A 143,458-nucleotide genomic window follows, 5' to 3' on the forward strand; every position below is an offset into this window, starting at 1 on the left:
AAAAATATACTTCTGTCGAAAGACTTGATGACTACTATGTACACTACAAAAATAAATTTTCATATAAATAAATTATATGGCATACTTTTATCTTTGTAATTGAAATGACACAAACTCATCTCCACCAAAATTGGCAGACAATGAGACCCAGTTTGAATATTTATTTCCTTTAAACTCCTTACACTAAAAGCTACCATGAGTCCTTAATGTAAATGTTATATACTCTGAACTATTTAACATTAGTAAGCACTCTATACAAATAAAATTCTGTTCAAAAGTAAAACAGCTGTAATAGTGTTTCCAATAGAAATAAAATCCCTGCAATTTTTTTTGTTATAAACTGGCATGACAAATACTGTAGGAAAAGATTCTTATGATACAAAATTATAAATATCAGCAAAGATTTTTAAAAAATTAAAACATCCAAATGAACAAACAAGACAGACAAAATAAAACTATTTTAAAAAAGAGAAAAATTCTAATTGACTGCCAGCCCCCAAGTTCTCCCTTTGCCAATTGTGACTATTGGAGAAAGTTCAACGCTGTGCAGAAACTGGGGCCCCACGGGCTCTCGGGTACCACACAAGCTGGGCTCAGGAAAGGCGCGAGGCACCAAGAGCCGGAGGGAACCACCTGCAGGATTTTGCACCGTCTCTCTCCTCAACGCAGGACTTACGTTTTCTGAGCAGAGCTGGGTGTTAGGTAGGCAGACGGACTGGCTGACGAAGGCACCGAGACAATAGTGGTGGTGTGGCCCTTGGCAGCCACAGGTGGGCCCCAATCAGCACCTTACAGTTCTGTGGTAAGCATTAGGTCTGAGGTCACTATGCTGCTGGCACTACTGGGGGCCCACTGCCTTTCTGCTAAGACTTTGGATGCGAGACAGGAGGAGACGACACGAGCCGCTGCTTGGGCTCTAAGTAGCGGAGGCATCGGCCGTGTGGGGACTCGGCCCCTCCTGTGACTTCTCGTCTATAAACTAGTCGCTGGTGTTGATCTGGAAGGGCAGCTGGACACTGAGCGCCTCCCTGACACTTGCTGGTCTCCGGCTAAGAGGTGAGGGAGCCCAAACCTCAGATCAAGAGAACAGAATTGATACCCCTGCAAACCTCTAAAACAGGGCCTGGCTGAGAGATCTGCCGCCACACACTTTCTTCCGTGGGCTGTATGCAGTTAGCATCTTCCTGCTCGTCAATAAATGTCACATTGGAAGAACGCTAATAATGGTGAGGAAAGGATTTACTTAGGAAGTGTGCGCCCCCCACAACAGTTACACGTTGAGAACCCTTCTGAAGCTCACATCCTACAGAACTTCTGACTCTGCGTCACCATGTTGGATGCTGCTTATTTTTAAAGATGATGCAAACTGATCCAGAAAGCGCCAACTAGGCTGTTCAATTTAGGAAGAGAGGGAGTTTAAACTGTAGGGACTCAAAACATCACTTCTGGGTTTATTGTGGGCCCAGAATTAACAAAACTGGTTTTTCTACCTGTAGCAGGGCTATGGTCTCCAAAAGATCTGCAATCTTCTCTTAAATTTTGGGGGTGACTATATGTGTGGTTGGTCACGAGAGGGGATCAATGCTGCTTACTTTTTCAGGGTATCCTCTCACGGCCCCACTGAGGCTCCCAGGAGGCACGCCACCTGCGACTTTAACACCAGTGAAGTCGGGCACGTGTGAGCTCTGCACCCTGAGGTTCCAACGTCCGTCACAACGATCCACGTGAAGGAACTTACTTCCTCTGGAGCACAAGTTGGGCTATCTGGATGCCATGGACTCGAAGCAAGTCTGCTTTTCCTGGGCCGTTTTCAGAGGAGGAGGAGGTTTAGGTCTAGCCCTCCACCAGCAAAAAAAAGCAACAAAGATATCCCGACTCTTCCAGCCTGACTATATCAGAGACTTGCAGACAGTGAAAAGAAATAAAACAAACAAGACGAAAAAAATCACAGAACAGAACACTGGGGAATCACACACGTGTTCACACACACACAGCCAAAGAGAGAACCGCATACAACTGACGCCTAGAGAAGCCACCGGGATTAACGTGCTTTCTTCATATCTGTCTGCTCTTAAAAAAATTCTCACGCATAGCGTGTTTGAAAGTTAACAGTAACATGTCATACTACCACAGGGTTGTGATATGCAAATTTAAAATATTTTAAACAGAAACCTTTACAAAATAATCCTATTACATAAGCAATATTTGCATAGAATTATACAGGTAAATTTTACAAAATTTAAGCAGCAGCAACATATGCTGAAATTTAAGACTAGGTTAAGCTTAGTTGTGGCACAGAGACCAATGTACAATCAGGGAGGGTGTCGCCGTGGCCGCCCCGCTCTGGAGCAGGAGTGGAGAAAGCCCAGACCATGCTACCTTACATAGGTCCTTCGTATGTTACATATGTGTACACCTCTTAAATATCTATAGGGACATTTCACAACATAATACAGTCGGCTACAGTGACAACCACCGCCAGGACACAGCGCGTCTTTTCCATAATGCCCAAGCGCTTCCCTTCAAGCAGTTCTGGAAAGAGGTCGGGGTGGGGGGTTTCCAATCTTTGGCCTCTTTGCTTCAGATTTTAATCACCCTTTCAAAGAAAACAAAAAAGGAAGTCAAACCGAGTAACAGGTGTGTGAATCCGTATCTGCAAAGCACAAGAACAGGCAAAGGCCATCTACGGTGCTGGGAATCAGGATGGCAGAGGTGCGGGGGGGCCCGCAGGCCACCAGGGGCTGCCTACACCCCGTGCTCACTCTGTGACCATTCAGGGAGTGGTGCACGACCACACGGCCCTGTCCTGGCACTTCGGAACGACTGGCAGTGGCTGCAGGGACAGCTGTTAGCGCCTGTCAGGTTGCACTAACGCCCAGGAGGCTACAGTGGGGGACGGAGACCTGATTTGGAGAGGGACTGGCTCCCCAAGGACGACAGCGTGTGGACACATGAGCCTTGCCTTGGGGACAGAAGGCGCTGGGTCCAGTTTGGGATGTGCCAACGCCCAGGGCCCTGTCTCTGCGTCCCTCTGGGTCCTGCCGCACCTCAGTCGCAGCTGCCTCTCCGGGGCCTCTCCTCACATTCCACGTCCTGCAGCTCGATGACTTCCACCTTTGAATCCCTCCTCTCGCACTGGACGTGAAAAGGCACGTGGGGGTCCTCGAACAGCCCGTGGTCAGTCTCAGGGTAGCCTTCGTAGCCAGGGCAGAGCCCCCCTCGGGGTGGCCGCCCAGGCCCGGGGGCGGCCGGGGGGTGCACGGCGACAGTCACGGACGCAGAAGCCGTCACAGTGGTGATGGGCTGGCAGTAGCTGGGCATGGCGCTGCTCAAGGCAGTGGACACCGGGTTCCGAGGGTGGTGAGAGCGGGCCCCACGGGGTCCCGAGCGGTCCCTGCTGCTAGGGCCGGAATGCCCGTCAGTAGACATTTCAAAAGCGTCTCTGCGCGGTCTGTAGGGGGGCGGCCGCAAGCCTTCTCCGGGGGGGTCCCTGCGGGGCAGCTGGCCTTGCCGTCTGGGGGGCAGGGCCCCTGAGTCCAGGTGGAGCTGCTGTCGAGGGTTCGAGGGTGCATGATGCCTTCCCTCGGGATGGATTACCTGCAGAGGTCAAGGGCGGGTTCTCACAGGCTGGCAGGTGCTGCCCCAGGCTGGCCACGGCCCCCGCGGCCCCCACCTCTCCCCTCTGGGCTTTAACCAAGTCTCATTCAAGACCAGGGAGCCTGTGGGGCTTCCACCCACCAAAGGAAAACCCGCTCTGTTAGCAACCTCCAGGACAGTGCTTTACTTGGATCCTATTCCCAGGCTTCTCCAACACAGCTGGCCGCTGCCCACAGATGCAGGGCTGTGGCCAGCAGCATCCAAGCGGCCTCCCTCCTGCCATCTGCCAGCCCACCCTGCTGCCACCCTGCTCGGTCTGGTCAGTGCTGAGCTCCTCTTTTCTGAGAACTGCTAAGTGCCTGGCCCTGGCTGGCCCAAATGCAGGGCGCTGCAGGTCTGTCTGTACCTGCGCTTTTGAAATTTATGTAGGTGGCTTTTGACGTTGAGGTGAACTAAAATTCAAAATCCAGTCCCTCCATCTCACTAGCCACATTTCAAGTGCTCAATGGCCGCGGCAGCCAGGGGCTGCCCTACTGGAGAGCAGAGAGCGCATCTCCCTTACACAGAAAGTTCTATCGGCAGCGCGGCTCTGTCCAACTGTTAGGAATCTCGTCTCTGGGTCTCCACACAAAGCACTGAGCAACACAGTGGCCACATCAATCAAAAGGACCGTGACCAACTTCAAAGTCGTTCAGCTTGTACCTATTTTTAGGCTCCTGCTGAACAAAACCAGATTCACACTGCAGCTCAGCGGGCACCGTCACGGGGCAAGAGCAGGACAATTTGGGTTGTGTGGCTGGCCTTGCTCTCCGTCACAGAAGGGCTGCTCTGGCCTGGGACTGGAATCCCCATTTCCTGGAGGGACAGCAGGGGGCCCTCCCTGGAGCAACATGAGCCTCAGAACCTTCCTGGGGTCCGCGGTGCTGAGACCGTCCTGGGAGCACAGGACGGAGGACAGGGCTGGGAAGGGGCTCCTGGCCCCTCGGGACCTTCCCGCGCTGCCGAGGGCTGGGGACTCAGGGCTGGGTCTCAGCTTCCCAAAGGCAGGGGTAGGTGGAGTGGGGTGGGAGTGTGGAAGAAGGGATGCCTTACCTCTGGCCCTCAGGCTCAAGCTGTACCTACCCTGAACAAGGTAGACATTAACGTTTTGTGTGGTGACGTTACTGGCCCCTGCCCTGTTTTGATAACATTCTTCCAGGTGAAGAAGAGTCAGACACTGGCCATTTCACGTGGCTTGACCTAGCATGTACTTTCTCCTTGCATCCTGTCTGTGTGACGTCTGCTCAGAGCAGCAGGCCTCCCCTGGATCACTTGGGCCACCCACACGTGGGAAAGGCCCTTCCCCCGCCCCCTAAGGCGACTCACAGTGGACCGGGCGAAGACAGGGCTTTCTGTGGCCTCCACGACCACTTGGTGGGCAGGGCCCCCTGTGCTCTGCTGGGCCTCATAGTGCCGAAGCTCCTCACTGATGCCTGACACTGTCGTCTGAGAGCTGTACTCCGAGTCAGAGGAATCAGATCCATTGCTCGTGCGACCGGGGGGCACGGCAAACCGCACAACGCTGGCGGGCAGCTCAGGGGCAGGGGTGGGCAGTCGGCTCAGGCCGTCGGCTGGAGTTACCTGTGTCAGGGGATTCCATATTAAAGCGTTACCACTGTGGCCACACTCAAAGTTCACAGCACAGTATTACTCACAGGCCTCCGTCCTCTGCCCCGGGGCCCCGCATACTACACCGTGTGCGTGTCTCCCCCACCCTGCCACCTGGAGGACCCTTGGTTCCCACAGCGAGAGCAAGAGGACTGCCTTTCACTTCCTACACTGGAAATGCAAGATGTACACTTTTGCTCTTGTTCAAGCCCGGGTGCTGATCTTGAGTGGAAAGTCCTCATTTACACAGATCTCTAAGACGTAACTGCCACTCAACTGGTTTAAAAAAAATGAAACCAAACCAGTCCTACGTCCCCAAAGCTATTAAAGAGAAAAAAAGCCATTGTTACTGAGATGTTTGCTGAAAAAGTAAACAATCAGCAAATGGGAATATACCTAAATATCTAAATTTAGAGTGGCACCAGGAAAAACAGTATTCAGGTGGCCTGTGGATGCTATGCCCAGAGGAATTACTGACCTCAGGGTATGGCCCAAAGAAAGACAGGAGGACTGGAAGCAAAACCAGGCCATTGAGAACACCCAGGATCGTTAGAATCGCCAGGACAGCAAAGAAATACCTTGAGGATAAAAAGGAAACAGGAACATTCAGTGTGACAAAAGTAAATTATGCTACCCTTCATGTGCCCAAATACTGCAGCATGTCAACACCAAAGACGAACAAAACCCACCCCACTGAAAGGCTGTTACAAAAGCACAGTTCAGATTCAGTGCAAGATTAGTTTGTTGTTTTGGTTTTTGGAGTTTTTTTTTTTTTTTTTTTACCTTATGACTTTGAGGACAACATTCCACAACCCAAAGTGTTAGTTCATGAAGGGAAGAAAAAAAATTAGTTTGTTAATTTGCTGAAATCTCATGGCATGTAATGTTATTTATGAATGTGTTACACAAACACAAAAATATGGAATGCGAACTGAATGGCCAAGCAGACTGAAAGCACAAATACAATGCCGAGGGGCCCGCTTGTGAAAACCCAGCAGAAGCAAACAAATGAAGTGAAGGGTGTAGAATTTAAACACTTTAGCTCAGGAGGAAAAGCAGCCCACTCCTGCAGGCCTAATCCACTGTGGAATGCTTCTGCGTCTTATGGCAGAATCTCTAATGAAGTCTCCAGCGTATCAGGTAAGGCTTTCCCTGGGCTTTCATTAATCACAACTTTCTGCCTAGAATTCTGTGAGTTCCAGTTTTACCAAACAGCTCCAATCGCAACCTTTTTAGAACACAGGAACCAGCTTTCTGCAAAGAAAATGCTGCCCATTCTGTGGGCGCAGGGCATTGTGCTGGGCGAGGGTGCTCCACAATGGCGGGGCTGCTCTGCCGGCCAATCTTTTGTTGAACAATTTAGCATCTCTGAATACTCTTGTTTTGCGTCAGCCAATTCAAACATAAAGGCCGCAGCACCACGGCAGAAGAGGAGAGTGCACAAGTGGTTCTGCTTTCCCACCACTGAGGGCTCAGGTCTGGGATCCTTCACGAATACCAAGGTAAACCTGTCAGCCGCGGACGGCCTCTGGCGGATACTCCACACAGCTGGAGGGCGCGCACACCCCGCAAGGATGCATTTCTGGAACTAATGATTTCTAGGGCAACTTTGATGGGAGTGGGCTGGGGTAGGGGAGAAGCTCGGGACACTCTGGGAAGAGGAAGGGCAAGACAGCTAGCTGTTAATGGTCCTCTGGACCATGAAACCGAACAGGCACCCAGCTCTGCCATGTCTATCTATGTTTCGACATTAGATGAAAGGAGAGAGAATCCCTATAAAAATACAAATACCTTGCTGCTATTGTAAACACTAGAAGCTTCTGAGCTGCATTAGTAAAAACCAAGCAGCCAGTGTCTTGCTCTAATGTAAACTGCTGGAACTTCTGGCTGAGGCATATATCAGCAGCAGGCATTAAGACATTTGCATCCCATCCATCTCACTGTAGCATAAACAAACCAATTAGATTTCTGACGGCTTAGTGTATACAATGTCCGCTCATTTATTCGACCCCAGTGAGGGCTTTATCAGGTTAATCCATCCAGTTCTGGAAAACGGGAAGCCCTTTTAAGTGCTTGAAACAGGAACCCTGAACTCTCTGGGAGGGAACAAGCGGCCAGGGGTTCTGCGCTCCAGGTCCCCAGCTGGGTGCTCTAATTCAGCCCGTTTCCTCACAGTGGTGCACTCAGCACCCCCACAAGGCTGAGGGAGGCCCTCACCTCGCTCATGAGATCCCATCACACCCTGCGTTCCCCCAGGTTTTGAATTGCCTGTGAACTTGTCTCTGCCTCCATAGACTGTAGCTACACAGAGGGGTTTGGGGTTCAGGTTACTTGCTGTTGTGCAAGATGGCAGTTATGAGGTGCTCGTTACACTTGTGTTGAATGAGAAAATAATTACACAAAAGAAACTCTATTTAGCATTGGCTTTTATACCATAAAGAGACAATACTAATGCCTGCATAAGTGTATACTAAAGAAATAAAGGAAAAGTAGAAGTCAAACCAAGAGCTTGAAACAAAACACAGACCAAAACCTTTATCTATTCAGTATGGGCAAACAAGAATTTACTGATTGGAGTATTAACTTATCTGTAGTCTGTGTTGAGAAGGCTGGAGGCACAGCCATCACCTGGGAGCTGGCTGGAAATGCAGACTCTGCCCTCCCCCCAGCCCTGCAATCCGATCTGCATTTAAAGAGCCTCTGATGAAGTCACAAGCACATCAGTGCTGGACTGCACTGTCACAGCTATCCCACCTCTTCACTCCCCCTACCCCAAACCTCAGGGAGCAAGTGCTGGCTCCTTCCAGGAAGGCTGAACTTCCATGGTGCTGAGCTGCCCAATGGACTATGCCACAGACCCACCAGGGGACTGGTCTTTCTTCCGTAATAAACAAACTCTGGCTAATACTTCTAGTTAAAACCTTCTTTTTTACTTGAAAATGAGAGACCTCTCTCATACACACGCACATGTGCACACGAAAAGCCTGTTTAGATTATCTCTCCAGATGGAAGCATCCCAAACAAACCGATCATTTCTCACATTCGGCTCTGCCCTGTCATGGTTCCAACTCTGGACTATCTTTTACTTATGGACGATCCTGGTCTCGCCTCTCTACGAAGCAGCAGTGTTACAAAGCCACCAAGGCTGTTCAGAGAAGAAATGGTTTCTTTCTCTGCAGTTTGCAGATTCTTTCCAAAAAGAAAGCTTGCGCTCCTTTTCTCTTCACAAAGTCTCATTCTTAATTAAGTCAACCAGAAACGGTTTGCCTTAAGATCCAAAGAGAAGTATCCGAACTAGGCTGGGATTGAACATTTGACGCCAAAGTCAAATTTTAAGTGCCTCCTAAATCTTTGTGGAGACTTGAATACGAAATCTGGGCACATTACCCTAACTTTTTAAAAGAATGTCTAGGTGACAATTTCAGGTATTGGTAAGTTTTCCTTCCTACAGTTTTGAAGGAGGTGAAGCCCAGGTCAAGTTCAGTCAATTCATGGGAACCACGGGTCACCTCTTTCTGTAGACATTTCTAACCTGGGACACAATGACTGCTATATTCATGATCGATAGGGACCGATATCTGGGACACTGGGTGATCCTTCGGCCTCCAGCTGTGCAGTTGCCTTTGCCCCAAACCCTCCGTCTTTTGTCTTTAAGATGCTCCCTAAGATGGCTCCAGAAGAGAGCTTGTCTCCATAGCTCTCAGAATATCTCTGAGTTAATACCTTCAAAAGAAAGTAGAGTCACAATGAGGAGATGCTGCAATCTACCAGACACAGAGGGAAACATGCAACCAAGATCACATGAGCGGTTTTACTGCTCCTACTTACCTGACAATGAAATCAAACTCAGACCCTGCAAGCATCAGTACTCCCAGCAGAGTGGACACAGCACCGTCCAGAACGGGCGCGAACATGTGCTCCAGGGCGAGCACAGCCCTGCGGTTCTTGTCACCCATGGCTGTGAGAAAGGCCTGCACGAGGAGAGTTGGCGTCGTCACATCCCCAGGCTTTGGCTCAGATGCTATCAGCTGCTTTAATCTGCCTCCGATCTGACTGTTTAGCTGTTGGAATGCTTAATCCGGGAAGCTCAAGTAGCTAAATCTAGGCTTAAACTAAAGTGACCTGTTTATGATATTGGGTCATACTTGGTGTTGATGTAAATCTTGAACAAAACAAAACCAAAAACATACAAAAATGAGCAGATTCTTCCCTTTTCAGTGCTACTCACCCTTAAGTTTCTCCCCTTCAACCATTCACATGGGAGACCTCTAGTTGTGAAAGCCACAGCATTCTAATGTCTTGGATCTTGCTTTTGAAAGGACTCAGCTCAGTGTCGCAGGCAAATTTGGGTGCTGAATACATGTTTCCTCACGACTATGCTGAGCTCGGAACTTCTGTCCCTGTTTCAAACTCATATGTCTGTAGTACATCTAAGCACCGCAAAAGTATCACAAGAAAAATGCAAGACTGTAAATTCAAATCAAGCCCGTTCTAACCATATGTCAACATATCCCTGACTCCTGTGCAGTCCTAAAGCTCTTCCAGGTCAAGAATACTGTTAATAGGAACTGGGAACTTTGCAGACTAAGTTCTGGTTTATCAGACTGTGGTTGGAGAGGGTGACCCAGGACCATCTGAATGTGGGTTAGTCACTGTTATCCCCTGCCTGGTCCAACAGTGTGGCCCAGTAGGGAGGCTTGAGCCTAGTACCAGTTGTCTCTCCACTTGCAAGTTCAGGCTGCTCTGGGCTATGCCGAGAGGAGGGCGGGGAGTCTCTGCAGGGTGCAAACCTATCCCTTGTCTGTCCTGTGAAAGGACAGCCACGGTCATTCTCCTTAACAGATGAAGACATGAAATCATACAAAGGTGTGCTATGAGTTTTCATAATTTTCTCTAAAATGCGTTCTACTCTTTCAGACTTAGAAAGACATTAGGGTCAATAGAGTTGCCTTTTGCTCTTGGAGGAAAGCAACGATAGTTTGGAATCGCATTGCTTTGTGCCGTAATCGGACCAGGAGCCCATAAAGGTAAGTTGTCTGTCCCATCACACAACTCACATGCTCCTGGAATACAGCAAATGGCAGGAACCCATCAATTTCTTAAAGACTTTCATGAGAAAAGAGTCTTCTCTGCTGACCTATTCCAGCACTTTCCAAACTTTGTAAAAGCAATAACTACTTACTTAAATAGAAGTTCACACACAGGATAAGAATACTGTATGTGGACAGGGCTGCTGAAGGGACTTGAGCCAGACGCATTACAGTGTAAGGACTGTAGTTACCATTTCCACTGAAAAGAAGTCCTTGTTTGCACTGCTTGCTACCAAAAAAAGTGGCTTTCAACCTCAGAATAAAATGACTCATGGATTCTTAACTCATAGGCAAATTTTTCTCTTTTTTTTAAGGAAATGTATTAGAATTATGTATGTTCTAAACTCTAGCCTGGTGGAATCTTTTTAGAAAAAATATTCTCTCCCTCCTCCTGGCTCAGTGGAAGGAAATAATTTGAGTAGGCTCACAATTTAGAAAACACTGTTTTATATTATGTCAGCTTTTTATAATATACTGAGAAAAAATGGGATAACTTCACCAAAATGTTCCTTCTGAAACACAAAAGTTTACAATTGCTAAGCAGCATAAGAGCCCTGTAAGACCACAGAAGGCACGAGGCAGAGCATGTGTGTAGACACCTACACCATGTAGACATGCATACACCGTGTACACATGCACATGCTATGTGTTGAGCCTAAAGAAAATCACTGCTAGAGACTGCAAAAGCAATGCTAAAAGTCAATTGGTCCAAGTGAAACGCTAGGTTTCCTAGCTAGGGCATTCCAAACATCAGTATTTGTTCAATCAATAAATACTTATCGATTGCCTACTAACCTGCGGATGGAACAGAATTTATGCGCTACTATAAGGCTTTTGAATAATTCTCTGATAAAGGTACACAGTGGACTTGTCTCTTGGATTAAGGACTCCTGAAGTTTAATTGCCTCCAACAAAACATTCACAGGATGAGGCACAGAAAGAAGGGGTTGGAGTTCCTATTGAAACCAACATGAGTTCTCTTACTTTCTGCTGTCGTGGATTTGGAGGCTGAGATCAAAGGAGCAGGGTGGGTGGAGGTGAAAGCCAGATCTTCCAGCTGAGAGCCTGAGCTTGTGCCCACTGGCCCTGGGCATTTCCTCAGCCGCCAGCTCACCTCATTCCCACCCAGCCTGTGAATACGCTCTTGTTTATCCATATTTTATTATTGTCGTTTTAAAAACGGTGTGTCTGTGCCCTCCCCGATACACATACGTAATCTGCCTCGAGAGCAAAGCTGACAACTTCAGGACCCGTGGTAATACTACTGATAGTCGACACCCTGTGAGCAGAATCCTTCCCGGCCCACTCTAACACACTGATGACGCTGCCCATGGCCGACAGGGCCAAGAGCAAAAGGAATCCAGAAAAACTACAGCCCCGCCTAGGGAACTCCTGTGCTCTGAAGCTCGGTCATCATATTTCATGGGGAAAATTAAAAGGTTCCCATTTGGAGACTAAAAACACTACAGAAAATATGTTGTCTTTTCATAAAGCTTTTGCTTAAAATGTCCCACATACCAAAGCGACATGCACGGTGAATTCCACTCCTATGCCGACCGAAGCGATCAAGATGACGACAGGCACAGCACTCAGCTTGATTCCAATGAGGCCCATCATGCCGAAGAGCTCGACCGTCATCAGAGCCAGGACCATCACCTTCAAGAAGGCACACAGCGATCAGTGACTGCATGCACCGCATGCCGGGTGCTGCACACAGGGAGGGTTTTACAGTACTAATGTGGCCTCATTGCAGATCAAGGGCAGAGAAACCCCTATGACCCAAATACAGTGGGAACACTGACTTGCTTTAACTTTGGACAAGTGCCTTGACTTCCTGATTCAACTTCCTGCTGGGAAGGGATACTATGGGATGGCCAATTTTTCACCCTGTAGAATGAGTACACTCAGACAAAGTTTAGTTTTCTAACTAACACAAATAGCTTTTCCAATATACCTGCTCTAGAAAGCAAAAAATTTTCAAAACTACTCCACCATAGCAACCTGCAGAGAATTACACAATCATGCATCCATTACTTAGCTACAAATTTCATACAGTTTAAAAGGTCTTTCCTCCTGTTGCGATTTTAACCATCAGACAGCACCTTTCAATTCACAATTGAATTGAAACGTTGCAGTTTTTCGTTGCCTAATCCTCCATCCTAAAGAAAGCTGATAGGACTGGGTGAATAAAAGTTCTTGGACATAAAAGCAGCTCCACTTTTGTTGGAGATGATTTGGGAGCAAGTCAAGGGGGGCTGCCATCAGCTGACTCGGGTCAGGTTTTAGGGCCCCTGCACTTTGAAGAGAAGTGGAGCAACTGGGGTAGACGAAGCAAACAGACAAATCCAACGAGAAGCCTCTGCTTGCCTTGTAAAAATTTGTGGGGAAATGGAAAGAAAATCTGTGAGATACTCTGGAGTTTCTTGAGCCAAACAAATAAAACAATGAACTGTATGAAGATGGAAGAGAAGCAGCGAGTCATCTTTCTTCCCGGGGGGGAAGGGCAGTGACCGGGGTGTGGCCAGGAAAGAGTAAGGGGAGATGGACAGCGCCCGTCACCTGGTGCCGTGGAAACGCCCAGACCAAACATTTACCTTCTAACATGCCTGCTGCACAGGCTTCTGGTGCAGAAACAAAGCCTGGTCTCTGGTTTTAGAATTTTGGCGTCTTAAAGACTACACCACAGTTCATGGAATTTAAACACTGCCATGATTTTATTAGACGCCACATGAAACTCACTTCAAGTCTGAGAATATTGTGGAGAAATGGTGCCAGAGAACAGGTTAGTAACATGAGTTGATCATTTCCCCCTAGGGGTTAAAACACATAAAGCCACCTCTAAAACTGTTTCTTCCACATACCACTGTCCTAACTTCTCTAACTTTCTTTCCCTCCATGTTAAATACAGAAAACCTTCTATGTATTGTCAGGTCTGGGATGAAGTCACAACATGGCACTTTTGAATTAAAACACATTATTTATGCTTTGAGTGTTTTTATTTAATAAATGCTCAGAGCTGTTATGGAAAGTGTGCTTAAAAAGTCTCCTATCTTTACCCCAAATTTTAAAGCTGCGGGAGAGGGGACACAGATTAAGGCCATTAGAGGCTCTACCTTAACCATGAACCTCACCGCCTCGAGGAGAGTAAATATGTGACGGATGATGCAATCCCTCCCCTCCTCCAGAGGCCCAGACATAAACAAAACTTCCCGGCTGCAGAAAGAGCTATGCTGAAAGGAATGTGACTTCCACAAAGACCCTCACTAAACTCACAATGATCCCGGCCGTCCAGGGGTTCAGGAGGAAGACGGCGCACACAAGGAAGGTGCAGGCCAACACCACGCTGACGGACAGCAGCAGCCAGTGGCGCAGCCCGATGTACTGCTCCCAGAAGAGGAAGGGGTAGCCGTTGGGGTAGCTGGCCAGCCCCAGGCCCGTGTAGTTGTTGCAGATGGCTCTGACCTTCTCGATTGCTTCCACAAAGTCTGCAGTGTCTCGCAGGCCATTGAGGTAGAACGGGAACTGGGCATACTCGATGGGCTCGGCTGCAGGGACTGCACAGAGAAGGCAACGGGTTAGGAGGGGGCTGCGGGGAGGGCTCCTTGCAGGGAGGGACTGCAGGGGGGATGACAGACAGGGAAAGCAACTTGTGAGAACGCTCACTGACCGCACTTCGTTGGACACAAAGGTGAAATAACAGTGACCATAGTCTCTGTGTCTTTACAATTGTCATATTTGACTTAAAAACTTTTAAACAATAATCAACCTTTGACTCTTTTGGAGGAGGGATGTCAGGGGGAGGAGCCTGCGATCTGTGTATTTTTAAACTTTTGATTTTAATCTTCTAGAAGCAGCCACTCTTTGTGAGGGGTCTAAACAATTTAAGTCTTACGTTTTGGGAACATCTTTTTGTTCCACTGACAGATGTTAAAACACTAAGTTCAAACTGTTTTACTCATTTATGAGTGCAAAATAATTCCAGTCATGCTTTACTGAGAAAAACGCTTGACTTTCTTATCCTTTTAGTGATCTAACAAACTTAAACCTTCCATGCTTCTTTTCTAATGCAATGCTAAGTCTTCAGCAACAGGGGAAGAAATCCTTACACAACAAGCATTTAGTTTCTGCCGTTGTGTGTTCCAGACCCTTTGGGGTCATTCAGTTGACTTGCTAAACATGATTTGCCCTATTATAATCTCAACTATAAATTTTCATTAAGACAAGCCTTGGCTGCGTGCCACAGCTCTGGGGTCTACACACAGGGAAGTATGACTTGCTCGCTCTCAGCCATGGTTGCAGAGGGACCTGTCTTCTTTCTCACGTCCTGCCTTGGCCCAGTATCCAAAGTATAAGCTACTAATGTCACTAACATAAATGCAAATTAAATCCACACAGAACCACCTTTCAAACTCTGGGCTGGGAGGTTAAAGGAAGAGGACACTGCTGTATACAGACTTTTCTGCTCCGGTTTAAACAGCTTTGACAGAGCACAGGTGCTTGGTGGCTTATAGGAATGACCCAACGTGCCAAAAATCCCTTCAACTCCAGAGTTGACAAAGTTAAGATAAACATATAATTCCCAGCGATAAAACTTTGCAATAGTAAAATAACACTCAACCTGGAGGCGTCCCGACTTTCACACGGAACAGCTGGCATTCAAGAAAAACGCCTGATGAACGTCTCAGAGTTTAAACTACAAACAGAGATGAGAGACGGAGTTCTCCGCGTGCGAGAGCGCGGGCTTGTGTTCTGTCGCACATCCTCACGTGTCTTCCAGAGTTTCACACGCAAAGGAATACACAGTTGTGTTTACACTTGTGAACCCGGGGTGGCGTCGATGACAAGGTGCCTCTCTAAGCCCCAGACCCTTTGACGGACAGGGTGCTACTTACTTCTCAGCCGCGTCTCCGGCATGTAGTCGGCTTTGTCGTGGACCCACTCGGGGCGGTGGGGCCGGATGTTGGCCTGGGAGGCAGCATAGGCGACGGGGTCATTGCTGACCCAGGCCGTCAGGTAGATGTAGAACGCGCTGGGATTGATGATGCCCTCTGCATCCACCAGACGCTGCTCAGTCAGCTACAGGATGGCAAGAAAGGAGGCCTTTGAGATGGGGCTGGGCACACGCACTCCTGTCTCGAGACCACAGAAGCAGGACTCTGCCCTGGCATTTCCAGCACAGAACAGCATTGCTCACTGTTGGAGAGTGTCAGAAATCCCATCAGAACACCTTTGGTTTCTTTCAGAATGCACTTACTGGAGGATGTAATCATTGGTGTGTTTATAACAAACACACAGTTCTGCAGATGGCCCAGGAATTGGCCGAACCAATTACATCTGAATGCTAAAAGACTGTGCAGCCAAGGGAGAGAACCAACAATCCGGAGAAACATATTTATGGGAAGGGAAGGGGGGAAACCTGGCAAGAATCCCCATACACGTCTGTGTGCAGTTAACCTCTGTTGTTAACACTGAAGGAAACGCCACCCAGTAAATGCAGGAGAGCTATAAAAATAAAACAACATCTGTACAAATTTTGCTAACACTAGCCTCCTATGACCTGTGTATTCCAAAACTGCCCACTGCCGGGAAGTGGAAGAGGCTGATGCACGAGCACGGCCTTCCGGGTAAGCTTTCTTCTGAGAGGTGGCCACACCTAGTTCGCCAGATCTGCAGGTCTGGTGGGCTTTGTTTAGGTGAGAAACACTGTGAGATTAAGTGTGTCTAAGTATATCTTATATACATAGAAAAAAATTCTTTCCTGTTTATTTTAGATTCAGGCCTTGTTCCAACGCTTTTGGTATTTTCTAACAAAATGAAAAACACCAGTGACAGCAGTTAATAGAGAAGAGTGAAGGAAAAGAGCGTGGAGGAGAGCGCGAGGGCTGGGTTTCAGGGTCTGGATTCAATTAACCCACAGGACGCGTAACAACTGCGTGTCTTCAAACCATCCCTGGGATCACAGAGCACAGCTCAGGCCTCCGGCATGCAGCCTGCTCTCCTCCCCTCCCGGGCAGAGGAAATGGTATCCGGGGGCCTGGCCCAATCACATCCGATCCACGGTCCCCGGTCCCCAAATCCCACCCAGCGCCCTGGGCATCTCCCTCGTCTCTCAGGCAGGCTCCTCTGCCCACGCCCCTGTCAAACCTGACAGTCTGCGGCTTGCTGCTGGAAAGCCCCACGCTTCACACTCCATGATAACTCTGAACAATGCACTTAGTACATCTGTCACCTTTAATGCCAGCAGAAAAGGGGAGACAATAAGCAGAGCTGCTGAGAAGATCATTAGCAGGACGGTTTGCTGCCTGAAGGCAGAGCACGCAAACCACACTGAGCAGAGGGCAGAGAAGCCGCGTGGGGCCCGCTGAAATCTGGAGAATCAGAGTCCAGCCGGCTCCTGACCATGGCTGGGGAATCCTAAGGGATATGCTGGGATCCAAGCGTCAGGAAGAAGATGCAAATTCAGATGGAAAAGATGATTGCCAAATAGAAACGGCTCTTATTACGTGGGGACGGAGGAGGGTGCTGAGAGCACTGGATCCCAAGGACACGCTTTTCCATCCGCTTCACTCGCAGAGTGGCATTGTGTGTACTCACTGTCTACCCCTTAGGCCAGGGCGACCCAGAGGAATCCAATGTACCAAGTCTCCCCATCCTTCCAGTAACCCCTCCAACCTCCTAACCCATCCACCCACCCCAGATTCTGCTCATTCCATGGCTGCTACCCCACAAATCCACCGCTCCAAGTGTGAATACAATCAAGACCAACATGGTAACAAGTTCTAGAATTTGAAAGAATAACATGACACAGCATTTCTAACACCTGAGAGAGCCATCACTGTCTCCACTGTACTCTGACAATTGCTCTGGAGGAGGGGACGTTCCTGTCCCCATTGCTGATGAAGAAAGGGAGACTTGCTAGTTTGCCTGGGGTCACCCAATTAGTGGTGGGATAAGGTGAATCAGAGCCACCTGGATATTCTCCCTAGCAGCTCCCATGGCCTCAGGTCTCCAGAGAGCACAGGGTGGGGTCCTACGCTGTCAACCAGCCTTCAGTGTGCAGCTGCCCCGAAGCTCTGCCCCGCCATGTCCTCGAACCCCCAGTGTAAGCAGTGAGAGTACCTGACTGATGTCGATGGGCTTATCGCGGCTGCCGGTCTGTACCAGGAGCTTGTAGGCAAGGACCCCATCATCTGATCCGTTCTTGTAATTGTTTGGCATGATTCTCCCAGTTTCCCAGTCACTGTCAAATGCATCCTGAAGCCCTAGAGAAGGCAAACGTGTCACTCATTACGGCTCTTGACCAGAATGACCCTGGTCCCCACGCGGAGGGCTCAGGACAGGGAGCAGGACAGGTGACTGACTGCTGGATGTCAGCCAGAATGCTCTCCATATTCCACCCCCCCTGCTCCTAGTAGATGTTTCATGAATGAACAGCAGGTTGGTCATGATCACTGCGCAAAAGGGGGAAGAGAAAATATTGATTTCTAGGAAACAGATACGTACACTTAACCTTAAAAAAAAAATCACTCTCCTTCCTTCCTTTCTTTCCCCATGACCATTCCAAAAGAAAGCAAGAGAGCGAGAGAAAGCCACACAGCAGTTCGTGACCATCCCATGCCACAGGAGTAGAGTGCTAAGGCATGGGCTCGTCCGTACAGCCAGAGACTCTGCTTAGGAGGGGACACCACGCTCAGACTCCCCCCTGGCACAGCCACCCCGCTGCCTCCGGAGCTCAGGGCGAGTGAACCCGATTCTGCCGATTCGTTCCATCTGCTCGACTCGTGGAGCTGATACAAACTGTGGGACCCGCTGCCAGGTTGTGTAAAGATCACAGCCAGCGCTCTCCGCTGTCAGCGGCGTGCTCCTCTCTGCCACCTTCCCCGGGAGAGGGGCGGGCAGCACAGGGAGGGCAGGCCCGGCGTGTGTGCAGGGAGGCACCTCACAGGGCACATTTGGATCGGATTGAGAACAGGAAGCCACAGGCCGGTACAAGGAGGCTCTGTGAGAACAGATGACAAACCACAAGCCCGGGGCGGGGAAGGAAAGACCTCTCTGGGCCTGGGGGATGGGCGCCCACCGGCCCACCACACACAGCTGCGCCTGGCCCCTGTAATCAAAACCATCATTACAGACCTGACGGCCTGGCTACAGCTGCAGAGATAAGCGTGCTGGGAGAGAAAACAGGGCCCCGGTGACCCGGCCTGCACCCCCGCCGCCCCCCACCCTGCCCGCCACCTCCCAAGTAGAGCTCCCCAGCCCCGCAGCTCAGGAGAGCACAGCTTTTGAACAAGCTGTATGTGTGTGGGTTCGACACGGCTAGGAAGAAGGGAGAAAGAAGGGTTTATTTCATTTCAGGACATGCCCTGGATGACTTCAAAGACAAAAACACCCGGTTAAGTTAGTTCTCAGAATGGCTAAGCTCCTGGGGGTTGAAGTGGGGAATGGAGCACAGGCCCCCTTTTCTCTTTTTAAAACTAAGCCCTCCTCCTGACACTGCTGTGGGCTTTGTTTTTATAGGAACAATTTGAGGATGAGGATGGTGGGCTCTGTGGCGAAAGGAGGCCCCATGACGGGCGGGCGTGCAGGAGAGACCACCGGGGAGGCCACACTCCCAGCTCCCAGGCAGACTGTTTTTCATAGTGAGGCATGCTCGCAAGCTGCACCGAACAGATGTTATTTTATTACCTACAACCTTTTTTTCTGTTTTTGAAAAAAATAAACAGGAGAGGAAAAACGACCACTCCCCTCTGCTCCCCAAAAGGGAGGCCTGGTCTGTTTTCCTCAGCACAGCAGAATTTTCATCACTTCCTGACTGTGTGGCACCTTACCCCTCCCCCTCTTGACCTGTTAATGCTGCAGCTCACACTTAGTGAGCACAGGGCTACTCGAGGCAGCACACACCCATCACCCTGTTTAACCACCACCACCACCACCTCAGAGATAGCCCGTCAGTATCCCATTCCCACTTTATAGGAGGGAAACTGAGGCTGCCCAGCAGGTAAGTGAACCCAGACAGCCAGATTCCAGAGTGGGCTGGAACCACTCACTGCTCTAAACCACCCTGAACACCCCGTGATGCCCAAGACGTATTCGCTGCAGGCATGGATAAGATTAGCAGAGTTAACTCCAGTACCAACAACATCTGGTGGCAAATAGGGGTCCCAAAAATCTGAGTGCAGTTTTAAGATATTTATACACAAAGGCTCCTGGGACACCCTAGAGTGAAACAAAATTAGAAAGATCAGATTTGGGGAGGTCAGTCCTGCTGGCAAATCAGTTCAACTCACCCATACTGCTGGACCCTCACACGCCCTTCACTCTCCTGGGAGCTCAAAGACAAATAAACAGTCATCGACGCAATGGAGGTCAAGTCCCTTCATCATTAGTACAGTATTTACTAACCAATTGCCGAAAAGCTCAGTGATGGGCTGGCCTAAATGCACGGACAATCCGTAACCCTGGACACAAAGCAAGGGACAAACACTTGCTCCCACTGCCCTTGGCCAACAATTTATATCCCAACACATGCACTGTAGAAAAGAATTGTGACATTTTGCTTATTTTACAGCAAAACCTTAAAATTTAAGCTAGAGTTTCTCTCAGTATAAATATTTTATACTAGAAATTATTTTCTAGTGTAAAGTTCTGGGCTAAAGGAATTTTCCCAATTGCCAAATTTTCTTCAGATATGAAACCCTAAAAGGAAAACGTTAATTAAATTTTATTTGCGAAATTCAGTGTGAAATTTAAAAACACTGTTTATATATGATGCACAGCATGGTTTTTATCTCTAATTTCACCTCATTTGCATGTCTGCTTCAAGATGACATGTGGGATAATTTCCATATTAACCATTATTATTTTTATGAGTAAAACAAAACCAAAACCAAACTATTGGAATGTTGATAAGACCAGTGGGACGACATGGTTTTGAAGGCAATTCCATTAAAAACCAATGAGGCTCCCATCACTTAAAAACCACACAAAAATGTTGGAAAGGAAAGATGATTCAAGGAAAATTGCTTCCTTAGAGGAAATGTTCAAAGACCAAATCAACTGCTCAATCAGCCCGAGAAGCATCTAAGCAGCAGAGGCCCCTGTATCTGGTCACTCGGTGTAGGTAGAGCTCCAGGGCCACCTCAGACACCGACTTGTCACATGAACGTATCTAACTACGTCTTGGTGGGTGCCATTCACTCAGCGATCAGAACATGATTCAAATGCACCTTTTAAAAAAGATTCTCAAGTCCAACTGCTTTAAGCCTTTAAAGAGATCAAAGTATAGAGATAATCTACAAGACTCTAGAAAAAGGTTAACCCTCTGCACTGCCTAGAGATAATACCCCTTTGCTCACTTCCCAATCCCTGCCTAACATGCCATATTGAGTGTCCAAAGGAATGGCTGAAAACACTGAAATACACCCTACAAGAACCCTCCTCTGCTCAGCTGCTGGCAGTGTACCGCACACGTCTTTGTCATTTGTGGCAAGTTATCTGCATGTCTTTGGTAAATGGGGGAAAAAATGAAAAGTGGGGAATCTCTCAACAGTCTGATTCTCTTTTATGTCATTAGCCGAAAACTACTTTTTTCAAAACTAAATGTACAAAAATAAGACTTGGAACAAATTCAAATTAATCTCACAGTTAAAAAATAATCATGACATGTAGTTCCCTTTACCTTCCTCTGAAATAAAAGTCAAATATGATGCACATGTATGAATAAAATTCCAGTAACCTAAGTCAAGACTAGAAACTGTATTGAGCCATTTTCAATCAGGCTGTTTAATTTCAAGTTGTTTACCATTTCATGCAAACTCACAGGGAAATTGGCTGCTTAATCTTTACATAGAAGTGTATTGACTTAAGACCAAAAAAGGCATTTAAATCTGTGTTTAAACAAGCCTAATTAAGTGGGAAATTAAGAGAATCATTTGGATAACCCAAGCCAAAAAATGTTGGGAGCCATAATTATTTGGGTATTCCAGTAAAAGCATTTTTGCTTGAATTGTGTGGATAATTATCCTGATTCTCTACTTCACTTTGCATGTGTCAACACAGAATAAACGAGCAGATGTTCTTGGAATCATGGAACACATTTACATGCAGTTAGCAGTCAGGAGCAAATTTAGACAATTTTTTTTTTTTCTCCAGTTGACTAATACTTCCTAGAAATGTTTCTAGGAGCAAGGTAAGAAGCTAAGTAGGGTTTTAAAGCAGAATTTGATTATTTATGAATGTGAAATGTGATGAGCATTTATAAATTTACTTCATATACCAAACGAGAAGACGGTCAAATGAACCTGGATGTAAAGTATGGGTCTGGGTAGGGATGATGTGCTAGTTTGTCTTCATTGACTGTAACAAATGCACCACTCTGCTGGGGGTGTTTACAGTGGGGGAGGCTGTGCATGTAGGGGGGAGGGGGAGGGTATGAGAGATCTCTGTACCTTCCACTCAATTTTGCTGTGAACCTAAAACTGCTCTAACAATAAAGTCTACTAAAAATCAATACATGATTTTTTTAACACAATGATCAAAATATGGAATTTTGAATTATATCCACTGCCGACCCCAAACCTACTGGTGCAGTAAGCTATAGTTTGGCTGTGAGTCAGCCTAGAAATCCCATCGACACTTTGTGCCACTTGGTTACCAAAGTAGCCACCATCCAAAAGGAAAGAACAGCAGAGCAACCAGCTCCATATTTTGGAACAAACCTTCCCATTTTCTCATAGGCACTCATCAATTCTTAACTTCCTGAGTCCCCTGCTTGAATTATTTGCACCATTTTATAGGTAAAAGCCAGATTTGGGGAGCTGCCTCAGTGAAACATGTCAGGGACACATGATGATCTAACACTCCAGTAAACTGAGCACACAAAAGACCAAATGGCGACTGTCTATGCAGGACAACAGCCCTGGGCGGCATCTCACCTTGGAGCCAGTCTCTGAAGTAGTGCAGCCACATCTTGGGAAGCTGCTGGTTTTCTTCCAACATGACGTACTTCACGTTACCGAAACTCCTGTGCAGGTCGTAGAGTAAGTGCTGGACGTTAGGGTAGTCTGCTTTCTGGGTGACTATGTACATGTTGTAGAAAGAAAAGTACTTGAACTGTGCAGCGATAAAGTCATATTCTCTGGTTTCCCGAGGCACAATGTCTGTGAGGTCCAGCCCGTCTCGCACCCGGGTGGTCCCATAAAGGCTGACCCCCAGCAAGCCCAGGAAAAGGAAGATCACCACGACCTGCAATAGAGCAAGAGGTACAAGATCAGATCCGAAGGTACATCGTCAACTCTTCTTTGACAAAGATGAGCGGTTTAGTTATATCTTGCTTTTACCACCACACTGGTCCTGATTTAGCATTAGGGGTCATTCTCCCAGGGGAAAGGGATGAAATCATAGTGATAACATTGTTAAACAACCTCACAAAGAATAAAAATGTTTAAAATGTAAAGTTGATCTGAATTCACAGAAACACTTGCTAGAGACTCACTCCTGTAGAAGATGAGCTCATTAAAATGGCCCCAAGCTCTAAACGGACTAACTCTTTCAGAGGCCTGAAACATATCACACTTTAGTAAATTATTTTTTTAATGGAAAAAGAAAGAAGAAAAGTAGAAGAACCTGATGAATTCCAAAGGGGCCTGCTGTGTTATTATGGTCTTACGTCATGGTGGGTTACCTTGGCTTTTGGTTTCAAGAGGAAAGGAGCGTAGTGCTTCTCGGCAAAAGAAGAGAGGGTCCACTTGGTGCAGGGGGGCTCAAGGCAGTGGAGGCTGGAGTCGGAAAACTGGGAGAGCAGGTCCCTCGTGGAGCTGGTGCTCTCGGGGCTCTGGCAGCTGAGACTGTCCTGGGTCACGGTCACAGGCTGCACGGAGATCTCGGAGCACGGCTGGGCAGTGGTGTAGTACACGTGTGTGTGTGGGTCGTACTCCATGCGGAGCTGGACGGTGGACTGCATGGTGATCTGTGTCTCGTGGGCGAAGCTGTGGCTGCTGTAGGGGGGCGGGGGGCTGCAGCGGCTGTTGTCGTGCGTCTCCGTGTAGGCCTGAGGTTCAACCTGAATCACTCTGCTAACACAGGGGCTGGGAGGAGGGGAAACACCGCACTGTTATGCTGAGGCAGGGAGACAGAGCTTTCATGTCTGCTGACAACTGATACTACCATTTTACACAGCTCTGATTTAGGAGACAAACTTCTTACCACTGAACTCCACAAATGTCACCTGATTGATCTGGATATAGACCAGATAAGTCCAGGGAGGCCAAATGGATGGCAGAGCCTAAATTTGGCTTACAAAAGCAAGTTTCATGATGACGAGCCCTGTCAAAGCACAATTTCTTAAAAAAAACCAAAAACACCCGAAGGACAGTTTTTTCTAGATGAGTGGTTTATGGGTAGTTTTTGACCTTGTTCTAATTCAGAGAGATACAAAACATCCCCAATCAATCAACAATATTGGTTTACGAAAGAAAAAATGATCACGTGTATCAGTCCCTCAAGGGCTGTGAGAATGTTCAGCTGGGGAAGAGGGAAGCCCAGGCACTCAGACGTGCCCCGGGGAAGCACCCCCTGTCCAGCACCCCCACCCCCACCATGCCGGAACAAACCCTGTTAACTGCATTCCTTTCCACAAACCGAAAGGGCTCTCAGAACAGTACCACTCTGTCCCCAACTCATAAAGGCCACGGCAGCCCAAATATGTACCTTGTAAAACAGCAGAAAATATCCAATCTTCTGTCCTCACGTCGATATAAATCCATGCTGAGGATCGCAGGAAAAATGAGCAGAACCATGGCAAAGTTGAACACCACTACAATCGCCGCCTGGGAGCAGAGCAGAACGTTTAGAGGTCACCCAGTCAGAGGAATGCTTGAGAACAAAGATGCTTCGAAACTGCATTTTTCTTTCACTTTCTCGTGGCAGTGTGTAAAGCTGAGACAGAAGCTGGAGTTCCTCGTCACTTTGCTACCCTTTCTTCAATAAGAGGCTACTTGACTAGGACAGACCTCATCACTCCGCCCTGCCCCATTTCTAGTAAGTCCATGAACCCACTCGGTACAAACACAAGATCCAAACTACTAACGTCTTGCTGTTAACCTTACCAAGCCAAACCTACAAAGGCGGGAGAGAGAATATACTTGAGATGTTTTAATGTAAAACAAAAAGAAACGTTTTTCTTCTAGAACATTTCTGAGAGTTCATGCGGCCCTGATTTTACACTTAAAAATTTGTGAATAAAGTGGATTAAGTATATCAAAATGTCACCTTTAAAGCATGATATAAAATTTCACACATGTCCCCTGAGGTTTTTAATAGGCACATTCCAAATAGCCTCTGGAGTAGCCTGCAGGGTGTGTGAGCCAGTCACATAGAAGGTCAAGGAGAGTTAAGCAGAAAGAAACTCCTGTGTGTGATTACAGCATGCAGAATAAGGAAGGGCAGGTTCAAAAGTCGCTCCATAACCTGGAATAAACACAGGCTAGATTCTGCAGTGCTTTGGCAAATCTCCTGCTGACCTAGTAAAAATTACAAAATTGGGCTGTTAACAGGGGAAAGTCAACAGAGGACGGTGGAAAGGGCTGTCCTGTTGAGAAAACACCGAAAGCAGCAGCATAACAGAAAAAATGTGACTGGAATGCTAAGTGACCAAGAAACAACCAGACATTTTTTTGAAAACTAAAACTCTTATGAGGTTTTTCAAAGAACTGTTACGTTCTAAACCTTCTCAAACTGGGGCAAAAGTTTCAGGGTTAGAAAGAAAACCCGGCTGTAACGGGTACCCCATGAAATCAAGGGAGAACCTCACAAAGGGCTTTTGAGAACCACTGCAGCCGCATTACGTTCGAGGTGCAGGAGCAGGCGGGAGTGCTGGAGACGCCTTTCAGTAATGAATTCTGTCTACAAAACCACAAAACACCCAAGAGTTTTCATTTAAATAGTACTTTACCCCTGTCTTCTTAGTCTTATCTTGAAAAGTGCTCATCAACTCAAAAACACAAAGCATGTTGCTAACTTATCACTAATGGAAGTGGGGTGCTGTGACGGAGAAAAAGGACCGATCTCAGGAACAGAAAATCTAAGAAGAAAAGTCCCGCACCGTGCTGGGTGCTGGAGGTGCGAGGATGAGATGACGTCCTGCTGCCGAGGACCGACACAGCCGGCGCCACAAGAGCCAGGCTGCAGAGCCGCTCGGAGAGGGACAGCACGTGGGTGTGGGCTGGGGAAGGTCCGTCACGAAAGGCTCCCAGCAGGGCTAGCAGACCAGACAGGGCCAGGCGGGGCAGGAAAGGACCGATGTGGAGCAAGCGGGACAGGCTGCGTCCTAAGAGGGATGTACCCGGCTCATGTCACTCTGTGCTGCTGGGATTTGACATTCGGTGGAGTGGGGTTGGGGGAGAGGAAGGGGACTTGTGGGAGATCAGGTGGTTCACACGTGACCTGCTCAATTCCCTCAGCAGTCAAGAGGCAGACATTCTCACTGCTACCGACATGGGTACCTGAGAGGACCCCAATGAGGGGCAAGGGAACAACGCCTGCCTGGGCTTGCTCCATAAACGGGATGCAAAGGCTCAGCCCTGCTGAGAACTGGCAGCTCTTGACAGGTGTGGTCTCCTCCAAGAGGAAGTGCAGAGGAGGGGACCAACCAGACAGGCGGTAACGCCGGGAAAACAGCTGGGATTCTAAGAAAGATTTTCCAGGAAAATGTAACCCCGGGAGGTGAACATTTTCAGCTTTTTAAGTTATAGTCATGTTTAGAATTGAGAAGTAGAACATGGAGAAGAAACTCTGGGCAGCCCGCGTGGACACAAGTTCACGAGGACAAGGGCACAGGCCGTGAAGCACAAAGCCACCCTTGCACGCGACCTGGGACCGTCAGCACACCCCCGCTGCTGTCTCGTGCTGGGGGACCTCCGACACCACTCCACGACAGCCTCATGATGCAGGTGGGGGGCTGAGGCAAGACTCAAGCTACGTCCCATCCACAGACTTGGAGTGACAGCTGAGGGGTCTTCAAAAAGTTCATGGGAAGACTCGTAATGTCTTTCAATTCCACTTTTCCATGAACTTTCTGAAGCAGCCCCATATTACATATTTGGGGAGATAAATTTTCTGGAAAGAACATAGCAGAACTTCAACATCCCCCAAAGTGCACCAAAGTAGTAAAAAACAAACGGCAAAGACTTCTCAGTAAGTGAGAAAAGTCACTGCAGAGGCAAAAGGGAATTTAAGAAATTCTAAGTAGACCAGAAGAGAGGGTGGGACGACCTTGCACTGTGAATCCGTCCTAGTTACTCAGAACACCTAGGGTGGCCCTGCTGCGACACTTGCAGGAGGGGTCCCAGCCTAGACCCTTGTAGCATGTGGAACCACAGAGGTTCTGCTCTGGGAGTATTTCATTGACGAACAAACACCGCTGGGTTGTCCACACAGTTCTAGTGTGGGGTGTTGGTCCTTAAGAACACAGATGGTGACAATGCTTTCAGGTGTGGAGGTGACATTTGGGCAGATGGATGAAGGCTGATAAGGCGGTTTAGGACAGTTTCTTTGGGGAAAAAAATATCTATTTTGGCCAGGCTACAAAAGTGGAAAAGTTTCACAGGGAAAAATCCAAAGATAACACGGGTTTATTACTGGGCAGAACTACTTTGGGTCTCTCCCTTTTGATGCTTGGCCTGTAGCATCCTGAAAATATAAATGCAGGCGCACACCCAGAATCACGACTTAACACACTTGACTAAAGGAAAGAGAAGCTACATGGTGGCCACTTTTGAAAATCAGCACATTTGAAAAGGGAATCAGGGTAAAATTTTTCACGGACACTATACAACCAATGCACGTTCTCGCTCTCTTTTCCTTTTTTCTTACATTTTCCTTCCTTCTTGTTTTTTTGACAGAGAATGAGCCAGAGTGTCATAGGGAGCCACTCGCAGATAAATGAGGACTCTTGGAAGGTGCAGACGCCACTTTCTGAAGTGCCACTCCAGGGGCTCGGAACAGCCACACACAGGCGGGTGCACGCATCCTGTCCCCGTGAGGCGCTCACCTGGTGAACCTGCCGCGCTGGGTTTCTAAGAGGTGACTCCTTGTGAGGAAAACTCACGTAGCTTCTCAGACCTCCACACCACAGGATGTCATTAAAGGAGAGTCTGCCTCGATGAATCATCAGTACATACCGAGGAAGGACAGGAGCGAGTAAGAGAAAGGGAAAGAGGGAAAGAGGGAAAGAGGGAAAGAAGGAGCGTGAGCACACGAAGACAGCAGGCACAGGCAAAGCACAAGAGAAGGGGAGGGACAGCAAGGACAGCCTCCAGAGCAACTCCTCGATGCCGACCCGCTGGCCCCGACGCACGGATGCGACGCGGCAGGGTGTGCCCGTGCAGAAGGCACTCTACGGCTTTAGCTGTGCCACTAATTTGGTGGCAACTGTTACTTATCTTTCGTACGACTAAGCATTTAGACACATTTTCACGTTCCTTGTGCTTTGTTCCCAACTTCAGAGGTAACTTCATTCATTTATTCACTCACTTTTTCCAGGATTCTTCTTTGGGGGCTGGTGGTTATGGCGACTGGCACAAAATCTTTCTTCGTGTTACATCATACACTAAAGCTTAAGGAAGGCTCCTATCCCCACCACAGCAGGATCACCGGCTGCTCAGGCCTCTGTTGTTAATTAGTGAAATAAGATCCAAATACATCACTGGTGGGTTCGTACAGGACAGATGTGAAGACTAAGAAAAAAGTAAACACGTTGACAAAAGAATATACAGAAACCTAGTCCGCGACTTGTCCATTTCTCCTCCTGGTCACAGTCCTTAGAAGCTTTCATTCCACGGAGAGAGTAACGCAGCACGCACCAGCTGCGTGTAAGCACAGCAGCTTAAAAGAGTGGCACCAAAAGTAGCCCCTTCAAGATCCCGGCCATCTCACGGCTCACGTGCACATCACACCGTGAGAGAGAGAAGGGGAAGCGCGCTCCTTTCAGCTTTCTTTGGAAACAGTCGGAGCTTAATATTTGAAATCAATTCACAAAATTTCACTGACATCTTGAGCCAGCACAACCCTAGACCTTCAGGTGAGGAAGGCCACGCCATGGCAGGTTGCCATCTGCTTCATCTGCCGCACTGACCGCCTGCAGGACTCCTGCGAGCTTCAGGCAGCCCACGGGTGGTGTCAGCGACTCGCTCCAAGCACAGGGTGGACTGCAGCTGTGTCCCCTCCCAGCACCTCTCTGTGCTCATGACTCACACGAGCTGGCTCTCTGTTCAGAAAAGTACCTCGATGGCCTCTGATGTGAGAGGGCAGAATAAGGAGCAAGCCAACACGCCCCGCTTAGGAGTTCTGAGTTCACAGGGGCAGCCTGAGAGGGGACTAAGGGATCAACAAGAAAGAGAAGAAGGGACAGGAGAGACAGCGGAAGCCACCAAAGGAAAGCGAGATGGGAAGCAACGGTCCGCTGAGGAACATCCCCAAAGCAGAAAACGGCCAGTACCTTCTCATCAGGGCCACCTGCCATTTGGTTTTCAGTACCTGTCTGGCCTGGGCTACACGCAGCCTCACTGTCACATGTCAATCAAGTTTGCTCTACACTTGCCTGGGGTTGGGACTGCTTTGGGGAAAGCAAAAGAAGGGTGGCATGTTTGGGTTGAGGGGGCCAGCATGGGAGGGGATGACCACAGAGACTAAGAGGGGACAGCCAAGAAGCCATCTGCAGCATGAAGGAACCCAGGACTCCACAGGGTGGCCCTGGTGCCACTTTAACTACAAAGGAAAAGGCAACTCTATGAGGCAACAGGCATCTGGACAACAGGACTTGAAAGGAAGGAGGGGATCCTAGAACTTCTTCTTTTCTTTGGAGGGAGTGTCAGGATTAGAGCTTAATGAAGCATCCACCCAGCGACAGAGAGCCCCGAAGCTGTCGCGCCACTTCGTTTCATGGCAGTGGTACCATAAATGCCCCAGTGGAGGAGAAGCAGACGAGCGATGCTGAATGTCAGTGCTTTCATGACTGGGAACTCACCTGGAGAGAGAATGCCCGCAGAGCAGGAATCGGGATCAAGGCGGCCATGAAGAAGGCTGTGACGTTGCTGATGGAAGTGAGGGCGACGCTGGCTCCCGTGCGCTTGAGGCATTCTCCAGTCCTGTCCTGAGGATGAGAAACCACAGCACTGACAGCTGCACCGGGCAGGGTCCCCTTGGAGCACAGACCACGCGAGCAATTCAAACATGTGGTAAAATAACCCAAAAGTGTTTATAATGTTGGCATCAGAGGACAGGAGAGAGGTGTCACTGCCTCCCCCCCCCAGCAGCAGCATTATTCAGTATTGCCTACACGTCACGTGTTCTTCCTGGTTATTACCATCCAAAGCAGAAAGCCGCAAGATAATGATCTAAGTACATTTTTAATATGATTTTAAAGGGGCAGGAGGCAAAGTGACAGAAAACCTCAGAGAAGGAAATGTGGGCTTAGGAAAAGTTACAGCAATAAGGTGTAAAGTGTCACACTAAAATAAACTCCCATACTTCTAGAGTACTCCCAATGGAGCCCTTGGGGCTTCTCATAGCTAATACATGTCCTGAGAGTTTTCCAGCTTGATTTGTTTATTTAGAGCCAAAAGACAAGTCATCTGACTTGGGACTGAAATAGTTATTGGGACAGGTTGAGAAAAATTAAAGGACAAACACTCAGGAACACAGGAGACTCTGGGTGTCCCCAAAGCTTTCTTCTTTTGTTTTTCTATTACCTCAAAAGGGATTCTTTTATTCTGTCCGGTTTCACTAAATGCGTGTGCCAGAAGGAAAACGTCATCCACGCCAACTCCAAGAGCAAGAAATGGCAAAACCTGCAGTGACAACAGGACAGCGGTGTTAGACACGTGAGGTCCAGTTCGATGACTAAAGTGATTTCAAACACTGCCACCAGGGCCCCTCCAGCTACCCCCAGGGAGCTCGTGCTGGCTCATGGTGAACAGCGTCCTCGTATCAGTTGATATCCCCAAAGTCTCCAGCTTCACCTCACAGTAAACCTTGTACGTTGCTATTGCTGAGGTCCACGTACAATAACTTTTTAAAGTTAATAATGAGAAGGAATCTACTTCATCTAAAGCAGCCGTTCTCAGTGTGCTCCCTGCACCACTGGGAACTGGTTAGAGTCACAAGTTCTTGGCCCCACTCCAGACCCACTGAGTTAGAAACTCCAGGGCTGGGCCCAGCAAGCCCTCTGAGGATTCTAATTCCCACTGGAGTTTGAAAAGCGTGGCTCTAGTAAATGATATAAATTCCTGTAAGCCCATGAGACTCTCCGCCCACTGCCCAGGTGGTCTGTTTAGAGACAGCACTCCCCAGACAAGTGGCATCCTAGCGGAAAAGGCTGGAAGACCCTTCGGGTGAGATGGACACACAAGAAGGCTGGCGGGGCCGAGCCCGGGTAGGGGTGCTTGTCAACACAGTAAATGAATGGCTCCTTTAGTACCTGAGTTGTTGCAGCATTAAAGGAAATCCCGATCAATGAGCACAGGCCCAATCCTGCAGCCACTGACAGTGCAACCAACAGGACGCCAGCCAGCCCCACGGCACCCTGGGACTTGGAACAGTCCCAGCGCAGCATGGTTAAACAGGCATAGGCAAGCTGCAAGCAGAACAACGGGGCGAAGGAATGAGGGGGATTGGGGGAGGAGGAAGGGCACAGAACAAAAGCCAAACATTAGAATGTGTAATGATTCTAATGTTTTCCCCCACCTATCGCCCCAAATCAAAAGGTAGAACTTACTAAACCCAACAACAACAAAACTTTACATTACAGACGTCACACAAAATGATATGAGTCAAAGATGGGCAAACTGCAAATGGGAAAAAAAAATGCTTTACACGACCACTTTTTAAACTGTGATAAAGCTGAGCTCTCTCTGTCTCAGGTGCATGTGTATGTTAAGAGCAGTTAAAAAGCAGGAGCGGTCATGGAAAGGTAAAAAGTAAAAACCAAACCCAACCAAACCCAAGCCCCAGGAGCAGGCAATCGGTATCGTTACCATCAGTAAGTAGCCGCTGGCCACTCGGATGACGCTGACATCAGAGAAGGATTTTAGGATGTCGTCTAGGGTTGTGGTGGTGAAGGAAAGCACCTTCTGAGAGGAGTTCTGTGCGACGCTCTGATGGACCACCTGCGGTCACAACACAAGGCTAAACTCCCAAATGGAATTAAAGCCTCCACAGGCTTTAACAGCACAGACCTCAGGTGACACATCCCCACTGCCACTGTTTCTCTGATGCATTAAAAAAAGTTCTACATGATTTAGGTGGAGTGGAGGGGGGTCGAACTTGGACTAACATCAAACGACCCTGGGTCTAGGACAAGGAGGGCTACTGCTCACAATGAGAACGTGCCGTGGTGAGCCAGTGTCACCGGGTTCCCTCCAAGTGTGTCATTCACTCCCTGCCTAAGGCTGCCATCCTGCCTCCGTAACTCTAGAACTGATTTGTGGTCCCATCGGCTCCCCTAATCCAAAACAACTCATTCTTAGGGACACTCCTCCCCCTGCATCTGCTGGCCACTTTCAAAAGGTCACATGCAGCTCAGTAGAGGTCACTGCTTGGGAAACAAAGGCCAGCTCCGGTCACATGACCTGAGCAAGGGGACTGCAGCTGTGAACAGATTCTATGCCTTGCTAATGTTTTCCAGACACCTTTTCTTGCTAACCAGAAAATTTTAGAACAGCTCTGGAGTTCACAGTTGGTTGCTAAACACGTCTAAGGGAACCCCAGTCAGAATTTTTGTCTCTTAGATATTATCCTAAGGTTTTCAATATCAAGAACAAGAAATAATGATTCCATCCCATCAAGTTCCGAGAATTACAGCTTGTTTTAAAAATAAACCTAGTGGAAAAAATGTTTTAAATAATGGTACAAATGAAGAACTGCGCGACAAGCGGGTCTGGGCCCAGATTCAAAGGTGGCTTACCTCCACGTATGTCCTCTGCCAGGCCTCCAGGATGGCCGCAGCCTTGTCCTCGTTCCAGTTGATATGAGAGACGTACTCGTAGCCCTTGAAGTGCTCGTACATCTGCTTGGGAGTCATCAGCTGGAACATGGTCTGCAAGGCGTGGGCACTGGGGCGGGTGGGAGCACGGCATCAGCATTCCCAGGAAGCCCAGATGAGCGCCACCCCCCCCCATGGGAGGCAACTCTCTCCTTCTACGTGAGCACGTGTTTCCATTCAAATGGGACCAGGATGGTTATTTTATTTAAGAGATTGAGTGTACCCTATTAAAGGTGTAACCTTACAAACCTTTTACAGATATACCCAAAATCCAATTAATAGGCAATTTCCTTTCTCAGTTTCTATTCCATGAGACAGGAAGGGGAGAGGAGTAGATAGCCTGGCCAGATACATAGTGGGCTCAGCAGTGCACACCTGTGGTGCAGAAGTCCCAGACGACGGCTTTCCCAAGGGAGAAATCTCCGACAAGACGCCTGACACTTGACTGACCATAGTGCACAAAGGATAAGTCTTGCTCAGCCTTTAGTTCTCAACAATATGTGACGCTGTGCGGCCCACATCATTTAATGTCATATGCTATGACCAATGTCTCCTGCCCACTGTACACTTGCCCCCATTTTCTACATATAATGAGCAGGTCTCCTAAAACCCTAAAGTCAATAATTACAGTCTTGATGAAAACTACAAATCCATTCTTGAAAAATTTCCCACAGGGTGCTTTTACAAGCTGGTTTGGTCTGCTAACATTCCCTAATATTCGATTATGCCAGACGGCTAGCTAGAACAACAGTTAAGTACTAATACAAATACCACTGCAGATGTCAGAAGGGAAGTGGTTTTTGAGGAAAGGAGGAAAAATGGATGGCTGGGATCTTACTCCGTGCATCGCATTACCTGACAAGTTTTCCAGTGCTGTTCTTGACGGTGCCACCCACCACCAGCTCCTCCTGCCACTGCATGTACTTTCTGGATAGCCCATGACAGCCACCATTCAACACGAGGGCCACATCAAGAGGCTGGAGTAAAAAGAGAGCCACACAATTATGGGACTTAGTAGGCAGGTCACATGCCTTGTTAAAATCCAGTGCATTAAGGGCTTTTTTGTCCAGAGAGAACGTCAATAACGAGGCTAATGAGAGGCGTATGGCAAATCTTACGGCAAAATTCAGCTCTGTCAACAAACGTAGTTCTATAGACAAAAAGGGTCATGGAGGATGAAATCTTAAAAATGAAAATCATAAGGAGACCTATACAAGGAAACCGAGTGTTGCTCTCTGCCCCTTCCGACAACTATGGATGACTGTACTCACTTTGGTTGAATTTTTGTTGGGGGCTGTGGCTGGGCAGTCTGGATCGGCCGGATTGAGGCAGGGACGGTCCATGTAACCATGACCAACTTCAGCCTTATTCAGCATTTCCTCCCAGCTGTCCACTTGATAGTTTATTTTCTTTAACTCTTCTAGGAATTCCAAAGGGTCAAAGTTTGTCCACCGCAAAGGAGGTTTACCTCTGCAAAATAAATCAGGAGACGAGACCATGAAAAGAGGTTTCCAAACCCTTAGTACAGTAGTAAGTCTGCATATATTGCATCTGTGCTACAAGAGGCTTATTGGTAATTCTGCAATTCTGGGACCCTGGCATTAAAAAAATAAATCTTTCTTTCCAGTATATCTGTATGCAAACTTAAGTCAGTATGGCAAGCAGAGGACTTATAAACTAACAAAGGCGTTAAAGAATACTTAATTGCCAATAGATTGTACTTAACATCTAAAAATGAAATTAGCCAACAGATACTTCTAAGCAGAAGACTAACCAAAATTTTTTAAAAAGAGGGGGGATCACAATGTCAAAGTAATACTTGCCAGCCTAACGAATGATTTGTCAATGTCATCAGTCACAATATTTGATCTCTGCTACCTTTCACAATCCCATGCTCATGAGCTCTCTCTGACAGCCTGGCTATCAAGCCAGCAAGCCCCCTGCAGCCCCTGCCATCCGCACCATCACAGCCACTTCCCCTACACTCACTTTTGAATTTGTACTGTTGACAGACCAGAAAGGCTTTTGGCTGCCTGGTATGTGGTTCAAACCACACTGTAGCTGCTTAACCAGGCTGAAGTCATTATTCAGAATATCCCAACCAGAAAACACAAAACCCCTTATTTCCCATCTAAAACTGTACACTGAAGGTCAGGTGATGGCCACTGCAAATTGCTTTTGCAGATATGTGCAAGCCAGGAGAGAAACAATAACCCAAGCACTAACTCTTGCATAATTAAACTGAAAATGCCTACACTGATTAACAATTATTCTTTAAATGATGCGGTGTATATAATATCCAACTGCTAAACTGTGAAGCATCCCCTACCACGGCCTTCAAAGGCAGCGGATTTCCCCCTTAAATGCCATTAACGTGGTCCAAAGAAAGGCTTGCATTTTACTCCACAGGAAGATCATCAACTTCAACTCAAAATATTTAGTTCTGACATGTACCCACTATTAAACTCTCTCCTTAAGTTAAATGCGTAAGTGCCCAGTCTGCAAAACTGCAAACATTTTAGAGTTAAAAATCACACATACTCTGCAACAATTTGCATTTTATTTGCATATAAATAGGCTGGTAAAAGTGAATGAAATTTAATGATGCCTACAGAACTTTTTTTCTGAAAAGAGGAAAAACATTCTGCTGGAATCCCATCTCTCCCTACTATTGACTCAAAAAATGCACATGGAATTTCAGTGTTTTCATTTCTTGTTCAAAAGTAGAATAGAATAAACAATGATAAGCAACATTAGAAACACTGAGTCCTAGAGTTTGGAAGTCACAGATATTAGAAAACACCATCACACACTTACAGGAGGTAGGCTGTCCCAGACTGTAACTTTGCCCCTTCCCAGAAGCAGTCCAAAGGTGTAATAATTAAACAAGGGTAAAGATATTCTATTATCTGTCAAAATTAAAAAAGAAGAGGTCATGCATTAGGCTAAAACATACCACTGGGGTGTATTTGAGAATTTTTGAGAAATTTTTGCAAACGACCAAGAAAATATACCTGATCCATGTAACCTGTTTCTGTGATGAGCTCTCCTGATTTGTAACATAAATGTTCCAATTTCCACTGCCTATTAAAAATTAAAAACAGATATAAAAATTTCTTGTTGTAATAAAGTAAGGATGTTAGTGCAAAATCAGAATGACAGAACATCAGAACAAACCACAACTTCGATCACTTTTAAGCATCTGTCAAAACGAGCAGAGCTTTTGCCAAGTAGAGAACCAGCAAGCTTGCTTTAATGAATAGATAATACTCAATTGTAATTAACATGTGGGGTGTTTATGTAAATGAATGTTACCAAAGTACTTGAAAAGTCTTGTTTTCCTAAGTGTTCTCCCAATAATCTTGTTTACACCATTAATCTGCTTTTCTACATACATTAAACAACTCCAGGGCAGCACAGCTGAATTATCACAAATTCAAAGTAGGTGGGGACTAAATTAGTCAGGTTTATAATGCATTGACATATATGCAGGTGGGGAAATATTACTTTTCTACTGGCAGATAATGTCCTTATTAATAGGTAGTGTTCAAAATGAACTCTTCTGCTCTTAACCATGTATGTTGTAAAAAACATTTGCCAAGCAGATCAAATTCCCACTTTACAGTCTCTTTTATTCTTGTCTTACAGAAATGAGACATTTAATATACATGATAAATGTATATTAAAATGATATATTTAATAAATATACAGGTCAAGATTCAGAGTTTTGTTATTTCTAAAAGAGTGCTATATATAAGCCCACGCCTTTCCACGTGTGTAGAGAGATAAGTCTAACTCGAAAAAGAGGAAATTTGGAAGGGGTGGGGATAGGAAATCCAAGAGAAGGAAAAAAAAATCAAAATAAAAAACTCTCTCCAAATTGCTCCTAAGGGAGGCCTGTCTTCACCCAAAGGAGCTTTCTGGACTTTACAGTCCCCTCAGCCCCCTGCTGAAATGCCACCCTTCCACTGAGCTTTCTCTGACCAGTGCTGATGAAAACCACCCCTTTCTCTTGAACTCTAGAGCACCAGGTTGGCTCCTGCTTGGCACTTGGAGCACCTGGAGCAGAGACTGCCAGCGCTGGGCTTTGTACATGCCTCCTAATTGACGTCATTCCTTTCCCTGAGAGCAGAACTTAAATACCCATCCATCCCCCCACCCAACCATGTATCTATCTTTTAATTCTACATGGCATCAGTATGGAATAACCAGCATTAAGTAGGTTCTCAATTATCATCACTTGATCAACTGCTTGAGAAGGGCACAGTTGCACACTAGAAAAACCACTGGGCTTGGAGCCAGAATAAAAGGGTTTGAAGCCCGGCTCTATCATTTAATAACTTTATGAACTTGGACAAATGCTTTATAATCAGTCTAATTCCCAGTTTTCTCATCTAAAAAATACGATGGGTTGAACTACGTGTTCTTTAAAGTCCAACACTTCTCAGGGGGCCATCTCAGCTTAAGAAGACTGTGATTTCACATCTTCTGAAGTGTGTGACAAGCCCCTCAAAGCAGGGCCCACGGTGTAGGGACACGTCCGCATGCTTACAGTGGCCCTGGACACTGCCTCCAGTTCCCCACAGGCCTCCACTAGCAAACTCAGTGGAACTGGCCAGGAGTGGCTTCCTCGAGCGCTCGTCACAGACTGGGGGCGAGACTGCCTGACACAAGGGCTGAAACACCTCCTCGCACCTCCCGAAGCCCCTTCACACATATATCTGATCTTGACAGCACACACGATCATAAACCTAGTCTACAGACGTGGAGACAAGGGTATGCCAAGGACACGTGGCTTGTCACGGGCTGTGCTGCTCCCTAGGGTCCAGTCTCAAGCTAGAATGGGTCTCAGAGTCAGTCCAGGTTAGTCCACAGGCAGCAGAGGTTAGAGCAGAAACGAGTACAAATCCTAACTCTGTCCCCTGCACTGGTTCTCCTGGCTCCTGAGCATGCCCACACTGCCACTTCCTCACCTCTGCTGTGAAAGCTGAACCGTGCTGTCCCGACTCCTCAATTAAGAGGCTAGAAAGCCTAGCAAAGGGGATGGATTAGGTGATGCCAACTTAGTGGTCCCCTGAAAATGGGGTTTAAGTGATGGCAATCTCAACAGGCAGTTGACAGACTCTGAACACCCACCCTGTTCTAAAGGCTGGGGGACGAGGGGACGGGATGAGGTCCCTGCCCTGCAGTAACTGAGTTTAGACACACTAAAAAAGAAAAAAGACAAGACTGTTAGTATTGTTCCAGAAGTCTCCCTAATCTTTTACTCTACCCACAGCACTGTTAAATTGGCTGTGATGCTAAAGGCTGACTTTTTAAAAACTTGTATGTGGATCCACCATATGTAGCCTGTCAGTAAGAATTCCCACGGTGGCTCAACCCCTTTGCTTTGTGACACACACCAACCGTGAATACAAAGTAACCAGAAATAACTGCTTCCTTTCTTCTATCTTTTTCTATTCTTTTCTCTGCATTGTTTGTAAGTTAAATAAAAGCAACTCAAAATGTAACTGCTCCAAAAATGTCTTAAGCAACAAAGATAACTACCATGTTAACAAAATATTTAATTTTAAAAAAAATCCGAAGCAATGAAACATCTTATAGCCTGGGTATATAGCCACCCAAGTAGAGCAGGATCAGTGTCACTGGGGATAGTGCCAAAATACTTATTGAAAACACATTATAAAGTAATGTACTTGCTTTGTTAACAAACTCTAGAAACAAATCAAGATGAAAAAAAATCATCTCAGGTACATTTGCGGGATAACCTTATTTACCAAAATAAAGGGGGCTGAACCAGCAGCCTCTCCCCAGCGCCTCACCTGCTGCACACGTCCAGGTGGACTCAGCTGGCCTTACCTGTTATACATGTACACGTGGACTCGGCTGGCCTGGAGCGCCGAGTCCAGGTGTTGGAGGAGCGCTTCTGTGGTCAGGACATTAGCACCTTCTTCTTTCGGGGTCTGTATCATGAGCTGAGGATTAAACATAGCCTCTTCTCCAATCTTCTGGCGAGTATAATTTAATTCACGACTTACTCGTCCACCAACTGACAAACATGTACAGGTTTCAATTAGAACAGCAAAACCACTGCAAATTAACGTTCTATCTGTTACCTCCCTCACAGACATGGGATACACAGTAAACTCAGCTCAGGCAAACGGCTGATGTTTGAGGAGTAACATTTACTTTATTATTAACGGCAATGTTAACTTCATCAATCTTAACATATAGAAAATATTCACGAAGCCTGATAATGGCTATGTGCTTTGTGCACATTCTAAGAGGAGTGGGGAAAGGAAAACCTGAGACAACTTTTCCTTGCAGACCAGACCAAATAACCCTGTTACAATTTCTTTCACTTGTATAAACAATGTGCCCTGCAGCACATTTCAAGATAAATGGCTTCAATTTACACTCTTCTCCTAAGTAATCTGGCAAGGGTAACAAGGAAATGTTTCTCCTCCATGGAAAAAGAAACAAGGAAAGGTGGCAAGAGTGTGTTCAGCACAAAACTTGCCAGGAGAAGATAAATAATGTGATTCAAGTCAGATGCACACGGGGACCCACTTGAGAGGGACAAATATATCAGGAGCCTGGTTCCATCAGGCTCAGCTGGTCAGCGTCCAGAAACCACAGGTGCCAGGTTCTGAGTCACCTGGGGCTGGGCGACCTGTGTTTGGAAGCTCCCCAGGTGATCCTGAACCTGCTGTGGAGGCTGGGAAGCCCCAGCTGGCTGGGTGTGCTTGTGCAACAGGTGGCCAAGCCGTGGACACCAGTCCTGCGAACTGCTTTTTTCTTTTCCTCTCCCTGTTACATCCTCAGGCTCAAGCTTCTATTCAATTACAGTTCTGGACTAAGCCAAGCTCAGAATGCTGCACCTGCGCTAGGAGGTATCTCAGGAAGTTACAGAAAGAGGATCTTAGTGCCCCTTCCCCCCACCCACACCCTCCAGGGCAAAGACACTGAGTCTGAATAGCTCCTAAAGTCACTGATAGTGAATGTTTACTGAAAAGCAGGCCTTCAGCTATAGTTTAGAAAGAGCTCAGTGATCGTAGCTTTCCCACGACGAGGAATCCTTTTTCTTCAAGTTTAGTATTCAAGGACATAAACATTTGGTTTGGGCAAGTAAATAAGTGCTGGGAACAGGGGATTGTTTAGTTCTCTTGGCATATTTTATAAACAAGGGGCAGGCTAGAAAGCAAATAATGCCCTCATTAGGAAAACTAGTGCAGATTCACGGACTGGCAGGGGTCTGCGCAGGTTCACGCCTACGCCAAGGCCACCGCAGGGCTGAGAGGTGAGGTTTCTTTTGCATACTGTGTGTGGGATGAGGGACAGATGTATTGGGTGGTTGTTAAAAAACGTGAAGACTCCTGGGTGCAGAAAACTTTGACAAATGCCATGGGGAATTGCCGAGGCCAAGTGATCAATCTGAAGTTAGAGGAAGACCACAGGAAACACTGGGAAACGACTTGCATCAGAGGATGCATATGCAGAAAACCACCAGCCTTCCTCAGGCCCTACCGCAGCCTCCGAAGGCAGGGTCTTGTCATGCTGGCAGTCACAGTGCATCATATGATACGGACTTTTGATCAGTTAACTAGTGGACTGTTTGACTCAATCCACATCCTCTACAGGTGGAGAAGCTGTTAGAGACTAAAAATCCAATTACTAATCCAGGTCACTTCTGAAAAGCTACAGCTGCACACCAAGGAGCTCGAGGCAGCCTTGCTCAATCCCTTCCTTTTTTTCTGGCGACATCACATCTAATGCCCCAAACCTAGAAATCATTAGTTTCCACCTGCCTCCTCAAATACAGGCATAGCACACGACATTTCACTCTGCTTACAAAGTTACACTTCCTTTTACCATTAATGGAACTTAAAACTTCAGGCAACTTAAAATCATGATGGTAAAAACAAACAAGAAAGCAACCCCACCCGCTCAGCATAGGGACCTAGGCTGTGCCACACCCTGCCTCTTCCAGCAAGAAACACTCCTCCGCAGGATGCCACCCCCAGGCCTTCGCAGAGCAGCTGCCTGTCACAGAAATAGAGATGCTGATGCCACATGGAGTGGTGGGAAAGGGGGAAGGTACTCCAAATAGGATGGCCAGGGAAGACGTCAGGGAGGTCACATTTAAGGTGACTTTGAAGAGCTGTGGGAACAGTGTTCTGGGCAGAGGATCTCAACTGCGAAACCCTCATGTTTAGCTTGCTGCAGGAAAAGAAAGGAGGCAAGTGTGGCCAGAGCCTGGTGAGACCATAATTATGTCATTCACTTGCCTGCACTGGTAGACTTAGCTCCTTCTCAGGTATACTTGTGTCATAAACTGCACAGACATTCATATGTTCTTACATCAGTATTCGCCCAAGGAGCTCTGGAGCAAGGTGCCAGAAACAGAAACCCCTCTGGACAGGGCACTTTTACGGACTTGCCTGACTTTTGCTACCCCAGAGAATGACTATCCTAAATTACTGCTGACTGACAGCCTGGAGCTGTTCATTACCTTGCTGCCCACCCTCCTCACCATCCAGGAGCACGGAGCTCTGCGCCCAGGAATTCCCACAGAACCCACTTCAGATGATTGAGATTACAGTCGTGGTCTGGGGCAAAAGGTTTTCTTCCCTTCTCTTTTCCATTTTCAAGGTCAGAGTCCTTATGTATTTAAAAAATAATCTAATGTTCATGAACTACTCAGAGGAAAACTACTGAACAGAATGAACCATAAAACCGATATCTGTCATGTAGATGCAGGTGCAGGGAGCCAAGTTAACAAGACATTACTGCCATGTGTGGTCTAGGGACAACGTATACCTGCTTCCCCTTTTGGGGGGTTTATTGCTGTTTCTTGATTTTTCTTCAATGAACATGTATAAAATTAAAGACTTCAAGATGATAAAAAAGAAAAAAGGGAAAAAGAGATGTGAAAATTACTTGGTAGAGATCTGATTTAAAAACTAGCTCCCTGCAAAAATAATATGCATCTACATCATATCCTTTAGTTCTCTTATTTTCTTCTCCCTCTTCATTCACCCAACACAACAATTTTAACAATAAAACAACAACCAGCCTCTTTGAACATGACTCTGGAAACATGGCATCTAAGGATCCTGAGAAACAAAATAGCCTTTCATGGTGGTGTGGTGCTTTCCATCTGCACAGCCTTCAACACTCATTATTTACTTATTTAGAAATATTCTGGTTGCTGCTGCTCCTCCACTGAGGTGGGGCCAGCTGTACTGGACAGGCAGCAAGAATGGGGATCAGAGGACCCAGGTTCTCAGCACTGCCGCTTGTGGCAGAGAGGTTTGGGACAAGTCTCATGACAGTTGAACCTCAAGAACTGTCTCTGTAAAATGGGGATAAAATACTACCACTAACCTCACAGGATGATGTGGGGATTAACTGACAATGTATGTGAAATCTCCTGAACCCTTACCCAGAAGCTGAGCAGGTGCTCTTATCACAGAGCTCACTCATGTCATTGCCCTCACTTTACAGAAGAGGAAATATAGCTGCAGAGCTGGCGTGACGTGCCATCCAGCTAATAAGAAGCAAAACTGACCCCTTAACCCCGAGTCCAACTGCGAACCTGGGTACAGCAGGAAAGAGGTGGCCTAGGAGCAACAAATTCCGAGTGTCGGACCATATACATTAAGCTCATAGCTAGAACTTTTATATATATATTCTCACACAGAAGAGGGAACCTTCTTTTTTTTTTTTTTTTTTGATCGCAACCCTTGGTGTGGTGTTGCCCGCACCGCGCTCAGCCAGTGGGCACACCGGCCATTCCTATATAGGATCCAAACCCGCAGCGGGAGCACTCCTGCACTCCCAAGCGCTGCACTCACCCGAGTGCGCCACGGGGCCGGCACAGCTAGAACTTTTAGAATGCATGAAAATATAACACAAGACAAATACCTGGTATATTTATTTAAAGGACAATGATATCACCTCAGAGATTCTTCTCTGCCACTAAGGAGATGCAGTTTTTTCCAACAGGGCCCCGTGGGCCTGCAGCGGACAGGCCCCATTTCCTTCTGGTCTCCAGAGGGGCTTGTCTTAGAGGGGCAGAGAGATAGGGCACAGAGAACAAGCATCCCTCAGTGTCTTTACCTGCAAATTCTGCCATCTCACTCTCCAAAAATCAGAGACTTAAACCAATTCTTTGAAAGAGGCAGGGTACAGAGCATCACTTCTGCAAAGAACTTCTTGAGCCTTTCCTTGCCAAATCAAGCCAAGCATGGTTTTCCAAAGAGAAGAAGGGTCAGCACGGGTAGGAAACCACTCAACCCAGGGGTCCATACCTCCGGGCCAGTGCTACTCCAATCCATGGCACTCAGGAGATGTTCTCCTGCTGCATCATTCCTTAGCACAGCCTTCTGCAAAGAACTTGAAATGTCTATGGCATTCATGCAAAAAACCTTTAAGCAAAAGCTTATTGTGACTCACATAAAGATGATCTGCGTGACCAACCAAAGTTTTAAGAAATTCGAAGTCACTTAAGAGAGGTACTGTCTCCTGTCCGCTCACCTCTGTATGTGGGGAGCAGAGGCACAGCAGAGGCACTGGTACATGCTCAAAGTGTGCTGAGTGAATAAATGAAGGAAAGTCTCAATACAGAGCCTGGGGAACAGGCAGTCATCTGTACAAGATATTAATTTCCTCCCAAGTCTTTAAAAAGTCAGTAAAAACAAGTGATCCTTTCAGCCTGAAAAGTAAGAGCCCAATTAGGGAGTAGGGTCTGTGTATATGCAAGTATATCATTTGCATTTGACTGATCCCATGAATTATCCAACGGCCACTAGAGAAATTTTCCTTCCTTGAGTGACTTCAGGTCTTTCCTTCAGTGTTGCAATTAGTTATTGTGAGGGCAAAAAAGTACAAATCTCTAAAGGGTGTAACTGCAAAATTATTAGCATTGGCTCATTCTCTAAATTAAAAAATAAAAAAAAATGGAAGATTCAGCAACTTGGGTGACTGGCTGAAAACTCATGGGCTGTGAGTTTTAGTCACTCTTCCACTCATGACTTTCATTCATGAAGAGCCAACTGCTGCTTAAGCTTCTGGGCTGTTCTTCTGAGATTGTGCCCTTGGGTGTTGCCATGGGCAAATGCAAGAATCAGATAGCTCAAAGAGACTTTCCCTGCATGAAGTGAGCCCAGTGAGATGACAACCACAAACACAGGACAGGGACACAGGTACCCCCCTGAGCCAAACCACATGAGGGAGGGCGTGGGCTGGGCGCAGGTAGGGCGCCCGTGCCGCATGGAGGCTGCGCTGCCATGCACTGCCCTCTGTCGTCCACCTCGCCCCATGGCCTCCTCTGCAGACCTTTCTCTGAAGCCCACCTGCCCGCCCTGTCGGACAAGCAGGTGAGCCCAGCACTATGCCCTCACTGTGGCAGCTCCGAGTGCCATCAGCTCCCAGGATGACACTGCCTCTGTCGGGAGGCCCCTTCTTCAGTCACTGCTGTGCAGGGACAAGCGAAAGCTGTGCATGACCCCATCTGTGACAGGCCCAAGGACATTCTTGGAGGGCGCAGCTGGAAATGGCCTCTCTCCCCAGCTGCATACTTGCCAAGCTGTGAGAGCCTCAGGTCCTGCCGACCTCCCCGATGCTGCAAGCAAGCAGATGCAAGCCCAAATCCCATCACTGCAGGAGTGAGGCACGGCGGGTGGGACACGGCACGGCTCACTCTGCCACACGCCACCAGGCAGCAGAACCTGTGGCCTCAAACAGCCTGTTTCCGTCAGGCAGGTTCTTAGTTCGTAGTTGAGGCCTTCTAGCATCTTCATTCAAAAAATAAACACAGAAAGCATCCCAACATCAACAAAACCTAAGTGCTCTCTCGGTGGGCTCTCCATCACAGCATTTGGGCTGCTTCGTAGCATTAACCCTAGTTCCCTTCTCCCAGCTTCTGTGGAGCTGACATCACCTCTCAGCTGGGAAGTCTTCTTGCCATCACCCAGCCTGGGCTCCTTTTCACTGGCCTCCCATTTGAGCACCCACGGGGGAGAAGACAAGGTGATCCCACCTCGCACGGAGGCTCCCTGGCCGCGGTGGAACACCACGCTGGCCTGCTTGATCTCCCGCACCGTCCCTTCCTCGGCGTCTGTACAGGGAGACGCACATCACTGGGGGCCACTTTCATGATTTTGTTGTCATCGGGATTAGCTGGATTAGGGGCCGGTACATAAGGACCCCCTGGTGCTGTGAGGAAGTTTCATCACCGGGTCAGCGTGGTGTGAACTATATTCTGTCAACACCACCAGTCCTTATAGCTACCAACCCACTCCCCCGAAAAGGGCGGAGGGGGAGGGGTGGCAGAAAAAAAAAATTCTTCGAGTGCAAAATGTATGAACTCGTCATAGCAATAAATCCCCCACCATGCACTTCAAAGTGTGTGAGCCATTCAGGACTGTCCTGTCAAACAAGAAGCCTATGTGGTTTTTAAAAATCCATACATAAAGAGTGTAGAGGGTAATTTAGTGTCGGTGAGTGAAAAGGAGCATATGTATAGCTACCCAAAGGGAACACACACACGCACACACACACACACACGCACGCACGCGCGTACACACACACACACACACACGCACACGCACGCACGCACGCACACACACAGGCCCTTTCCTAAACCTATCAAGCAGTTTGGGAAGAAAGTTGCATTGCTGAAACCTTCTATTTTGCTCAATGCTAACACCTCCAAGATGGTTAGTTCCTTTTCTTCCAAAGGACAAACTCTATCCCATCCAGCGGGGATTTCCCCACATTTAATGTGAAGGAAAAAGATGTGGGAAGGAGAGTAGCAGAGGGAATACTGTGGGGGTGGGAGGATGGGCAGAAAAACAAAAACAGAACTTTTAACTCCTTTTAAAACTTCAGTGACTGAAATGTTTCCTCCAGGGAATCGTTTGGCCCATTTACCTACCCAAATCCCCCATCCTGGCCCCCACTCATCTGGAGCCCGCGTGGAGTAAACACAATCTGTAGAGAAGGTAGTGGGGTTTCTGCAAGTGTGCGCCTGCATGTATGTGTTTTATAGAACAGTCCCTCTTGCACAGAACTGGGCTGTTCCATCAAAGCCGTATCTGTTATATTTCTGTCTTTCTCTTCTGTTTGGCGTATTCACCAACAAGAGAAAAGGAGGTAAGCTTTGGCGGCCCTGACCTGCAGCTGAAACACAATGCTTTCGCACAGCCCTGCCGACCCCTGACATAAATTTTACACCGCAGCTGGCATTTACACACTCAGCATTACCATATGTATAGCTGCTCGGAGCTAATTATGCTAATCACCTGTCTAACTTGCTGCAGCGAAAAATGGTTGTATTTAGCAGTCCAGTGCCTACCAATGCAGCTTACTGTGTGGCTGAAATGTACATTCAGACGGCCCTGAATGGCAAGATTTTTCCACGTTGCTGGCTACATTCAGGCCTCAGAAAAATTTATTCAAGTCAACTGGTTTCGGTCCGCAACAAAAAAGTTACGAGAAAAAAGTGAGTGTGTTCTTGCCCTAACATTCTGGATCTGCTTGCAAGCAAAATGATAAATCAATTGGTGTGGGAAACAAAAAGGGAGAGAGATTTCTTTTGGGAGCCATGTGAAACTGTAGCCTATTTAAAAAAAAAAAAAAAAAAAAAGAAAGAAAAAAAGGGAAAAAAAAAAAGGGTCATCCTATTCCCCAAATCTCTAGAAAGAGCAGTTAATAGATATTTAGCCCTAATCCCAATTCTCTCAAATTGTAAGCTGTGTTTGCAATTAAGGGAGACGTTATTAAACATGTGCATTTTTTTTTCTGGATCATGTGTAGATTAAAATGGTGGTATCATATTTATCATTTTTTACTTGTTACAACAATGTGTGAACCTCACGGGGAAAAAAATCAAGTAAAAGGAAATAAATAATTTCTTAGGTAGCTAGAAAAAATTCTTTTGTTATTTTCTCTCTTAGAAAGCCTTTATTTAAAAAGAGGCTGTGTGATGTCTATTTTGTAAAGGTTTCTGGTTTCCCACTAAAGGAGCAAAAGAAATCAGGGAGTGGGGGTGGGGAAGATGGGAGAATTAAAAAAAAAAAAAAAAAAAAAGAAAGAAAAAAGTGATGGTGAGGGAGAGAGAAGGAGTCAAGAAGGGTACATTTTCCTTAATCCCCCACTTCCTGTTTTTATCATCACTATTTCCTAAAGTAGTTTCTTTTGGATCACTCTGTAAGAATGGATTTCTTAAAATCAAGATAATATTAGTGCAGGTATTTTAACAATTCCCTAAATTCAAACTGAAATCTCATTTCCTCCTCACTAACAAAATGTGTTCATGTTAATTTAAAAAAACCCCGAGTCTAGTCAGCCTAAGGACTGCTTAGTATTAGGTTATTTGGATGGACAGACAATGTCTAGGGACTCCAGTTTCCTTTTACTGCCCGCAACATTGTAAAACACATTTTACCAGAGGGTGGCCCAAAATGCCCAGTTTCTTTCTCACCTTCAAATGATCATCATTAGCAGACTCCTTACATCAGAAATCCAGAAAGGAGGAGCAAACTGTAAGGCCATTTATTTTGCAACGTATCTTAGGCTACCCCCCAGGGCTACAAAACACCAGAGCAGCCTTGTGATAAATCTTAGGTTTACACACAGATGGTGCACCAACCCAGCAGGCTTTCTCCAGCAGTGTAGGAGGTCCTGAAGGAAGCTTAGCCTCTTCTGCCTTGCTTGCCCTTACCTTTCAACTTAACAGCAGATGAAAAGCTGATACAGTCACTTATAAGATGCTGCTATGGCAAGAGCTTTCTCTTCGCTGCCCACTCCTCTATCTGTTCAGCATTTTATAAACTTATCTGACCCAATGAAACAACATTATCCAAACCACATCTTGCTCGCTTTGGCATTCAAATTCAAGTTGCTATTCTTTGCCATTCCAAAGTGTTAATTTACCTGGGTTTTGTAGTTCCAAATCTTGACCATGCAGCCAAAAGCACAAATGACACAACTACTACTGTGTTTGCTTGCTGCAAAGCAGAGGGCTTACCCCTCTCTTTCCCTCTCAGTCTCTCGCTCTTCTTAAATAGGAGATGGACCACCCTGCCTCGTGGCACAGAACAGTGTTTACATTGCAAGAGTTGACTGTGTAATACATCTGGCATTTTTGGGCAGGATTCCTGAGCTAGGGGCCAGAAGCCCTTAAGCAATGATTTAAGGGGAAAAAATCATTCACATTAACTAACAAAGCTCATTTCCAGTTCCTTTTGCTTACTTTTGTACATGTTTCATCAATAACTGAAAACTATCTTGGTTGCTTAATTGGGTAAGTCTACCGCTTTTTTTTTCATTTATCGTAACAATAATAAACAGAGCTTGTGCGAAGGTAAGGACTTGATTCTCAGTAGCCAGTGGCGTTATGGGACGCATATGCAGTGTAGACTATTCACCGACTTATCTGCCTCCCCATTACAAATCTCTCCATCAACAAACTTGTCATTCATTAGCAGGTACCTGATTGCCACCAATGATAGTTTCCCTAACATATGACAGCTATTTTTCCAGCTATGCTCTAAACCCCAATTAAAACAATATTGTCATAGTCCTTCCTGAAGGGACTGAGGATGGATGCATCTCTCTGTATACCAGTCTCCTACTGAAAACTTCCACAACAGTCAAGTAGCTTCAGCGGGAGCAATCTACTGTTCTGAAAGACTAATTACTTATGTCAAACCTAGTGAAAGGATACATATAGAAAAAACTAGACATTGCAGTGGAAAGGGAAAAAAAGCTCCCTAATTCCAATTTAAGGGGAAAAAAAATCTAATAAGTATTATCCTAAAGCACCCAAGTCCAGAGATTAAAAGCAAAGAACAAGTAATAGAAGTGTTTATATTTTGATGACCACAATTATATCTGTGTAGCCAAGGAGTGGTACCACTGAGAAATTCCCATGGAGTTTGCTCCTCCTCAACAGGCAAAACTGCCTTCACTAGCAAAGCCCTCTGCTCTCTGGGATGTCAACCAAGACCTCTTGTGAGAATGGACCATCTGAGGCTACAGAGTCAGCCAAAATTTGGATAAGGAAATCCGTCTTCTCCAATCTCTGCCCAAGCTCCATGTTCCCATTGGCTTTGGTGATAGTTCCATCCAGGGAAAGCCTGAAGGAGGGTGCCCAGAGGGGGATGCTGTGGTTAATGTTTTACTTACCAACTCAGAAATGCCACGGGACCCAATTCTTTCATATTTCCTACGCCACAGTGATTCATTTTGCACTCTCTTTGGTGGTTTGGTGTGGACTAAAAGAACTTGCCAATGGATTCTATAGTTACCTTAAAAAGTCCATATACATGCCATGATTCTCCAGTAGGGGAAGCACATCTTCTGCTGACAAGAACCCATCAAAGAGTACGGTGGTCCTGAATCCAACCCTAACCGAGGTAAGAACCCCAAGGATGCAAACGGCAGCTCTGCATCTGGTATCTCCCACAGCTTTTTTGAAATAATAAATTTTCTAATTCCCTCCTCTCCATTTGTGATGAACCAGACTTACAGATTTCAGATTTCACACTAGTCACTCCAGAAATCCACCAGGGAGGAGATGACTTGGGCAGTAAGTGGGTGGTGGAGGGAGGGGAGGGGAGGGGAAGCAGAAGAGGTTTGGGAGCCAGGAGGGGCAAAGGAAATAACAACAGAACCGCACAGGTAGCGGATTATTAGGGCTGTCTTACATAGCAGGAATGCCCTCAACTTCTTCTCCCCCCAAATAGTGTCAGAATAGTGCCAAGAGGTAAAATACTACATTTATGCAAAATGGCTTCTGTTAAAACTGGTCCCCTTTAAATTATTTAAAACATTTCCTATTTTGTTTTAAAAGCCAAGAAAACTGTTGAAGCTAGACACACTCCCTGAGTGGAACAGAATACCCTTCAGGGGCTAAAGCTGGGTAGGCAGCTGGCACAGAGAAAGCGGGAGGCTCTGCAGAAGCAGCAGCCCCTTCTCTGTGGAACTGCGCCCCCCAATGCAAGATGGAAAGTGAGGGCAAGCAGGCTCCAGCTCCGGGGGTCACAGGCAGGTCAGCTTTGAAGGAGAGATCCACATGAAATATAAACATGGCATCGTGGAAACCAGACAAATCTCCTATAGCTTGTCCAGCCAGCATTAATCTCGGCATCAGCTGTGGCACATAATCTAAACAAACGGATCAGGCGGTTCACACATCTGGAAGCTGTCATCTTCTGGAACCTCCCAGCAGCGCTACCCTGCTGCCTAACCTGGCTCCTAAACCTGAAGGGTCAAGAACGGCAGGCAGCAGAGAGATATGGAAGATTCTCATCCCATAGTCACCTGCCTTGTGCAGAAGGCACCTGAGGCTATTTGTTACTTTTAAAGCAATTACTGTTGGCTTTTCATTTTTCAACCATTTCCCTCAAATACAAAACGAATACCACAACTGTTTCCACCCACTATTACCTGCTATTGGACTCTACTAGATACCTAATAGCCTTCATTTTAAATAATGTATGGGTCCAGGGAGCAGAAAAGAGCTGCATTTTATTCAGTCTTTCTGTCCCTTGTGAAATACCCCCACACCAACAGCCCTGCAGAGCAGAACCAGGTGAGAACTTGAGAAGGACAGTCAAAGCACAGCCCAGTCTGCCTTTCTGGCTGGTGTGCCTCAGTCCCTTGCCGTTCCTTGGTCCTGCTCCAGAAGGGGAACTTGGGAAAAGTGGTTTGTGATAGAAACATCTGGGGCAGAGTGAGACCACCAAAGAGCTAATGCACCACCCAGGCTTCTGACAGCTGTTACTCCAATATAAAAAAAGGCCAGCGGTGTCTTCTATTAAAGCTTTCTAGAAGTCACCTTCCTCTTAAAAACCTTCAGCCTACTGTGGTTGAAGAGCAACAAGGTTTTCCTGCAAAATTAGTTACCCCACTGCGCCCAAATAAAGTACCCAAATATAAAGCTTTTCTTTCTGCCATGGCCTTTTTCCTCTCTCAACTTGTCATGGTGTTTTAAAATTTGATATCTAATGTCATTCTAAGTGAAGAAAAATTAAAATTTTCAATTATTAGCATAAAAAGGTTGGTTACTCGGGTCAGTAAATACGGGAGTGGGATGGGAGAGTCACCTGACAGGGGATGTCTCCTCTTCTGCAGCCACAATGCCTTTGCAGCCACAGCTGCATCACGACAGAACCCTCCATCAGTACACGTGGGCCTTCCAGTCAGAATCTCTTTATCATTGAAACCAGTGGTTCTCAATTGGGGAGCAACCCCCCTTCCACAGGGGACATTTGGCAATGACTGGAAATATTTTGTTTGTCACAACTGGGAGGATGCGACTAGCATCTAGTAGGTGGAGGCCAGGGATGCTTGCTAAATATCCTACAGGGTTCAGGACAGCCTCCCACAGCAGAGGATTACCCAGCCCAGATGTCAACTGTGCGGAGGCAGAGAAACTGAAAGCATGGTGAAACTCAGCCATCGCCCACAACCAGCTTCCCGAGCCCATTTCAAGAACACCGAAGGCATAATGCTAGCAAGGTACAAACTTGAGAGCACTTATATACATCAAGCATGTATTTTTTAAGAACCTTCTAATTCTCTTAAAAAAAAAAAAAAAATCGAAGTCACAACCTGTGTCTCCTCCTCCTGGATGCTGGCCCTCACAGATGTCTGTTAACAAGCAAACACCAAGGCAATATGGATTCATTTCAAGGCTGTTACCCTCTGCAGAAAAGGAGGCCAGGGGCTAGGCAGGCTTTTAGAAAAAACAAAAAGCTCAAAGAGATAAATGAACACTCTGTCACTGGAGAACCCTGACAACAAACTTGTGTCTAAGAGAGCACTGGAGCTGGGGGCTGGTATGAAGGGAAATAGACATTTAGGGAGACAGGATGATAAAACTTCTAAACCAAGAGGAGATGCAACAGAGAAATGGGCAAGATTAAAGATAAATCATTTTCCTTCTGTGCCCCGAAGGGTGATCCAGGTGAAAGCACTGTGGGGCCAGGGAGGGTACTAGAGGCCAGATTCACTGGCACAAAGCATGAGACCAGCAGAAAATGGCTAGCAGAAAGAGCTGCAGCCTCCAGCCAAACGCCTTATACACATGCAAGACCTGGGTACCATGGTCCCTGCTGACCTGCTAAGCTTCAAAGCTCCCACCTCAATCTCAATGACCCCACCAAAGGGAGGCACTGGCCAGCCTCAAGGAGGCCACACTCCCGTCCTCTGAGCCTTTGCCCATGCTGTTTTTTATGCCTGGAATGCCCCCCAACCTGTCCCATCCCTGTGCCATCCTGGAAGATGTCCCTGACTTCCCTGCCATCTTGGCATTGCCGCCCGGCGTGCTAACCATCCACACACTGGTCTGTGTGCCTGCTGGATGGAGGTGCCCCGAGAACGGGGGCTATGGCTTCTCACCAACATCTCTCTGGAGCTTTGTGCTGTGCCTGACGCAGAACAGGCACTGAGAACATGTGCTGAATGAACGATTTTATTCTTAAGTAGCAATTAGTCTCTCCCCCATCTTGATCCCACCGTCATGCTTCTGGAATAGCAGATGTCCTCTACATCATTCCACATATTCTTTACCAAGTCTCATTACTCCATTCATGTATGAGCTAGATTTGACATTTTGACTTGTAAATACTACAGCCCTAAGACCCAAGTTGACATCTAACATTGAGTTTCTTGAAAGGCAATCATTGTATGAACATTCCAAAACAGAATCAAAGAATTCTCATCAATAATGCTTAAACTGATATGTTTTATATATATATGTATGTATGTATGTATGTCTTACCTAGCGTATATTGGTCTGCACACTATGGCTAATGCCTTCAAACTATCTTTTAAAGCCACATTTCCCCAGCATGTTAAACGAGGCATGAAAGTCAAGTCAAAGATACAGCCTATCAAGTGGGTCCCTTTAATTTGCTGGCTGTATTAAAAAGATAACATTATTTTGGCACATATGAGAATATGCATAGTAAGCCTATGTGCGCACACAAACGAGAAGGCAACTGGAGATATGTATACATATAACACACATGCCATTTTTTTTAGTCACAGAAGTAGCATTTTTTCCCAACTGTCCCTCAGCATTGCTCTGCCCTTAAAATCTTACACTTTCCTCTCCTCTGCTGCTTTTTGACTAGGGAAATATGCAACCTCTGGAACCTTTGGTTTATTTGTGTAGCAAGCACCCAGTTCGTGCCCAGTTTGTGTAAAAGGTCATGCCCAGAATCTTTACAGTCTTTACTAAGAAAGCAGCACCTTACAGACTTCTTTGCTGATATTGATAAGGAATTTATCTAAGAGATTAAAGCACAAAACGAACCTAAGTTTGGAGCCATTACTCATTTCAATTCATTGAGTTCTACCGAAGTTTAGGACAGGAGAGAGCTCTCACTTCTGAAAGCAATGTGCTCAGGGCATGCTGCTGACATGATCACTAAGCTCACTATATCATAAACAAGATCTCTTCATAGTTACCTCTACTTTGAATTGAAATTAAAACTACAAAACAGTACGGCAGCCTCCCTGGTTGGGTTTACTTGCATTCATGAAACTACTGCTGCTTCTACAGGGGAACGATCTAGCACAGAATGAATGAATGTATGAGTGAATGAATGAATGAGTGATAGATCAAGACCAAGACAGAGGATCCGGTGACTTAAGTCATTAGTAGGCAAAGTGGACATGAAAAGACACATGAAAACCTAGAGTTTCTAGAAAACCTAGAGTTTCTCATTTGTAAAATGGAACAATAATTATTACATATAAAAATATCACATAAGCTGTCATGTTATAAAAATAAAATAAGGATAATAATAGATAGCGACTTTATTAAGTTGCAAGGCATGTGATAATATATAACAAATGCCTGGTACATGGCAGTTGCTCAAGAAGTGATAGTATTAGTATTGAGTAAATAATATTTGGTCCAAGAACCAGTGAGCCACGCTGAAACTGCCAAAGCAGAAACGAGGAAAGGCCTCACAAAAGTAGGCAAAGTGAGCTCCCATCTCAGATACGTCCTCATCCTGTCTACTGAAAAACAACAAAAAAACTCCACTCCCTGACTCCCTCTCACTAAACCAGTTGGAGCCCACATAAGACTGCCCTGAAGCATGTTGGTCCTCCTTCCAGGATCTGTAATAAGTAGTGTAATGCAGAAACATAATTATATCTAGAAATATGCAATGTTAAGAAAATAAGTCACATTACTTCTCTTTACACGTGTTAAATGTCTACTGAAAAGTCCTGCTCAAAACACAAAATCATCTCGTGTCATCACCACGGACTGGCAACAAATATGTGTTGGCTCAAGTGATGGAAAGTGAACATGTGGACCAGCTGGGATGCCCTGTGCTCGTCCCTTGCTCTGTCCTAGAACCTGCGGTGGCTCCCCACAGTCCAGCCTATCACACCATTTCCAAGCTACAGTCTTGCCGTCCCACCCTATTACCCACTCCACCAGGGGCCTGGAGCTGGGGGCCCTTTCTGAATCCCTGCTGGTCTTCAGAGTCCTGCCTAGAATGTCCTCCCCTTCCTTTCTCTCTTCGGGTCTCCCCAGTCCCCTCATCACCTCCATGGAAGCTTTTTTTTTTTTTCTTTCCCCATTTAACTTTCATGGCGCATTTCAACTGGGAGCCCAAATTTAGTGCAAGTGCACTGAATTGTGGTAGTTTTAAGGGCATGCATTTGTGTGGAGTGTCTCACACATTCCAGGGTCCTTACAGTGCCTAGCACAGCCCTAGGAGACGTTATAGGTGCTCAGTAAACTTGTTGCTAGGGGGCCCTAATAGTGGCTCAATAAAACCCTTCTTCTATCCACCAATGACATTGAAGTGCTGAATTGAGGTAAATTACCCTATGGATTCAGTCCAAAGAACACTTTTGTATTAATTAACAAGATACTTAAGGAAGGAATGTTTTCTGGTCTTAATTATTTGGACGATTATTTTAACTGTCACTTAACTAAAGACTGCAAAATACTGCAAGCCGGATCTTCACAAACAAGGCAAGATTAACAAAATATTCTCCAAGGTTAGGTCTTCAACAGCATCCTGAAAGAGATCACTGAAGCGATTGTGCATACAGCTCTTCAGCTTCCAAATTTTGTTTTGTGTACCTCTGACTAGGAATGTTCCAGATATTTTTGTTTGAAGCATCTATATAATTATCCCGACACTCCCCTCCCACCCTCTCCTAAGAGATGCCCCAAGCAGTGTTGAGGAGTTAAGATGTTTCCAAAGAGCAGGATTCTTTACTTTCCGAAAAAAAGGTAATTAAGAAACAACCAACGGGGAAAAAAACCCAAAAGAACAAAAAAGGACAAAAATTAAAAAGCCTGTATCACCATAAGAACGTAAAATAGTTCCACCTTCGGGGAAGAAAAATATCTAAAACTCGCAACTGCTTTTCTAAGAAAGGCCTTAAGAACGCCCCAGAGAGAAACGCGGGTGAAAGCGCGGCAGGGCCCCGCCGAGAGCTCCCGCGGCTCCTCCCTTCAAACCCGCGTTCGTAAAACACGTTCCTTTTCTGCCCGCAAGACGCGGCCTCCCCCAGAATCCCTCCGGGTAAGCGGCCGCGCCGCGGGGACACCCACCCCCTCGCAAGCGGGCGCCGGGCCTGCGCCCCGCCGTCCCCGCGGCTCCTCCCCCACCCCCTTTTCTGTACCTCGAGACAAATGTTTTTCCCCCGGAGTTGAAAGCCGTCCAGCCCCAGGACCACACACGCCGCCGCCTCGCGGCCGCGCCGCCCCCGCGCTCCCGGCCCTCCCCGCCCCCACCCACCCCACCCCCACCCGCCGCGTCCCGGGAGAACGGGGGCGGGGAGGGGGAAGCGGCGCAGGGGCCGGCGGCGGAGGGGTCTGCCGCGGAGGGGCCTCGCCTCTCTCTCCCGACACCCCGCGAGGCGCAGCGCCCCTAGGAGGTTCCGGCGCGGCCTCTGTCGGGCGGGCGGGGGTCTGCGCGGGCCGCGGCGGGCGCCCCTTACCTTCCACCCACAGCTCCTCCACGTTGGTCTCCAGATTCGCTGCCTTCAGTCCCACCGCGAAGGCCCCGAATATGAGGAGGCCCACGACCAGGAACTTGCCGCAGTTCTTCTGAATGTAACAACCCAGTTTAAATAAGAGTCTCTGAAACTTCGCTCGCAGCCACAGCGGCGCTTTCCGGCCAGTAGCCTTCCCCTGGGGACGAAGCAGAAGGCAGGGGTGAGCGCCCACGAGTCGCCCCGGGCTGTGGGACCCGGGCAGGCCCGAGGGGAGGCCAGCAGCCTGGGGCAGGGGACGGCCATCAATCAGTCGGGCTGCAGCGTGGGAGCTGCGCCTAGGGCACAGCCAGGGCGTCCCCACGCGCGGCGCGCGGGGCGGAGGGGCTGCAGCACAGGACGGGGGGAGGCAGGGACAGCGGGGGGCACCGGACACCAGCAATATTCAGGGGATCGCCTGGGAAGGGGGGGCCGTGTGATCCCAGCGATGGGGCCCACCGTGTAAGAATCGGCGACCCACGGCCCCCTCATCACCCGTCTCGGGGTGCCCCGGCGGGGACTGATGCTGGGGCGAGCGCGCGGTGGGACAGTGTGTGGCGGGGCCCCATCCGGACCCCGGCCCGGAGCGCTGGTAAGTGGGGGACCCACGTGGCGAGCGCGGCCGCCGGAGCTCACTCCCGGCGCGTTTGCAAAGCGCTGGGAGACGCTGTGTGAGCCGCATCAGGAAGTGGGGTGGCCATCTGCGACTTACAACACTTGTGCTCGGAAGAGGGCCGCCACATGGATCTTTCCCTCTTCTCCCTTCCCTTCTGGTTAAACGTAAAAGCCCGCCGAGCGCGTGCGCCGGGAGAGGGCCCGGGCCGGGGCCGGCGCCGGCGGGGGTCCTGGCTGCGCGCAGGCTGCTCCCGGCGGCGGCCTTTCCCCGGCGGGCCCCCGTCTGGGTGCTCGCCTTCCCCGGATTCCACACATTTCAGCCAGCCTCGTAAACACAATGAACCCGGCCGCTCGGCACAGCCGCACCGCCGATTTAAGGTGGCAGTTTGTTTACAACTTTCCCTTCCACCCCAGGGGTGCGCGGAGAGGCGGCTCGAGACCTGTTCAAGGTGGGGGCAGACGTCCTCTTCCGAGGATCAGCTTTAAGGGAGCAGAGATTTCACGTTCAACAAAAGCAAAACCGGCTGCCAAAAAAGGAAACCACCTTTATTTTGGCTCCCTCCCCCCTTCCTCTCTCCGCCTCTCTCCACTCCGCCTCCCCCTCCGAGATGCTCAGAAATGTGGCAGCGTTACAGAGGTGGAGGCTGCAAATAGGGGCAGGGGCGCGGGAGGAGGGAGCTCCCGGGCGGCAGGCGCAGGGCAGGGCACTGCCGCGGCCGCCCTCGACGTGGTCCAGTGTGGACCGCTCTGCAGCGATCAGGGAAAGGCACGCCGGGGAGGGCGTGTGCGCGCGCACGCACATGCACACGCACACACACGCGCACGGACACAACTACCCACACGCACACACATGCACATACACCCAAACACGCACACGCACGCACGCACACCCCCCCCCCTCCACCAACTGCGGACCTCAGACAGCCCTTTCCTCCCAGGACCGGAGGGAGGGTTTGAATTTTTCAATCCCCACTTGTCTGCTGCTTTTCCTAGAGAGGTGTGTGTGCGTGTGTTTGAGTGTGTGAGAGTGCGTGTGTGTGCGCGAGTATGTGTGTGCGTGAGCGTGTGCGCACGTGTGCGCGTGAGTGTGTATGTGTGCGTGACTGCGTGTGCGCGCGCGCGCGTGCGTGTGTGAGTGTGGCGGGGGCGATCCCCGAGAGGAAGAGGAAGGCAGAGGGAGTGGGAGTGGGAGGAGGAGAGAGTCTGAAATGCACCTTGGAAATCTGCTCCAGAGCGAAGGCGGCGTCGCAGTAGCTGGGCCGGTGCAGATAGTCCCGGTCCGGCGCGGCGGTGCGGCGCAGCCCCGCGGTCCGTCTGCGCCTCCCGCCGCTGCCCGGCCGGCCCGGGGCTCCGCTGCAGTCGCGGCCGCCCCGGTCCTGGGGCTCGGCGGCGTCACCAGCCGAGGCCATATTGCTGCCGCCGCCGCGGGGACCGAGGCTTCCCGGGCGGCCCGGCGCGCTCCTGCCGCCGCTGCGGGCTCCCGGCGCGCCTGGGCGCTTGGTTCGCGAGGACTGTGCTGGCCGCCGGCTGCTCGCGCTGGGGCTCCGGTTGACAGACCTGCTGTTGCTGCTGCTCACACGGCGGGCGCTGCTGCCGCTGCGGCCGCGGCCGCTGCCGGGGAGTCAGACCCTGCGCCTTCCATTGCCACATTGCGCGGGGGTCCCGAGGTCCGTGCGGCCGCCGCTGCCCACATCCAGTTCGCGGAAGGGCGAGAGCCGGCGCGCCGAGCCAGCCTGTCCCGCGGGCGCTGCCGCGGCGCTCCTCGCGGTCCCCAGTCCCTCTACCCGCCCCCCGCCCTGCGCCGCGACCCCTTTACTGCAGAAAGCGCCAGCAAATCGCCGCCGCTCCCGCCGGCCGCGCTGGCTCCCTCGGCGCCTCCCGGGTCGCCCGAGCGGCCGTGCAGGGCGAGCGCAAAGCCGCCGCCGCCGCGGGGTCCGAGGGTGCCCGGCGGGTCTCAGCGCTGCCGGGCCGGGGCAGCTGCCGCCGCTCCCGCGGCTGCTGCTGGCGGTGGCGGCTCCTGGAGCTGCTGCTCAGGCTGCTGGGCTCGCGGTGGCTGCTTGTTCCCGGACTCTGCTTTCTTGGGCTCCTCGCCGACCCGCTGGACCATTCTGCCCCCGTGCAGCGCTTCGCTCTCGCTCCCGGGACCTGGGGACTCCGCTCTGTGTGTGTGCAGCGGGCAGCGGCCGCAGCAGCTCCTTGATTCAATAGATGAGATGGAAGAAGAAAAAAAAGAACTCTCTCCATTTGGAGAAAAAGGAGGCGGAGGGGAGGGGGTGGAAGGGGAGCGAGCGAGCGCAAGAGAAAAAGGCTGCAGCTCCCGCCCCCGGGGCTGTCAGATGGCTTGGGTTTCTGCGACGCGATTGGCTCGCGTAGGGCAGAAATTACTCAGCAAACATGACTATTATTAGCTGCTTAGCAACAGCTCACCAAAGTAGAGAGACCACCCAGGTAGGCAACCCCGGTGTGTGCATCCCGGGCTGCGGGGGGAGCCCCCGACAGCGCCAGCCTTCTCGCATGCGATGCTCCCATCAAGGAATGCCCCCGCCTTTCCTGCTTATTCCTTTTCTTTCCGACAGTGTCTCCTTTTTGTGAGACGCCTTTTGCGCGCACACGCGCGCGCGCGCGCGCGCGCACACACGAGCATTTGCCTCGCGATAGACACGGGGGGAAATGCTATATTTTTTTAAGCGCTTAAACAATTTCTGAAATGCCTCAAAGAAAACCCTTTCAGAGGCACCTTGGCCTCAAGCTGCAGCAAATCCTGGGAGGTCCGGCTTGAATTCCCAGGCCTGCACCAGTAATGACAGGGTGGTGGATACTGCGCCAGCCTCTGCCAGATTTTTTTTTCCTCCTCTTTTTTCTTTTCTAAGTAAAGGGAGGATTTAGGCTCTCGCAGGGAACAACGCCTCGCATTAAGATAAACAAAATGGAAAGTTAAAGAGGAAAGCAAGGACGTTGGGAAAAGCCACCCTTTCCTAAAACCCCCCTGCGCCCTCCCCCCCCCATGAAAAAACAAAAAAACAAAACAAAAAACCCCATGACAGCACAATTCCGATTCGGAGGAGTCAGTGTTCTGTAAACGTGGAATCCAGACACCAAAGCAGTCTCGTGGAGGCAGAAGCGTTTTTATTTGAATCTTTAATGTGACATAACTAAAAGAGAAACAACAGAATCTTTTAACGACCCAGATACATGGAATTATTTCCTCGAGAAGTCGAGAGGCTGTCCTGATTATTTGGGGTTCATTTACCCCCCCTTTTTTATTAACCACATCCTTATGTAAAGTCAATTTTAAACGGATTTTTTTTTACCAAACACCGGCGTGCACCCTGTTATATTTAATAAAAGCGTGACGTAGGGAGGAATAAAGGCTTTGATGTTGAATTCATTTGAAGCAAATTGTGCGCGGATCGCAAGGATTTGTCCCGACGTTGCGTCTAGTGTCACCAAGACATCCTGGGGATTTGTTTCCCGTTGGGGAGGAAAAATATGCGACCCTCTGGGGTGGATCCTGGGGCCAGAGACAAATTACACTGTCTACACGGCTACACTTTTCGTTAAAAAATCTTTTTTTTCGGAAAGTGGAATGTGTTTTTACTTCTCAAGTTTTTAAGTTCGTCCCTGAGGTGGGAACCAGAATCACATTCGCTTTAGTGCTTTTCGGTATTTTCCCTTTTCCTTCATTTTTCTAAAACGAGGTTGCACTGCAGAGGTTCCGCGGGAGCGAGAAGCCGACCGAAGCCGTGAAATGGGGCCGTGTGGCTTTAAGATGCACACGGTGTGTGTTCATTGAAAAAAAAAAGAAGAAAGGGCAGGAAAGAAAGAAACCCAGATGGAGGGAAGAGGGGGTAGGAGCGGGGGAGGCGGAGCCTGCGCGGCCACGTGACCCCGGCCCGGGAGGCCTGTGTGCGCGCGCGCGCGCGCGGGGTTGCGTCCGCGCGCTCGCGCCCCCGTCTCCGGCCTCCCCGCGCCCGCGCAGCCCAGGCCGAGCGGGTGGGAGGGTCGAGCTCGCAGGGCCCGCGCCGGGCGGGCTCCTCGTCTCCGGCGCGGACGGACGTGCCGGCCGCGCCGTAGTACATTCCCGGAGGTGGACCAGCCCCCTTCCGCTGCCCAATGCCCGCGCGGCCTCCCGCGGCCCGGCCAATGGCTGCGCGCACGGGCCCCTTCCCATGCCGCGCGCGCGGCGGGCACCGGGGCGGCGCACGCGGCTCCCGCGGGGGCCCGGCCGCCGGCCTCCCGCTCCCCCTTCCTCCCGGCCCGGTCTCGCCACCTCCCCTCGCGCCTTCTCCTGCCTGCTTGCCCCGGGGGCTCTGCTCCCCGAGTCCCGGGGCCGCAGAACGCGCGCGGACCCTGGGGCGGGCCGGGTGTCCTGAAGCATACGGAGAGACAAAGGGGAGACGTGTCTGCAGGGCTTCGCGGGTCAGGAGGAGGATCCGGACTCCCGGCCAGCGCGGAAATTCAAAACGCCTAACTCCCGAGGACACGTGACTTAGTGAGCGGCTGCGGGAAGAGCTGCTAGAGCCCAGAGGGGCAGGCGATGAGAGTGACACGACACTGACGAGAACGCGCAGGAAGACCGGGCTCGTCTTGCAGCAAACCCTGGTCTTGATCCTGACGGGCAGCACAAAGCAGGAAGAGTGGCTTGCTGCGCCAGCTTTTCCTCCTGCACCGTTCTGCACGCACGTCGAGTCCAGCCGTTCCGTGCTGGCTCCCCTGGTGTTACGTGCTGCCTTTTTTATCCTTGAGCCTTGCTGTATGGCAAGGTAACCGTGGAGCCCTAGGCGCCTTGCTATGCTTGTTTTTTCGAATTTCTTTGCAGCGTTTTAAATCAAATCTTCGTCTTTCCTCCCAATCTTTGATTTATAGGAATTTCTGTACATCTGCGTGGGTTGTGGAACCCTAGAGCGAAGTGAGCGGCTACTACGTCCACGCAAGGGCCCCGGATTCCCCCAGCACGCAGCTGCACCCCCTTCTCGTTCTGGCAGCTCCCACATGCGCATCATTCAATGGCAAAGCCTCTTCCACTCGGGCTCGTTTCCCTGAGATGGACTTAATTCCTAAACGTTTCGAACATTGATCCCCGAGGTTTTCAGCGCCCTGAGCCCCCTGCCCGCGGTTTGATAGGTTAACTTTCCAGCATCTCAGACAATGGTCCCGGCCTGTACATCCTACCCATTGGTTACAGGACGCAATCCCGAGACTCGGCTCTAACAAGGGCTATCTTAATCTCCCCACCCCCCACCCGCCGCTTCCCCTGTGGTCTGCTTTTTTCATACACAGAGATGAATTACTTGGGGGATCTAATTGGCCTTGTTTCTGTAACGTTTTAAGAAAGGGAAGAGGAGCGAGTGTAAAAGGCTGCTCGACTTGGGTGGTCAGGGCTGGGGCTGCCCCCAATTTGCCTCATTGCTGATGCATGCGAGTGCGACATTCCCAGCGATAATGTTGTTCCTAATCAATCTGCCCTTATTTACATTTGTAAGCATTGTCGGCTTTAATATGCATGCCCTGTGCAGGGGACTGCTGCCCACACCGTGTTTGTTAACTTCAGCTAACCACAAGAATTCCCCAGACCTGAGATGAAGTTGGCTGAAGGAGCCAGGCCTGCTAAGGTGTCTGCTGGTGAGACAGGTACCTCGTGGGAGCTTGGGGCCTTATCAACCAGCAGGAGTTGCCAGCCTCTATGAAGCAATAGCTAAGTGTTCCAGTGTCCCATTCCAAGTAGAATTCATCTCAATGCATGAATTGTCATTTTTGTCTCCCCTTCATGACCCAAGACTTCTCATTGGAGTCTGCCCCGGCATTTTCCAAACAGATTCTTTGAACTGTCTGGATTCCCTCACATCTCCTCCCTTCTCTGTTCCAATACTTCAAATATCCATGGCTATGCCACACACATCTCAAAAATGACATCAGATTATCCAGATGATAAGATGACACTAAAATAAAACATCTGCCCTTTGTGTTCGGATGTTCCAGTGATAAGCAATTGTGGGAGCCAGACTAGGTGGAGTTATGAAAAATCACAGTGAGACTCAGTCTTTCGCTGGTTTATCAGGTCCAACCAAATGGGTCTTTAAAATCCAGTGTAAATTGGCTAATTTTTGTGGCATATAAATGAATAAAGGGGTAAAAATATTCCAGTAATTTGAAACTGGGGCCATTTACAATTTTGTCTATGAGTTTAATACTCTTCCAGAAATGCAAGGAATTGCAAACATTACATTAAGTTCACAGTATTCTTGTTGAGAAGGTGGGATGGAGAGAGGACTTGGGGGTTTGATGTAAATATTCTATTTATGCATGGGGAGCCCAGGATACAGGATGTCAGTGACGGGCCAGGGTCTGAGAAATTCAAAGCAGGTACCTTGGATAACAGCTGAGTTTTGACTCAAGCCAATATGCCACCATCCACCACGTTTTCTTGGCTCCCTAAGAATGCCTTATTATTTTCTTATTGGCAGCCTTTGTATTTATTTAAAAGGTGATGGTAGAAAATGAATCTAAAAGTTTTCAGGGAGGAGACAAAAAGATTCAGCCACAAAATGTAAAACCACTGGGCTTAATTCCCTTCCCCTTCTCCCTTCCACCTTCAGTTTCCTCCCCTTATCCCACGAGTAACCCCCCCCCCCAGCTGGAGGAAAAGGAACAGCTCTAGCCAACTTGTCAAAATAATGCTGCTAATTACCCCTGATCTCCTTTAATGGGAAGCTGCGCCCAACTCCACAAAGGAGTAAATGAAGGGACTAAAGCACAAACCCTGGAGCACTGGCATTTTTGAGCTTACAGTGAGCTGGGGGTGGGGAAGGTGGCAGAGGGGAGATGTCCTGAGAAGGTCCCAGAAATCTCCACGTTGATTACTCTAGTTTTAAATACTAGCTTGAAAGGGGAATTAGACTTTACGCAGTATCAAAAACTGTTGGTATTCTCTTGCTAAAACTGTCACCAACTGCAGAGAGAATGTTCAGAGGCTATAATGAACTTGAAAGAAAACACAGCATTGACCCTTGTATTGATTCCCCCTTCTCTAAATATCTTCTTAGCCACCCTGCTTTTACTCTAGTGGATAGAGGTGTATTCTCGAAAGACCCAGACTTTGAACATTTATTTTTTTGGTCCATCCCTCTCTCACCTCATCTGTACCTCCCACTCTAATATATCTATATCGAGCTTTGTATTTGGCAGAAGGCACACCATTCATTTCAATGATCTCTGCCATTGGGTCTTGCATGGAAAAGAAGCTGAGCAACGTGATCCCTTTGACCCACTGCTGGAGCAACAAATTTATTAGAGATATAGGCATGAGAAATGAAAGGGAAGTAAAACAATTCCAGCTTATTGTGTGTCTTTCTTTCATACTGCTAATCCGGTTTACACATCACGCCTACACGTCTCAATAGGGCATTATACACTGTGGCAGAGGCTGGAGAAAATAAAAGGTGTGTGTGTGTGTGTGTGTGTGTGTGTGTGTGTGTGTGTGTGTGAGAGAGAGAGAGAGAGAGAGAGAGAGAGAGAGAGAGAGAGAGAGGATAAAAACAGGGAAGACACATTTTAATCCATTTTGATTTACCTTGTCAGTTTTCCTATCTGTAGAAAGTTGAAGACAATTTGTAAAACAGCGTTTTTGCCTTTCACAAAATAATTCCAAATGGCGCTAACTCCTGTTCAAATAGCTTGTCAGATTATGAGTGCATTATAACCAGAAGTTGGATACACCTCTCACAATGAGTTTGAAACGAAGCTAATAACCCAACTTGAGGATGGACGTACTAAAGTGGTGGGGCCTATCCGTGTCCACCTTGATTCAACATTTTTAATTTCAAAAGCTCATGGGCTCAAAGGCATTTTACAGCCTTGGGGAAGGAAGCTGGGTGACAACTGGAACACACACGAGCTCACCATCGGAAGCCCCTGTTTTACACCATGGGTACACAAGGCACCTGAGGCAACAATGTATCCTGAGGTACCACCCAGAAACAATAAGTTACAGTGACAAAGGATGACACCAGAAAGCATTGTCTTTCTTTGTGGAGGCAATTATGCATGTTAAACTACTGCAGCTAAAAAACAAAACAAAAACACCAAACTCACACAGAATGCTGAAAAAGGACTATTGTGGTAGTTCAAGACCTCAGTGATCCAAGTATGAAATGCTGAGAGCCACCCGTTGTGAGCCTTTCCGTCCAGTTCCTTCGTATTTCTCTTCCCCAGCGAGGAAGGAAGGAGGGAAAGGAAGGACCATGATGTTGTCTCCCAGGTGCGGGAAGACAGAGGTCTCTGGGCATCTTCCACCGACAACAGCCCGTACGGTTCTGCTTGGGTGACAGAAACTGAGATCAGGAGACTTTGGACTTACTGCTCACCCACACACTAGCCATCATTTCACACATGAACTTACGTAGAGACACAGCACATGTCACCTAGAGGCACAGTCTCTGGGGGTCCTGGGGTCCCAGTGTTGGCACCGGCTTTACAAGGGTCTGGGTGGACCCGGCCCCCCGGGCTGGCCTGCAGCGCGCCTGGCTCGCTCGCAGCGGCCCGGCCGCCCAGCTCCTTAATGGGCGCAGGCAGCAGAGCGCCCGGGCCCGTGGGCGCCGAGCACACAGCTCTCTCCTGCCCGCGGCCCCTTCTCCCCTCGCTCTGGGTGTCCCCTCCCGGGCTCCCGCCCTGCCCCCGGCGCTGTCACTGTCCGCACCAGCCCTTCCGCCGCCAGCTCTGCCTCCACTTGCGAGTCAGTAGCCACCGCCAGGCTGATGGGCAGAAGCCAAGGTGGCGACCCTGCCAAGCGTGACGACGGGCTCCCAGGCGACCCCCTCCGTGGGGATCCCCCCTCGAGCCGTCCCCCGGCCCGTCCCCGCCCCGCGGGCCGGCTTCCCCCGGCCGTGCGAGCCAGCGAGCGAGCGTGGGGACCCGGGACCCGCCAGCCCCGCGGCCCCGGCGCGCCCGGCCCTCCCGCCCAGGCCCGGCGCTCGGCGCTCGGCGCTGGCTGGTCCGGCCGCGGCCCGGGCGCGCGCCGCGAGGGCGACGGTGGCGGCGGCGGCGGCTGCACTCACCATCGCCGGCCGTCGGCCCTGGCCGGAGCGCGGTGGCGGTGGCGGTGGCGGTGGCGCGCACGCGGCGCTCGGGCTTCACATCAGCTCCGTCCCCGGCCCCTGCCGCCGTCCGCTCCCCCGTCCTCTCCGGTCTTGCGTCGTCTCCGCCGGGCCTCTTTGTCTCCCCCGTCGCCGCCGTCTCCTTCTCGGGCGTCCTGTCCTCCTGCGTCCTCACAAAAGGCACGGAAGGTGTCAGCGCCCCGGCGCGCGGGGCGGCCGCAGGCTCCCGGCGAGCGCAGCGCCGACGCACAATCGCAAGCCTGTTCCTATTAAGCAGCTCCATGGCCCTCGGCGTGGGTGGTCCGCCGCGCCATAGGCAGGACCTGTCAGGGCCACGTGACGCGCCCAGCACTCCGCCGCGGACGATACAGCCGCGAAGCGGAGCGAGCTCGCCCAGCGTGCGACCCGCGCGGCGCTCCCCGCCCCCACGCGCGCTCGCCAGCGTCCAGCCCTCCGGACGCGACCCTGGGGACCGGCCGGCGCAGCCGCTCGCCTCGGCGTCCCCAGCATTCCGGGGGTGCGCGGGGGGCTCCCGAGCGCGCTGTCCCGGCGCTTCCCTGCTCACGTCCCCACGGGAGCGCTGCGCAGTCGGGGGCGTTCGAGTCCACGGGCCCGCAGGCCGAGCGGGGGGGCGCGGAGCCGGGGAGCCGGGCGGGTCACCAGGGCCTCCGGGGAAGGCTCGGCGCGACGCCACGTGTGTGCGTCCGTGTCCCCAGAAGCCGCTGCTTCCCGAGACACCGAGGGGGCGTCCCGTGGACACCTGCGGCCTTTCCCCCCAGCTCCTGTGGTCTGGGGTGTGCCACCCAGTGCTCCCACCCACGCTGCCCACCCGCACGGGGCGGGGCCGGGCGACCGGGCCGCACGAGGGTGTCGGTGGGTCCCGTGCCCAGCGGTGCTGAGCCTCCCGCCCTGAGTGGAAACGTCCTGCTCGGGAGAGCCCCCGCCACAGTGTGTGGCATTTTATCTGCCCCAACCCGCCGTCGCTAGACGGTGTTTCACTGGTGCCGTTTCAAATGGACCACAGGATGAATAAAGACGCGTCACACGGAGGAGAGCAAGGCCGAGGCGGCGAGGAGACCAACACTGTGGAGGCCTAGCTAGTCGGCCCCCCCAGAAGGCCAGCCTTCAGGCCTGGGCGTGGACGCACCCACGTGCCGCTAAGTAATAGTAATGACCGTCGTCATCTTCGCCATGGTCCCAAGACTGACAATTTACCTCCCTCCCCCAAAGATGGTGAAACCACTCTTTAATACGGTCATCTGAACTTCCAGCACGTTTGTGTTTGAGATGCCTTGAGGTGCCTTTGGTAATTAAATATTGAAATCCCTGGTGCAAAACGTTGTTTCCTACCTATTGACTTTACTCAAAAATGGACTCAAATGGGTATTAGCTGAGCATGGATCCCAAGTCATGATAATTGTAAAAAGCAAACACCACACCAATATTTCCCTTGGAAACGCTTTCCCCTATTTTTTGGTGTCATATCAAAGGACCCTATTTATCCATAGATGTGGGTGGGGTGAGGAAGAGGAAGATAAAGGGAGACGAAAAAAGAGAAACAGCTGAGCAAAGGTGCATTTAAATGGGCCACCATGTAAAGTCGCTAGGTATGCTCGTTTTTGTGGGAAGATTCCCACAGAACTTGTGGAATTTGCTGTTCCTAATTAAAACAAAGATCCTCATGCAAGCACTCTTGGCTACAGGCTCCTTTTGAGTTGTGGCCAAAACTGATAATGAGTGTGGACACTGGTTTTGTGGGTCCTGAGGCTTAAACAGGTTGCAGGGTAGGGTGGGGGCTTCCTTAAGAACTCAAAATCACAAACAGAACATTAAGTAACAGAGCTGGGAAGGGCCTGGGCAGTGGGAGGCCTTGCAGCTCCAGGAGCAAAGAGCCTCCCTTGAGAGCACAGAGCAGGGAGACGGCAGAACTCCCCAGCATCTGTGGTCTTGCACGTCTACACCGTCCATTAGTTAGGACTATATGTGATAATGTTAACCATATTCCAGTCAAAGGCTGTACGACTGGGAGCAAAGACGACTTTGGGTTGAGTAGAAGTTTTTGGAGCTGTAGTGAGGCAGGGAGAAGAAAACCTTTGGTGTTGGAACCTAACAATCCAGAAAGGAGGGGAACCCACTGAAAATGCTCTCTCCCAAGACCGACCAGTCCTTCTTTTCCCTCCTTTGAAATCAATCTTTGCAAATTATGTCAGAGCTGTGCCTCTCTTCTCTCCACTCGCAGATGCTGGAAGCGTGAGTTGCATCCCCAAGTTGGAGATGTGTGTTGGGTGGGGCGTGGGGTGGGTGTTACCTCCTTGTGTTTCTCTGAGACTCCCACCAGGGTGGGCTCTCTCTCACGCAACAGCTGCCTCCGCCCTTCTAAAGTGGCTTGTGCCTCATCCCTTCCTGCATGACCTGCTCCAGTGCTGCGCAGTTGGATAACCCATGTAGCATGGCGGTGTCAACGACTGACGGGCTATCAGACAGCCCAGCTCAACTCTAGCCGGCCCAGTCAGATAAGCCAATAAGCAGCCTGCTTTTAATGGCCGATGACGTGACTAGACAACACTTTTTTTTGCCTGTTAACTTGGGCTTTTAGAGCCATACACAGAGGAATAATTCCAAAGTTGCAGGTTTGGGGGCAGGACCAGATGGAGATTGGGGCATGGAGGAGGGTACAATAGAAGGACGTTTGAAACAGGTCTGAAAAGAGACCACAGGGGTGTGGCCAAATCTGTTGATGGGCAAGATGATCTCCGGCTCTGTTTGTTTTTCTGAATATTGTTGGTACTTGAGATACAGTGTTACCCTATACCATCCACACACGTGCACACGAGCATGTGAGTGCACACGCCCTTCATCTGCAGTGTCCCTCCTCCCTGGCTCCCATGCAACAGGGGCGCCTGAGCACTTGTATCTGTCCCCTCCCCACAGCGACCCCCAGTAATTGGAAGGCCTTCAAGTGAATAACTGAGGGTTCAGAGGAAACATTTGCCCACATTTAAGAAGCATCTCCCCTTCAGGATGAATGTCACTCTTGCACACAGTCAGTGGTCATACCACACAGGCCACACCTCAGGTGTGGCCGTTCTTTGACAGATCCTCACAAGCATTCAGGCATTCCAATTCTAAACTACCTGCCACCCCAGCCCCGCCTCTTCCCTGTCAGGAAGATATTCCTAAATCAAACTAACCTGTTGAATTAGGGCTTTGAGGGCTGGAGGGGTAATAAATACTCAAAGCTGCCTGGTTGTTGCAACATAGAATTAGACCCGGACGAACACTGAATTACAATGGTAAGATGCCTTGAAACAGTCAAAAGAATAGTCTAAAGAACAGCAACAAAAAGAAGGAAAAGAAAAACCAGAACAAACAGCTTGGAAACAAAAGGATGGAGTAAAACCTGGAATATCATAAGCCAAAGGCTCTGCAGGACTCCATTACTGAGGAGTAGGAAGGCACATGGGACGGTTTGTGGTGTTCAAAAGGTCAGATGATAATTTTGGGACAAGAAGAGCTAGAGAGAGATAACTGCAGATCCCCCATCTCAAAAACTACAACTCTCTCAAGCTGCTGTTCCTGCAACTGATGTGCACCCAGCACGTGCCGCTGGCTGCTGTCCACGCATGGGTGAGACTCCTGTACGTAGAGCACCCGCAGGGCTGCCGTGGAAAGGAAGAATGTGCCGAGAAAGTGCAAGGCAGAGGGGCCTGGGACACGGGGTGTGGGCGTGTGGCCAGGGTGCCAGTGGTGAGGGTGCCAGGTCCGGAGCAGTAGCCCGCTGCTATCAGGCAGGTCAGAAAAACGATCACAAGGTTCTAACTGTACCTGGGAGGACTGAATAAAGATGGGAGATGCAGTAAATATGAAAAACAGCCTGATGAGAGGCGCTGCTCACACGACCGTGTCGTCGCTGCTCAGAACTCCTCGTGCGTTTGAAGATGGATGGGAAAGGTGCAGAGCTGACATTCACCTCCTTAAGCCGCATGACTGGAAATGTGGGGCTGGATCAGAACTTATCTTCACTCTATGAGTGAAGGAGGTTGTGTGAAGAGAACACTTATCCCAAGTGTGTGAGGTTTTTGGAGGGGAGTGGAGCCGTGCGGGAGAAGCTGACGCCCCTGAGCTCCCCTCAGTGCGCTGTGCTCCGGGGGCTGCGTGCAGGACCTGCTGGTGGCTCTGAGGACCTCCTCCCCATGCGTACAGCGGTGTCACTCCTCATGTTGGCGAGGTGACTCCCCCGAAGGACAAGGGCCTGGAAAGAATGTGTTTCTGTTTCCTGACAGCCTGCACGGGAGGGCACGGGGCAGCGGCCATTTTCCAGTTGTTGCGTGAGGCCTGTCTGGCTGTGACCCTGCCCTGCCGGCCGTGCCCCACGCTCGGTGCCTCCCCTGCCACACCTGTACTCGTGTGCCAGGGCTGCCATTACAAAGCCCCACAGACTGGGGGCCTAACCAACAGAGACTTACTCTCTCCCAGCTCTGCAGGCTGGAAGTCAAACATCAAGGTGTCCCCAGGCTTTTTTTCAGCTGAGGCCTCTTTCCTTGGTTTGCAGATGGTCACCTTCTGAATGTCTTCACATTGTCATCCTTCTGCGTGTGTCTGTGTCCATATTTCCTCTTCTTATAAGGACACTGGTCATATTGGATTAGGGCCTACCCTAATGACCTCATTTTAACTTAATTATTTCTTTCAAACCTCTCTCTCCAAATATAGTCACGTTCTGAGGTACTAGTGGTTAGGACTTCAACATATGAATTTGGGGTGGGGACACAATTCAGCCTATAAAAGCACCTGGATATTGAAAATCTCTGGCTTGGATCTGAACGGCAAGCTCATCTCTCAGCCCTGAGGTGTTTGGAGGCAGGAGTCAGCGGGCTGGCCTCTCATGCTGAAAGGACCTGGCCCGCCTCCCCCAGGCACTGGTCCACACCTCCACTTAGCTGACACTGCCTGACGCATTTCCTAGGAATGCTGGTGGTCTAAGAAAATGGCTTTAGGCACCCCGTAGAACTTGCCCCCCACAAAGAATGAGCACTGCTAGGCTAATGACAAATCTGCCTTTTTTATTTATTGCACTGTGTTCCTTAAGGCAGTGGTTTCCAAGCCTGGCTGCTCATCGGAATCACCTGGGGAGTTTAAAAACAAAAACAAAGAAACAAAAACAGATTCTTTGCCCTCACCCCAGAGCTATAGAACCAGAATCTCAGCCCTGGGGAATCTCAGTATTCTTAAAAAGAATCCCCCTAAAGCAAGTATAGTAAAATGGTAATGGTAGGATCCAGGTGTGGTTATACGCTGGTGTTCACTGTGAAACTCACAACTTTGCTGTATGTTTGAAGTTTTTCATAATACGATGTCAATAAGAAAATAAAAGGATACCCAGGTGATTCCGCTGTGGAACTACATTAGAAGACTGAAGGGACACTTGATTAATTTATAAATATGTTCTTTATGCTGTCCTCATTATGGTACTTGTCACATTGCATTGTTGCTATTCATTCATCAAATAAAAGACTTATGAGCTATAGGTACATTCCCTGCTAGGAGCTGGGAATTTGGGGGATAAAAAAACCTACCGTCTTTAAAAATGCCATGAAATGCCATTTTATACCCATCAGATTGGCAAGACTGGGAAGTCTGGCTACAGCACGTGTGAGCAACCCTCTGAAACAGCAAGAGCTGCAGGCACTGCTGGTCTGAGCATGGATTGGCTCAATTACTTTAGGGAAATAACTTGGCATTACGTAGAAAGGCTGAGTCCCACTCCTAGGAACATCTCCAGGAGGAACCCTTGTCCATGTGGCCTGGGACATGCGTACAAGAATGTTCACAGCAGTGCTGTTTGTAACAGCATAGAACTGGACATGGCCCAAATGCCCATGAAAGTAGAAAGATAAATGAACTATGGGAATTCACGAGATGGAATTCTACAAAGAGGTGAAGAGAAACAAGCCACGGCCGTCTTGTACCAACATGGATGACTCTCACAAACATAATCTGGGGTGAAATACCTAGATCAGAAGCAAGTCTCAAAAGAACACACACATAAATTCCACTTATATAAAGGTAATATGAATAAAGAAAAGCAAGGGAATGAAAAACCCACTAGGGGAAGCAGTTACCTCTGAGGGTGCAGGAGGCCAAGGCATTGGCGAGCTTCAAAAGTAATTCATTTTTGTTCTTCAAAATTAACATACAAGGTGATGATAACACTTTTGATTGTATGATCTATTTTGCAAAAAAAAAAAAAGAGTGACAGACTGCTTAAGAAATATTCAGTTACAAACAAGCATTGGCTAGGAGGAAGTGGAGAAGGTGGCTTACAAATTGTAGCTCATTATTTGCTTACACAGGTGAACACTTCTGTTTAGCTTCATGGTTTGAAACAGCCAGCGACCCACCTTCACTAAGCTGTGACCTCCTAAGGCATGACCCCGCCCCCCCGCACATCTGCAGACACACAACTGTATTTGCCCACAAATCGCTTCCTCTTGATAACCCTCTTCCAGTGTTTCTAGTTTTTCTAATTTCTAGTTTCAACTTTTTATGTCAAAGCAATAGTAAAACACGAAATATGAAAAAATGTCCTATTCACAGCACCCAAAATATTTTTTGGAATTCTTATAGCATTTCTACAATATTTCTGTGAATCTGGAATTTGGAAATAGGTGAATTTAGAGCTAAAGAAATGTTAATATACCAAATCAATTTCTACCAAACATGATTAAATTGAGATCTTGCTGGGAAAATAGTGCTCTAAAATATGGTCTAAAATCCACCATATTATATTTACTGTATTATAAGTAGTTAAGAGCCACATATCTTGGAACAAAATAGAAAATCAAGATGAAAATTTTAAAACACAAGGCACGTGAATGAAAAATCTTAGAGAAAACTTATCTGTGGTCTGGGAAATAGAAAGTTGAGTTAACATCCTGTAAAGATAATGACTGAGAATGGCTATTAGAGAGAATTCAAGCTATTATCCTATCCTTCCTTCATCAGATTAAAAACATTCATATAGTGAGACTGTTCCTGAACTTCTGCCTTTGTTGATGTCATCTGCATCAGTTAGGACTGTTTTTGGTGGCATTCACAGAACTGGCATGGCTAAAACAGGTAAGAGTTGCTTTTTCTCATGTTACAAGAGGTCTGGAGATAGGTGATAGACTCCAGGGCAGGTGCAGTGGCCTGTGATGTTGTCATAATTCAGTCTCCTTGTACCTTCCCACCTTGTCATACTTAGCATGTGGTCTTCTCAGGCATCAAAGATGATGGCATTCCCTAGGCATCATATTCATGCTAGAGGCAGGAAGAAGGGCAAACTGTGCTTGCTCATTTAGTTTGATACTTCTTATAAAAAACAATTGCCTTCCCAGAACCCATGCCCAGTGGATTTCCACTCACATCTCATTGGCTAAAATTGTTCACACATTCACACCTAGCTCCAAGGGAGTCTTGGAAATTGGGTTATTTAGTAGGATATATCGCTGCTTCTAATAAATTCATGGCTCTGTTGGAAGAAAGAAGACCTATATGGAGGATAGGAAGTACAGGATGTTTACCTGAATCAGTTAATTAATAATAACAGTAATGGCAAATAACGTTACCTCTCATACAATTTTTGTTTCCTGGGAAGAACAGTGTTCCAGCACAATACTGTGCCATAGAAGAAGGTCTGAAAGCTCAGAATGAAGCCTTTGGTCTACCATCAAACAGCTATTGACCAGGAGTGTACTCTTCACATCTCTTGACCTGTATTTTCTCATTTATAAAGTGAAAGTGTTGAATTAGCTCTAAAACTTTTTCTTTATCTCAATCACCAAGTACTTGGGTTAGGATTTTGGCGTTATCAATTCCTGTGGAGGCCCATAACGATGCCTTAAAAAAAAATTATCAAAGTTGGAGTCAGAGGAATGAATCTGGTGGAACTCCGTGTGGGCAGTTGACTGAGAGTCATATATAGCTATGTTAGAGTTCCAAAAAATCACACAAATTAAAAAGAATCAGCGAGGTGGCATAGAATCAGAATCCATTTTAGGAAAAATTAAGACATTGATCAAACACTGTTTAGAGAGACCTGTGGTAGGCAGAAATAACGATCCCTCAGAGGTGTCCATATCCCGACTCCTGAAACCTGTGTACATGTTACATTACCTGGAAAAGGGGACTTTGCCAATGTAGTTGACAGTTAAGGACCTTGAGATGGGGGGATTATCCTGGATTATCTGGACTGGCCCAATGTAATAGGAAGGGTCCTCAACAGTGAAGGGAGGACTGTGGAAAGATGGTGGACTAGAAGTTCCCAGGGCGAATTCCTCCTGCAGAAGACCAGAACAGGCCCACCACTACCAATGCCACAGTTGCCGGCACCATTGTCTGGTCCCAGGACTGTCGCTTGCCTTACTGCAGAGAGGTTCATTCACTCCCCACTGCTGCTGCCTGCAGCATGGCCCCCGCTAGTGCTGCTGCTGAAGACACTGGTAGCCGCCTGTGCTGCATGCAGCCCCCACCCAAGCAGCTACCATACAAGGCACCCCGGCGCTGCTGCTGCTCCAGGGACACCATCCACCACACCAGACACTCCGGTCATGCACCACCACCCCCACAGCCGCTGCATCAGCCACCTCAGCTGCACATAGGTCCCCTGCATAGCTGCTGCAGCAAACACCTTGCCTGTAGCACCAGGCACCCTGGCCATGCATGGGACCCAACACTGCTGCCCACTTGACTTCATTGACATGAAAAGGTTCATGAGCAGAGCCACTGGAAAGAAGAATGAGGAAAGAGAAACCCTGCCCAGGGTCACCCATTCAATCTGAGGAGTTCCAGTATACTCCAGAGCACCTATCAGGGTCATTGGATACTTCCTGGGTGCCAACAAGCCTGCCCAAGAGTGATAAGGTACCCAGGCACTTCTCTCAAGAATTGGATAACTTGCCCATGTCCATGATGACCCAACAAGGTGTCACTAACCTCAGCAAGGAACACTAAGTGTCCCAGCACCTAGGCCACAGAAGCACTCAAATGCCATTGCAACATTGAATACAGATGAAGGAATCACATGGAGATTCTGTATCTACCCAGAACCAATACTGAAACACATTGCTCAAGGGTCAACATAAAACACATCTACAGGAGGAAGCCTCTCTCCACAAAGCCCACTCCAGAGTCATAGAAGAAGCAACTGCTCTACCATATTACCAGACACCAATGTAGGGATATTAGAAATCTGAAAAAACAAGTAAATATGACACCACCAAAGGAAGAGAATAATTATCAAGTACTGGACCCAACAGAGCAAGAAACCTTTGAAATGATTGAAAAGGAATTCTGAGCAACAATCTTAAGGAAACTTGTATCTCAATGAATTAAAGAACACTCAGATGACACAACAAAATGAGAAAAACTATCCAGGATATGAAGGAGGAAATTTACAATGAGATCAATGCCTTAAAAAAGAATGTAGCAGAACTTCTGGAACTGAAGGATTCATTCAATGAAATAAAAAACACAACTGAGAGCTTAAGCAGTAGGGTAGAGCAAGAAGAAAGAATTTCTGATCTTGAAGACAGGCTTTTTGAAATAACCCAGGTGGACAAAAAAAAAAAAAGGAAAAACGAATTTTAAAAAATGAAGAAAATATAGATGAGCTAGCAGACAACCTAAGTGCACAAACATCCTAATCATACATGTTCCAGAAAGGAAGGAGAAAGGAAAAGACATTGATAACATATTCAATGAAATAATAGCAGCAAACTTCTCAAGTATAGAGAGGTACATGGACCTTCAGATCCAGGAGGCTCAAAGATCCCCAAACAGATTCAATCCCAAAAGGTCCTCTCTGAGACACATTATAGTCAAACTGACAAATCTCAAGGACAAAGAATCCTAAAAACAGCAAGAAAAAATGTCTAGTCACTTATAAGGAGTCTGCATCAGACTAACAGCTGACTTCTCAACAGAAACACTACGGGCCAGAAGAGAATGGGATGATATATTCAAAATACTAAAAGAAAAAAACCTGCTAGTCAAGAATACTACACCTAGCAAGGCTATCCTTCAGAAATGAGGGAGAAATAATGTATTTCCCAGACAAACAAAAATCGAGAGAGTTCATCACCACATGAGTAGCCCTGCAAGCAATCCTCAAGGTAGTCCTACATCTGGAATCCAAAAAGAAGATAATCACTACCATGAATACACAAGAAAGAACAAAACCCACAGGTAAAACAAAAATGCAAGTTAGAAAGAGAAAGAAACTAGATCTTACTACCCCAAAAAACAAACACCAAGGAGAATAAAAGGGGAAGAAAGGAAAAAAGTATTTAAAACATTCAGAGAGAGAGAGAGAGAGGAACAACAATCGCAATAATATGTTGAACTCTTAGAAGGAGAGAACCCACGTGCACAAACATCCTAACTAGAACCATGGTTACTAGAGATGGGAAGGGGGATGGGAGAAGGAGATGGAGGGAAGTTAATCAGAAATTGGTTAACACGCATGAAGAATGATCACATATTGTAGTGATGAATAAGCTAATTATCCTGATTTGACCATCACACATTGTACGCAACTATTGATAGTCAACTTTATACCCCACAAATATGTATAATAAATTATTTTTCAATAAAAATAAATAAATGACTAAATAGATAAATAAATATGATATCCAAAAAATTAATAAAATGTCAGGGATAAGACAATATCTTTCAATAAAATGCTAAACATAAATGGATTAAATTCCCTACTCAGAAGACACAGACTGACTGATTAGATCAAAAAGATAGACCCAATTATATGCTGTCTTCAAAAGACTCACCTCACCTGTAAAGATGCACACTGATTAATAGTGAAGAGATGGTAAAAGATTTACCATGGAAATGGAAACCAAAAATGAGCAGGACCACCTATTCTTATATTGGATAAAATAGACTTTAAACAAAAACCACAAAAAGAGACAAAGAAGGCCACTATATAATGAAAAAGGGATCTATCTAGCAAGAAGACATAACAATCATAAACATATATGCACCTAATACTGGAGCACCCAGATATATAAAGCAAATACCTAAAGAAAGAGATAGACCCCAATATGATAATAGTTGTGGACCTGAACACCCCTCTCTCAGCATTGGACAGACCATCCAGGCCAAAAATTAACAGAGAAATACAGGAATTAAGCTACACTTTAGACTAATTGGACTTGGCAGATATCTACAGAACATTTCATCCAACAACTACGGAATATACATTCTCATCAGCACAGGGAACATTCTCCAAGATATACCACATGTTAGGTAACAAATCAAGTCTCAACGAATTTTAGAAAGTTGAAATCATTTCAAGTATCTTTCTAGACCATAGTGGATTAAAACTAGAAATCAATGACAAGTGAAACTCTGGAAACTATACAAACACATGGAAATTAAACAACATTCTCCTGAGTGACTAACCCTATGGGTCCAAGAAGAAATTAAATATGAAGTCAAAAAATTTCCTGAAACTAATGAAAATAAGGACACATCATACTCAAACCTGTCAGATATTACCCACTAAGAGGGAAGTTTTTTTGCAATAAATGCTTACATCAAAAAAATAAAAAGATTTCAAATAGACAATCTAATGCTACGCCTCAAAGAAGCAGGAAAACAAGTACAATCCAACCCCAAAACTAGTAGATGGAAAGAAATAATTAAGATCAGAGCAGAACTAAATGAAATAGAGACCCGCCAAATAATACAAAAGATCAATGAAACAGAAAGTTGGGTTTTTTGAGAAGATAAACAAAATAGACAAACCATTGGGTAGGCTAGCTAAAAAAAGAAGAGAGAAGACCCAAGGAACGAAAAGTGGAAATGAAAGAGGAGGCATCACAATCAATACCACAGAAATTCAAAGAATCATTAGAGACTACTATAAACAACTATATGCCAACAAATTTGAAAACCTGCAGGAAGTGGATAAGGTTCTGGACACATACAAAATACCAAGACTGAACCAAGAAGACATAGAAAACCCAAACAGACCAATAACAAGCAATTACATTGAAGCAGTGATTAGCAGTCTCCCAACAAAGAAAAGCTCAGGACTGGATGGATGTACTGCTGAAAACTAGCAAACCTTTTAAGAGGAATTAACACCAATTCTCTTCAAATTATTCAAAAAATTTGAAACAGAGGCCATTCTCAAATTCATTCTATGAGGCCAGCATCACCCTGATACAAAAACCAGACAAAAACACAACTAAAAAAGAAAACTTAAGGCCAATATCTTTATGAACATAAATGCAAAAATCCTCAACAAAATATGAGCAAATGGAATACAGCATCACATCAAAAAAAATTATACACCATGAAAAAGTAAGATTCATCTGAGGGATGCAAGGATGGTTTAACATAAGCAAGTCAATAAATGTGATACACCACATTAACAAAATCAAGGACAAAAACCATATGATTATCTCAACAGACAAAGAAAAAGCATTTGATAAAATTTAACATCCCTTCATGATAAAGACTCTCAGGAAATTAGGTAAACAAGGAAAATATCTCAACACAATAAAAGCCATATATGAGAAACCCATTGTCAATATCATCCGGAATGGGGAAAAGTTAAAATCTTTTCTCTTTGGAACAGGAACAAGACAAGGATGCCCACTACCACCACTCTTGCTTACCATAGTATTGGGAGTACTATCCAGAGCAGTCAGGCAAGAGAAAGAAATGAAGCACACCCAGATTGGAAAAGATGAAGTTGAACCGTCTCTGTTTGCAGATGACATGATCCTATACATAGAAAAACCTAAAGACTCTACGAGCAAACTCTTAGTGCTGACAAATGATTTCAGTAAAGTTGCAGGATACAAAATCAACATGCAAATATCAGTAGCATTTTTATACTCCAACAGCAAACTAGCAGAAAAAGAAATGTAAAAAATCTAGCCCATTTGTATTAGTCAGCAAAAAATAAAATACCTAGGAATAAATTTAACTGAGTAGGTGAAAGATCTCTACAATGAGAACTATAAATCACTGCTGAAAAAAATTAAAGAGGACACAAAAAGATGGAAAAATATTGCATGTTCATGGATTGGAAGAATTAACATTGTGAAAATGTCTATACTATCCAAAGCCACCTACAAATTCAATGCAATCCCCATCAAAATACCAATGACATTCCTCACAGAAAAAAAAAATTCTAACATTCATATGGAACAACAAAAGACCCAAATAGCTACAGCACACTTGAGTTCCCCCCAAAATAAATAAATAAAGCTGGAGGCATTACACTACCTGACTTCAAATTATACTACAAAGCTATAGTAACCAAAATGGTGTGAAACTGGCATAAAGACAAACACTTGGACCAATGGAACAGGATAGAGAATCCAGAAATCAACTCACATACTTACAGCCAACTGATCTTTGACAAAGGCACCAAGAATGTACATTGGAGAAAAGACCGCTTTTTCAATAAATGGTGTTGGGAAAATTGGACATATATATGTAGAAGAATGAAACTAGACCCATATCTCTTGCCATGTACCAAAATCAACTCAAAATGGATTAAAGACTTAAATATAAGCCTTGAAACTAAAAATTCCTAAAAGAAAACAGGTGAAATACTTTAGGAAGTAAGACTGGGCAAAGATTTTATGAATAACACCTCAAAAGCACAGGCAACAAAAGAAAAAATAAACAAATGGGATTTTTATCAAACTAAAAAGCTTCTGCATAGCAAAAGAAATTAACAGAGCAAAAAGCCTACAGAGTGGGAGAAAATATTTGTAAACTATGCATCTGACGAGAGATTAATATCCAAAATATACAAGGAACTCCAACAACTTAGTAAAAAAACAAGTAATCTGACTAAAAAATGGCAAAAGAGATGAATAGTCATTTCTCAAAGGAAGGCATAGAAATGGACCACAGACACATGAAAAAATGCTCAACATCACTAATCATCAGGGAAATGCAAATCAAAGCCACATCGAGATATCATTTCAGGCCCTCCTGCAGTTCGAACTCGAGCCCTGGCCTCTTGCCTTCCTGCCTGAACCGCATGAGCTTCACCACCTGCTCCATCACCTTCTCCACCAACTACTGGTCCCTGGGTTCTGTTCGGGCGCCAGCAGCACAGCCAGGGTCTATACAGTCGTAGGGGGCTTGGGCTCCCACATCTCCGTGTCCACTCCACCACCTTCTGAGGTGGCTGGGGATCTGGAAGCTTGGCCACAGGGATGGCTGGGGGTCAGGTGAGAATGCGGGGCATCCAGGGTGAGGAGGAGACCATGCAAGACCTGAATGACTGGCTGGCCTCCTACCTGGACAGGGTGAGGAGCCTTGCAGTCCGCCGAGACTGGAGCTGCTGAGATGACACTCACGGAGCTGAAGTGCACAGTCCAGTCCTTGGAGACTGACCTGGACTTGGTGAGAAATCTGAGGGCTAATTTGGAGAACGGTCTGAGGGACATGGAAGCCTGCTACGCCAAGCAGGTGGAGCAGCTCGGTGGGGTCCTGCTGTACCTGGACTGAGAGCTGCACAGACCTGGGCAGAGGGGCATTGCCAGACCCGGGAGTAGGAGTCCCTGCTGAACATCAAGGTCAAGCTGGAGGCTGAGATCACCACCTTCCAGTGCCTGCTGGAAGACAGGGAGGGCTTCAGTCTTAGTGATGCCCTGGACAGCAGCAACTCCATGCAGACCATCCAAAAGACACCGCCACAGGATGGTGGATGGCAAAGTGGCGTCTGAGACCAGTGACACCAAGGGTCTGAGACTTTGAGGCTGCAGAAGCAGGGTATCTTTTGGGGAACAAGAGATCAATAAAACTTCAGAGGTCATTGGACATCAAAAAAATATAATAAATAAAAGAGATATCACTTCACCCCAGTTAGACTGACTACTATAAAAAAGACAGAATAACAAATGCTGGTGAGGATGTGCAGAAAGGGGAATCCCTCTACACTGTTGGTGGGACTGTAAACTGGTGCAGCCTCTATGGAAAACAGCATGGAGTTTCCTCAAACAGCTACAGATAGAACTGCCATGTGATCCATCAATCCCTCTGCTGGGTATATACCCAAAGCAATGGAAATCATCATGTTGAAGGGACACTGTACTCACATGTGTATCACAGCTCTATTTACAACAGCCAAGAGTTGGAACCAACCTAAATGTCCATCGTCAGACAACTGGTTAAGGAGAATGTGGTATATCTACACAATGGAACACTACTCTGCCATAAAAAAGAATGACATTCTGCCATTCACAGGAACATGAATGTAGAGAGAAATACAAAAATCACAATAGTTTGCTGAACTTTCAAACGGAGAGAACAGAGCTGTGGTTGCTAGAGGAGGGAAAGGGAGAGTGGGGGTGGGGGCTAGTGAGAAATTGGTCAAGGGTCACAAAGAACGATGACATTTCATAGTGGTGAATATACCAATTATCCTGATTGGATCATCACATATCGTACATAGGTATTGATATTCAACCCTGTACCCCACAATTATGCATAATCAGTTATGTTTCAGTTAAAAAACAAAATGAACAGTGAAGGGAGGTGGAAGAAGAGGTCAGAATGATGTGGTGTGGGGACTTGACCCACTGTTGCTGGCTTTGAAGACGGTGGCCACAAGCCAAGGAATACAGGCAGCCTCTAGGAGCTAGGAAAAGCAAGCAGATGGACTCTCCCCTAGAGTCTACACAAAAAAACCAAGCCCTGCCGAAACCTTGCTTTTAGTTCCGTGAGACTCGCTTCAGACTTCTAAACTACAGGACTGTAAGATAATAAGTCTGTGTTGCTTTAAGCCACCAAGTTTGTGGTCATTTGTGACAGCAGCAATAGGAAGCTCATCCAGGGACTCTCTCTCTTTTCCTTACCCAGATGCCCTCTATTCGCTGAGGCCACACACCAAGGCCTCGGGGAAAACACATTGAAAAAATATTATTAATATTCCCTGATTTGAACTGTTTGCATCCTCTAGTAAAGACATGTTAAATAGTTGACATTTCTAGGGCCAATTTTGATAGACTGAGAGTAGCTGCCAATCACCCCAAGTTGAAGAGGATTCTGGGCCAGGTCAAGCCAAGGGGACAGCGGCACGACTGAGCGTGGCATCTCCAGGAGCAGGTCGAGGGCGTGTGGGCTGTGCATGCCGCTTCTGAGCAGGCCCCTGGCTGCCTCGTTCCGGGCTGTCCTTTGCTCATCACTTTCCACAGAGCCCCTGTCATGTCTCCCGAAAGCAATAGCAAAGCTCTCCCTGGTCAGACCCAAGGCCCAGGAACATCAGGAACTGCTCCAAGGGCATCTGCTGGAGACCGTTGGCGATGGTGGCAGTGCCGGGTCCCTTAGGCTCCTCGGTGTGTGCTCTGTGGGTTTCAGGTGCTCCAATCTGCATCTCGGCCTGAGGATTCTTCCCCACCCAAGAGCCAAAGTTGCACTGCCTTGAAGTGCCCAGGAATCAGTAACCTTCTGCCTCAATAGTTGGGGTGTAAGTACCCCAGCTCACTGAGGCTGGTGGGGGATAATGCTGAGGCTTAAGCTTTGTGCCTGTGCCCAGGGTCTCCCCACAGGGTTGTCCTCTCTGTCTCCTGTCAATGTCCCCACGCATTGTGAGTATCAGACACATTTCCCGTTCTCTGCTCCTGCTTTCTAAACAGGCCAGACATTTCCATACATCCCCTACTTCCAAAGAAGAAAGACATGTCTGTGGTAAAAAGCCAGACAGTGCACAAGGGTGTAGGAGAAGAGGGAATGTTCTTGTCTTCCTCTTGACTTCAGATGCTCCCTTGCCTGCTCTAGAGGCGGCCCTCTTTGGGGATTTGTTTATGTCATTATTCTTTATTTGCTGAGATCGAAAATAGGAAATTCTTTTTTCTTTAGGTCTGAGATAAACCACAGTTTAACTGCCCCCCCCAAACATCAAGTCTGTCATTACTTAGCATCCTTTTAGCACAGTGCAGTGCTAGTGTCACCCAATCTGTGCTAATCTGAGCAAGTGATGTAATCTGCAGGCACAGTTTACAAGCAAGGTTGTCACACTGATGAGGGCGATGGCAACACTTCAGGTTTTTCCTCACGAGCTCTTCATACAGTCATTTATTCTGACTAAGGCTTCATGAGTCGGGAGTTGTTACTGAATGTACACTCTGTCTGGTCCATCTCACAATGATGGCTGTCCCCTTCCGTTACTGATGAGCATGTGTTAGGAGGGGAGGCGCATCCTCGGAGCACGAGCAGAACCGCAGCGTGTTTGGGGTGGTCTCCAGAACAGCACGTCTGAGCATCTTCCCACAGTGTCTGGACAGGAGCAGGCGGTCGCCTGTTGAAATGCAGAAGGACCCTGCAGGACCCCCACAGGTCTCTGGCACTGGTTTACACACCGTCATCCCCAGAGCCACGTTTCGGTGCTTTCCTCTCAGTGGTCCTTTAAATGTTCTTTCATCCTACTATAAAGTGACTCTTTTACAATGTCTATGTTAAGGGCACATGAAACCAGATGCCCTCTAGAAGAGGGGATGTCAGGGGACTCCATCTGTGGGAGTCCAGAAGACCCTAAGGTTTCATGCTCTAATTTGATTTTCAAGTCTTTCCAGATGCCTGTCTGCAGCAATACTCCTTTTAATTAATCTTGCAGACAATGGAGTCTGCTCACACTTTTTTTTTTTTTTTTTTTTTTTTTTTGCCCCCAGAGAATGCAAACCATGGCAGATAACTTGCATGACAGAGAGAAGTAGCCAGCGTCGGGCAGAGACTGGAAGGTTTGTGTCAGCTGAGCTCCTAGCTTCTGCTTCTCCTTCTGCATATTCGGTGCTGCCTTTGGCATGATTGTCTCTTGAATACCTTTGAATAGTTTTCTAGTTTTAAAAGGATTACTGGGCAAATGATTGTTTTCCCCTTAGGATGGACTTTCCACGGAATCAAAGAACCTAGGGAGAGTCTTTGAACATATGAAAAGACAAAATGAGGATCCTGCGAAGTTAGCACTTTACCCTTTAAAGAACTCAGGTTTTTTCAAGACAAAATTAAAATGGTCTGATTTAAATGCATGAAAACACAGCAGGTCATCACTATACTTTCTCAGAAGGATGGGAACTTGGTTGGCCCAAATTCACTCTGAATATACACAGCAAGTTCCATAAAGTAAAGCCCTTTATTACTGCAACAGTCTACTAAAGGGAGGTTATTTTAGGTAGGTGGATTTTTTTCTCAGTTGGAGGGAAGGCCTCTGAAAAATAATTTCACAGTCTAAATCAATGCCCTACTTAACTGGTCCAGTTTTGTCGTCAGGATCAGGGACTGAGAGTAGCATGCTCTTACGATGTGCTTCATTGTACGATCACCAGCTATTCCAGGAGATTCCTCCCCGATGTCAGGTAACAGTTACTCTGTGCCCTGAAGCACTGGGACGACCACTCATAATTGTGTGCAAGCTTGGGTGGCTCCGGGGATGCCTTTAGTCATTCTCCATAGAGATTCATTAAGCCCTCTTTCTCACTGAGCCTTGGCCACATGGAATGTTCATTTGGAAGTTTAGGTCAAAGGCCCATAGAGCTCCACTACCCTGCACAAAGTTGTCCTGTATTTGGTTAACTGACTGTTGAATAATTGGCACAGCTCTCGATGCCAATGTGAAAGGACCAGCAGAGGCAAAGAGTGCAGTGCCCAATGGTTAGGAAGGCTGAGCTGGTCTTGTGTGAACCCCGCTGTGTAGGGAATGGGTGATCTGTCTGTATTTATTCAGGGGCAGAGGTAGTCCTTCCAGTATAGGGTAGCTGTTTAGAACAGACTTGGAAGCGAGATACATTGTTCTGTGCACTAGTGCACGACCTCAGAGTAGCTAACTACCCTTGCTTCTTAGTTGTAAAATCCTAGGAATAATACCTACCTCAGAGGGTTGGAATGAGTTGGGAAATTAAACAAGGAATGTAACGGGCTCTGCGAACTAGCTCTGTGCTGCTCGTCACTGTGCTGGATGCTATCAGTGCCCCTGCTCGTCCCTGGCCCCTCACACTTGAGAGCAGGCCCAGCTTCCAGCTGTCCGCATCTGCATTTCTTTGCCCAAGGGCTTTCTCTGGTCCTCACACAGCAGGCTGCAAGAACTGGGGAACTGACAACTCTGGAAGCTGCCTTCAAGCAAGCGCTGACTGTGCACAGATACCGTTGCTCCCTGCCTCTTGGCCGGGATAACTTTGACCCCCTGCTTTACACCGGCTCCCCGAGTCCCCAGTGGGACTGAGCTCGTTGTCCATGGAGTGACCGTCACGATCATGCACCTCGATCCACTGCTTTCCCTTCCTTTCTCCCTTCTCCGCCTGCCTACCCGCCCTCATATTTGCCTCTCCCAATACACCACGGACACTTGGATCCTTCCTCAGGGCCACTTCGGGGGAAACCTGCATTAAGACGACCACTTGGATGTGAGGAAAGAATTTTTGTTTTGAACGTTGGACTCAGTCACGCCTGTTGTTTTAGTCTGTTTTCTGTCACTGGTACAGAATACCTGAAACTGGGTAATATATAAGAAAACAAAATTTATTTCTCACAGTTTAGGAGGCTGAAAAGTCCAAGGTCTGGGGGGCGTATCTAGTGAGGGCTTTCTTCTTGGTGGGGTCTCTGTGTGGGGTCCTGTGGCAACACCGAGGATCACACAGGAAGAACGGGAAGACAGCTTTCCTGTGCTCTCCTTGCAAAGCCATCACTCCACATCCACGATAACCCACGAAACCATTAGCCCATTACTCCGTGGACGGATGAATCCATTCAAGAGGACAGAGTCCTCAGGATCCAATCACCTTTCAAAGGCCCCACCTTTCAAATACTGTAGTTGGATCCCCCACCGTCTTACCACTGTTACAATGCAGATCAAGTTTTCAGCACATGAACTTTTGGGGGACACATTTAACCTATAGCACCTGCTTATATGAATCCTGTTCCCAAAATCCCCACAAGGAGTCTTCACGCAGGCAAGATACGAGGCCTTTTAACCAACTGAGTCATAAACTTCTTTTTCTCGATCAGTACAGTGGATCCAAAGGCCACCTGTCCAGGAGCTGCTGCAGTAAAAGGACCAAACGTCTTCCACGTAGCTGCGTTTCTTTTGCAGCAGTGATCCCAGACGTCCAGTTTGCTGCTCTTTCCACATTTCAACAGAGGGTTCTGCTGGCACGGAGAGTCAATCTGAGAAGTCAAACTCTCTTTCAACGTAAGCATCTTTCCTTTGAGGCAAAAAAGGAACAATAATACCTAAAAATATTGGAGACTTATTTGGACATTGTGTTATACTGAATGCCTCCTCCTTATTTTTGAAAAAAGAGGAAACATCTAATGAAAGTTTTGAAGCTGGAAACTATTATTTGAGGAACATTTACCTACTGAGTAGCAAGCTATGTGGGCCTGTGCCTTGCAACAAAAAGATCACTAAGAGCTGCTCTCCCTATGTGAGTGAGGAAACAACCACGTAAAACTCTGACTAAAATACCATTGTGAGTTATTTAAAGTACATTTACAAGGCTTATCTTACTGTTTTGAAATTCTATAATATTTAATCAGCAATGTCCTCATTAACTTTCTCTAATGTATGGGTTTATAAGAGTCATGTTTTAAAAACATTTTTTCTCTTATTTCAATTTCAAAAAGTGTCCATATTGTGAATTATGGTAAAGGACAGAACGAAACAGCACTGACTTGCCATTATTAGTTGATTCCTTCTTTTTAGTGGAAGTACATCTAAGGGAAGGGACTCATTGAAATTTTTACATGAATGTTGTTCTAGTTTTTCAGTTCAACTTGAAAAACTAAATCAGGTGAGTTGGCAGTAACTAAACACCTTGTCAATGAGTCTGCATGGACACATGTTTAATCTTGTGTAATAACTGACAGGTGGGAGCACGACATGTAGTATTTATGTTTCAGGAGATGTTTTTGGTTAATAATTCCAAAGCCTCTGGAAATAGATATTTTAGAGGGAAATGCATACATATGGTCATTCATCACTTCCACAAATATTTATTCAATATCTACATATGCCAGGAACAGAGATAGGTATTAGCAACGTGTCTTTGTTCATCTTCTGCTGCTATAAACTACTACAGACTGAGTAATTTATTTAAAAAAAAAAAGAGAGAGAGATTTATTTGGCTCATGGTTCTGGAGGCTGGAAAGTCCAAGAGCATGGCCCTGGCATCTCGTGGGGGCCTTCCTGTTGCATCATCGCATGGTGGAAGCGGAAAGGCCAGAAAACGTGAGAGACAGAGAGATCACCCTTCTCATCAGGAACCCACTCCCACAAAAACTAACCCATTTCTGCAGTGCCGGCATCGGTCCACTCACAGAGGTGAGCCCTCGTGACCTAGTCACCTCTTAAAGGCCAGCCTCTGAATACCATCACGGTGGTGATTAAGTTTCTAATACATGAACTTTAGGGGATATGGTCAACCATAGCTGGATATAATAGTGATCAAAAAACAGACATGAGGCTTATGGTCCAGTGGAAAACAAACAGATATTACTTGTTTGATTATACAAGCGAATGTAAAAGTATACAGTGAAGCATGTGTGTGGTTATTGTCCAACAGTGGACTCTGGAGAAGGCTGAGGAAGGGATGCTCAAGCCAAGACAGGAAGGGTCAGTGCAGTCATCTAAGACAAATGGGTTGTGTTGAATTTGGGGGGCTGGTGAGAAGAATGTTCTTGGATGGATGGAAAGGCAAGTGCAAAGGCCCTGGGTAGGGCAAGGTCCTAAGGAAGGGTGAGCACAGGGGGAGCAGGGAGAGAGGGGCCAGAAGAGGCTGCAGGGAGAGGCAGGGCCGCATTATGAAGGTTTTATAGGCCATTGAAGGTGATCGATCTTTATCCTCTGGGCCACAGAAAGCTCATGAAGGGCTTTACATGAGATGGAAATGTGGTCGGGTTTGCATTTTGAAAAAAACAAACAAAAACTCAGACTGGCATCTGGCATCTGGAGGACCGGAGAGAATAAGGGGTGGGCTCCTTGGACTAGAGTGGGGTGACAGGGAGAGAAAGTGACTGCATTCTAGAGGTCTGTGGGATGCAAAGTGGACAGGACTTGGGGACTGTGTTACTATGGAGAGTGGGGGAGAGGAGGTGTCAGGGACAACTCCTGGTTTCTGACCTGTGTCTCTGCATGCAGGATGGTGTCGCCCACCAGACGTGGGAGGGAGATCATGTCTGCTCTTCACCATAATTCTTTTGAAGTGCCTTTGAGTCATGCCAACGGGCATGTGGAGGAGACACCGGAATACGTATATGGACACCAAGGTGTGCCCTTGCATTACCAGACAATTTGTCCTGTCAGAGTTTTTATGAAGATCAGATGAAACATGAATCTGTGTTTGCATGTGCGTGGGTGGGTTTCTCATCCTTTTCCAAGATTCACTTTAACTCATAGAAATCAGTGGAAAATACATAAAATGGACTTTTCTCCCCACCATAGGTGTTTAGGAAAACTCTCTTCTTTTCTCCTACTCTGGAGATAACCGGATGCAGGTAGATGTTGATGTTATCATGCGTAACCAGCTGGGGATTGTGCTGTAATTTTGATCCAACTCGAGCTGCTGAGAATTGCTATTCCATGTTGGAGATGCCGAGCAGTGTCCCTTCCTGTGCAGTGGCGGGCCCTTCCCACTCTACAGGCCCACCTGGACAACTTCTTTCACACCCATGAGTTTAACTGCTCTTCATCTGACGGATATTTGTGACGTGTACTGTTCCAGGTGCTGGGTATACACAGGTGAATAAAACACCTAAGAGTAAACAAAAATCCACACCTTTTACACGGCTTGAATATGCAAATGATCCGAAGTCCACATGCAGCTGAGACGTCTCTTCAGAGATCTAGGCTCACACACCTGCATTTAACTGTTCCTTGGGTCCCTCAAAGTCCAGGTACCTAAAGTCAAACTCTTTATCCTTTTGTTCTAGACTTGCTCTCCTGAATTCTATCCATCCAGCCATCTATGCATCCATCCATCCGTCCGTCCGTCCATCCATCCATCCATCTATCCAGCTGCCCGTTCTAGAGACCCTGGAACCAGGCTGAATTTTTTCCTCCCCCTCGCTCCTAAATCCTGTCAGCAACCCAGTCCTCCTGTTGCTTCTAAAACAGTTCTCACACTTGTCCCCTCTTCTAGGTCCCAAATGCCCTTGCCCTATGAGGTCGACTCTCACCATCTCTCTCCTGGAACAACCTCGTGGTAGCCAAATTCTCTGTTGTCTCCTTTAGATCTTTTCTCCACAGAGTTGCCAGAACAACTGGTCTAAAATGAAGATTTGTCCACGTTACTCTTCAACGACTCTAAGCTCCTTAACGCGCCGTTCACAGCCCTGCTTGGTGTTTTCTGCCCACCTCTGTTCCTGTCCTCCCCGTGCCCTTGTCTTTCATATACAGCAGGGGTGGCCTGTAGCTACCGTTCCCGAAGCCTGGGCCATCCTTCCCAGGACTGTCACCCATCTGACTCCTGCTCCTCCTGCGAGGCTGGGCTCAGGTCCCATCTCTTCCCTGAAGCCTTCCCTTGTCCTCCAAGTCCTTCCACAGGAGCAGGCAGCTGGTTTCCAAAATACGGTGTAATCATCCTTTCACACGCTGTCTCGGGATTTCCTGCTCAACAGCGGAACTGTCTGTCTTCCTCACATTTCGAAAGCTGGAACCGCGTCTTAGTCACGCGAGTATGCTCAGTGTCTGCTGCGATGTGTCACCCCCGAAGGCCAGCAACCAAAACTTGTGGAACTGTGTTGCTGGATACGCGCTATTTGGAAATACTTTTTTCTTTGGGGACATCTCGAGAACATCGTGCATAATGTTTCTTTTCCTATAAGTGCTGGGATAATGCGGCAGGGGTCCATTAATCTAGACTCTACCTGGAGTGCAATGGGCAAGAAGGGGGGTGTGGCTTTCTGTGGGGAGGGGCTGTTATCCGCAGGAAAAAATGTATGGCGTGAGAAACTGTGAACGTGCTACTGTATCTAGAAGTCAATTCGCTGCACTGTAAAATTCTTTAAAAGAAAATTGTCTTTGACAAATGTCTCAAATGTCATCACAGCAAAAGCTATCTGAAGGGAGGTGGTCACTGATACCTTAGATTTTAGAAGCCTCAGCATACAGGCGGGCTCACGTTGTGTTGAACCTGGCATCTTTCTCTGGACTGTGATTTGTACACAATTGATTCTCTCACCTAGTTCTTTCCTGTCTTCAACTTATTTTCCTACAACAAAGGGTGGAAAATATTCACAGCTCAGAACATATGTATATTGGGAACAGTTCTTTCTTACCACTTTGAAAAAGTGTGCTTTGATCTTCGATGTAGCACATGAAGCTCCTTTGAACGCGGAACCTAATGGGGAATCAGCAAGCCGCGCTGCTGGACCCTGACATATCGGCCTCCAGTCCCGCCGGTCCGTCAGTCTGTCAGCCCGCCTGTCTGTCAGCCCGCCTGTCTGTGTGTGTGAGGTGCTCCATTTTGAATGCCAGTGTTTCGTGTAAGAGTCTCAGAGGTTTTGTTTTCATATCTAAACACTAGCTTCTCCACGTTCCTGCCAATTGCTATCGAATTCTTCCACCACTTGGCAAGGGTGGATTTTCTTTTTGTTTCTTATGCAGCTTTGCTTGCTAAAGCCCCTAAACTGCTAAAGGAGACCTCCTCACAGACCAAAAGGATGATTTTGTCTCCTGATTTAGTAAAAATTCCCCCCAACTTCCAGTTGGTTTGGGTAAACATTGAAAGCATGGTGGCCCCTGTTGTGGGTGGCCCAGACCCCTCCCAGGCCAGCGCGCCTGCTCTCCACGCTGCAGGAGCGTTGGCTGCCAATGGCCCCACTGACCCCGTCGGGGACCTGACTTCAGCTGAGTAACTGCCTGCCACAGGCAAGGCCCTTCCTCGGTCCATTGTGACAGAATGGTTTATGAAAACCCAGCCGGCTAGCTAGACTCCGGGATGACTCTGAAGGGCCATCCAGCTCCAGGACCCCCACACCCACCTTCTCTTTCCACTTGACTCCCATGGGTGTTGTCACTGGGTGCACCCTCTCCCCTGGGCACCTCTTGCCCATGTCTGTCAAAGTCCTGGTGTCTCTTTTAGGAAACCCAACCCAAGACATAGGGAGTTCAACACTGAATCGGTTCAGGGGAAAAGACTGGTGTATTAGTTGGTTCTCCAGAGAAACAGAATCAATAGGACTGATAGGACATATATATATAAAATGGAGGCCGAACAGTTCCGCCACATGTGGTCTGCAAGCCAGAGACCCAGGAGAACAGGTGTGTGGTTCCAGTCTGAGTCCAAAGGCCTGAAAACCAGGAGAACTAATGATGTTAGTTCTAGTACAAGTCTGAAGGCCTGAGAACCAGGAGAGCTGATGGTGTAAGTTCCAATCTGAGTCCAAGTCTGAGTGCAAGAGAAAGTCAATGTTCCAGCCTGAAAGCAGTCAGGCAGAGAGAATTTACCCACATCGGGGAGTACCAAGGCAATGTAAATCTCATCCACAAACACCCACACAGACAGACCCAGAATAATGTTTAACCAATTATAATCAATTATCTGGGCACCCTGTGGACCAGTCAGGTTGACACATAAAATTGACCATCACAACGGGTCTTTTCAACAAATAGTGTTAGGACAACTGTATATCTACAGACAAACGAATAAATTTGGACCTCTTCCTTATACCATACATAAAAACAAACTATAAATGACTCATAGTTCTAAACATAAGAGCTAAGAGCATAAAAAAACTCAAAGAAAACTGGAGTTTGAAACCTTGGATTAGACAACAGTTTCTTTAAAATGACATCAAAAGCACCAGCAGCACAAGGAGAAATAGATAAATTGGACTTCATTGAAATAAAAACTTTTGTGCAACAACAATAAAAAATCAATAAAGTGAAAAGACAGCCCACAGAATGGGAGAAGATATTTGCAAGTGATATATCTGACAAGGGAATTCAGAATATTAAAAAAGAGAACTCTTACAACTCAGCAACAAAAAGGCAAAGAACCCAATTGGCAAAGGATTTCAGTAGACATTGCTCCAAAGAAGATGTGTAAATGGTCAATAAACACATGTGAAGACGCCCAGCATCACTAGTTATAAGGGAAATGTAAATCAAAGCCACAGGGAGACACCACTTCATACCTACGAGGACGGCTGTAATCAAATGCCTGTAATAACAAATGCTGGCCAGGATGTGCAGAAATCAAGACCCTCACACATTGCTGGTGGGATTTGAAAGTGGTACAGCCAATTTTGAAAACAGTTTGGCAGTTACTCAAAATGGGAAACATTGACCTAGCAATTCCACCCCTAGGTATAAACCTAAGAGATTGAAAACATATGACCACAAAAAAATACTTGCACATGAATGCGCACAGCAGCATTATTCATAATAGTCAAGAAGTGGAAACAACCCAAAGGTTCATCAGCGGACGGATGGATAAACAAAATATAGGATATTAATACAATGAAATATTCAGCCATAGAAAGGAATTAAGTACGTCACATGCTATAACATGAATGAATCTTAAAAGCAGCATGCTAAGCGAAAGAAGCTAGACAGCAAAGACCACATATTGCATGATTCTACTTATGTGAAATGTCCAGAACAGCCAAATCCACAGAGAGAGACAGCAGATGAGTGGTTGTCGGGGGCGGGAGCAGGGGATGGGCAGGTGGAATCAGGAAGACTGCTAATGTGTACAGGTTTCTTTGGTGGGCATTGAAAATCTTCTAAAATTGGATTGTGATGATGTAATTCAGTGTGTCTTTGAATGAGTTTAAGTGTCATGTCGCATGCAATTGCCTTTTCAGCTTGGATCTTTGGAGTGTTTGAACACAAACACTGCCTTGGAGATCATCTGGCAGCTTTCTGCATGGGAGACCGTGGGTCGCGAGAGCTGTCAACTCTCTTGGGAGCCTGAGAAGATGAGAACTGAGAAGGGAGCCTTGGAGACTGTCTTCAGTTTTAGGGTTGTTCCAACACAAAAGCGCTTTCAACTCTGAATCTCCTCCAGCTTCTTCACCTTTTTATGTAGGTGCGGAGAGCGCAGGTAGATAGAGCCCCTCAGTGACAGCCACGCACCGTGGTGAACAGCGCACAGACTGCTGATATGATAGGAATGTGCTGTTTCAGTTTTGGTTCCCAATATCCTTGCACATAAAACCTTTGACTTTGGTCCTCTTAGCTGTAACAGCATATTGGACTAACATGTTCAGAGAGTAGTCTACTGTCACAAGTATTGATTGAGCACTTTCTATGTGCCGGGTTCTATTCTAGGCGCTGTAGATTTGTGAGCTTCTTTGATAATGAATATTATTTTAATTAATTAAAATTATTGTACTTTTAAATTGTATGTATTTGAGATATACAGCATGATGCTTCGATGTACTCATACTGATATACCTGTATGTAGTGAAGTGACTACCACAGTCAAGCAAATTGGCACACCCGTCATCTCACAGTTACCTTTGATAATGAATTATAGATTTAACATTTACTCATCCAAAAAACATGAATTGAGCACCCACTTCTTTTCATGGATTGTGCAAGTTTTAACAAAAAATGAAAACTCCTACGTAAAATTGCGAGCATAAAGGAATCATGTTTCAATGAATTGTGGAGTCAAGTAAACCTGGGTGAGTTCACCCCCTACTAATTGTGTGACTTTGGGCAAAATGATTTAACCTAAGGAGCATCAGTTTTCTCAACTGTAGAGGGGTAGGGACAGTGCAGAGGCCACCTGTGTGTCACTGTATGTTGTGAAGACTTATCTAGATGGCATATCTCATTGAACGCTCCGCTCAATGCCGGGAGTAAACATTAGTTCCCTTCCAATTTTCAGTTCACTCCCATGGACACAGATTATGGTTTACGTAGAAAGCCATCACAGTAACCTTGTAATCCAACGTCCTCATTTATAGGTGAAAAGACCTGGGCCCTGGAAACATTACATATCTTGCCCAAGGTGGCCTAACTGGTTAATGGTGAAGTCAGCACTGAAAGCCAGCTACTCCAGTGCCCAGTTCAATGCTTTGTCACCACATCATAGTCACTTATGAGACTTGTTCATTTTCTGTCTCTGTAACTTGCATTCCCCGGAGGGCTTAGCATTATCTTTAAACCTGAGATTTCACTGTAGGGTCTCAGAATATTTTTTAAAGATTCACTCGAATCGAATGCTGATATCAATCCCAGGAAATCCCTACCTCTACCATTTCTCTATCCCAATTATCTTCAGTAAATTCTGAATCCCTGACAGGTTATGGATCGCATTCCCAAAGCAACTCAGTTTTTTAGTTAAGTCCTGGTGGTCAGAATGTCTAAACAGATGGCAGGGCCACTTCCCCATAGAAGGCCTCTTTGGCCATGCTCATAGGGTCGCCCTGGGGTCAGAGGATACGGATTGTGCTTGCTTCCCGGGGGGAACAGAGGGCACACTGGGGACTGTGTCCCACTTGAGCTGCCCTCTGAGGAGCCCCACACGAGGCTGCTCTTGACCAAGGGGCTCTGGTTCAATAGTTCCCGAGTGGCTGCCCATTCCTGGCCCACTAGTATGCCAGAGACGCCTGTGGCAATGAACACAGGAAGGGCTTCCTGCCTGAATGGGGGGAAAGAAACGTGGAAATGAGAGAATTAAAAAGGGCACTGAATTTAGTATCTCAATGCACTGTGCAGCCACCCATAACGTTTTTAGGTAGGTAATAAAACTCTAAGGCCTAGGGATGGGTAACTATTGCAACACAGGTAACACTGTTGAGATTGTGTTTTCTTCCTTTCAAAAAAGTCAAAGAGAATAAAGGAGTTTCTCTCAATGCAGCAGAGTTCAGGTGCCAGAGAAGAAAGTGCTCAGAGTAGCAGGATAAGGTAGAGAATCACGTCCTTGCTGTTGACAGTGGTGGTCTTCAAAATCACTGTGGCAGACATTTGGAGAATGCTGTGAAAGGCCCCTGTGAGGAAAATAGAGCAGTTTAGCCAGGCTCGCCCACCTCAGGTCCAGCTGGGGGTGGTGCAGCACATTCTTTGTAAACAAGCTGTGTGTGGGTGGAGTTAGTGCACATGTGCACCCACGTATCTTTTTAGTTTTGTTGCTATTCTAGTGTATTCTTCAGAGTTTGTGAAGCAGTGGCTGGATGGCAGAGAGCTCGCATCTAAAAATAGAGCATGTTTACTTTGCTGGCAGCTGCTCAGTTTTTCTTTGGACTTTGCCCATAGCAGTTGAGTTTCTTTTTAGACTGCCTAGATCTTAGACGTGTGTTTGCTGAATAAAGCTTACTATTCCTTCAACCAAGGCTCCAAGGACCTTTTTCCCGTTACCTGGCTTGTAGACCTGCGTGTGAAGGGTTTGTGACCCAGTCTGGACAACGGTCTTGAGGGGTCTGTGAGCTCCAGCCCTAGCTCTACAATTGGCATAGTCAGAGCAGGATTCTGAGCAGGTACAGGAGCCAAAAGCCCTTGGAAGAAGGAGGAAATGTGGCTACTTTTGAACATGTTGTGCCCTGTGGCCACTTTCCTGTTGGCTGAGATCTGGTTGCTGCTCACTGTACCGCAAGGCAGCATAGACCAGGCACTACAGCAGAAAACCCCTTGGGAGGGGGAGGAAATGTGGCTGTTCTTGAGCATGTGGTGCCCGGTGGCCACTTTTCTGCTGACCAGAGCCTGGCTGCTGCTCACTATGCTGCAAACCGATCGAGAGCTGAAGAAGAAAGCAGAGTGGTTGGAAGCACGGATGATTGTCCTGGAGGATGACGTGCAGTGACTCGCCACTTCTGCTGCTCACAGCAGGGAGGATGCTGAGCCCAGTGGTGCATTGGGGGAGACCGTGCATCCCCAGGCATGACCTGTCATGCAGCAGAAAGTGAAACACAAACAGCCTGTGGGACCAGGTGGACAACCAGGGGGCAATCCACAGGTGACGCAATTTACCACCTATGTCCCGTATACCCAGGTTGATTTAGTTGACTTGGGGAGCCCCTGGCTGCTTGGCTGTTGCAGTTATAGGATGTAGGGGTGGACAGTGTAATGTGCTCTGGTGAGGAGATGGAGAAATTGGCTTCCATCACCATGCACCCGTCCCTGAGCCAGTGGCTGCAAAATAGCTGCAGATATGCCCCCGGACGAGGTAATCACTCCTTGATGGACTGGGTGAGTGCAGCTGCCTGAACCGTGTGGGCAAATGCTAGAGAACTGCCCAGGATTGTTAGCAAATGGCAAACGTATGCTGAGCTGGTCCAAATCATTCAGGAGCTGGGGATGCGGCAGTCCATGTTTAATGTGAACACTCGTGGCCCGGACGATGAGAACTTTACAGGCAGCATGAGAGACATAGTGCTGCAGAATGCCCCGTCAATGTCCTTTGGGTCACTGATGGCCATACCGGCCCCATACGTTGGTCATCCTATACATGAGGTAACGACCATGACAGCCAGCCTGGGTGAAGTAGAGGATAGCAGACAAGCAAGAGGCGTCTGAAAGGTGGCAAAGACCAAACCCCCAAGAAATGCTCGGGATTTTATCCCAAAGGGACCAAGCAAGACTAGCCGTAAGCAGATGTGGCTTGACTTACTTGCAGCAGGGGTTGATAGCAAGAAAATTGACCGGCAGCCAAATGAAGTTCTGTTTGCCTTGTGGCAGCAATTGCGCCCTGAACAGCATTTCACCAAATGTCCAGGAACAGGTAGCAAGGTGTGTTCAGTGGATTTAAAGGACTTTTTGGTTGCTCCCGAGGAGGCGGATGATCCCATTTTGAGTAGGGAGCAGGCCAAGGTGCTCATCTCTCGGGAACAGGCGAGGACCCAAGGCCACATGTTGAATTGGCAATGATGAGGCTGATGCACTGGCTAAGGTAGGTGGCTGGAGACAGCTCCAGCAGCTGCTGTAGCTGGGAGGCTGCATTGGAGAATGCAGCATGCTGGCTGCAGGACCAGGTGCTCAATGGCTTCCTGGGTGCCGCATAATCCGAGGAAAAATGCTCCTGATGGACAGATGTGCTCCTGATGAGCAGATGAGTGCCCCTGATGGGAAGATAACTCGTGTGAGAGTGCCCCTGACATGGTGGCAGGTGGATCTCATGGGACCACTGCCAAAGTCAGACAATTACTGGTTTTCTGTTTGTATGGCCTTGTTGGGCCCCAAACCAGGTAAGATACCTACTCCTGCAACCATCCTTTCTCAGGATGGCAGACTGGCATGTATCTTACCAGAGGGGCGAGAACTTTCCCTATTGGTACCAATAACCCTTCTGTCTTTTCACCCATAGTGTTCTGGCTACAGGCACTGTATCAGAGTCGCGTGATCAATGTGTTGGCCTGCTGAAAGTGCACTGAACTTCCCATCAGTATGACTACAGAATTCCCATGGAAAATCACACCAATGATGACTACTAACTGGAAATGAGCAGCTAATAGTTGAAAGAACAGAACTACAGGACAAGCCTTAAGGACAAGCCTTAAGGCATATTGAACAGACAATAGGTTATATGAATGTAAGGGTCATTTACTCTCGCTAAGGGAACATTGCAGAAGATTCTGAACATGTGGATTGTACGGTGAGGGATCCTGAAGGGGTAGATTATGAGGAAAATAGAGCAGTTTAGCCAGGCTCCCCACTTCAGGTCTGGTTGGGGGTGGTGCAGCACATTATTTGTAAACAAGCTATGTGTGGGTGGAGTTAGTGCGCATATGCACACATGTATCTTTTTAGCAATAGTTAATTGCTATTAATAGTTAATAACTATTAATAGTTATTGCTATCTTAATAGCAATAGTTTTATTGCTATTCTGGTGTGTTCTTCAGAGTTTGTGAAGCAGTGGTTGGATGGCAGAGACCTCGCATCTAAAAATAGAGCATGTTTACTTTGGTGGCAGCTGCTCAGTTTTTCTTTGGACTTTGCACGTAACAGTTGAGTTTCTTTTTAGACTGCCTAGATCCTAGATGTGTGTTTGCTGAATAAAGCTTACTATTCCTTCAACCAAGGCTCCTAAGACCTTTTTCTGGTTACCTGGCTTGTAGACCTGCGTGTGAAGGGTTTGTGACCCAGTCTGGACAACATTCTTGAGGGGTCTGTGAGCTCCAGACCGAGCCCTACCTCTAGAGCCCCAAATCCCCTTAAAGATGAAGATCATGTGGATCTATGGCTCTGCCAAGGACCCAAGACAAGTTGCTTCAGTTGTTGAGACCTTGTAATAATCTGAACAACTAGTCGTGCCTGAGTGCAGAGGCAAGCAAAATTGGAGCAGCATGCATCATAGAAGTGCTCAGAACCGGGCCTGGCAGCAGCTGCAAAGCTAGGAGCATCATGTGAAGGAGGAGCTTGCTTGTCCACCATGAGCATCAGAGCCGGAGGGAACCAGGGCTCTGACTCCTGCCCTCAGTCCTCTTGTAGCTACCAGTGTTTCTCTATCTTCACTGCACATTAGAGTCCCCTGGGAACCTTTTAAAAAATACTAATGTCCTGGCACCAACCCAACCCCATTAAATTTGAATCTCTTAGGGAGGGGCCTGAGCATGGATCTTTTTTAAAAGTTCCCCGGTTACTCTAATGTGCAGCCGGGGTTGCAAACCACTGCGCCACGTCAAGCTGTCCCTCCCTCCCACCAGCCACATCCCGTGAGCTGCCGGTCACGTTGCGCTGGCTCCCCTGGCTCCACGAGCCTGTCTAGCTCTTGCTTTCCGGCTTGCTGTCTGATTCTGGATGCCCACATTCTTGCCTCTCCCCAGCAGCAGAGGCCACAGCACCCCTATTTACCATGGGCTGTTACTGCCCCTGGAGGTGTCCTTTGGGATACTGTAGGGTTGAATGGTGGCTCCCCCAAAGATATGTCCATGTTCTGGAACTTGTGAAGGTGACATGATTCGTGAGGGGCTTTGTAAATCAAATGGGTGAAGGTTCTCGAGACGAGATCATGCTGGAGTTAGGCTGGGCCCTAAGCCGATGATGAGCCTCCTTGTAAGAGACACAGAGAAAAGCAGGAGACGGACACGTAGAGATGGAGGCAGAGGCTGAAACCACGGACCGAGGAACGCCCGCAGCCACCACGCGCTGGACACTGCGAGGAAGGTTCTCCCAGGGCCTTTGGAGGGAGAGCGCCCTGTTGACCCTTGATTTTGGACTTCGGACGTCCGCAGCTGTCAGAGAATGAATGTCTGCTGTTTTGACCCACTGCGTCTGTGATAACTTGCTGCAGCAGGCTTGGGAAACTCAACACGCTGCCTTTTGCTTGGCTGTGTCTGTGGCAGAAAGCCAGTGAATTCAACCAGCTTCCTTTGGACTCACTCAATGAACTCACCGAGGTTTGTCTTTTCATACTGTTGCATTTAGAAAGTGTTGGGGTGTCCATAGGGCGAAGCACCCTTTTTCCTTCTCTCTTCCAGCCTTCTCTTTTCTATCCAGACTGAACAGCTCCCACTGAAAACCACATCAGAATGGTCAGTCATATGCCAGTGTCTAAAAGTAATTTTGCATGTTATAACTTTTCCACATCATGTGTCTTTTAAAATGAGCAAACTTTATGTCCGCTTATTGTGTGCACTGGAAACAACTTAGAGGAGTATGTTCTGCCTTGCTGCCTTCCTCCAGTGCATTTCCTGCACCGTGGTAGCTCTGGTGACAAAGAACACTCTGGTGAACATCCTTCCTGTCTTTTTCTCTGGGCGGATACTCTACAATTGGTCACTGACTCAAACATGTAGCAATTGTAAGCTGTGACACAGGCAGAAACACAGCTGCACTAGTTGAAGCGGTGGGTGCTTGGAACCCTCTGACTGTTTCTCCTAAGATTTATCCGAGGAACCCATGGGCTGCAAGGAACAAAGACACATTGAAAACCACTGTCTTAGCCCTGCTGGGGCCCAGGCCAGTGCTGTGGTTTGCACGTTGGTTTCCCCTCCAAAACTCCTGTTGAAACAATTCCCAATGCAACCGCATTAAGAGGTAGGGCCTTCAGGAGGTGACCAGGCCGTGGGGTCTGTGCCCTCATGGATGAAACCAACACCTTCTGTGAGGCTGGAGGCCACAAGCAGGGCTCTTGCCTCTGCCTCCGTGTGAAGACACAGCAACAAGGCATCATCTCGGAGGCAGAGGCAAGCCCTCACCAGACACAAGCCTGTCAGTGCCTTGATCTTGGACTTCCCAGGCCCAGAACTGTGAGAAATACATTTCTGTTCTTTGTAAATGACCCAGTCTGAGGTATTTTCTTACAGCAGTGCGAAAGGACTGAGGCGGTCAGGACTGGGGCAAGGCAACTGTGGCAGCATTTAAGGGGTGCTGCATCTCAGGGCCAGGTACACTCTAAGCGGTCCCCAGGTTGGATGGTGAAGGTCCCGCCATGGCAGAGGAGGGGTCATGGCTCCTTCTTCTGTGGCTCGTGGGTATCTCAGAAGGAGCTGCAGTCGTTACTCCTGGCTACGTGCACCAGGAGCTCAGGTCAAGACGCACTCTGCTCACAAGCCTCCAAAGTCTCCCCACCTCACCTTCAGTAGCAGCCAAGGCCCCCCCCCACTCCCTGCCCTGAGATGATTCCTCTCCGACTCCGTCTCCCCGTTGTGTTCCCTTCACTTCCTACTCCAGTCACACTGGCCTCCTTCCTTTTCTGCAAAAATGCCACCCGCAGCCTGTCTCAGGGCCTCTGCACTTGCTGTGCTCTGCCCGGATGCTCCTCCCCCAGGTACTCATAAGGCTGCTCCCCTGCCACCTCCTCAGATGGCACACCTGCCCAGCCCATCACTCGCTGTCCCCTTGCTCTGTTTCCTTGTCCTCACTGTCACCTGACTTTCTAGCCACAGGCAGACAGACGGTGCCACAGGCTTTTGTAAGAAATGGTGCAAAAATAAGCCAGACGCTTTCTCCTGCCAACTGTGCCATGGATGTGTCTCTGAGTGTCTGGCCTGCTCTGTCCCTTGCTGTACCCGTAGGAAGAGCCCCACTAGATGGGTCTGTTGGAAATTGGGTACAGGGAAACTGCACATCCCTAGAGCACTGGTTTGCACCTTTGTGCACTGTCTGTTCCAAGCTGCTGACTGTGTGCCTGCTGGCCTGCCTTCCTTTCTCTGGCTTCCAGGAAGTTTGGGGCCAAATTTGAGGCCGATCTGTAACAACTTTGTGGGACTTTACCCTCTTTGTCTCATGTTGTGATTTTCCAGTCTAATTTACACTCCGCACACCCTGACTGTCTGCTCCTGTCATGTTCTGCTCTGTTGTAGAGCCTGCTGTCTGTGTAATCCAGGGATGGGACGGAGACAGCTCGGCATGGAGGGCACAGATGGGCACGTGCGCGAGGGAGGCGGGGCGCGGACGACTGTCCCACGGGCGGGCGACCTGCACGACTCCCGGCCCAGTAGGCACGGCTGGAATTTAATGCTGCCTGGGACAGAGAGCAGAAAGACAGGTGGGGACAAGTAGCACAGCCGAGTCCTGAGGAAAAGACTTTGCTTGCATAGCCCTTCCGTATAAGACAGCATGGACAACAACATGCGTCAGAGGTTGACAGAATCTTTGAGCTGGAAGAAGTTGTTGGTAAACCCAGACGCTTCCTTACAGAAATGAGGAAACCTGAAGAGCAAGCAACTCGCCTGAGGCCGAGAACTATTTGTTGGCAGGGACAACGGGATGAGGATCTTCTGTCTCCTCCCAGCCCAGAGCTTTTCCGTGATACCACCCACAAGGCTGCAGTTCCTCCCACGTTGTGCATTAAAACTTTTCATGTGAGATCCTTGGAAAGTGTGTGAAGAGGTTACGCCTGCCTATGTACAGTTCTTCTCCTCCCCAGACTTTCCAAATTCAATAAACTGATGGAAGGAAAGCGCCCCCGATCATTTTCCTAGAGCCCACCCTGGTTTGAAGGCTGCAGCTCAGCACCACGCTGGTGCCAGCGGCCTCCCCGGCCTACGGGCTGCTGCTGGGAGCGGGGGAGACGTCAAAGCACAGAAGGCGCTCGTCAGAAACAATAGGGCTTGGGAAGTCCGGGGCCGGGATTGGCGGGTGGGGAATAGCAGGTGGCAGGTGGGATCGTCAGAGTGGGGGCTTTTCAGGGAAAGCTGCCTGCTGGGTCCAGGAAAAGAAATATAAGAAATCCAGATGTTCCTAAAACAAGTCTGGTTTCAGTCAAAATTGGAAGTATCCTTAGCATAATGTTCTCAAAAATTTGTAAAATCCAAGGAGAGAAAGTGAAGACCCTTCTGGGTGCAAATATCAAATATCAAAAGTCTCCGGGGGTGGGGGCACAACACAACGCAACGCAACACAATGCAACGCAACACAACGCAACGCAACACAACGCAACGCAGGTTTCTCAGGCGAGTAGTGTCAGGGATTAGGACTTAACTTTAGGAGGAAGGCCGTTCTGATGACTGGGTGTATTTGGCTAGTTCTGGCTGAGTGGTTTCCAATGGTGACTTCGGCACAGAGTGCTGCAAAGCTGAGCTCTGCTCCTGGTGTCACGCCTCTTTTTTTTTAGCAGTCGGCCAAGCACATAGCCCTGGGGGAAGGGAGCCTTGGAGAAGTGTGGGCCTCAGGAGCCTTCCCCAGAGAGAAAGCTTGGCAAAATTTACTGTCGGAAATGTGAGGAAGGACTGGATCTGTGTGTCCCATTCTCTTGCATTTTGTGGGGGTGTCTCCCCAGAAAGCCAGAGCCTTTTCAGCAGGGGTTCAGTTCTGCTGAACACGAGCTCCTATGGATTTAGTGCCCACAGCTGGACTGGGCCCACTTTTCCACATTGCAAAATGATGGCCTTTGGCACATGACAAATCACCAACAATAACCCCAATGATGGGCTCAATGTACAGCTGCTCCTTTAGAAGTTAAGGAAAGTGACCAAGCAGAGTTAAGATGATCACAACGGTCAGCTTCCTCATGAGACACGGCTCTGCCTTTACAGCCCTGCAAGGCAATTCCTCCTAGCTTCACCCGCAGCTTTGTTTCAAAGTTGATTTAAACAAACGTCTGGCTGCTCTTTGGACCTGTCTCCTACCAAGGGGTGCCCCACCTGGATCAAAGGAGGGACTGAGGGAATGGGTCTGAAGATCCTGAGTCGATCAGGCCTGGGCAATAAGTTGAGAATCAGGGTGAAGGTCCTGGCTGTCCTTTAAAAGTCTTTTCAGCTACGAGGTTGTCAGTCTCTCTCTCCCCAGCCTGGCCCACCAACATCTCACTCTCTTAAGTTCCTTGTTTTTAGAAGTATAGCTTCCTAGGCCTGAAGTCACGCCCATTGGATCAGATGTCTGGGACGTGGGCCCAAGAATTGTTATTTTCAATATGCGATGCTTATGCATATTTTGACTTTTTTTAAAAAACATACATTTACCAGAAAGTAATCACTTGTGTAGTTATCACCCTTGTCAAGAAACAAAACTGTCAACAGCAGAGACCCCTCATGCACCCTGCTCTCCAAAGGTGACCATTATCCCTGACTTTATGCAGTCATTCCTTGCATTTCCTGAGAGTGGATGCATTTAAATCTAGCGATACGTTTAAATGTGTGTCCTTGAACACCATGGTGAAGTTTGGTCTGTTTTTCTGAGTTCTGTGTAAATGGAGTCACACAGCATGTGGCTCGGCCTCCGCACCGGCATGTTTGTGAGACCCAGTCACGCTGCTGCCTGCAGGCGCAATTGTATTACATGGTAAGGCTGAACCGCAATGTGTTCATCTTGTCTGCTGCTGGTGGACGCTGGGCTGTTTCCAGTTTGGGACCGTCACGAGTAATGCTGCTCTGGGCACTCTTGCACGCATTTCTGTCCGTTATGCGGTAAGAGTGGGATTGCGGGGCACGCTCTTCTTCCACGTTAGTCGATAACGCAAACTGTTTGACAAACTGGTTACTGCGAGTCCTATTTCGAGAACCTTCATATTTTTGCAGATTGTGGGTGGAATCATTCCAAGAGTGAGCTTTATGTGTCATTAGTTGTCACCTCCCCCAGCCACCCCCAATTATGGAGGGACTGGCCAGATTTGTTTTTAACTGGAATTTTTTAAATAAAATTAATTCTCCCTTTGTTGGTTATTGCTAAATTCCCCTGAGTTAACAACGTAAGTGACTTTTTGATCTGTCCAGAAATGAAAACTGATGTCCATAAGAACCTACTAGGTGCCAGGCACGGTGCTAGGTGCTGGGAACACGACAGACAACAAAACAGGGATGAGCTCGGCCTTCGTGAAGCTTCGAGTTTGCTGAGGGAGAGACACATGAACCAGAGAAGACACAAGGAAACATACACTTACAAAATGGGAGACGTTCCATGTAAGAAAAGGACAGGGTGTTGGGCGAGAACGAGGGGCTGGGGATGTGGGGAAGGGAGAGCTTGGTGTGAAAGGTGACGGTGAGGTCAGAGCTGAGTCCCTTGCAGGTCAAGTGAAGGCCACCGCCGCCAGCCGGCCGAGGGACAGTGATCCGCTGGGCTGCGACACTGCCATGGGCCTGGAGAGGCGTGGATGACAGAGGAGTCTGGGGATGGGTCACACACATGGAGCCAGCAAGGGGCAAGTGCGAAGGCTGCCTCCCAGGTTTCCGGCTTGAGTAAGGGAGTGCAGGGAGTTGTTTACTCAGACGGGGCGTCTCTTCTGAGAACACTGGATGTCTTCTACAGCACCGAACCCTGCTCCAGCCCATCCTCTTAGAGTCCCAGTATCTGTCTACACTCAATCTCAAAAGTAACTTAGTTTTTATGAACGTGCTTTCTTTTACCTGCTTCCAGGTTACCGCTTATTCATCGAGTGACTGTTTTTGTGCTTGCTGAGCCTGTAGTGTCGGGGTCATGGTTTTCACGTGTAAATCAGTGAATGGGATCTTTTTACTACGTAAACCTGTAGAATCAGGTCAACTTCCAGATTTTAAATAAAGGATAGGCTGCCCTGATATGAAAATTAACAGATCTAGACATGGTTTTCAGAACAAATGTAGTTGCTTAAAAATGATCTTTTGAGGAGAACGGTTATGAAATATTGAAACATTATGTTAAGATCTAACAAGAATTCTGAATTCAGAAATGTAAAAGAAGCAATCGGAAAGAAAGCCTTACTTCAAATACTTCTTTTCACTAGTGAATTAAACTACATGACATGTTCCTTTTAAATTTCTGTTCCCTAAAATACTTTTAACTATTTTGAGCCCATTCAAAGTGGACTTTCTGTATAAAAGTGTAGGATGTGATCAATTCCCTCCAGACGTGCTCCCTTGAGCATAAGTCTCTCGGAAGTGTATTCGGGAGAGGGTTTGTGAGGGGACTTCTAATTTTTCATGTTGACCGATCTAGTGCATGTTCAAAAGTAGGGTCAGGCCTCTCAGCTGGCCCATGAGAATTGCTTTTCAGTGCCCTGGAGTCTCGTGTGGTCATGTGGGAGCACTGGACAAGAGAGAAAAGTATGAACGGGTGTGTGGCTGTCGAACTGCCACTCAATAGTCTCCTGGGAACCATTAAGAAGCCAGGTCTTCTTAATTGCAGACAACAGAATGCACCCAGTTAGTTTAAGCAGAGCTAGTAGGGAATTTTTAGGAGGAGCAGGGAACTAAGCTTGGATACTGCATAATCGGGAATAAGCAACCAGAAGAAACACAGCAACCACACTGTGAGGTTTTTCTAGTAGAAGCCTCCCTGCCTCCTCCCCTCCCCCACCACTTGGATCGTGTGCTACTGGGACCAGATAGGACTTTGGCCACGGCTGCCACAGAAGGACAAATAACTCCACCTCCGTGCTTGCCAGAAGATCCCATTTCCCTCCAAGAGCCATCTGCCGTTGCTCACTCCTGCTTTCCAAGTCTCTCATGGACGCACCTGTTTGGTATAATCTAGAACACTTGCCTCCTCCCATAAGAATGCAGACAAGGATGGAATCCAGCTGGAGTCCAATAAATGCTTGCTGTTGGAGAGTCTGGGAAGTGCAGCTTTCACCTAATTGCTACTGAGCAGGGAAGTGTATTAGATAACATTGGAGGTGATGTTGGAGATAGTTTGCAGTATCTGCCGCAACGAACAAAATCACCAGAATTAATGATCTTCCCAAATCACTGGTGTCCTGCTCTAAGCACTAATTCCACTCAGAAGGAATTTTTACCTGGGTCTGACCTACATTTACCAAATGTTTCCCTTTTGAGCACTGTCTCTTTTGGACCATTTCAATCTCATCATGAACAGAGCACACGAATAAACGTTTATCTCAAGCCAGTAGACTCTAAGGACCCTTACTTTCCCACAGAAGTCCCTCGGACAGCAAGCAGTCAGGCGATCGCTTTTAGCTCAGTGGCCTTGTGTGTCCCTGATTCCTGTTAGGCCTTCTTTGATTTAGGGAAGAGCATGGATCAGAGGACATTTCTTATTTTTAAGACACTATTAGATAGGACAAAATGTGAGTAACGGTGATACCATTCACTTGTTTCAAGGGACAGTGGTCAGGATGAAAACGGTTTAAAAATGGTCTTGGATCCGGGACGGTGGATAAGGTCACCGGTCACTGTTTCAGAGATCCCAGGGCTGTAGCTGTGGGTGCAGTTATTCATGAATACGGTCATTCCGTCCCTGGATAGGGAGAGAACACGATGTGGACAATGACTGGCTTCAGCAAGAGTCCAGCCCGGAAAGATCCCGATGGTTGAACGTGCTCGTGCTGGCATGGCTTCCTCGGTACGAGTCTGCCGTCTAGTGTGACAGCCTCCCGCATGTCACGACGCCGCGCTGGAAGCTGCAGTCCCTGCGGGGGACGGGAAGGCAGAGGACGTGTAATCGATCGCGTGGAGTCTTCGCAGCCCAGCATGCTCAGCTCATCGCTGTGGGGCTGGGCCCATGGGTGGCAGCGGGAATCCTGGGCCTGATTTAGAAGGGTCTGATCAGAATAAAGGACAATGAAATCAGAGTCATCTGCAAAAATAAAAAAAGAACAATTCAATGAGTGAGGCCCTGAGCTCCCTCGACAGAAGAGAGAGGCCGTGGCAGGCCCAGTCCCCGCGGCCTAAGACACGCGGTCTGTTCTCTTCTCACTAGCAAAACGTGCTCATTTGGCAGAAAGAATTCAGAGAAGCAGGCACATCACGCATTATCGGAGAAAGTCAAACTGCAAGGAGGTGAAGCCCGGGGGCTGAGCATCCCACAGCGCCTCGTCCCCCTCCTTTCAGGATGCGTTTGACTCTGAAGTCTGTTTTTCAAGTACAACTCGCACCCTGGGGCAAAGGTGAAGAAGGTCACCTCTTACAGAAACATTGACCAGAAACTCGGAATTTCCACGCCACTTTAAAAGAGCAAATGTGCTTACTCCGCCATAACCGATCCCTCACCCGCCATGGCTGGCTCTTCTGATCACCTCCTTTGTTCTGACTTTTCTGTCCTGGAATCTGCACAATATAGAATCAAAGTTCCCAAGGTGGTGGTATCCGTACCCTGCCCACCTTCATACGATTTTCCCACGTACGTATTTTTTTGCATTCACAGTTCCTCAGAAATCAGTAGGGGAAATTTGGTGATAAAAATAGCCATGTTCTTCCAGTCCCCAGGGTGTACCTTTTTCTACCAGGCGTCTTTTATCTGCGTTTCCCAGGCTATTTGGATCCCAGGGAATAGAAGTGCTCTCAGGCTGGCTCGGGCAGGTGCATGGACTGGGAGGCCACCATGTCGGGAAAGGACCAGCCTCCCTGGGGTGAGAGGTCAGGAGCTGGGATCCACCCAGGGCTCCTCTCCTGACGCAAGCTGGCGTCTTCTCGAGTGTCGCCTCTTCGGCTTGGCCCCGCATCTCCCTCAGCCTCTCCTCCTTTTGTCTGTGTCTTCTCGCTTCTCTTTTCATGATCAACCTGCTTCTCTGCACCTGCTCTTACGTCTTCTTTCTCCTGACATGGCTTCCTTGTGACTTCAGCTTGCTGTGGCCGCCCGCGGCTTGTCTTTGCTTTCTACATCCCCTCATTTTGAGTTCCCACAGCCTGGTTCTCTCCCTTCTGGAGTAAGATTCCCAAGAGTGAGAACCCTGCTGGCCCAGCTCACTCCTGCTTCGCCAGTCCAAGGAGAGGCCACGTTGAGGTCTGACCAACAGGGCAGGGGTGGAGTCGGGTCCTTTGATGGAGTCGGTGGCCGCCAGGTCTTTGAAGGCAGCGTGGCCTGTGGGACATGTGGGCACGAGGACTCCTCAGCCTCTCATTTCTTTTGAGTCGAATCCATAACAATCCATGGATTGTTCTTTGGGACAAAAAGGAACAGCAGGCAGCCAGCAATAATTTGCTGATGTGAGTGAAAAGGAAGCGCACGGTCAGGTATCAGCCTTGGCCGCCCTGTTCTCTACCCGAGAGAACTGGGGGACAGCCGCCCGCCCGCCTCTGCACTTCACCGGGCTGCGTCCACGTGCAGGACCCGCGGGGCCAAGCTCCAGGTCTGCATCTATTTCCCGCATGGGTGACCTCCCGAGCCAGGTGGGGCAAGTCCCCTGTGGATGGGAGCGGGCACCGTCCTGGGCTGCACACCACCTTGCTTTCCTGCTGTGGCGCCCAGCTGAGGACGTGCAGCCCGAGACCCAGGCTGGGAACATCCGTGCCGGCCACGGTCTGCAAAGGGGCAGTGTGATGGGAGCCGCACATCCTCCAGGCTGCATGTGCTCCTCACGTGTCTGAGGTGTGTGCAGCAGGGTCACGAAGCTTGAGGGTGATTTCCATGACCCGTGGGCACGGATGTTCCCCGGTGTCCCCAGCCCCGGCTGCAGCTGCCATGCGGCCCCTGGACTCCCACCCACGTTTCCCACTAAGGGTGCAGCGATCCAGGCCTGCTCTGTCCAGGGAGGGGAGACCGCTGTTAGGGGGCATGAGACGGGACAGGGCCCCGTGAGGTAGTTCTTAGACGCGAAGGGTCTCTTCTTTCTGCTGACCTCCCTGCCCTGCCTGGGCCATCTGCCCTGCCTGTACACCTGCCCTGCCCACGCCACCTGCCCTGCCTGGCCACCTGCGCTGCCCGTGCCACCTGCCCTGCCCATGCCACTTGCCCCGACTGGCCATCTGCCCTGCCTGGCCACCTGCCCTGACCGTGCCACCTGCCCTGCCCGTGCCACCTGCCCTGCCTGCGCCAGTCCTGCCAGGCACGTCCTCACTTGCGCGCCTTCTGCCGTGTCAGATGCTGGTGCTTCCTCTGAGCAGCCGGGTGTGGCACCTTCTCCCGGGACAGGACTGGATTCCCGGCCGCTGCTCCCACGTGCTCCAGGGCAGCCAGTGCTGGCTGCAGGTCATGCATCTCTCTACCTCCTGGCCTGAGTCGCTGCTGTGTCCTGTCCCCTCCGTGTCCCCTCCGTGTCTGGCACACACAGACTGCTCGTGAACACTTGTCCAATGACGCGTGTGTGGCCTTGAGACTTGCCTCTGGCTGGTGGAATCTTCTCGCTCATTCTGGATTTGGGGTGACATGCGCTGTGGTGGGAATCCCTAGCGGTGCTTCAGTAACAACAATGGGCAGTATTTCTAGAACAATTGTATATTCACGTATTCCTCCGTGCCCCATTAAGTGCTTAAATACATCACTGTTTCTGCCTCAGCCTCTCTTTTTGACTAGGGCGGTGGACTCTGCTCCTAACTTCAGGCCACAGGGCGGGAACCCAGGCCTAGAGGTGGAGTGGACGGGCCAGACCACACGGCCAGTAAGTGGCCCACGCACAGTTGGAACCCGGACTGTCTGGTCCCAGACCCACACTGGTGACCGACCTCTCTGCCTGCGGTGACACCACTGCCACCAAGTCCCTGGAACTCCTCTCTGCAGTGGGTTAGGGGCCCACAAGAGACTGAAAAATGCATCTATTGGGTGTTTAAGTCTTTGTTTTCTATTAGTAATCTGCAAAGTGTCTTCAGCTTTAAAAAAAAAAAGTCCAAACCATGTCGTCCTGCCAATTGAAGCATGAATTTAAAAAAAATTGTAATTCTTATTAATGGACATAAATCCAAATTCTTCCCCACCCTTTCTGTTGTTGTTGCTTTTTTAGTTATGCAGTTAATACCAATGCAACACCAATGAATTTGTCATTCTCAGAGGTTCAAATAAGTTGGAAGTACGTAGAGTAAGACGTGAAAGGCGTCTCCTCCGCCTGCTCCACAGTGACAACGACCGTTTGGAGAGTTTGGAGTGGACCCTTCAAGTCCTTTTCCTCTGCATTCACACATGGATGCACCGTGCCATGAAGCTCTCTTTTCACATAAGTGACATACCCTGTGCACTGTGGTGTCCCCTGATCTTTCTCCTAACTGGGAGGCTGTCCCCAGGCTGCATTTGCTGGTGGTCAGCCTCATGCTGTGTGAGAGGCTACAGTATACACCACCCCTAACTCTTCTCCTAGGGAGGGACATTTGGGTCATTCTCAGAAAACTGCAAGTTACAGCTTACTTTTTTGTCTTTTTTAAAAATGCTGTTATTATTGTATGCTTTAAAAAAATGCCCCAGACAGCCAGAGTGCTCCTTTCACACTTGTACAGTCAGTGCCACTCACGCTTTCTAGAACATGGAGTGCAGTCCAGTGTGAGAGTCACAATGTCTCCCCGTCCATGCGTCTCCCCTCCCAGCTGGGAGAGGCCCAGTCTATTGTGCTCTGGAAAGCAACGCAGGATGTTGTCACACTTGGCTACCCAGTTGCATAATGGTCTCCAAAATTAGGCCCAGAACTAGTTAAGCCCTGTTCCCTCTTCAGAAACTGACCATAGATCGGCACAATGGGATTGGTACCTGTGCAATCAGGGCTTGCAGGAGTGCATGGGGTATGTGCTATGTGTGTGCAGTACGGTGGCGTGTGTGTGTGTACTGTGTATGGTGTGTATGTGCGGTATGTGTAGTGTGGTAGTATGTATGTGTGGTGTGTGTAGTGTGGTAGTGTGCGTATGTGGTGTGTGTAGTGTGGTTTGAGGGTGTGTGGTGTGTGTGTGATGTGCATGTGTGAGGTGTGTATGGTCTGATCTGTGTGGTGTGTGTGGTGTGTTTGTATTATCTGATCTGTATGGCATTGTATGGTGTGCAGTGTGTATGGTGTGTGTGGTGTGTATGTGTGTGTGGCCTGATGTGTGTGGTGTGTATATTTGGTGTGGTGTGTGTGGTGTGGTGCGTGTCGTGTGTAGGCATGGTGTGCTGTGTGTAGTGTGCACGAGTGCTGTGGTGTGGTGTGTGTGGCGTGCACGCGTAGTGTGGTGTGTTGTGTGTGGCGTGCATGCGTAGTTTGGTGTGGTGTGTGTGGCATGCACGCGTGCTGTGGTGTGTATGGTGTGTGTGGCGTGCACACGTAGTGTGGTGTGTATGGTGTGTGTGGCGTGCACGCGTGCTGTGCTGTGTATGGTGTGTGTGGCGTGCACACGTGCTGTGGTGTGTATGGTGTGTGTGGCGTGCACGCGTGCTGTGGTGTGTATGGTGTGTGTGGCGTGCACGCGTGCTGTGGTGTGTATGGTGTGCGTGCTGTGTGTGGTGTGCACGCGTGCTGTGGTGTGTATGGTGTGCGTGCTGTGTGTGGCGTGCACGTGTGCTGTGGTGTGTATGGTGTGTGTGTTGTGTGTGGCGTGCACGCGTGCTGTGGTGTGCGTGCTGTGTGTGGCGTGCACGTGTGCTGTGGTGTGTATGGTGTGCGTGCTGTGTGTGGCGTGCACGCGTGCTGTGGTGTGTGTGGTGTGCGTGCTGTGTGTGGCGTGCATGCGTGCTGTGGTGTGCGTGCTGTGTGTGGCGTGCACGTGTGCTGTGATGTGTATGGTGTGCGTGCTGTGTGTGGCGTGCACGTGTGCTGTGGTGTGTGTGGTGTGCGTGCTGTGTGTGGCGTGCACGCGTGCTGTGGTGTGTGTGGTGTGCGTGCTGTGTGTGGCGTGCACGCGTGCTGTGGTGTGTGTGGTGTGCGTGCTGTGTGTGGCGTGCACGCGTGCTGTGGTGTGTGTGGTGTGTGTGCTGTGTGTGGCGTGCACGCGTGCTGTGCTGTGGTGTGGTGCATACCCGCCGCCCCTCTGCGCTGGTGCAGTGCCCCGGTGTGAGGCGGGAGGCTGGGGCAGGAGACTCACCAGGGAGCGCACGGTGAGCAGCGTGGTTCCTGGACTGATGGGTCACTCCTGTGCCAGTCATTCCATGTCAAGAAGGTACAAAGAACCTAGTGAGCAAATGTCTCCCGTTCTGTGTGGAGGTGCTGCCAGGACAAGGAAGCTGCCACATGAACCTGCTGCGGGGAGCTCTGTGGAAATGGTTCTAGGCAGTCGCTTTAGGGGACATGCTCCTCAACACGCAGCTCGTGAGTGAGGCGCAGCGCTTGGTCACCCTGGAAGCCCTTGCTTGGACAGGTGGCTTCCCACCACCTTTAGAGGCCTGGTGGCCGCACTGCTTTCTGCTGTCAGAGGGATCCACTCCATTGACGTGACCAGCGCGACGTTATTTTTTCTTAGCTTGGTTCAGAGGCGCAAGTTTCTCTTCCGCTAGCGCCCCGAGCTTTCCACGGGAAGTCTCTCCTTTCCACGGGGGTCCACAGGGAGGTGTCTGCCAGCAATGCCGAGGCCACCAGCTGCTGGGAGCAGTCACTTAGACAAGGCTCGCTCCCCTGGGCTCTGAGGAGGCTGACTCCGAGGTCGGGCCCATTCTATGTCCCTTCGAGGTTGGTAACTGAGCAGGGACAGACCCAAGAAACCAGATGAGGAAGAAAGCACAGTATCAGCTCCAGTCCTCAAAACACAGGCCTTTATGTAGACCTCTGTTTCCTCTCCAGAAGGGAGATCTTGGGGGGAAGCTCCATCGGCTGGGCAGACCCTGACCCCCAACACCCAGGCTCCTGCACGGAGGTTCTCCAACAGCTCCCATGCCTGCTCTGCTCAGGGCCAGGTGGGCTCATTTCCCACCTGGAGCAGACAGGGTGGGAGCAGAGGCTCAGGCCGGTCTGCTGACCCTCCCTTCCTGTCAGCCGTGATGCAAGCCAGGTCTTCTGGGTGGGCGCCCTGCAGGGGGTTCTCTGCAGGATGTGACAAGGGCCGCTAGGGTTTATCAGCCCTGGAAGCCAGGAGCCGATAGTCATCTCCAGTCCCTCCAGCCTGGCCAGGGGCCCGAGCGGGTAGCTCTTTCCTCCCAGAGCGCCTGCATTTTTTGAGGATGGAGTGAATGTTTGTGTTTTCATGAGGCCATGCGAAAGGAATGTGAATATTAGAAAAGAGCCCTATTTGTTAAAATGATAATTGCTAGAATGCTCTGGAGCCGTCCTATTGGCTCTTCTGCAGTCTCTTAAAAGACTGAGGAAAGGGGACAACGTCTGACTCTGATGACTTGGACCCACGGCCCTTCCAGATGAGAGAATTTTGCTGTCATTTTGGTTATAATTTCCACTAGTGCCTTAGCTTTCTTTTTGGTCACCAAATATTTCAAAGCAGCTGGTTCTCACGGCACCCGAGAGCTGACTGGCCCCGTGGCCCTTGCCCAGGCTAGCTTCGTGGAGCGAGCGTGTGAGTGGAATCAGAAGCGAGTGCACAAACATGCATCATTCATTCGAACCGACATCCAGGCCCGACCCCACCGGGGCCGCTGCAGATGTGTTCAAGCCAGCCTGGCGGGCCCCGCAGACGCCCCCCGCAGCAATTTCCTCAGGAAGTGAGCTCACCTCCCTCGTGGAAGAGCGTTTATAACACACTTGTGTTCCCGTTAGTGCCAGCTCGGGTGGGTCGGGACCGACTGCGTTTTTCAGCTGCTCCTGAGAACTACTGAGAGAGTCCTCGGGGACAGGCAGGGTAAAGAGGGACAGGGAATGCAGAAAAGTGGCCTGTGAGCCCGGTCTCTTCTTGTGCCTTCTCTGGGCCAAGCAAAGGGTCAGTGCCAGGGCTGAGGGCAGACGTTTGGCAGATGAAAACCTCTGCAGGTCTTGGCTTTAGTCATCCGAAGGTGTCAGCGTCCATTCACCTGGATGACCACGCCGGGCACATCACGGTCAAGCGTGAAGTTTCTCAAGTCAGACTAATGAGCTGGTTTGAATCCTGCCACTCTGAGGCCTTGGGCTCCTGACCTCACCTCTCTGTGCCTTAGATGTCCCGCCTGTAAACCCAGGATGGCAGTCAGGGCTCCCCCATTAGGTGCCGCAAAGCGCTTAGAGGAGGCCCGGTTGGCACAGAGACAAACGCAGATGCCACGGGCACCGGGGAGCTCCACACAGTTTGCAAGCACAGTTTGCACAGACCCACCCGGGAGGACGGAGCCCCTGTTGCTTTCACTGGTGACTGCTTCAGAAGCCTGACAAAGGCTGTTTTATTCTTTCATGCCCTGGCTGTCCCTAAGCCCCAATATTGTTTGTTTCTTCTGTGGCACATCAGAGCATGTGGACAAGCTGTCATCTTTCAACAGGCCGTGGAATCTGGCCTGGGCGTGGCATCAGGACATTCAGAGGCTTAGAGTTTGCTCTCTCTCTAAGGCTGCACAATAACCCATGGCTTCGCCCTATTGCGGTAATATGAAAAAAAGATCTGTCACGTAGACCTTTGAGCACAGACTGCGTCTTCATGCGCAGGCTGCTTTCTTCCGATTGTCCAGCAGGCTCCTAGACGGCCCTGCCCTCTCACTCAGCTCCCTCTGCCTCAGGCTCCCTTCCACCACCAGTGAAAAAAAATCTTTTCCCCCCAAACCTCAGAGTTTCTCAACCTCGTTACTACTGACATTTGGGGCCAGATGGTTCTTTGTCGTGTGTGGGGGCTGCCCTGTTTTTTGCAGGATATTTGGCAGTGGGCCTGGCCTCTACCCACTTGGTGCTAGCAGCTTAGCCATGGCTTGACAACCAAAAATGTCTGCAGATATTGCAAATATCCCCTGGGGGCAGGGGGGAAATCATTCCTGGTTGAGGACCACTGCCCTAAAAGAATGCAAACTGCTTTTAATGTTACCCTAAACACAAAGATTGGTGGGCCTGTGTGTGTGTGTGTGTGTGTGCGCGCACGCGTGTGTGTGTGCAGGGAGGGGTGCCACCAAAACAGCTGTGTAAAGCAATCCAAAGCCAAATTGCTGGAAACTCTCTTACTGCCAGGCAGAGCTCAAGGCTCTTTTCCCTTCCCTCCTGCCACGTAACTCCACGTCCAAGGAAGAGGCATTCTGAAAACTGGTCAAGGACAGTGTTGAGTCCTTGAGACCATAAAAAATGGGACCACTGTGGAGGGAGTCAAGTTTTAAGTTGCAACTTTAGAATGATTAAAAGGTTTTAGTTTTGTTTTTTTGTTTTTTCTCTCTTCTCTCTTCTCTCTTTCCTGCCAGTGTGGCTGGTGGGGTAAAACTCTGGGAAGAGCGTCGGTTCTGCAGAGCCAGGAGGGGCAGGGGTGGGCTCAGGGCAGAGGTGGCATCCTCTGGGCAGCGTGGGCAGGTCTGTGCCTGGCCTTGGAAGAGCTCACTCCTCCGCCATCGGCCCTTGCTGCTTCCTCCTGGTTCTGACTGGGGGACCAAGGACAAGGTGCTGGAGACAGCACTCCGCCTCAGAGAGGTGCCATAGCTGCAGGGTGGTCACCTGGTCAGAGCCCATTGCCTGGGGGCTGGGATGGGAGACACGAAGGGAGAGAAAGCAGCTAGAGGAGTGTTGCAGAAGGGAAGGCACACTTAGGGAGACAGGAGTGGGGCACCCCAAGACAGCAGAAGCTGTGAGGTGCAGATGTGGAGAACAGAGGGGAGCAAGCAGAAGCCGGGGCGCAGGGGCAGAGCAAGACGGCAGGCAGCCTGGAGGGGTCCCCCGTTCATCAGAGCCACTGTGAAGAGGCTGGCGGGGAAGTGGAGGGTTCCATTTCTCAGTGAGGTTTGAGGAAGCTCGTGTTCTTTGTCACCTCCGTATTTACCCTTAATAGTAAATCCCCTCAGAGCAGGGTCTGATTATGTGGGAAACACCTCGCTCAGCACCTTTTCAACTAGAATCTATAGATCTCTAGAGGTCCACAGACATATTTTCTGCAGTTTGCAAGTTTTCCGAGAATAAGCCTGGCTTTTAAATAAGCTAAAATGATTAATATGGTCACATTCTGGATCATTTACAAGGACACTGGCCACTATTATACCCACTAGCCACATGTGGCCATTGAGCACTTGAAATGTGACAAGTAGAAATTGAGTTGTGCTTTAAGTGTAAAACATACACTGGATCTTGAAGACTTAATAAGAAAAAAGAATGCAAAATGTCTCATTAGTAATTATTTATATTCATTACCTGCTTAAATGGTAATATTTTGAATATATTGGATTAAATAAAATGTCATTAAAATTATTTTCACCTCTCTCTTTTTACTTCTTTAATGCGACCTCTAGAAAAAATTTTCAACCTTATTGAGAAAATTGTATATATTTAAGGTGTGCAAGGTGATGTGCTAAATTAGAATTAATTGATTAATTTAGAATTAAGAAATTCTAAAATTATATTTGTGGCTCACATGGTATTTCGATTGGATGTCATTGACATAGGTCGTGCATTCTCAAAGGGGGTGCTTCCAGGGGGCAAAAATTGGCTCTTGGGGGTGATGGTGAAAACATTGTAATTTTTTCATGTGTAAAGCACATATATACACATAGCAAATAAACATAATATACAGTATATCTATGGTATGAAAATTTCGTGGGCAAGGATTTGGAAATAAATGTCTAAGAAAAGCTCCAAAAGTGGATAATAATGAAAAAATTGAGAAACGGTGATCTAAATGTACATCATATAACGCAAGAACTTCTACAGATGTGTATGCCTGTGTCGGCATTTGTGCTTTGATCCTGTTAGTGCCAAGGAAAAACATTTTAATTGTCTTGAATTAATGGTAGAAGACTTGAGCAATGATGAATGGGTACTAAATGAGGGCAAAATGATACGAAGGTGCACCTTGTCAAGGAAAGTTTCAAGTCAGTATGAAAGAGAAGGTTCGGGGCGGAGGGAATGCGCCGCGCACAGCATCACAGTAACACCAGGGACCGAGCTTCCAGGAAACGACAGACCCCATCGGTCCCATCACTGATGATGCTGTTACTTTGAATTCTATTATTTTTTAAAATTCTGTTTACATATAATGTGTTAATCTGTGTTGGACTTCTATGTATAAAGTTTTTTGATACTCGGTGGGTTTTGGCGGTGTTAATAAAGCACACCTCTCTTCCTTGGCTGAGCTTGGAGCCACTGGCAGAGATGAAGGATCCAGACCGATGAAGATGGCACTGTCGTCTCTGTAACCGATAACAGATAGACTGGAGGTCGGCTTACGTGTGTGATGTGTCTCTCCAGCATTAACCCCGGGGAGTGGCACCCTTTGACCACCAGGGCCCGCGTTCCTGCACAGGGAGCCCTGGAGGAGGGGACAGATGCTTCCCCCGTCAACCCTGGGCTTTGTGCTTGTACCTAACTATGAAATGGAATAAAAGTAATTTAGGTTGGCATGAAAGCCCTTCCTAAGCCAGTCATTTGGAGCCGCCGACCTAGGCAGGGCACGTGTGCATGGTGCGCTCAGGTGCAGCATGGTCCCCGGCCGCCTGGCCCCAGCCCCGCCTGCTCCTCTCCCTGGCCCTGCCACTTGTGTGACTTTCCTCAGGCTCCAGCGCTCAAAGCTTTCACCTGTACAGTGAAGGGGAGGTAGGCTGAGGAGAATACGTGGGCTCGGGAGGTGACAGCTCCCTGTTCCAATGCCGGCTGTCACTGCCACGCTGTGTGACGCGCCAGCCCGAGGCTGACACTCCCGCCTCTGTCCCAGAGTCCTTGGGTGGATGAAAGGAGGTCCAGTAGTAAACTCACTAGGTGTTCGAACCCCTGCCCTTTCTCTGGTCTGGGCTGAGTCGTTTTGGGCCCTTTCTAGTGCTGCACGTACTTAATTTTTAACTCTTTGAATGCCCAGTTGCCTTGCACAGTTAGGAACTTAAAACGGGCAGCAGGAGGGGAAAGATACGTGGGAGAAGTCAGGCCTGTGCGACTGCAAAGTATAATCTTCAAAAAGTGAAAACAGTGACTCTCAAACACATATTTAGTGAGTGTACATCAAAGATTTATTTCACGTGTTGAAGGGAGAGTCAAACAGATGGCAGAGCGGACTTGAGGGGGCCTAGGAAAGACTGGGGCTGCAGTCGGTCGGAGGAAAACGCAGAAATACTATTGCTAAGTCAGGTACAAGACTGGTTAATGTCCTACAGGGCGATTATTTGCTGTTCTAGTAGACAGAAGTGTTTTTCAACTTCTTCAACTTAATGTTTTCCTTTACAGCGGCCCTAAACGGTAGTAAATAGAAAGTCAAACAAAGACTACAACTCCAGACAATCAGGTGACTCCGGAGCGGGCTTCTCAGACAACGCCCTACCGTGGCACTGAAAAAAGAGGACGTGTACTTTTGTTTAAAGCCAATTTACGGGGGATTTTTCAAAAAGCGTTAAGAAGTTCTGAAAGCAAAAATAGGTGGCATAGAGATTACTGTATTCTGGGGGGGGGGGGGGGGGGGTTGGCACAAAGTCTCCAGCTAAAAATCCTTGTGATGCCTCATGAGAGCTCTTCTTAAAAATGGAAGAACTACCAATTGCCATTTAAACTGAATTTCCGTACTGGGCCCAGTGATCTTAGCACGCTCTCCTTTTTCCTCTTATGATTTGTTTTCCGACATTCTGAACACTGAGTGTCTTTGGATGGCAACAGAAGATGCAGAGTCACGCCCCACATTTGACAGTCTCTGGTTTTAGGATTCTGTCTTGAACCACATTTGAACCTTTTGGTACATGAACCCTGGTGCTGGCTGGCAAATCATAATTTCTTGGGTTTTAGAAAAAAAGGCTCAAGAGAGGCGCCTTGGACTTCAAATGGCTATTACAAAACAACATTTTGATGAGTTAAGTGTAAATGAATCAGAAGCATATGGATTTAATTAGCCTCCAAACACAGCCATTTCAAAATGTGGGGAAGGAAAAAAGGATACTTGTGTCAAAACACATTTCAGGGATTTTATGCTAAATTCAAAACGATGGAAAACCAGATGGGATCGTACGCCAAGCACTGGGGTTGTACTCTCCACGTGTACTGTCTTATCGGCGAGCACAGAGCTGCAGGAAATGTCTTCCACAGAAATCGACAGCGTCAGTGTCGGGTTTGCCAGCCCGTCTGTGGCCCGCATGTCATTCAACCAGGCCTGGGCACGGCTGGAGAGAACGCAGCTTCCGTGTTTTTGAAGACGGTCCAGGGCACAATCCGCACGGGACCACGTGTGTGGTCTTCTTTCACAGTTGAAAGTCCCCATGTTATTCTTCTCATGCCCTGCAAGATTTTCCATGCTGCCCCGCAAGCGGGCCGGGCGACGCTGCTGAGCACACGCTCCTCCCGTTGCCTGTTCTTGGTGGAACCGAGCGGTGTCCGCAGAGGGTCCAGGAATATGCACGCCTTTTCACTTAGATGTGGAGCTGTTCTTTCTCTCCAACGAGAAAGGTGCTAAGAGGTCAAGGGTCAGAGCTGCCTTCACGTTGAATGAAAGGAGGGGCCTGGTGGGCTGTGACAGGACGTGCCTCAAGAAGAAATAAACAGAATTTATTCACCTTCAGTCCGGAATGAAAACACGGGGCAACTCCTTTCATAGCTTCCAAGAACTCCTGTATCAGGCCTGAGCTTTCCCATGCGTTCGGATTGTCCAGATTTCCTGCCGGATGGACAAACCGTGATGACTCCGTGCGTTTGTCGCGCGGTGCTCTCACGCGCCTCAGTCTTCAGTCTTCACAACACCCTTGTGGATGGGGCGGAATCATCTCCATTTCACAGAAGAGGACAGGGGCTAACCAGGGCTAGCAGGGCAGCTCACGATCTCTCAGTCCCGAAGCGGTGCCGCCGGACTTGAACCCAGACCTTCACGTCCAAGACTAGGGCGTTGTCCACTGTCCCTCGTCTACCAAGGAGGGACATGGCAGTTACAAGTTCCATTCAGGTTTTATTTCGTGACTTTCACGCACCCGTCAAACGTGCCTTCTGACAGGTGGAAGCAGAACGTGCCTGGGGCTCTCTGCACGGTCTGCCCAGCGTGTCCTGGTTTGTGCCTCTTGTCCTGGCTTAATAATAGCACCCCACCCCACCCTCAAAAGTGCCCCAGTTTAGATGATAACTTATTTGGATGCTCTGCTCTGAACCCCGTCTAAAAGGGTCACATGTTGCTGGCTTTATTCGGAAAGATCATTGAAACTTGTCACCCCAGGTGCTTATGTTTTTCAAATCAATGTTTTCCTGTAATGAGGAGGAATGTCTGTGTTTTCAGATCTCCCGATATAAATGCCTAATGTAGGCTAAAGCACGGGTTGGGTACCCCCAATTCTTTACCACCTTGTTCTGACCGGAAATCCCACACATGGTGCCTTCCTCCAGAGTTAAGTATGGTTTACTCATCCGACTCAAGGACGGAGGGTGCTGAGACCTGATGTCACCGAATTCCCAGGTAGGGGAGCTGGTCCTGGGCACCTGCCCACTCTGCTTGCTCTGCTCCTCTCCTGCCCTCAGCCATGGTCTCTCCTCTGTCCTCATGACTGCAGTGTCCCCAGGTTGTCTTCATCAGTCCTCACTAAATCTCTCACTATGCCCCCGTGCTATTGCTCTCACGGGAGCCTTAGGAAGGCCACCCAGTGCCCTCATTTGCATCAGTCCTGCTAAGCCTTGGTAAAGGAGACGTTTGGGTGCAGGGGACATTCAATACACTACCTGAGTCACGGAGCTCGCAGTGAGGCCCATCCCTGTGGGGCAGGGAGTGAGAGCAGCATGACGGGAGAGAGCTGGACAGGGCCAGTGGCAGGCTCTGGGCATGCCTGCCCCACCCTCCTCTGCAGAGTGGCCTCACGGGCGTGCGCTCCCACGACGTGGGCTGGCACTCAGGCCCCATGGCCCCCCGCCCTTTCTGGTCCTTCTCTGTGCTCCAGCACTCACTAATCTTTGGTCATAAGTAGAGAAAACCCAACTCTGGTAAGTGACACGGGAAGGGAGCGCTGGGAGAGTGCGAGGAACGGTGCAGCAGGTGACCTCGGGCGGGCCTGCAGGCAGGGATGGGAGCGCACGTTGTTTTCTCAGAGGAGCCCTCGGAAGCACAGTGGAGGAGCAAGGCGGGGAAGTCGGGCAGACAGGGCAGCTGTGACAGAGCAGGTTTCCTCTGGGGACTCGGGGAGACCCTGTCAATTCTGCCTCTGAGTGAGAGGATGCTGGGCATTTGTCTTCAGGCCCATGTATCTTTAGTTAAAGATAACTCGGGGCATTAACTCTTCTGAATTCCGGCCTGCCGCCGGCACACAGAGCACACTTCCAGCCAGAGGATGTCCCCAGCACAGAGCCACGTGTACTTGAAGAAAAGAGCCCACACGTAAGTGGCAGTTCGTCCCCGAGACGGCTGCCGTCCATCCTTCCCTTCCCTTCCCTCCCTGCGTGCAGAAGCTACTCCCGTCCCAGAGACGGAGTCTGCTCCTCGCCGGCCTTGAACGTGAACCAGAACGCAGGGAAAGCTGCGCGGCTTCTGCCCGAGCCTCCCGGAGCACTAACTCTGGGAGGAGCTGGTAGCCATGAAGGAAGGAAGTCCAGCTCCCCCTGGAACACTGTGCTGAGGTGAAGAGGAGGCGTGGAGAGAGACGTGACAGCCCCAGGATGCTGCAGCAGTCCCCGAGCAGGCGCCGTGCAGGTGAACGAAGGACCCCGAGTGAGAGCCACCAGCTGATCCTGTCCACGCACGGAAGCATGAGAGGCCTGGGGTGGCTTTTTAGGCAGCACGAGCTCACTGGGGCAGTGCGTGAGGCAGCAGCGGAGGCCGGGCTGTGGGCAGCGCCTGGGAGGAGCTGATGGTCGTCCTCAGGAGACACTCCGTGCACCCAGGGGCAGGAGAGAGCAGACAGTCGTGTCAGAGCATCTCAACAGCTATCTGTCCCAGAGTGGCTCCACTCAAGAGTCCAACTCCCCAGAGGAACGGAGTCCGGTGATGCCAGAGGGGACCAGTGGAGCTTGGGCTGCTGCTGACATGGTATCTTGACTTCTTGACTGATGGTGACATCAAGATCGCATACAATGGGGAAGGGAGTTCTTTTAAAAAAAGTGAAGAAAGGAGGTAGGAAGAATGGCTCCCAGGAGGCAAAAACAGGAAAAGTCCCCTCTGACTGTGACTCCACCCCCACTCCCACCCCGTGTGCTTGGCTCCTTGTGTCTCCAGTTACCGATCCCAGACCCCAGGACAGGAATCTGATCGATCCGGTTCACCTTTCCAAGTCAGCCACACCAGGCCCTGGTAGTCAAATGGTTAGCTTCCCACCTCTTGGTCCAATGAGCTATGGCCAGACGGAAGGGCACAATCACATGTCACAGCAACCTCACTGTGCGGCTGGCAGGGCCGTGGTGGGGCAGCAGCCCGCAGAAGGGCCGGGGTGCCACAGCTGCTGCATAGGCAGAGGCTATCCGCACGGGCGCCGCTGCTGACCAATGGTAGGGCTCTGCGGACACTTCAAACTTCCACGATGGGTCCCTTGTCTGCAACCACACGAACTAGCCACAGGTTTGTCAGGAGGACCAAGGAAGAAGCAGCTAGCACACTGTCTGATATAGAAGGGTTTAGAGGTGGTAGTTCCTTGTTTGCACCTAAGGCTGGAGGTCAGCTGCCATGTCCGATGCCGAACCCTCCTGTAGAGGACAGAGGGTGCAGCAGCTGCTGCACGTGCCTCACCAGCAACCCTCGCCCTGGCCCCCTCAGGTGCGCTGATCTCCGGCCTCCAGCGTATCTCTTTGCCGAGGGCTTTCGTGGTCTACTGGATCAGCTCTACCTGAGGCAGGCCCAAGTGCCCGGGAACTCAAGACTCTCCTCCCCGGCACCCTCACCCCTCCTCGGGCAGGAGGCATCTGAGGCTGTGTCCTACAGCATCTTCCAGGCTTCCCCAGGGGCAGCAGGCTCCAGGTGTCCACAGTGACAACCTGCACAATAATGTATCCTTAAGTGGTCGTCTGTCCTTCTGTGTCTCTCTTCCCCACTGCCCTGCTGGGACTCCCTCTTAAATAAACTACTTGCCCTGAATTCCTGTCTCGGGGTCTGCTTCTGAGGGAACCCAAACTGAGAAAGAAAGGAAAATGCCCCAAGAAGGCTCTGGCTCCGGATAGGTGTCTTGTCCTGTCTCCTGAACGTCACGAGGATGGCTCTCAGCACACCCGTGGTCCTCAGAGCAGCCTCCTGGACTGTTCAGCGACTCCCCACCCGGACGTCTGCAACGTTGTCACTAACTCAGTGCTTCGGGCCTTCCCAACCTGTCCGTGTCCTTAGGGGGTGGGCTGTGGCCCACTGAGACATTTCCCAGATTGGGCTTGCAGAGGAGGGAGACGCGCCAGCAGAGGGCCGAGGGATTTTTAAAGGGGCTGGTCACAAGCTCAGAATTCGCTGTGTTGTTCCTCCACCTAAAAGTTTATGTGAATTTTGCATTTAATGCAAAATAAATGTGATCTTTAAAAAGAAGAGTGTTTATCTTAATGTACACTTTACTGTCTTCGCTTGCTTACCGTCGGGCTTGAGAAGATGGCCACGCTTCTTCTGGGAATTGAGGATTTCCTGGTAGCTCCCCAGGTTTCTTACCTTGACCTGTTAATGAAGAATGGGTCACCAGGTGTGATGGTTAATTTTATGTCACCTTGACTGGGTTAAGGATGTCCAGATAGCTGGTAAAGCATTATTTCTGGGTGTATCTGTGAGGCTGTTTCCAGAAGAGATTAGCGTTTGAATCAGTGGACTGTGTAAAGGTCTGCTGTCACTGGTATGGAAGGCACCATCCAATCCATCGAGGGCCTGGATAGAACAAAAAGGTGACGGAAAAGGTGAATTCTTTCTCTCTCCTTGAGCGGAGGCACCCGTTTCTTCTCCTGCCCTTGGACATCAGAGCTCCTGGATTTGGGGGCTTTGTACTTCTGGACTTACGTCAGTGGTCCCCCAGGTTCTCAGGCCTTTGGATTCAGACTGAATCACAGCACGGGCCTTCCTGGACCTCCAGCTTGCAGACGGCACATCGTGGAACTTCTTGTCTCTGTAATCAAGCGAGCCAGTTCCTATAATAAATCTCCTCTACTGTATATCTACATGTATCCTATTAATTCTGTTTCTTTGGAGAACACTAATATGCCAGGTAACTTTGGTCCTATGTCTTCTCCAGGCTTTTTACTGCTCAAGGCGAGGGCTAGACAGGACCCGATCTTGGGATTTCTCAAGTTCCTGAAGTTGGGTTTCTCAGTCCTGGTTTGCCCCTGCCTGGGGAGACTGAGCCAGGGGATTTGCTCCTTAGTCACTGAAGCGAATGGGTAACTGGCTGCTCCCCAAGTGTCAAACTCAGCTCCTTGCCCCAGGGCAGACATTTAAAAGATAAGAAGTAATAATGGTCTCGATATTTCCTTTTTTCAACATCTCCTGTTGCTTGGAGCTGCTCTCCTCTTTTGAAGACCATTGGGAGGAGAGCGGGAGAGAAAGACCTTGGTTCCCTCGGGACACGTTCTCAGCACGACTGTCTTCCTGAAAGACCTTGCAGCGTCTCCGGAATGTGCTAGGAGAGAGTCAACCCGTTTGGTGCTATGTTTTAAAGACACTCTTTAAAGATGTGGAGAAGGCCCAGTTCCTTTCACTTTCTGCAGGCAGGACACCGTGAAAATTTAGTATTTGTTGAAGAAGGCATTAATAAATTTGTGATTGGGAGATTGGGAGGAAGAGGTGGATGGGCAGTTGTCATGGAGGGCAGGTGTTCAGTCAGGCCTGGGGGCCTGAGAAGGTGTCCTATTCCTTAAAAAATGCATAGAGACAACCTGTTTAACTGAAACCTTGAAGTCCCTTTACCTTTTAAAATGGATTCAAGAAACCAATGGGGTTTAATCGCACATTGTCCTGGCAAAGCCAGCACGAATTTCTCCTTTCCCAATTTCCACCCGAAATTCCCTTCAAACCTAATGTAGCGATGGAGACAGAATAGTAAAGGAAGGTGGGCTTGGCGGGCAGGTCAGAGCGCCTTGTCCCTTCACAAGTGGCTAAGTCACACGTAACTGCACGACAGGCACATGTGGGACAACACCTGCACTTTGTGACACACCTGACGGAGGTACTGCCGTCCTCTGCTGTGTGTTTTATAACTTATGCTGTGCTGGGTGCCCAAGGCAGGCCGGGACCGTCTTCCTGTGGTGCTTAGATTTATGGCCCTGCCTCCACGTGGGGACAGATTAGCAAGACTAAGTCTGTTTGGTTTGGCAAAGGCAAGAAAAGCAGGGCTGTGATAGGTGCATTGTAGAAAATGACAAATGAAGAAAGGGAAGGCTTTGGGGGCCCTGTGTGTGCCCTCGCACAGACACTTAACCCCCCCCCCCAGTATGCCATTAAGCGGGTGGCTGGAGCTGTTGTGGGGGCAGAGGCGGCCCGCAGGGAGAGACGCTGCGCTGATGGGGAACGTCTGGGTGGACGTGTTTGTATGAAATAACACCTACGGTTGCATTAGCGAGGATCGGTTTACCGGGGCCATCCATCCTACCTCAGGGCATGGTGACAAGGCTGGGCGCGTCCTGCTTCCAGGGGGAGGGGCCCCAGACGACCTGGCACCAGTCCCCTCTGCGGGCGCCGGTTTCCAGCCGCCTTTCTCCCTAGGAGACGGAGAGGGGAAGCCAGGCACTGGGTGGACGCACATATTTGGGGGCTGAGGCAGGACGTGGCCAGGATGCTGCCAGTCACTAGGAATCCGCAGGAGCCGGGGCTGAAGTGGGCCTCTGAGACCACCCGCCCTGAAAGAAGGGGACCTGGAAACTGCCCGAGTTCACTACTCACCTGGGACTTTCTGTCCCTCCGGGCCCGAGAGAATCCGTCTTCTTTAAGGCCTGTGGCTGGCTGATGACAGAGGGCTTTTACCTTTGGTGGCTAATGTCAGCAGCAGGTCTCAGGGGCAGAGTCCTGGGGACACCCTCAGTTTCTTCACTGGCTCCTACCCCCAGCTCCCTCTTCATTCCTCAGTTTCCCCACTGGAGACTGCTGTCCTAGCCCCTAGCCCTGCTGCGGCTGGGGACCTGCACGGTTCTGGCTTCTACCTCAGCAGTCCGGGGACACTGACCGCGGGAACCGACTCACCCCCTCTTCCTTCCCTCTTTCTTGTCTTTCATCATTCTTTGTTAACCCCCTAAAAGGTTTTATGAAGCTTTGTCTAGGAATCGTAACTCAGGACGTCCTCGTGTCTGTGTATAGGAAACTCTTACAGAGCGGGGCCGCCGCTTGGGTTGACGGCTCTCTTGTCTCCTCTGAAGTGGAGCTGTGACAGGGCCCATACCTGAATGGTGCTTTTCAGACCACACATGCTCTGGGGTGGTGATCCCAGAAAAAAGTTTAGAAAAAGAGGTTGGCAGACCAGCAGAAAGAAGGAAGAACTTACTTTGTTGTTTTTGTTTTGTTTTGTAGCTTTGGGCAAGTCATCTGATGTTCTGTGTCATTCTCTTTAGTAGAGGGCAGAGACCCATCCCCTAAATTCTCCTTATAATATGAAGATTGGGATTGCAAACAGTTTGAACTTGGGGGGGGCAGGTGGCCAGGAGAAAGAGAGGTGGCCATCTGGAGCCATGTGGTAGCTTCTGTGGAGACACTAAAAGGAACATATGTGGAGAATCAGGACGATCTGGTGGGGGGAAGGCGGGTGCTGCAGGAGCAGACAAGACAGGATGTCTGGACAGCAGGCCGCTGATAGGTGCTAAATGGCTCAGGGAATATTATCTTAATGGATGATCCAGATGTGTTGTTTATACTAATTAACTGCAAACTGCAAAGTCATACGCTGCTGAGATTTTGCAAATATTAGAATTGATAAAGCCAGTAATATGTAGTAAAGCAGATTTTATTGGTACCTGTAGTCGAATTTAAAAAGCTGAGTGAAATGCATTTTACGCCAAGGCCACATCACGGAGCCCTCGCTAAGCTAACGCGGGAATTGAGCACTTCATCGCCCCTGCTCTTGGCATCGGGAGGGGCTTTGACACCTCCTGATCCTGGTGTGTCTAAATGGATTTAATGTGGTGTTTAAGGTCTCAGACCACAGTGGGTGGGGAGTCACAAAAGGAGCCTCCATGTAAGGGACTCGCACAGAGGAAGTGGAAAATGTCCTCCGTGATGTCTGCATCCTTGGGATGTGTCGGTGACAGGTGAGACAGGAGTCCCTCTCCAAAATAGCCCAGGACGGCATCCTGAGCCACATTTGTTGTTTGACTTTAAATATTTTGAAGTTTTCAGAGGTCTAGGATAGGCACATGCTATGAAGGGCCGTTATAAAAGCTCGCTCTAAAGCTATGATCAAGGTCATGGTTAAGTCTCAAGTCAGAGCGTGATCTCCGTTCACATGAGATGACAGGTCATACCAACCGAGAAGTCTTCTGCAGGTTTTGTTCTGTTTCCCAACAGACTGGAACAGTATTTTAAGAGGCAAGATCTCCTGTTCAGGGCATTTTTATTGCCCCAAATCAATTCCTTGTCTCTGTCTTCTTGTCCATCTCTGGGGCCCTAACAGAGGAGACCACACTTGGAGGGATGACAGACAGAGAAGGGACAGTCCACACCAGCTGCCTCAGTTCCGCTCACCAGGGCCACCGGGCGTCCCAGGCCACCCTGGTTTTATTTACCTCGAAGAAGCCACAAGGAGGTCTGGGAGCCACTCCCGGGCAGTCACCCCAGGGGGGCGGGGATGGCCCCGGGGCAGAGCCTCTGAGAGATGGGCTGACGCTGTCTCAGTTCTCCCGGGTGGTCAGCGTGTCATTTCAAGATTTACTGGCCTCGCGGAGATAGCCAGCCACAAACGGGGCGACAAGGGTAATTACAAGAGGCTGCTCCACTAATCCTCGGTTACAAATGTTAGTTAGAAGGTAAATAAGCTTCGTGCAAGCATTTCCTGGAGCTGCATGGGCTCTGTGGCCTCTTTGCTTTATTTTCCTCTCCTTAAAGAAGGGTGAGAAATGAGAGAGAGAGAGACAGAGAGAGAGAGAGAGAGAGAGAGAGAGAGAGAGAGAGAGTGAGTCTGATATTTTTTAATTTAATTGTGGCTACTAGGAATTAGAAAGAATCTTTGAAGTCCAAATTATTTTAATACTTTTCAGTTTGTTTTATATTTGGAGTTGGAAAAAGTTAGGAGGCTGGATTGCTAAAGCTCAAGAGAAGCAGCTCCGTGGGTTCTGCCAGTTTGTGGCTGAGCAAGGGCTGAGCAGATGACTTGGGGGAAAATGTCCCCACACTCCCGCCTCCTCCTCAGAGAAGCCTTGTTCCGCCTCCTCCGGGTGCTGTGGCCGGAGAGAGCCCCGCTCCATATCCTGCTCGTTATCTGTAGAGAATCCCCCAGTGATTAGCAATGTTACCCCGTATGTGGCGTGAGGGTGACGGGGCCACCCTGCCTTCCGGACACGGCCCACGGGCTTTGCCAGGCCACCTGCCCCTTTGGCTGTGGCCTCACTTGCTGGGCCCGGGAGGCTCTGGAGCAACGCGGGCTGTCCGCCTCCAATGCTCATCTTAGGGTCCAGATGCTGAAACCCACCCCAGGCCCTTCTGATGTGCTCCCCCCGAGACCGAGCGGCTCCCCCCGAGACCAAGCAGCTCCCCCCGGGGACCTCTCCACTCCACGGGGGCTCGTGGGAGGCTGCTCTCATGGGCCGTGGGTCCTGGCCGCCTTCCCCTGAGAGCCCATCTCTTCAAAAGGCCTTGTGGCTTTACAACCCCTTCCCCCACAGACACCCTCTGCATCGACTTTCTGCCCTGGGATGAGCCATTTCCACATTTCTAGAAGTGGGAGTCCTTTGCAAAGCAGCGTCTGACTCCTGCCTTGGGCTGCCTCGTATGGATGTTGTGAGTTGGGTTTTCTCCTCTTCCAGAGAGAGCACTGGCGTGGGGGCAGGGCGTTGTAGTGACCATTGATAACCGCTGTGTGACATGACACCTCTCCAACACATCCACCCCGTCCTGCAGCAGAGCAAGCACGCAGGAGGGAGGGAATGTTCCTGGGAGCGCTCCTTCCCTGTAACCTCAGAGGACTTTCTGAGGACGAGGATGAGGACAGCAGTTCCCGTGGTCTGAGTCTGTTTGGTGCTGCTATACCAGAGTACCACACGCTGCGTGACTTGTGAACAACAGAGATCGGTTTCTTGGGACTCAGGAGGCCAGGAAGTCCGGCATCAAGGGGCTGCATCTGGCGAGGGCCTTCTTGCTGCGTCATCCCATGGTGGGAGGCAGATGGCGAGAGAGTGCAAGAGCCAGAGGGGCCACACCTGCTTCTGTGACAATTGCACTCTCACGACGGTGGCATCGATCCGTTCGTGAAGCAGAGCTCTCCTGACCCGATCACCTCTGACAGTTCCCACCTCGCAACACTGTTGCACTGGGCATTAAGTCTCCAACACACGAATGTCGGGAATGCATTCAAATCATAGTATTACAGAAATAGAGACACTTTCCCCTTTTCTTGAGTGAGCAGGTTCCAGAGCAGCTATTTCCCAAACTTGACCTCAAGCCTATTTATCTTGTCTTGATTAAATTAAGTTTGCAGGTGGTCTCTAAGACAAGACAATTTAGGCCCTGATCTTGGGTGCCATTGCCAGGTCCTCAGACATCCGGGGCAAAGATCAGGGTGCTTGTTTTGGGGCATGTGGATCTGAGTTCAAGTGTCGACTCTATCATGTATCAGCTTAGAGACCCTGAATAAACCACGTAAGCTCTCTCTACCCCACTTTCTCTGTCTGCTGCATGGGAATCATGGCAGCTCATGCATGGGGTACTGTGAGGATGACAGGAGATGACAGCTGAGGAGGAGCTGGCACACAGCTTGACGGGCAGCAAGCACTGGAGAAATGCCAGCTGAAATTGGACTTCACCGAATGGATGACCCTTCTCTCACTGCCTTCAACTCCTAGTTCTGGAAGTTTTGTGCTCCCTGCATAGATTTGTCTGGTCCAGGAGGGCTCCCTGGGTGTGTGTTTAACAGCAAATGAGCCAAGGGGAAAGCTCCTACTGCGAGCGGTGCTAAACCCTGAGCCCCAAGCCCACGTGTCGAGCAACCAAAGCCGAGCACTGGACTCTCGGTCTTCCCCTCCTTTGCCTTTTAGCCACCATTTCTTGAACACTGTTGGCCAGACCCCTTGCTTTTTTTTTTTTTACCTTTACGTATAGTGTCTCATTTAATTTTCAAATAACACTTGTGAGTTTAGGACTGTAATGTGTGTGTGTTATGGATTCAAATCTTGCCCGCACCACTCTTGAGCTGTCCCAACAAGGGTAAGTTTCTCATCTTCCTGTGCCTCAGTTTCCTCATTGGTAAAACAGATACAATGATAGTACCTGCCTTTTGGGTTACTGTGACACTAATATATGCAAACATTAAGGACAGTGCTTGGTACACGGGAGGGGTTCCATAAGTGTTGGTTATAACAACTGAGAAGCTCTGAGAGGTTAAGTAAACTGCCCAAAGCCACACAGCTCCGGACAGAGCTCTGCTGGCTGACTCAACACCCCTCCCCAGTTTTGTACCAACTTCATTTGCAAATGCTCCTCTCATCACGAGTGGCCACACCTCATGGAATGGCCCGACTGGGTCAGAGACACATTTGAATCTCCGTCATTCAGCTGTGTGGCCCCATGGGTGGCCTTGGTGTGGAGGCTGTTGTTGCCTGTGGCCCCTGCCACTCTCTGTGAGATTGAATGTGGCCAGAAAGCTTGCCTTTGCCCTTCTGGTCACCAGCTGTACACAGAGCAGAGCTCCCCGAGGTGCTGGCTACAGAACACACAGCTCGGTCCTGGGGCACACAAACGAGTGAAACGCAAACCCAACTTTCCAGTTGCTACAATCAAATGGGAGAAATGGGGGGTGACAAGAGACCCAAGAGCAGAACTTACCAGCCGGGGGCACACTGGCACATAGCATGACAAAGTCTGCTTACCCAAGTAAATGGCAGTTACAATTTTATCGGAGGCACTGAACCCAGATGTGGCCAATCCAGGAGGGATACCAGGAGGAGGTGTCCTAAGGACTGTTTTGAAGAACGTATATGACTTAGTGTAAATGAGAATATACACACACACACTTTCTTCGGTAATTATAGTTTGCACCATAAAATAAATAGTGAAAATGATAATCCCTATTTGCTAAATACTTACTATGAGCCAGATATTGTGAACAGTGACTTTCATGTATTCGTTCATTTAATCGTTGCATCCCACACAAATTCCTTTAGCTGTCATAGTTTATTTTCATGAGAATAGCAGTAATAATGATGACCCCCGTTAACTGAGCACTTAAGATGGGCCAGATGCCCAAAGCCTATGTCAGTACCTTATACACTGTCCCTGTCAAGCCAGCACAACAGCCTGCAGGGTGGGCAACAGGACTGGCATTTTACGTATGGGGCAGCTGAGGCGCAGAGAGGTTGAGCCACTTGCCCCCAAAAACTCTCCAGTAATTCGCCCCTCTAGTTTTTGAGAATAATCTCATGGGAAGTGTGTCGGTCTCGTTTGCCACCTCTAAGCCAGGCGACGTGCTGGAGCTGAGTGGTGAGAGATTTGGTGTTCGTGCTCAGACGGTTTCAGTTCACTTGGGTGCGTCAACTAATGTCAAGGCTCCAAGTGAAATGGGACAACGGACAGGAGAGAGATGACTTTCTGGCAAGGGTTCATTTATTTATCTTTTGCATACTAAGGCCAAGATTTACATTTCAACAGGTATTGTCAAAGAGCCTCATCAACGAATTCGTTTCCTGAGTAGAATTTTCTGCTGGTTTCCGATGATTTACGTGGACTGGCGGGATGTCGGTCAGTGTGGCGTTAGCTTGCTTCCACCTGCTTTATAGCACTGGACCTGCCTGGGGGCAGCAACTTCCGTCATGGTTCCTAATGGTCCCTGCCTCTTGGGGCTCAGGCCCCCTGTGACCCCTCTCCTTGAGTGGGAACTATCTAACAGAATACGGCCAAAATGCTGGGATGTCACTTCTGAAATTAAGTAACAAAACACTGTGACTTCTGTCTTGATGGCTGTGTTTCTGCTGGTTTATCTCTAGCACTCCCATTTGCTCACTCTGAAGAAGCCAGTCGCTGTCTTTTGAACTGCCCCGCAGAGAGGCCCAGGAGGTAAGAGATGAGGGCAGCCTCTGGCAAACAGCCTGTGGGAAACTGAGTCCTTTCAACAGCCATGACAACCACATGAGTGAGCTTGAAGGCAGTGCCTTCTCCAGGTGACACCTTGGCAACCTGGGGAGACCCTGAGGCAGAGGCTGGGCTGAGCCCCGCCCAGATTTGTGATCTTTAGAAACTATGAGATGGTTAAGTGTTGTTTTAAGCCCCTAAGGTTTGGGGTAATTTGTTATGCAGCCATAGATATGAAACCCACCCTAGGGAGTCAGCTGCTGTCTCCCCAGCACCCTTCTGTAGGGCCCTCAGCCCTATGTCTCTAGCCCTGCCCCCTCGAGCCTCTCTCCAACAAAGAGGAACATAGAAAAAAAGCCTTTTCTGCATTGTGGTATCTGAAAGGACAAATTCAGTCCTTGGGCAGTTGCCCGCGGTGAGCTGTCAGGCCTCCTCTTCCTTGACCATTCAGAGATGTTCGGCACAGTTGGTCAAGCATTCTCTTCTCCCCGGCCTCCAGCGCTGGAAGGCTGCCCAGCTCAGGCCTGGGTCCTCGCCTCTCCTCTGTGGACGCCCCCTCCTTCAGTGACGGCGTCCCACTGCACGGCTTCCAGTGCCATCCACGTGACAGAGTCTCAATTCCAATTGCCAGCACAGACTTCTCTCTCGAATCTAGGCTTGTATGCATAATTCCCTGCTAGAGATCTCTGCTCGGATGTCTAATACACGTTTCAAATTCAACATGTCCAATGTGCACTCTTCAACTTCCCTTCCAAACCTGCTCCCTCTGCAGCTCAGGCTGACAGCAACACAGCCTTGCAGGTGCTCAGGCCAAGAACCCTGGGCTCATCTCATCTCCCCCTTTTCACACTCTCCATCTCACCTGTAAACAAATCCTGCCAACTCTCTCTTCAGATATATCTAGAGTTAAATCTTTTCTCACCACCTCCATGGATACCATCTTGGTCTGATCCACAGTCCCCTGCCCCAGGATCACCACTCTGGCCCCAGCTGGGCCCCTGGCTCCTCCCTTCACCGCCTTCTGTCAGCAACCATGGTGATCCTTTCAAAACCCTAACTCAGGTCACGCCTCTCATCTGCTCTGGCCCCTCCAAGCGCGACCCTGTATGGATGTTCCTGCTTACTCTGCTGTAGCCCCAGTGGCCCCTGCTGTTCTTGGAGAACCTGCGTGTCATGCTCCCACCGTGGCTCTTTGCGCTGGCCGTTCCCACCGCCTGGATGTCCAGCATGTTCGACCCCTGCACCTCTGTCAGGGCTTTCTTCAAATGTCACCTCCTCATCGAGGAGCAATTATAATTATAGCTTTTACTCCCAGTATTCCCAATCTCCCTTACTTTTACTTTTCTTCATTGCATTCATCACTTTCTAACACACTGTATAATTTTCTTTTTAAAAATTATGTTCGCCAGAGCAATTAGGCAAGAAAAAGAAATAAAAGACATCCAAATTGGAAAGAAAGAAGAAAAACTATCTCTATTTGCAGATGACATGATATATAGAAAATCATAAGAAATCCACTAAAGAACCATTAAAATTAACATATGAGTTCAGCAAGGTTGTAGGATCTAAAATCAATATATAAAAAATATTGCATTGGAAAATTCAGAAATGAAATCAAGAAAACAATTCCATTTACAATAGTACCAAAAAAAAAAAAAATACTTGGAATAAATTTAGCGAAACAAGTGCAAGACTTGTACACTGAAAACTGGAAACAAAATGGAAAGATGTCCCATGTTCCCGTGTTGGGAGAATCAAGGCTGTTGAGATGGCACCATTCCTCAGACTGGTCGACAGGCTTGGCACAATCTCTATTGGAATCTCAGCTGCCTTTTTTTTCTTTTTTCAGAAATTGAAAAGCTGATTCTAAAATGCATATGGAAATTCAAGAGACCCAGTCTAGTCAAAACAATCTTGAAAAAGAAGAACAAAGTCAGAGACTCAAACTTCCAAATATCAAACTTACAGAATCCCTGTAACCAAGAGAGAGTGTTACTGACATAAGGACAGGCATATAGACCAAAGGAACAGAACCAGAAGTCTAGAGACAAACCCTCACGTTTACGGTCAGTTGATTTTCAGCAGAGGTTCCAAAAACAAATCAGCGATGAAAGACAAAGCTTCTCAACAAGTGGTGCTGGGAAATTGGATAATCGCTGCAAAACAGTGAAGGTGGACCCTTACCTTATACCATATACAGAGTTTACTCCAAATGCATTATAGGACTAAATGCAAGAGCTAAAACTGTAAAACTCTTGCAAGAAGGCATAGCAGTAGATCTCCATGATCTTGGGTTGGGCAAAGCTTTCTTATACATGACTCTAAAAGCAAAAGTGACAAAATACAGATGAATTGGACTTCACCAAAACTGAAAAACTTCGTGCTGCAAATGATGCCATTGAGTAAGTGCAAAGACAAACCACAGGGTGGGGGGAAATATTTGCAAATCATATGTCCAATAAGGGATTAGTATCCAGGATATATAAAGAACTGTTATGACAAAAAGCACAAACAATCTAATCATAAATGGGCAAAGGACTTGAGCAGCCATTTCTCCAAAGAAGACATACGAATGGTCAACAAGCACATGGAAGGATGCCCAAGGTCACTAGTCATTAGAGAAATGCAAATTGAAATTCCAATGAGGTCATTTCACAGCCACAAAATAGCTATAATAAAAAAATGGGAAATAACAAGTGTTGGTGAGGATGTGGAGAAATAGGAATATTTACACATTGCTGGTGGGAATGGGAAATGGTGCAGACACTGTGGAAGACATCCTGGCAGTTCCTCAGAAAGTTAAACGTAGGGTTACCAAATGACCCAGCAATTCCACTCCGAGGTATATACCCAGAAAAGATGGAAAACAGACACTCAAACAAATACTGTACGTAAATGTTCATAGCAGCACTCTCTACAATAGCCGAAAGGTGTAAATAACCCAAATATTTATCAATTGAAGAATGAATAAATAAGATGTAGTATATCCAGACAACGGAATATTATTTGGCAATAAATAGGAATGAATGATAAATGCCACACATGGGTGAACCTTGAGAGCATTATGCTAAGTGAAAGAAGCCAGACACAAAAGACCGCACCTTAAATGGTTCCACTTACATGAAATGTCCAGAGCAGGCAAATGCATAGACACAGAAAGTAGGTTAGAGGTTTGCAGGGCTGAGGTGAGAGGACTGCAGTGGGCAGCGGCTGCTTGCATGCACGTGGTTGCTTCTTGGGGTGAGGGAAATGATGATTGCACAGCTCTGAACAGCACAAAACCCATTGTAATGTACACATTAAATGAATGAGTTTTCTGGTATGTGAATTACATCCCAATAAAGCTGTTTAAGACAAATCATGCTTGTTTGCTTATTAACTGTTCCCCATCTGGCGTGTAAGTGACACCAGGGAAGGGGCCCTCATCTCTTATGTTCACGTGTGTGTTCCCAAGCACATGCAACAACAGTGCCTGGTACCCAGTAAGCATTTGCTGTCTGAATGAATGCAGGAATGCTCTGTGCAGAGTTTTTGATTTCTGAAAAATATAAATATCCCCTGTCAGGCAATACTTTCAGCAATGGTCCATCCTGGAGACCTAAATGTGAAGGGATCGCTTTGCTGTTCTGCTCAGATGGGGTTTTGACAGGAGGTGGTGGAGGAAGTACGAGAATCTGGAAGGTGCTGGTTCCATGAGATGGGAGCAGGAGGGGCTGAAGGCTGGGCCTGTCTCAGGAACGAGCAGACGCTGCCTTTCTCTAATCAGAAGGTGCAGACTGTGGCCCAGGAGCCAGATCTGGCCTCAGACGTGTCTCTGAGGCTCCTGTCTTCCGGCCAATGCTGCTTGCATTGGGCCTGGTGCTAAGGCACAGGACCCGGTGAGACGGGGCTGGGTGGGGGGCTCGTCCAGCCTGTAGCCTCTACATAATGCCTTGAGAGTGCCCTTGTGCAAGGGATGTGATGTGCAACACTATGCATGGGCTCTGTGCGTTTAAAACGTTTGGACGTGGTATCTGAGACAGGATTCCAGGGCACATAGCTTCTGTGAGAGGCGATCTCAGGAAATGCCAGTGGGGAGCAGGGATGAGAGAGGGAAGGACAGAAGACAGGTGGGGCTGATGGTCCCACGTGTTAGCCACGGTGCTCAGTCCTGGCAGAAGGTCTGGGGAGCACTGCTGAGCACAGGCCTCAGGGACATCCCAGCCTGGGGTGAGGGAGCAGGCCACTTGCACCCCGGTCCTATCAGTCACTGAGGGCTGCTCCCAGGAGGTGTTAATGCTCTGACAATTCCAGTCTGTGCGCAGGCAGAGAGGCCTCCGATGCTTGTGAGAATCCCCAGGTCCGGCGTCCCCGGCCTGCACACGCTGAGCGGGTAAGGCCCTGGGGGTTTGGGTGTGACATTCATTTTTTCTCTTTGGTTGCCGGTATTTTAAAAATAGGGAGCAAAAATGTGAATTTCTGGTTTCTGGGGAGAAAAAACTTCACTTGGCAACACTGGCTGCCATTCCTACTTGGCAACCACCAGTGGGCCACAGCCCTCGAGAAGGGGCCATGTCTCGATTCACGCCCAGCGCTTCTGACCTGTATCCCTGACGGTGGCTGGGCACTCGCATCTGTGACTCATGCCTGAGGCCACATGACTGTCAACCCAAGAGCATGGGTGATGGCTGAGAAAAGTGGAATAAAGAAAAGCAAGGTGTAGATGGAGTTTTTTCATTTTCCCCCAAAGAACTATGACCAGCACATGCTTGATGTGTTGTGAGAGCGCTGAAAGTTCCTGCCAGTGTTTTCATATACGTAGCTCCTGCTGGCCTCCCCCAAGTGTACGAAGGGCCAGGGCTCTGATCTGGGGCCCTTTCATGCATGACTGGCCCTGGGACTCAAGTGACCAAGCCTGAGACTCTCGGGGACTCATAGGCCAGCCCTCGTGTGAGGCCTCCAGTCTGTGCCTTGCCTGGGGCCAAAGCTGGTGGCATTCACCTGCAGGAGACATCGGCTGACACGGGTGGCCCGGGAGCCTACTCAGTGTGAGTGGGAGCCACACAGGGTCCTTGTACCCAGTTTACAGACAGTGGAATCTATTAAGTGGCCACCTGGGCAGCACCATGATTGGTTGCAATGGAAAGCAGTAAGGACACATCACTGTCACAGCCTCTGTGTCACCATCGCATGTGGAACTGGTTACCACTGAGGAGCATTAGTGACTGTTTCAGAGCCGGTCATTTACACTGGTTTCTGTGAATACAGAGGCTGACATTGGGCCCTTCGGTTTGGGCATGGGCCTGTGTCACTGCAGCCCTCTGTTAGGTTGCGTGGCAGTTCTGTGAGGCAGGTCTTTTCCTTGGGCATCTCTGTCTCCATGGGATCTGTCCAGCATGTCAGTTTCAGAGCACTGGGACTTCTCACCTAGTGGCTCAGGGCTCCCAAGAGGCACAAGCCCAGGAGGGGAGAGCCAGGTGGACGCTCTGTTGCCATTTATGATCTGCCCTGGAAGTCACGTGGCATCCCTTACACACACTCTAACAGCAGAGGCAGTCACAAAGGCCTGCCCAGGCTCAAGGGGAGTGGAAAGGTGCTGGAAGAGCATGTCCATGGGGAAATCATGTGGCAGCCACGTTCAGAAAACGTAATCTGTCACAGTCTTCTGATGTGGCCTTGGTCTGTGGGGTGGAGTACAAGTCCAGGGGCTCTAGAAACTCTGGGGGTTCTCTTGGGCCCTTTGACAGCCATAGTCACTGGAATTGGCAAGCCAAAGGGAGACCACCGTTTGTGGCTGCTCCCAGGGTTCCTGTGGGTTGCAGTTTATTTGGGGTTTGGGGTCTGGGTTTAGCTGCATCTTCTGTAGCCAGAGACACTGAAGTGAATAAATGTGAGAAATGTCAGATTGCACTCAACATTCATTGAGTTTCTGCTTTACTAGGTGCCACACCTGCTCCTAACTTTTGGAGGCTGGAAGTATGAGCACACATGGAGGTCCACCTACCGCACGTCTAAATATTACAATTTATAAACAAAGCAAATATCCAAAGGAGAGATTTGAATTTCAATTTCTTGGATTCCTGGGAGCTTCCTAAGTGGGGAGAACCAGCCCTCTGCCCTCAGCCCACCCTCTGGCTGACTTCATACTGCAGCTCTGTTCTACCTGCAGGAGCTTCACGTGTATGCAGCCAGCACACCCGGCAGACGGGCACCCGTTGGCCACCTCTTGGGCTTAGAACTGTAAACCCCAGAAGCAGACTGTCATGGGAAGGCAGTTCAGGAAAAAGGGTCCCACATGCCCTGGAAGCATGTTGGGGCCTGATGGAATTTTGATGTATTGTTCTCCCAGAACTCATGTGGAAATTTGATCCCCAGTGTGGCAGTGTTGGAAACTGAGTCATGTGGGCAGATCCCTCATGAATAGATTAATGCTCTCCCTAGGTGGGGGGATTAATTAGTGAGTTCTCTCTCTATTAGTTCCCGTGAGAGCTGGTTGTTTAAAAGACCCTGGCACCTCCTCTCCCTCCCTCCCTCCCTCTCTCTCTCTCTCTCTCTCTCTCTCTTCCCCTTGCCATGTGATCTGCTTGTACCTGCCAGCTGCCTGTCACTTTCTGCCATAAGTAGAAGCAGCCTGAGGCCTGTGCCAGATGCAGCTGTCCCAGAATCGTAAGCCAAATAAACCTCTGTTCTTTATAAATTACCCAGTCTCAGGTATTTCTGTTACAGTAACACAAAATGGACTAATACAGAAAATTGGTACCAGAGAGGTGGGGTGTTGCTTATAACAAATATTTGAAAATGTGAAAGCAGCTTTGGAACTGGGTGTTGAGGAGAGGCTGGAGGAATTTTGAGGAACAGGCTAGAAAAAGCCTAGATGCTGGTGAAAGTTTAAAAGACAAGAAAATCAGTGAAAGTTTTAGAGACTGGTTAAATGGTGGTAAGCAGAATGCTTATGTAAATATGGACTGTAAAGACCATTCTAAGGAGGTCTCAGATAGAAATCAGAAGTTTTTTGGAAACTGGGGCAAAGATCACCCTTGCTATGAACTGGCAAGGAACATGGCGGCATTGTGTCTGTGCCCTAGGACTTTGTGGAAGGTGGAACTTAAGAGTTGTGAACCAGAGTGTTTGGCTGAAGAAATTTCTAAGCAGCAGAGCATTGAGGAAGCTGCATGGCTACTTGCAACAGCCTATGCTGTTATGGTGGTAAAGGCACAACATAAAGTCAGAATTTATAAGGGAAGCAGAGTGTAAAGATTTGGAAAATTTGCAGCCTGACCATGTGGTAGAGAAGCAGAGAGCATTTTCAGAAGGAAAATGCAACAGTACTAAGAAGATTAACACAAAAGTATGGGATTATCAAGAGAAGGGAAAAAGGGCCCTGAAGGCATTGCAGAAGCCTCTAGGGCCAATCCTTCCATTTCAGGCCCAAAGACCTAGGAAGGCAGAATGGTCTTGGGGAACAGGCCCAAGGCACCCTCCATGGGCTCACTGCCCAGGACCACCCCGAAAAGCTGCTTCCAGCACCAGCAGCCCAGCTGTTTTAGCTGCTCCAGATGTGGCTAAATTGGCCCTAGGTGTGGCTGTACCCACATCTTTGTAAGATACAAGCCAGAAGCCTTGGTGGCACCCACATGGTGACGAGTCTTTAGGCTCACAGAATGCCAGAGCTGTGGAGGCTTGGGAACCTCCACCCCAATTTCAGAGGATGTATGGAAAAGTCTGGGAGCCCAGGAAGCGATCTGTCAACAGGGGTGGACTCACCACAAACAGCCTTCACTAGAGCAATGCCAAGTGGAAACGTGGGGTCAGAGTTGCAGCAGAGAAACCCTATCGGCACCGTGCCTAGTGGAGCCATGAGAGTGAGACCACCATGGAGACCCCAGACCTGTGGAGTTATCAGAGTGGAACACCAGCCTGCGAGAACTAAAGCATCACCTGAGACCAGGAAAGCCACAGGAGCAGAGCTGCCAGCAGACTTGGGGACCCAACCCCCCATCAGTGTGCAGAGGATGTCAAACATGGATTCAAGGTACATGACTCACCAACTTTGAGATTTAATGTCTGCCCTGCTGGGTTTCAGCCTTGTTTGGGAACAGTTACCCTTTCTTTTGGCCTATTTCCCCCTTTTGGAATGGGAATATGTACCCTATGTGTGTCCTACCACTGTATCTTGGAAGTAGATAAGTTGTTTTGAACTTCACAGATGGGATTTGAAACTTTGGACTTTTGAGTTGAAACAAGTTAAGACTTTGGGGATAAAATAAATGTATTTGTATGTGAAAAGGACAAGAGTTTTGTGGGGCAAGGGGTAGAATGTAGTGGATTGAATTATGTCCCCCCAAAACTCATTGAAGCTTGAATTGTATCCCCCATGTTTTAAGTATTAGAAACTTAGCCCCCACTGTGACTGTAAGAGGGTGAGAAATCCTACTATGGTAATCGAAAGGTGGAGCCTTGAAGAGGTGAATGGATTGCAGGACCTTGCAGTAGTGAATGGATTAAAAATGGTGGTCAGAGGCGTGGTTCTGAGGGCTTTAGAAGAAGAGGAGAGTCTGTCTTTTTCTCTCTTGCTCTCTCTGCTTCCACCATCTTGCAAAGTGAGACCCCTGGGTCACTGTTGCCACCACCAGATGGACTCTGGACTTCCCAGCCTCAGAAACTATAAGCAATAAATTTCATTTTTCTTTATAAATCACCCAGTTCTATGTATTCTGTTATAAGCAACACAAATGGACTAATACTGGGCCCTTTGGAAGGGCAGGGAAACCTGGGGTCCCTGGTACCACGAGTGTGGTCTATAAAAGAGGATCTGGGCTCCACTTGAGCCCATCCTGAGCTGGTGAATTCCTCACTCCATGGTGATGGGGATTGGAGTGGCCAGAGATGAGCCAGAGGGGTGCTTTGCAGTGTGTAGGAGGCCAGGGCAGGGGCCCCTGTTGTCAGGTCTGCTGGTGTCCAGATTGGTGTCTGGGCTCCTGCCCAGCTGGCTACAGGCATACTACTTCTGCCAGCCTCTGGTGTTTTCTTTGGGCAAATTTGGTTAGGTCCCCACAGGCAGGTTGAACAGATCACTTGCATGTTTTGGGCATTTATGAAGATGGTAAATATTTTGTTATTTTAGTTTCAGGAGAGATTGAAATTAGAGGGATTCTTGGATGGCAGTACCTGAAATTGCACGAAGCTTCCTTCAGAACATCCTAGTAATAATAACTTTCACTAACAGAGCCTTTAGAACATGCCAGGCACTGTGTAAACACTATCCATGCACCATTCCTTTAATCTGTACCAAAACCCCATGAGGCAAGAGCTATTATTTCCACATTGTATAGATGAGAAAACTGGGGCTCAGAGAAGTTAAGTACTGTGCCCAAGGTCACACAGCTAGTGAGTTTGAGTTGCAGTTTTAGGACTTGAGAGCATGTGCTTTGGAGAAACCTGGGTTCAATTGTCGCACTTGACAGGAGACTTTTATATGAACAATGTTGTTTTCTCTGACTTATTGACTGGTGGGTTCTTGGGAGGCTTTTCACGAGGGTATAGGACATCCCTGGACTCAGGAAGCCACCAAGTAGATTGCCCATACAACTCTGTCCGGAACTGGCATTTTGCATCTGGGCTTTCCCTTAGTCTGGGCCTTTTGTGAGAAGAAGCTGCAGAGCTGGACCAGACCCACAATGCTCTTGTGATGTGGAAATAGGCCAGCTAAAGAGGGGAAGGAATTTTTTCTAGTTGGTTCCCTGCCAAACTGATTCAAGACATACATAAATTTAAGTCTTTGGTTCCTCCTTATTTTTGTTTCCCTTTTGCATTTGGCTTTCCCATGAGCAGCCTCTCTCTCATTCCATTAACTATTATCGCTTATTGAATTATGAAACCGGAAGAATCTGCGGCACCAGCCAGTGTAAATGGTCTTGCTAATCCTGCGGTTAGAGGGTCAAATCAGCAAAACCCGTGGGTGTGAAGTGTCCAGAGCCAATTTCATTACGGACTCTATTTGTAAAACCTGAGTGAGAAAAATTATATTAACAACAAGAAAAGGTTCCCTTGAGTGGCTTTCCTGTTTCACTTATCCCAGCCTACTCTGTAGCACACTGTGGAAATCCAGCCCTCCTCTTTGAGAGTCATCACCTCTCTGTCCTAGCTTGCCTGTCTGGAAACATTTTTCTTTATTCGGTCCCACAAATGTTCTTGTTGTGTTAGCAAGTCAGGTTCAAGGCAAAAGCTCTGCCTCCAAAGAATAGTCCTCAGGCTGCATTCTATCTTGTTCTTAGTGACTTAGAAAATACAAGAATGCGTGTGCATGTCTGACTGGGAAATGCCTCCACCCCCGTGGCATTGCTGTGACGACTAGAGGCAGAGAAAAGTCCATATGGTGGATTATGGAATTATTCCCAACTCTGTTACCCTTCCCTGCACTTATGTCCTTTTCCTTCCCACTAGAGGCGGAGAACATTTTCCTGCCTCAAGAATGTTGGGTTTGGCCACCTGATTTGCTTTGGCCAATGGGATGCACGCAAAAATTTGAAATGTGCTTCTGTGATTGGGTCTGTCCTCTTATGCTTCCATCACCACGATGAGAACATGTCCTAGATGGGCCTGCACAGCCCACAATGAGGAGCAGACCTGAACCAAAGCTGCAGCCTGGAGTGAAACCCAGCACAAAGCCCAGCCAAGACGAGCCACACGCCAGCTGACCATGCACATGGGAGCTGGAAAAAAACGTTCATTGTTGTAACCACAGATTCTAGGGTGTTTCCTTTTGCAGCAATATTGTTGCAAAAGCTAACCGATACAGTCCACTAGAGACTAGTTAAATCCATGTCCTTATTCCATTAGGACAACTCAGGAAAGCACTGATTCTCCATTCCACAGGTCTACTGGGTAATGCCGAGGAGTCTCCAGTCCACGCAAGTACATCCACAACAGCGCTCTTCCTGCAGAACCTCAACTGAGGAAATATGATCATATAGAAGTCACCTAAGAATGTGGTGGAGCAGTCACCAACAGGACCGTGGAGTACACGGCGGAGGTAAAAAATCACAAAATAAACACTGAGAAAAGGAATGGCGCACGTGTGTTCTTCAGGACTAAATGTCTCAAGACTCCGCTTCCTGGGAGGTGAGCGACTGGTGTGGGTTTGTGCACAGGGGGCTGCTTCCTCCAGAGTTCTTTGGGCCCTGGCTGTGGGTCTGCTGGGAGGGATCACTTCTTCCGTAAATGACACTTGAGTGGCCTCTTGCAGCCACCCTGCGAGGTGCGTTTGGCCTCTGCTCCCGGACCTTTGGTTTTCTCCTTCTGCATCACTCTCAATCCCACGGTGCAGATCCCACTGAATTTAAAACACATCTGTCTCCAGGCAGGGCTTCCCCTGAACTCGAGGACTTCACTGAAATGCATGATAATCACCCTCTAAACATGTCTGAAACTGAACTGATATTCACCCCTACCCCAAATAATTCCTTCCCCTCTTTCCATCTTAGTGAATAGAAACTCCGTCCTCCTGATTGCTTGGGCCGAAAACCATGGAGTCATTTTGCCTGCGGCCATTCTCCCGTCGGTGTTCAGCCTGTCGGCACATCACGAGGTCTCTATTCAACGCGCATCCAGAGAGCGGCCCCCTCTCACTGCCAGCAGGATCGCTTCACGAGGCCAGGCCACCGTGTCTTCCCTGGATCTGAAAGTGGCTTCCTCACAGATCTGCAGGCTGGAACTTGGCCCTTTTAATCTCATCTCTGCACAGAGGCTGGGTGACGCTGCGAGGATGGCAATGGACAGGTCGTGTGCCTGCTTCCCACCGCACTCGCATCAGAGGCAATGTCGTGGCGTGTGCAGGGCGCCCCGTGCTGTCTGGCTGCTCCCCTGCGTTTCAGGAGCTCGCCACTCTGGCTCCCGCCTGGTGTCTCTCTCTTGCTTGCTGTTCCTGCTGCCCGTTTGCCTCCTTATTTCTGCTGGGGAACCGCACTGTGCCTTGGAGCACGCACCCAGCCCTCGGGCACTGCCGCCCCGGCCACTGGGCCTGTGCTCAGCTCTTCCCCTGCGCCATGACCTTAGTTCTCCAGCCATCTCAGGAGGCAGATGCTGTCACCCCAGAGCTGAGTGGGGAGCCAACGTTGAGTTCCGGGATCCTGCAAGGCCACCTAGAAGCATTTCATTGGAGGTGGGGAGACACACAGTGTGCTTAAAAAGTAGCACACCTTCTGGAGGCCAAGGGCCCCGAAAGTCCACCTCCAAAACTTGGAGGAGTTTGCATTTTGACTTCCCCTCACATGGATGAGGGTTCCACCCGATTCCTCCCAAGGGTTTCTAATCAGGTTTGGGACAAGAAAGGCAAAGGAATGTCCCCCTTATCCGCATGCATGTGGGG

The 143,458-nt window shown here is 48.7% G+C and overlaps 2 protein-coding genes across 3 annotated transcripts; both read right to left on the reverse strand.

The window, feature by feature from the left end:
- Nucleotides 1-2,229: 2,229 nt before the first annotated feature.
- Nucleotides 2,230-57,423, reverse strand: PTCH1 (patched 1). Of its 2 annotated transcripts, none has more exons than XM_063109653.1 (23): nt 57,228-57,423; nt 55,366-55,558; nt 38,230-38,419; nt 35,385-35,454; nt 35,188-35,279; nt 33,642-33,840; nt 33,226-33,347; nt 32,293-32,440; nt 31,364-31,495; nt 30,080-30,178; nt 29,356-29,481; nt 24,042-24,160; nt 23,017-23,419; nt 22,268-22,577; nt 17,454-17,596; nt 15,227-15,410; nt 13,608-13,888; nt 11,853-11,990; nt 9,073-9,215; nt 5,723-5,822; nt 4,963-5,217; nt 3,048-3,597; nt 2,230-2,596 (listed from the first exon to the last, which is right to left on the reverse strand). In XM_063109653.1, exons 1-22 carry the CDS (start codon nt 57,420-57,422, stop codon nt 3,049-3,051), a joined length of 4,191 nt encoding a protein of 1,396 aa, XP_062965723.1. In that variant the 5' UTR covers nt 57,423; the 3' UTR covers nt 2,230-2,596; nt 3,048. The 2 variants fall into 2 exon arrangements, with proteins under 2 accessions (XP_062965723.1, XP_062965724.1); XM_063109654.1 differs by adding an exon at nt 30,808-30,963 and having other exon boundaries at nt 2,230-3,597.
- Nucleotides 57,424-57,825: 402 nt separating this feature from the next.
- LOC134387368 (collagen, type I, alpha 1a-like) lies at nt 57,826-69,324 on the reverse strand. Its single transcript, XM_063109855.1, has 7 exons — nt 69,307-69,324; nt 68,699-68,939; nt 64,851-66,014; nt 64,709-64,791; nt 64,412-64,566; nt 59,888-60,624; nt 57,826-58,208 (listed from the first exon to the last, which is right to left on the reverse strand). The coding sequence occupies exons 1-7, from the start codon at nt 69,322-69,324 to the stop codon at nt 57,826-57,828; spliced, it is 2,781 nt and encodes a 926-aa protein (XP_062965925.1).
- Between the last annotated feature and the right edge of the window lie 74,134 nt (nt 69,325-143,458).

The sequence above is a fragment of the Cynocephalus volans genome, chromosome 10 (assembly GCF_027409185.1).
Source record: "Cynocephalus volans isolate mCynVol1 chromosome 10, mCynVol1.pri, whole genome shotgun sequence".
Classification (NCBI taxonomy): Eukaryota; Metazoa; Chordata; class Mammalia; order Dermoptera; family Cynocephalidae; genus Cynocephalus; species Cynocephalus volans.

Coding starts and splice junctions, on each gene's coding strand:
- PTCH1 (XM_063109654.1), bottom strand. CDS start 57,422: ATGGCCTCGGCTGGTGACGCCGCCGAGCCCCAGGACCGGGGCGGCCGC. Junction 55,559..57,227: donor CTCTGGAGCAGATTTCCAAG/GTGCATTTCAGA, acceptor CTTCGTCCCCAG/GGGAAGGCTACTGGCCGGAA. Junction 24,161..29,355: donor TGCGGGCATTCTCTCTCCAG/GTGAGTTCCCAG, acceptor CTCTGCTCCCAG/GCGGCGATTGTAGTGGTGTT.
- LOC134387368 (XM_063109855.1), bottom strand. Junction 66,015..68,698: donor CAGCCAGCGGCACGTGCTGG/GTGCACATCAGT, acceptor GTTTCCACTCAG/GGCGGGAGGCTCAGCACCGC. Junction 64,567..64,708: donor AGCTGGCGGCGGAAGGGCTG/GTGCGGACAGTG, acceptor GCGCCCATTAAG/GAGCTGGGCGGCCGGGCCGC.